Source organism: Anser brachyrhynchus (assembly GCF_964034855.1).
Source record: "Anser brachyrhynchus genome assembly, chromosome: 1".
NCBI classification, from domain to species: Eukaryota; Metazoa; Chordata; class Aves; order Anseriformes; family Anatidae; genus Anser; species Anser brachyrhynchus.
In genome coordinates this window covers 180,314,446-180,432,797 of record NC_137694.1, presented here as the reverse complement: position 1 = coordinate 180,432,797, position 118,352 = coordinate 180,314,446, and the positions used below count along the sequence as shown (strand labels likewise).

The window sequence follows — 118,352 nt, the reverse complement described above, 5'->3', positions numbered from 1 at the left end:
ATCCAAACAAGAATAAATCTTGGCCAAATGTAACATTTTGCCGACCTTCTGGGGCTACCTCTCCAGGGATCAGTGAAATTTCTCTTCTTCAGCATCCTGAGCTGTAAAAATTAGTGCTATAAACCTTGCAGAACGCACTGTCGGCGCCACATAACAGTCTCGCTCCTAACAGAGCGTGTTAAGTGAAGTGCACAGAGCTGACTGCATCCCAAAACCAAAGTCTTACTACAGCATTCATTCATATTAATGTTTTGTGGTTTTGGTCTACAAGTGAGCTCAGATATTTTGCTTGCCGTAAGCATGTTTCAGATCAAGTATTTTAAAAGCAGAACTGAATGTTACTGTGTTTTCTGGTTTTAAGGTTTTCCATTCATGACTAATTGGACAACAAGCTAGAGCAGTCAGCCAGAAGAAACCTTGGTAAAGTAAAATAAATGCATCTTTAAAAATTCAATTTCCAATTTGCCATCACAGTATATAAAGACTCTATATGCAATGCTAATTATAGGTATATTTCTGTGTATTTTTGGCATTCCCCTAAAATATAGAGAGATGTTCCCAATGATCAATTACATGTAGTAGTAGTGTAGTGTAGTGTGTCTTACCTAATTAGCCAAAACATCCAAGGAAAAAACCGCGTATGTGAACCTTTGAGCATCGCAAACAGATGTAGGGCTAAGTATTTTAGCTGACAGCAACAAAAAAGCAGCTCTCCAGCAGTTCAGGTCTTCTGATACCATTTGCTGACTCCTGAGAAAAAATGAGAGAGTGGGGCTGTAGGAAACCTATCCTGTCCTGTCTGTCTTTCTCAAAAGTCATTTGCTTTTCTTCAGTTTTAGGCTTGTAGTCTTCGGATTAAATGTAGATCTTAGCTTTTAATGAAAAGTGTACGTGGTTGTAGAAAAAATAAATAAATAAAAGTGTGAAAACTTTAAATCCAGATACCAACAATGAAATAATGAAGAATACGTAGGTGTTTTCATGGGAGGAGAGGTAGGGGCCCTGGCATTGTTTTAAATACTTATTTTGTTTTTCCTTTTTAATACTATTTCTTTTATAGAAGAAAGTTTTATCCTCTCTGACATTCCCCAGAAAAGGGCTGATGAGGATTGAAAGTATCCTTTATAGAGAGAAAGGATCTCTGATATCTTTCACTTTTGGAAGAGTTCATGGTGCTACTGAGATGGAAATAAAAGTTCAATATAGAATGTTCCTCTCCAGAAATTATTTAGCTATATTATTGCAATTTCATGGTAAAAACAGCTGAGGGAAGGAATGTGGTGATTTTTAATGTTTTACATCTCCACCGACGGAATTTCTCAATTTAAAAGAAAGTTCATTTTCTACTGAGGACTTTTCTCCTGCAAAATAGAGAAAAAAATGTTAATAGCTGGAGGAAACAGAGCTTTACATTTACAGACATAAAAACAACAGCAACAACAACAACAACAAAACCACACAAGATGTTTTTTAAGCATGGTAACTGTTAGGAAGCTTAGAGTTATTCTCTATTCTTCTCCTGCCTACCAGGTTCTCATTTTGGTAATCCTTTTTTTATTTTTATTTTTATTTTTTTTTTTTTTGAAGTGAAGAGTCAAATCTCTGGGAAGTCTAATAGCACGGTTTACTCCTATTTACCAGCAAGACACATCTATGTTATATGTTTAGCAGTTCATGTTAAAAGCTAAAAGGAAAAACAAGAAAAAAAAATGCTCTTTTTGCCCTTCTTTGTTAATTAAGTGTAATCAGGCCAAGTGTGCTTGGCTCTGGTATAAGCCATATGCTGTCAAGCTTTATGAGACTGGCTAAAGTGGTGGGGAATGAGAGGACTATGAAGTGAAATTGAGCCTGGACAAGTTGGAGGAAAACTGTTTTCCCAAAGTCCTTAAATGTTTGTCTTTTTTTTGATTTCCCAGTACTCAAATCAGTAATGAAATATTTATGCTAATTGGCAACAAATTAGGTTAAATTCCCCAAGTCAAGTCTGTTTTGCCTGCAACAATAGCTGGCAAGTGGTTTCCCTGTCTTTATTTTAACAGATGAGTTTTGTCACTCTTTTTCCTGTTTTCTCCCCTGTTCGACTGTCAGGGAGGAAGTGGGGCCAGCTGTGTGGGTGCTTGTCTGCTAGAAAGGGCCAATACACCACGGCATCTGACACAGTTAGGGATGTAAGACAACTATAAATACAAACAGTAGCCAATATTTGATGAGTCTAGAAAAATTTAAGTACTGTGTTAAAATTCTTATAGAGTATTCGGGAAGGGTTGAGATTTGGCAGGAGATTATGTTTTAGGAGGCTGAATGCATCAGTATTGTGAAATTTAGGAAGCACAGACTCTTTAGCATTTATTTAGCATCTATAATGCTGAATAAAATAGGTCCAGAAACTGATACCTCATCTTAAATCCAGATATCACAGACTTGATCATATCTAGGCTACCTAAGACTAACCTCCACTAGGCTAGAAGGAATTAGAAGGAGCCTAGTGGAGGCAGTACACGTCCATACTATATAGTACTTAGATACAAGCGTCCTGAGAGCCCCAGGTGATACTGCTGTGACCCCAAAACATTATTATTTCAGGGGATATTTCATCTCAATGTGTCTGAAAAAGTTTGAGGGAAGTGTTGTAGCCCATTAAATGCTGTGTTTTAGTAGCATGAAGGGGTGAATGACATACTGTGGAGTATAACAAAGAGGCTGGATGCATTTGATATGCAGAGATGGTGTTAGTGGGGAGGAAGAAACTAAACCTGGTGCAGTCATATCTATACTGACTTTCTGGGAGTTGTGTTGGTATGAGCCATCCTCCAAGCTAAGCCTGGACATGTCCTGGAGAGAGATAGTTCGGATTGTCCAAAACAGAACGAAGAAATAAACTACTGTTGAAGCAACATGAGTGATTGAGTTTCTAGTGCTTGGGTTCATTTTACATCCCTCTCTTTTTGAGCAATATAGATGTAACCTGTATAGGTTCTACAGTTACTGTTTGCAGCCAAAACTTTACAAGTTTCAGCAGGAAACAGTTCTTAGATCTGAATTTTACATAACAATGTGGGATAGAAGATACAGCAGCAGTAGGTGCATTCATTATAATCGATTTTGGTAATTAAATTTGGGTTGTTTAAACATAAATGTGCATGGGTTAAGAAGAATACAGATGTTGGAGCTGGATTTTTACCAAGTAGAATGCCTGTAGGCCCAGCTGGGCCACAAATCTTTGCTGTCCTCAGACATGACTTTCCAAACACTTGCTCTGCACTTCACGTAGGACTCCGCAGTCCTACATAATGGACTAAACCTGATGCTTACTTTCATTTGCCAGCACCTTGTACATAAAGAAATCAATGTGAAGATGAAAGGGAACCTGTGTTAAGAGATCTTCCCCGCTGTAACTGGCAGCCCACATGAAGCAGGACAGCAAGGCTCAAGCCTCCTGACCTACCTGAACCCCTTTCTGGACTACTAGGGGATGACTCAAGTTTTCAAGTGCCTGACATCAGATTTCTGAGGAGAGATCGATCACTATCCAGGCCAAAATATCTGTGTTCTCTGGAAAGACCAGAAAAGAGTAAGCCCACACAACTACTCCAAGGCCCCTTGTGAGGCCCCTTGCTCTTTTAGCAGCTCCTGAAGACGTGGCAGAGGAGACACTCTTTCCCAGAGTGGAGCTGGATTTCCTTAGCTCTGTTGCATAAAGTTGCATTATTAGTATGCTTTCCGTGGGTTAGGAACTGCCCAACATCTTTATTGTACTATGGATATTAAGTTGGTTCCTAGTTTTCACCAGCCCTCTGGATTTCACAGTACCTCATCTGATTGATACAGTACCACTGGTCAGGTGTGTTCACTGAGAGGATCTGTGTTTTTGCTTAAAAGGATCATGTATTTGTTCTTTTTTCATGAGCTAGAATTAGGAAGATTAAAGTAAAAAATAAATAAAAAATAAAAAAATCTGACTGAGCAGAACTGAAAGTCAGAGCTGGAATTTTGTATGACCATCACCTTAGGATTAGCTATTATTAGGATTAGCTAACTATTATTAGTTAGCTATTAGTTTCACTTTCATCTTTCTATGTACACTCCTCAAAAAATTAAACCAATAAATAATAATAATAATAATAATAATAATAATAATAATAATAATAATAATAATAAAAACAGCATCCTTCCCCTCCCTCGTTGGGAAATTTGAAGTGCTGGGGTAAAAAATCATCAGAAATATGGCTTTCAGCCAGACCTCCCCTTGCTTATCAGTCTATTCAAAGATTGCACAAAGTGTTACTTGTATGTTTTATTAGCAAAAATCAGCATTGCTGCCAGCTGATGACTCCACCTCTGGTCTTACTCAATGCTGTGGTTCAGAAGATCAAATCGAGCTTCAACTGGAGGATGAAACAGAAAGGAGTTTGTGGATTTGAATGTCCTATGGCTGCAAGTCCAGCTGGGGGTGGGTCTTACAGGGAATTGAAACTTAATTGAAAGAAGTCAGTGTTGGGCTTTTCCCTAGCCTTAGCTGCAGTCCTCCTTCCTGACAAGGATGTCTGGGGTTGGAGGATGGAGGGGAGGCAGCAGGTACAGGATGGCTGCTGCCTCCAGTACCCCATTTTCCTCTCAGGGTTACAACAATCAACCAGAGGCGGCTGGAAAACCCCAGCAGCTGATGACATCTGGAGAGGAGCAAAGGCACCAAGCATCAGCCTACCATCAGCAGCAAGAGCAGCAGTAAGTAGAAAGGAGCCTAGGTGAGATTTACTAGGTGAGATCACTTTACTCAAGGTACGGACCTGTAAATGTAGAAATACTTTACAGAGATCCTGTGAAAGGGATTGGGCACAGAAGCAGCATGTCCTCCTGCACTCAGAGAAGCCTACCCACCAGCAATGCTTCCTAAATGGCACCTGAGGTGTGCTGACAGGTTTTGTGACAGTGTGGCTCACGCCTGGGGCTGCTTGTATGCGATGTGTGTGGACAGCATCAGTGCTACGTGTGATAGCAGCAGCCAGTTCTGTGCATTTGGTATTGCTGTACATGGCATCTGCTTCTTGGCATCGTTTTCTAACCAGAATTTCAAATCCGGTCCTACCTCCCTGTTTTCTCTCTCCTAATATTTCATCCTGGAAAGTCTAAAAATACTTCTTTTGGCTGCAGAGACGGATGTCGGCTGCGTTCCAGCACTGATCTGAATGCAATCCAGGACATGGAACAGCTTCTAACAACTTCATACTGACAGAAGTAAAACCAAAGCTTCAGCCCCAAATTTCATTTTAAGTTTTACTGGGATCTATGCCCTGTCCGCCTCTGGTTTTCTAGTGACAAGCTTAGATACCTTATAAGCTCTAACATGCAAAAATAGTGCAAAATATAAATTGTCAGTAGCATGTGTGTATTTTGTACCCATGTGCTTAGCTGACCAAAACTAATTGTTAACAGTTTTTTTCCCCAAATCTTTTTTTTTTTCTTTTTCTGAGCTGTTAGTAACAGTGCATGTAATTTTGTTATTATTGTGCACTGAGTTTGCTTGACTTGCTTTTTCTCCCCCATCTTTCATAGTGCAGCTGATGGAAACTGGTTTCACTATCTAGAGGCTGTTTCAGTTTCCTTTCCTTGAAGAAGGAGGAGCCAGGCTGTGCAAGAGGCGGCAGACTGCTGGTCATGAGCAGCAATCAGCAGCTTGCCACTGTAACCCGTGAATGACTATCTACTAGGCAGTAATAATACATGGACTATTAAGAGCTGGGCTGCTTGGAAATCCTTGAGCACTTTATCAACTCACCTTCAGGAAAGCAAACAGCCATTCTCAAGTTATTCTATGTTTATTTCATGCCACTTCCAAACATGAAGGACCCTCTGCCTTGCCTTCCTGCACACTGGCATATATCCACAGTACAGTGAAGGCAGCCCAGGTACTTGCCATGTGTGGAATTTTATTTTTCTCTTGGGGATGGGCAGTAGACTTTTCCCATGGATGTAGCTGTCTTTGCCCAAGGCTTGGTCTGGGGTACAGCCCCCTGGTTAAAGTTAAGTAAATACTTAATCAGTTGGTTCGCCTGAGTTCCCTGCAAAATTTACAGCAAGAGTAAATATATCTACATAGATTTTGGCCAGATGATGGAATCCCTATAAAACCAGGTAAACTTTTGGGGAAGAATAATTAAAAGTCCTGTTTCATGTGTTTCATGTTTATATGATGCTTGCAGAGGGAAAACTGGTACACATCTACTACAAGGGCTGCACACAATATTTTTCACTATGTGATATGAAAGAGTCTCTCTGCACATCTTCATAAAGCTGTAACAGTGAATTCATTCCTAAACCAGGAGTATACAAATTAAAGTCTACAGTATTATGAAGTTAATGAGAAAGAGGAATGAACGAGAGGCTGGGTCAAAGAGGAACCATGTAATATGAGTGGGAAACAAACACTGAAAGAAGTGAACAAGATTGGGGTTTCCTCACTGCCCTTGGGGAGAAGAGCACCAACGTTGGTGAAGAGACTAGAAACACGAGTTATGAGGAGCAGCTGAGGAAATTGGGGCTTTTTACTTTGGAATAAAAAGAGTCTGAAGGAAGACATCATCACTCTACATCTACCTGAAAAGTGGTTGCAGCAAGGAGAATGTCGGTCTCTTTGCTCAGGTCTCAGGTGACAAGTGATAGGACATAAGGAAATGGTCTCAATTTGTGCCAGTGGAAGTTTAAACTGGGCATCAGGAAGAATTTCTTCATGGAGAGGGTGATCAAGCATTGGAATAGGCTGCCCAGGGAAGTGGTGAAGTCTCCATCCTTGGAGGTATTTAAGAGTTGTATGGATATAGCACTAAGGGACACATTGAGTGATAGGACTTGGTGGGTCAGGCAGATGGTTGGACTTGAGGATCTTGACGGTGCTTTCCAACCTGGATTATTCAATGACTCTATGAGTTGAAGCCACTTAAATGGGGATTTCTTTAACTAAACCAAGTGAAAGTGGTAGAAAGTATCTGAAATGCTGAAGCAGACAAGAGGAGTCTTCTGTTCTTAAACCAAAAACTATAACATTTGTTGATAAATATTTGTTCTGTTATTTCAAGTTATGTTTCAAGCCAGCTCTCATATTAAAATATCCTTTCAGTAGTGGCAAAGCTAACTCAGCCTTTTGGCTCTCGGTCCCTTTGAACATGATGCTTCAAACTAAAATGCTAGCACACCCTCAGAATAGTCCAGGTTTTCAGGCTCAGGGTTAACAAAGGGTTGAACAGAGAAGTTTGTCAGGTAATGTCGAAGGGTGTCTGCAGAATTAAAAAATCCACAGACAAGCATTAGTTAGGAGGCTTTCTGGTGTATGTGTAGCAGAGGAAACATGAGGGGCCCAAGAAGGATGCCTCTGTGCCAAGATGTGGCTCTATTCCAGTCAGTGTGCTGCTCGCCATTTTCCAGAAACAGCCAAGATTTGGTCTTGATGCCAACAGAGCAGGAGTCTGAGCCTCTGTTGAAGCCTGTGTGTGAGTAGGGTGTGTGTATGTTGTTTCCATGCAAAGTCTCAGCCTGTGCTTCGGAGCAATTAGAAGTGGGAAAACACCTTGGCAGCATCTTAGTGTGGGATCAGGTGATGGTTCAGGTAGACAGGACATGTGAAATACATGTGAGATGTGATATGTTAAAGCCTCACCCACCAGCCAAATCAAAGTTTACTCTTTCCCAGAAAAGTGCAAGTTGGGCAACTGGTATTAGATGGTAATTTGTCTCTTGCTTTGGAAAAGCTCTTATACGATATGTTGAGGCTGTGAAGTGATTATAAAGTGGTTCTAATTAAGTTACAAAAAATACTTGTTCAAATGCAAAATTGAAATGAAACTTCACACATCGCCCCCCTCCAGTTCTGTACAAGATGTGGTTTCAGGCTATGGAGAAAAAACACCAGGATGACAAGTGCTTGAAACTGCTTATAATAATAAGCTTGCATTTAAGTTACTTCACTTTGTCTGCTAAGTGCCATGAAATTAACTTGTAGAAAGTGAATTCCCAAATTGCCCCTGTTCATATCTATTCAGAAACAAAAGTCTGTACAGAAGAAAAGGTGGAGGAAAGTGGGGAAATTAGAAGCTGAACTATTGCTAGTGTCTGAAAAAGAAAAAAGTTGTGATAGTCCCTGCCCCCATTCAGCAACGGCAGCCTGTCCATGGTGTCTTTAAACCACACAAGAATTATATTGGTTCTGGTAAAATACATTTAAAAAAAAATCAAATTCAAAGTAATAAAATGTGAAGATATATTGTCACACAGCTGGTAATAGTCCTTTATTGTCCAGAGTGAAAGGAGAGCAGTTACTAGAACGCTTGACTTGAGAAATGTTATTCTTTGACTGCAGGAGCCAAATCCATCAGGGCTTTCTTTCCTTCCTTTCCCAATCTTCATCCTGAACTAAAAAGAAAATCTATAGTGTTGTAGCATCTCTTAATCTTTTGCTGATAGAGTGTCCTTAGCAGTTCTTAGGAAAATTATTTTGTTTCACAATCTGAAATTTCTTCTTTTTAATAACTCCAAAATGGTCTCTTAAACTGGAGGAGGCTTCTTCTCTAAATGCTTCTTTTGTCCACTGGTGGTACTGGTGTATGTGTAATCTGAATTACAGACAATTTGTTTAGAGTTGACCGCTGTATTTGCTGCACAGGACAAAATCTCCCAGCTCTGTATCTTTCAGGGTGATGTACTAATCTTTGCAGCACGGTGGGGCGATTCAGAGGTGCCTGGCTTTGGTGTTATCAGTAGCCAGCCTTATCTCCAGTTAAGCATTCAGTGACTGAGTCTACATAGGAGGATAGCTATGCAGTAAGATTTGGGGACTGCTGTGTTCTTCATAAGGTGTGTGTGTGTCCTAACTCTGCATTAGAAGACTTCCTAGGAAGATCTTGATTTCCTAGGAAGTTGTTCTCTTGATGCATAACTTGATGAGGAGCTATGGTTAAGAAAAATAGCACATCGGCAGGGAATGAAAGGACACCAGTATTATGGTAGAGGGGGAGTGGAGGAGGAAGCATATTGTTGGAAAGAAAGTGGTAGAAGCGGAGGTGAAAACATGCCACTAGTTTAGGTCTTAGTCTTCGTGTGGTAGGCTGACCTGCTCAGCTCTCCAGGTGTGCTGGCAAGCACAACTCACGGCACGCAGATGCCTCTGTGGGGCTTAGCTCAGCTCAGCACTGATGCTGCCAAGCCCAGTGCCTGGCCTGTCTCAGTATAGATGCTCTGTGCTGCTGATTTCCAGGTGCTCCAGCTGACTCTGGCACACTACCGCATCCCTGGCACTGTGCTGCGCTAAGGCAAATGAACTATTTGGGGACAGCATAAATACAAATGTGTCTGACAGCAGGGACTTCATGGAGTTTGTTGGGTCTAGTGTTCTATTTTCTGTTTATTTGGGTTGGAAAAGACCTTCAAGATCCCCAAGTCCAATTATCAACCTACTGAACCCCATCACTAAATCACGTCCCTTAGTGCCATGTCCATACATCTCTTAAATACCCCCAGGGACTGGCACTCCACCACTTCCCTGAGCAGCCTGTTCCAATGCTTGACCACCCTCTCCATGAAGAAATTCTTCATAATGTCCGATTTAAATCTCCCCTTGTGGACCTGCCATTCTTCCTGCGGTGCTATCACACACCAAGCCCAAAGCAAGCTGCTGAGTCTTAGCTGGGAAATTCAGTTCTGAGTTTTGGTCTTACTCTTTGGACCTGATTTTAACTTCAGGAAGTTCTCTAGCAGCTTCTGAGAGTTGAGATTTGAGTGCACGGCTGTTGCTTTACTGCTTGTTTCTCAGTCAAACCTTCTCCCGGGCCCTTCTTTGCTGCTGTTTTCCTTCTCACTCATTCCCAGTGCAAGTTCACATCTCCAGGATTTAACTCTTTGTTTTATCCTTAGGCCTCAACTATAGCAAAAAATGTTGGTTTAATGAAAGCTTTAGCTAAACAGAGGGACCAGATACAGAAGTGAGTTATCCTAGTTTAATAAGCTTCCAGACATCAGCTGAACTGTGGTAATTAAGTGCACTCCTAGCCTGTGGCAAGTACAGGACAAAACCCATGAACATAGATTTTCAGTGGTAAACATTTTCTGCTAAAAGCAGTTTATTTTCGGTCTGTCATGTTAAGAAAGCTAGGATGACTCAGGCAGTGTATAACGTTAAGACCCGGTAATTCACTTTTGTGTCTGAGCTGCAAACTGGTAAGATACTGTTGCTCATAAAAATAGAAAGCCAGAACCCCAAACCTGCAAGCAAGATTCGTACATATGGGTGCAAAGCATATCGAATGACCGAGGTCTAACGCTAGGGCTGTTGATTATCATTAGCCTGTGCACTGCACAGTACAGATACCTATAGGGCAGTTGTCTCCTTGCTGGGGTTTGGAGTCTCGTAGCCCTCTGATCTGGCAGCTTTCATGCTGTTTAGCATCATATGGGCTGCTCCATCAGGCACGGGAGCCTTGGTGAAAACAATATTTTGTGGTGGTGTTGACGTGACTGTTGTCAAGCAATTCCTGGTAACTGGATGCAAAGTTCAGTGTAGTGTGTCTTTGAAGAAGGCTTTATGATTGTCCTTGGTAGTTTGCTCCTTTTGTTTTTCTCTTAAAGTCAGCCGGTCTTAACATATTCTCTAATGCAGTATTTCATCTGTTTCTTCTGCCTTAAGCATATACATTAAGCACATGTACTATAAAAAGAGGAAAAAGTACGCACGCATATACCCACAGTCATGCACATAAACGTGTGCAAGTACGTGTCTACATACCTGTGTATTTTTTCTTTGTGCTTCTCTTTTCATTGATTACTGAATATAAATGAACCTTTTCTTTTCAGTGGTTCATATGCAGATGCATATAGAGCCCCACAAGGGTTCTCTTCAGTCCTTCCTCTAGACTAAACCTTCCTTTTTTTTTTTTCTTTCACCAAGCTTTAGTAATTTGTGTTGCTCTCCCCTGCACGCTCCTTGGTTTCTGGCTCTTATTGAATGCAGACAGCACATTGCCTAGCAGAGCAAAATATTTAGCTTTCAGCTTTGTGGCATTCATGTACTGATGCACCAGCAATATAAAACACAGTGGAACTGGAAATAGTTTATAACAGCCATTACTTTTGTAACTCTTTAAACTATTTCACACTTCATTTGGAAGGCTCCCCAGTGGTAGCTGGCTGGAGTGGGCTCGAGGAAATACTGAAGGGCACAGCTCTGCAAAAAACATTATTGGTGAACAGCAGTTCTCATGTGTTTATTCAACTTCAGAAATAATCTATTTTATACAAACCTAGAAGAAAGTAGCGCAAAGGCTGTGCCCTGAAAACACTGAAGACTAGTCCTTAAGTAGTGTGAGTTAAATGTGTCAAGTCGCCCACAGACTTACAAATTTAAGATTGCAGACATGGTGTTCTCAGTGTTGCTGATAATTCAAACTGTAAGCTATCTTTGCAGATTTTTTTTGTGAGGCTATTGTATGTTTCTCCTGATTGAAAGATTTTTCTATTTGTATATATTGCTATATAGATATTAATCTTCTTATTATTGAGATATTTGATGTCTATGTGTTTGAAAACTCATATGAGGTTGCTTTTTGAGTTTTATCCCAATACAGATGCATTCTCTTATTGGGTTATAACTTTTTCACAATTGTTGATATTTGCTCAGTCTGAGTAATTAGGCAATACATTCCCCTTTTCTGTGGGAAAAAAAAATAAACCAAAAAAGTCTTATCAAGATTAATGTGACTTATAAAGGCAGAATAGGGTTTGTTTCTCTTTTATGAAGAGCTATAACCTGGGTAAGATGTTCTTCCCGCTCCCAGTGACTTCCATATTTGTATTTATAAATCAACCATACGTCAAAGATAGATTTAAGTCATAGAACAATAAGAATCATTATTAGGGAACCTGAAAAGTAAAATTCTCTGTAAACGTTTCAACTTCACTTCATGTATTGGTATAAAGTACAAAAGGTATGCACACTGCTGGTAGCTTAAAATCTTTACATTTCCTTAATTGCTATCCAGGTAAGTAGGATAATTTACTCCAGACTTAAAGCTGCAGTGGCAACTCAGAAACTGCCTGAAATATTAAATTCACAGGCTGTAGCATATTCTATGGCTTTACTGGATCAGAGGTTCTGTCTGGACAAAGTACTAACTTGCAATATACTCCAAACTGGCTAAAACATGAGGTGAAAGCTGCTGGTGGATTTTTTACTTTCTTTCCTAAAAAAATAAAAAATAAAAATAAAGAAAATAAGGGACAGTCAGTGTGGATTTGAATTTTAGCTTTAGAACTAGTAGGCAGGTGGAATCTCTTGGGCAGCAGATCATCTGGCTCCTCCTGTGGCTGCAGATTTGAAAAGCAAGGATGGGTTCAATCCCTGGCTTTCACCCATCCCATGGGAATCTTACTATATGCTTGCTCTTCCTTCTCCCAGTCCAAATACCCAATGTTACACTTTGACATGTCTATCTTTCCAGAGAGACCAAGGTGAGCACTATCAAAATAGATAAGCTCACTAATGCTTATATATATATTTTTTTGAAATTATTATTATTATTATTTATCTTGGACTAAAATAGAGCATGTGGTATAAATACTAGGTAAAGGAAAAACAAAAGTATCCTGTTCTCCTTTTTATTCCTGAACTGGAGACTTGAAATCCTCATTTTATTTTAACTTTGCTTTTATTTCAATAACATGAAAACCAAACTGGACTTTAAACAAGCACTTTTTTAACCACAGTGACTCTTACTCTTTGGAAAACAAAGCTGAGCTGTCTCTAGCAGTAAGTGTAGTTCCCTGTCACTGGTCTCACTTCTATCCCTTTAATGAACTGATTGATCTTTGTTATATTTCATGTCCCGTCCTTCTGAACTCCTGGATAATGGCCATGGACAAATATCAAAAGAGTGGCCTCACCTTGGCCTCCTCCAGCCAAAAAGCAAAAGCAGATAAAGGAAATGATTCATGGCACAAAGGCTATCGTGTCATAAAGCCTAGAGTTGATATCATGATTCTTAAATATGTGCAGACACACAGAGCTCCTTGTTGTCTTTTTAATTGGATTCCTTATTTAGAAAAAAAAAAAAAAAACAGAAAAAAAAAAAAAAACGGAATGTCATCAAAGTACATCTAATGATATTAAAAACTTTTCTGCCCCTTATGCTATGAATCAGTGGGATGTCTTAGATGCACTAATGTTTTTTTTGAGGGGGAGAAGTGTGTAGTCTTGTAACTTAACAATTCCAGCCTTTTTTTTTTTTCACTGACAAAGGGATGGCAGTGCATACTTTTTAAAGTATGCAATTTTTTTGTGTGTATGAATTTGAGAGAAATATGATATTAATACCTGAAAAAGTCAAGAAAAAAATAATACTTATTGAAACTGACCAGCTGTACAGCAGCTTGTTGGGGCAGTAATGGAGAACATTATGCTATAGCATGCAAAGGTTGTCAAAACTTACTTTAAGTAATGGCTGAAATTGTGCAATGATGCTGGAAGGGCAATGCAGCTACCTTGCTCCTGCCTCTGAGGGCCTGGGGTTTGGTGGAGAGGCGAGGAACAGTCTCACTGGGCACCAGAGGAAGCTGGCAGGCAGGGAAAGGTCCACATTAAAATGACACCATTAAAGCTCGCAGCTCTGTCTTTGCTAGTTTAATCTCACAAATTAATCCACATCCTCCTAGAACAAGTCTTCAAAGAGAAAGAGGTAATTGGATATAAATGCTTTCCTTCCCAAATGCCGAATTACAGTGATATGGCAGCAGGCGGCTTTTTGCACTTTGATCTCTTTGCATGATTTTCATTCCTCTTTTTAGCCTTTGTCTCAGACCTCCTTCTCTCATTACTTTTCCACAGCCAACTGAGCTCTCTCTCCTTCCTAGCTTGTCCTCTAGCCCTTTCTTCTTTCAAGGGGCGCAGTTTTCATCTCTCATTAGTCTTTGTTTTCTGCTCTTCTCCTTCTGCCTTCCCAAAGATAACATCAAATAAAATACCAGTGCCCACGTGCGCAGATAAAGCTGTGCCGAACGCTGCAGAGATGTGAGCACACTCTGATACGTGGAGCCAACCTCTGCTCAGTGCGCGGCTGGTGAACCTGCACCCCTGTGGCTTTGCTTTTGCTGAGGTGGAGTGCAGGCAGTCCAAACTCCTACCCACACAGTATACCTTGTAGATTAAAAACCTTTGTTTCCTCCGAGTGAAACTGACATGTTTTCATCAGTCATTTGATCACCTCCAGTCTCTAATACACTCCGAGCCCTGTCCTGTTTCTTTGCTGTCATGCTAGATTGATAGCTCTTTGAGACGGCAACTGTGTTTTGAATTCAGCCTAAAAAAACAGGGCCTCAGCCCTTACTCAGTGTGTTGGACCTGAGGCGTGACAGCAAAATAAATATGCCTGAGGAATTCCTGGTACCGGACAAACACAAATCTGACAGAAACTGAGGCTTGGTCAGGCAGCAAGTCACCTAAGCCCATGACAAACAACATGCCTTCATGCACTCTTTGGACAACTCTTGGGCAGACTGCCTGAATTTGTGAGGAGTTCAGTGCCATTGAGGCATGGGGTGGGACTACCAACACGAGTGCTCTTCCCCATAGACAGTGACCTGTGACCTGTGCTTGAGCAAGCTGTGCCGGAAAGCACCAATAGCCCTGCTGGGGAAGTAGTCCTCTACCAAGAGGAACTTCGTGATGTGAGGAAGTGATTTGATTTGAAACAGCTGAGATTTGAGGTCTGCAGTCTAGAGTGAGACTTAATAAGAAACATGGAGACTGTGCCAAAAGTTTCTGAAAATATTATCCTTGGTATTCACTGTCTACTACAAATATAACTATTTCTAAAGTATTTACCAAAAATTCCGGAAGAGCTGAATCAAAGTAAAAACTGGTTTTGATATAATTTTTTTTTTTGTTACAACAGCAGAACACCGACCTCACTGATGAAGAAAACCCCTTCCAGTCCAATTGTTTTTCTGTAGAGAGAAAAAATAAGAGAGTGTTTTCTTTCATTCTAGTGTCAGCTCGTACGTCTTGATAACTCCAAATGAAACCAGAAGAAACCAGTTGCAACAAAGTAAGCTGAGATGTCTAATGCATTATTTCTACTTGAATAAGTTTATTTTTGTGTGTGTTTTATCACCCTTGCAACTTTTACCTGCATCTTTTCAATACTTTTTATGTCTGCAGCTGTAAGTATAAGGTCAGGGCTATGAGCCTTCGCCATCACCCTGTAGGCTTTTCTCAAGATCAACTTCTCATCTGGCTAAACTTCACACATAGTAAGGCTTCTTTGGGAACAGGTTTTTGGTAATAGCAGTGCTGTAGCTCCTCAAGCTGACTTGTACAAGAGTCATCTGGAATTAACTCAACCCTGTATTTGCAGGATTGAATTTAGATTGGAGAACCCAGCTTTGAACACTCTTTAGGTTATGGGGAGGAAGAAGAAAAATACAAGCAAGAAATATTTTTGAAAGTGCTCTCATGTGGAAGCTAACGTAACTCGAACCACACCATCTGTTGGTTCCTGAATCCCTGTTTAAAGATTGTATATGGATCTTTTAATGAAGGTGGGAAAGATTTTAGATGGCAAAACACCTGCAGTTATATAAGATCACTTTCGCGGGGCTTCAAGTCTTGCTGGTGAAAGTAGGTAAGCAGGAACAACCTGAAGCTGTACCAGAAGGAATAGGCACGTTAAAAGTCTTCCATTGACCAAAGTTGCTACAAAAGAGCCATGAAAAAAATCTGTGTACAGACATGACCAAACTCTGCAGTCCTGCACTCCTGGCTGTTTATTTGTGCAGAATATGACAGCTGAGGGAGTGTCAGTCAGCACTCCTCAAGTTTTGAGCCCTCAAGTAAATAATGCAATTAAAACAATTCTTCTCAAACATCATGAGTTTGGCTGAAATGCTCTATCAGCAGGCTAGCATGGGGTGGGATTTCCTTTGCTTGCAAGAAAGAAAATGGACTTTCACTGAACCAAACCATAATCCTCTGGAAGGAGGAATGAAAGCAGGCCATCTGAGAGGTGACTGACTCTAAGAGGATAGGTTCTGCTGCTTTAGTAAAGGTCTGTTTTGACTTTGTGCCACCAGCATGCAAAGTCTCAAGCATGCAGAGTGCTTCCACCTTCAATACTGGCAGAAAGGGGGCCTCACTGAATCCAATCCCAAACTAAGGCCTTGTTTTAAAGGTGAAATAAGAAGCTGGTGTCAGTCTTGGGGCTCTTTAGAGACCTGCCCATGGACTGGCAGGTTATCCTGTTAGAGGAGAACTGGTGCTAGCATCTGTTAGCTGTAGCCTGGCATTAGAAAATACAGTTCATGTGTTTAGTACAAGTGAGTAACTGAGGTACTACTTTAAAACACAGCTCCTTTTCTCATGCGTTTTATGGACTTTGATATAAAATAAATTGCCTTTTTCTCCGTCAGCTAAATCTGGGGAACAATTTAATTAACCAGCCATCCTAGAGCATAGGGCTGGCTCCACAAGTCTCCCAGTGCCTCTGGCTGCACTGACTGGATTTCCAATGTATACACTGGGAGCTTGGCACCCAGCTCGTCTGTGGACATCTATGTTGAGGTGTCTTAATTTGAAGCTGAATTGTGCATGCCTCTTGCTTTTATTTAAGAAACAGGGTCAGGAGGGAAAAAGTACTTACCATATGGTTTTAAGTTAACAAAAATATTTGCCTCTCCATCTGATTGTTCCAGTGACTGTGTAACCTCTTGCAGGGGTGTCTGCATCCCTTGAGAACAAGTGGGTCTGTTCCTGGATGAGTCTTCAGTGTTATATACAGCTAAAGACACTTACCTGCTTTTTAGGATGGCTTCTAACTTCCACGCATTTGTTTCGTTTTGTACCTGTTCAGTTGCTAAGAAAGAGCTAGATGACCTGGAGCGCTGGAAGGAAGAGCACAGGCCAAGGCCAATTAAGTTGATTCCACAGAGACTGGGTAAGACATTTAAATCAGCTATTATGAATTGGAAAATCAGTACTTTTTGTTTTATGCAATACATACTATATACACTCACATACCCTTTATGACATAAAGACATCTTTCACTGTTTTTCTCTCATGCTACTTATTAAGGAGATTTGGTGTCAATAAGGGCTGACATGAGCCTGCTGTATGCGCTCCGTGCTTTTTGATGGTCGTGACAATGAAGATGTTTCTGAAGAAAAACAGCACAGAATGTCACTCAAGAAATTTGTCAACATCAGTGTAGAAAATCTATAGTTACATTTGGAAAAAAAGAGGCTGATGAGTCCTTCTGCTGGTAACATTGATCGGTTGATGTGTCAGAGGGGTTGCACATATGGCATTAACATGCAGGTGGACAGTATGTGTTGGAGACCCTCTGGTTATCCATAAAAAAACTCCTCTGGTTTAGGGGACAGTACACATGCTTTCCTGATTTCTGGCTCCTAAAGAGGTAGAAGTGATCCCTGCAGCTTCAGGCATTTGCAGGCTACATGTGCATGAGGCTCTGTATTACCAATTTTATAAAAAGTAACTACAAGGGTGGGTAAATGAAAAGCAGGATAAAAAGCTGCATAAACTTAGGTCACGCTGAATTGAGCTGATGTGCTTGATAAGATAACCAACCTTTTTTTTTTTTTCTAGACAAGTGAGAGGAACTGTAGCAGATCTCTTCAACTGTAACCACTATAAAGCATTTAATGTAGTGCTTTGGGACAGTTAGTGGTTTGGTTTTTTTTTTTTTGTGTGTGTGTGTGTGTGCATGTGTGTTTTAATTAGAAATTGAAAGAAAAAAGCCAACAACCCACCCTTAGTCTTCTATAGAAAATAGGGTTGCGGGTTGTGCTACAGCAAGGAGAAGGTTATTAGAAATGCTTTCAGGTATCAGTCTTCAGACCTATCTTGTTTTAATATCTTTCTTTAATGTCTTTGGCACAAAAGGTAGGAGAGAGCTGATGAAACTTGCTGACAAGACAGAAGTTGGAAGCATCATTCTTATAGAACATGATGAGGATATTGAGCAGCAAAGTGGGATGACCTTGAGGGCCTGCATTAGCAGAAATGGGGCAAAATTCATTATGACAAAATGTATGATTATAACGATGCCTTTATTAGTTTTATAAATGTAGAGCTCCTCTTCCTTCTTTTGGCTGTCGTAGGGGATTTGGGGGTGTACACTGCAGGTTATTGTCTGCCTTGACCTCCTGGGAATGGAGCTGGTAAGCCATGCTACCCAAGATTAGTCTGGGTTGGCTTTGTGCACTTAAAAATTGATACTGGATGGGAGTTGGAGAAATCTGAACTGTCTTTAGCCCAGATTTATTTCTGGAGTCAAGGTGATACTGGTCCCAGTTGCGGCCTGAGTCCCAGTTGTTGGCACTGATGAGACAACCTTTGCAAGTTCGTGTCAGGCCTTGTGTTTCCGCTCCCACATGCAGTCGTGTGGCCAGATGTACTCTTTGTGAGCTCGTGTGTACTAGCTGCTTCCTACCTGTGAGCAATTCCTAGAAGAGATGCTTGTGTCCCAAGAGGACTGCAAAGTTTATTGCTGAAGAAAGTGAGATCTGAAAAACAGAAAGTTGGTGTGTGGTGTCTGCTCAGGAAGCGTGCAGGCTGACTGCGTGGCTGGGGACGTGGTGGGAAGCCTGCAGTGGATGTGGGGAGCCTTAACGTCCCTCTGATCTCACCGCGTTTAAAAACTTCCCAAGGAAAGAAGTGAATTTAAAAAATAAAGAAAAAAAAAAAAAGAAAAAAAAAGATGAAAAAAAAAAAAGCTTCTGAAAGAATTCAAGGTTATATGAACTCTTCAGTCTCCATCTAGCTGCCATTTAGAAAGACCCCTGGAGACTGAGACACATGCACTATGTTCAGTGTCTCTGCAAAGAGGAAAGGTGCAAAGATTATTAGATCTTAGCATTCCCAGAGGAACAAATTTGGAACAGAAGAGAGCTCAAGCAGGGAGAAAACAAATCTAGCATCTCTAATTTCACAACTGTAGGTACTCATTAAGGTAAAAAAGTATCCTATGTTATTTTCTCAGAATGATTTTAAGAGACTACCCATCTAGTCCAAATCACCAGAGAATTCTTGAAGTTTCTTTACACTCATGCTTTCCACAGGGAAATAAGTATTCTGGATTTCAACTCTGTAGTATTTGACTGGCAAAGTTTCAGGTACCATGGAGGGATGAGAGCAATGAATGATGCAAGTGGCACCCTCCTCCATGAGCAATGAGTGGAGGAAAAAAAAATCATGCCTGTTAAATGCAATGGCCTCTTTTTCCACCATATTGTATAAATTTAGCCAGTCATAACACATCCTGACTTCAGTGAAACATTTGACAGATTACAGTCTAACCAACTTGAAGGAATTAAACCTGTCTGAAAAGCTGTAGGCAATGGCAATTAATGATAAGTAAAATACTTATTTAGATCTGATATCTAGCAATACATGCAGAAACAAACAGTGAGCACAAGTATGTTAAATGTTGACAAGAGAAGGTTAGAAAGAAAGAAATACCAAGCATCTGGAAGGTTTCAGAACTTGTTTAGTAACGATTGTATTTCCCACACTTCACAATGCCAGCTGTATGCTTGTTGCTACTGTAAGCTTGTTGCTTGTATCCTGCACGGCCAGTCATTCCTGAGTGCTCAATCCTACGAAGTTTTTTGTGTGCATAAGAATGTTTTTGCGCTTAGGGAATTGATCTCCCATTTGCTGAATCTCACAAAGTCACGTAAGGATTGGTTGTCTTCCATTAGTAAGGGGAGAACACTACTTTTGTCAAGGGTGATCCATCCTGAAGGATCTAGCATGGTTGTCTTATATTTCAGGCACCCCAGGTAGCACAGATTGGTCCAGCTGATTGTATTAAACTAACGCTCATTTAGTGGGGAATTTTGCAGAAAATCAGTAGGTGTAAATATAGCCCTCATCCTCAGAATGGAGTGGGGACTGCTGTTGTTTTTTCTGTTTGTTTGTTTGCTTGCTTCCAACAACCAAGGGAATAAATTATTGGCTTTCCTAAAGCAAGAAAATACTTTGGAATATAATAGAGCAGAATAATTGAATCAAAAGCACTCCTTCACATCCCTTGGGAGCTACTAGCACTTTCTATTTGTTCTGCTTTCTTTTTTTTTTTTTATTGGAAGCCTGAACATCATGGGCAGAGGTCTAGGTGGTCTCAGTAGAGAGCCTTTGCCTTTGGAAAGGACACCTTCTGCTAGCTGGATATGAATATGAGGTCTGTGGAAAAAGTTTTGATTTCCATTTCAGAAAGCAGATTCTTCCTCAAGCCCCAAGACATTGCTAAGAAGATACACAAATGATAGTATCCCATTACAGCTGGCAGAAACTCCAGGCTCCTAAACTTGATAAAAGAGAAACCCTTGGTCAGTAAAGTTTTTGACTCAGTATGTGTGCGTGACAAACTGAGCAAAGGTGGGGTGAGCTAGATCTGAAAATCAAGACTCATCTGCAAAGCATGACTGATCTTCTGAAAATGTAATGGTTCCCCACTAAACTGATCATATACAGTAGGATATATTTGCTGCTAGAGTGGATGATACAGTGGATGCTCTGCAAATAATAAGCTAGTGCTTTTGACGGATGGATAAAATGATCAAAAAGGTCTCCTGCCCATTCTCTTTAATGTCAGACAGCTACTGTAATTATGAAAAAATTTCTGTATATGCGTACATTCAATTTGTTATATTGCTCTGTTCAGAAATGACTGGCATTTTAACTTTAAATGCTCATGCAAAATGCAATTTATACTTTTTTTTTTTTTAAGGAGGAAAGGAATCAGAGGCTGAAGCAAGACAAAAACAGCAAATGATGCTCGTGCAATCTAAATACCAACAAAAGGTCAGGAAGAATAAATTTGTTTGTTTATTTCAGGAATTCAAAAAAGGCTTTTCATGAAGTGTTTCATATGGCTATCAAATGAACTCACAGCTGCTCAACAAAAGAAAGTCATGAAACCTGAAGGAAGCAGCAGAAAACTAGAAACAAATGATCTTCACCAAAGAAAATGAGAAATCTGCCCATGAATATGTATCAAACAGTATCACAGATCATATCCAAAATGATAACCAGTACAGACACTTATAAGCCTCACTGTATCTTTCAGCGTGCTGCCTACAGTTTCACTAATTGATCAATGCACCACCCCCATCCAGTGCTATGTAGTAGATGTGTTGTTCCTTTTATAAAAGGTATAAATGCTTGTAAGTTATCAGTCATCTGTGTGATTCCTTGCATGGGTGCCCATTCATTAGTCACAGATTTCTCAGCCTTCCTAAAGCCAATATTGGAGCAGTGGTTACACAGCCTGCTTTATTCAGTGTCTCTAAGAAAAAATTCTGGAAACTTTCATCAAATGCACTCCAGTTTTGCAAGACATGTGGTACAAGAGTCATGTTACCTTATGTGTTCTTTTTATATACATATGTAAAATATTTTTTAATCTTAATTTCATACAGCACAAGAGAGAAGAATACATGAAAGCAAAAAAAGCAGCTGAAGAAGCTGAAATCCTAAAAAAGAAAGCAATTCAGAGAGAAAAGGTAAAACGTGATTACTGCAGATTTGGAACCAAACAGCAAAGTTTATTTCTTGATGCTTGATTTTGCTGAACTATATGAAACAGGCTCATTAAATGAAATGGTAGTCCTGGATAACATCAGGGAAATGGGAAATCCAGCCCTCCTCATAGTAGCTCACTAAAGAATATCTGGCCTGGTTTTCTTTGGGGTTTGTGCCTTCCTTTGGTTTTTCAGAAACTCTAGCTTTGTGTTTGCATGCAACCTGGAGAGTTAGTAGAGAGAAAGGGAGAACACTAGGATCAGGGCGAATATTGTGACTAGTGATATAGCTTATACAGTTCACTTTGGCACAAGCTTTCTCTGTAAGATCTGATTGTGGCAAGTGGCACAAAGGCTATAGAAATCCATAGCTGCTTGCTGTACACACAGGAAGAACACAAGAAAATCCAGCCTGTCATGGTGGAAGAGGCATCCAAACATGAAAAGGTCATTATAGCCTAACTGCATTGTGCTGAGTGCCCCTGGAATTCCTGATGCTTCTCCAGCCCCTCTATGGCCTGCACACTCAGGTGCATAGCTAAAATGTTAAGATCTCTTTTCCTTCTAGTTTTGACTGTATATCCTTATACTGACACCAGCAACAGCTCACTTCCAAATCATCAGTTTTATTTTGCAAGTGTTTGTCTTGTTGAGTTAGTTATTCCCACAAAGCGTTTTCTCATCATGTGTGCTCTACAAACCTTTGTAAAAATTCTTTCATTTCTCCTTGGTGGACACCAAGTAGCACTTGGTTGAGAATGTAGCATTTTTAAACAACAACAACAACAACAAAAGAGGAGGGGGAACAGACACTGATGTGTACAATAGTAATGAGGGAAAGGGAGATTTCAGGTTTGCAAGTTTTGTCTCCATAACAATAAAAATGATCTTCTGTGCAGAAGCTGAAAGCTGAGAGTTAATTCCCAAATCGTCGCTACTGGATTGCATACAAGGAGATGCATAAACAAAAATAGCCTTAATTGCCTCTAGATGAAGCTTAGTCTGTTCCCAGTCTTTTAGTGGTTAGCATTAATCTTTGTGAAAAAGCCCATACACAATAACTCGCAGAGGCAATAGATAGTACCATCTGAAATGTTTTTAACAGTTACCAGCTCATGTGTAGCTCCAGAAGCAGTGATGATAGCAATGGTAGAAAGGGGATTAATTATATTTTATTCAGCTATTAAATATATGTTTTTTGCCCATGGGCATTGGACAAGAAGTTGTTGCAAGACTGCAATAACTTATAGTTACACCTAGAAAATATATTGATATATCAGTTTTGTTTTCATGCTCTTTAATTTCCTTACCTCCACACCGACAAATTATAAAATCTTTATAGGTGTTGTAGATAGTAAAACTGTAACTATCAGTTTCTTCTAAAGAAGACTGCAACATCATGGCAAACATCTTTGCCAAACAAACTGTTTAATTTGAATAAACAAACTTACACCCACAAAGCAAGCAAACAAAACTGAGAAGCATGAAGGGGAACTCTTAATCTGAATTTGTTTATTCGTGTTGTCTCCCACAATAGTAATTGAGCTGATGAAGATTTCTGCTTGGAAGACATTAGTATATTAAAAAGGCAACTCTGTGGTTAAGGAAAGCATGCTAGAAAGCCACTAAAAGATGCTTATTTGCATATCTCACCCAGATATCTCTCACCCAGAGAGCTAGACATGACAGAAAGGGAATCCTAAAGAACTAGTGCTTTAGGTACTGGTACTCTAGGCTACCACAGGAGATAAACTTTTTTTTCTTTTTTTAAGTCATAGATTTGTAGACCACTGAGCCAAAGGGGATTGGCTGAGAGAAAGTCTTTCTGCAAATTCACAAGCCGCCTTCTTCCTGGCCAGCCCTTCTTTTGCTCAAGGTTATAATTCATTCAACAACAACAAAATTGATGGTCTGAAAGGCTATCTGCCTTTATTGTCAGGGACCCTGAAACTTTCACAGTTGGAGAGCTACTCTGCCAACAAACTCGAATGGTGAGGCCCTACAGACTAATGTGTCTTGACAAGAACATGTCTTGTCTTGACAAGAACAGGTGCTGGTGCTCAGCTCAGTTCTCCCTTGACTCTCAGGATGATGTGCTGTAACCCAACACTGCTCGTGAACATAGGAGCTGTTTATGTTAATACTTAAATAGTTGTTTTTCACAGAAAATCAACATCCACTCTTCCTTTATCTTTGTGACCAAGAGAAAAATGGGTGTTTGCCTAAGCTGTAACCAAATGTGGAAGGTCTGTGTGACCACATGTACGAGTCCACCTGCCTGTCTCTGTTGTTCTTTAATTAACCATGAGGGTAGATGCCGGAATAGCAACACTCTTGGCATCAACCTTGTCTCTCTCCAACTCCCAAAGAAAAGAAGGGGGTTCCTTCCCCACCATTCTATATTCCACAAAACCAGTTTCTGTGTGTAGGATCGAGCAGGGATTTGGGATCACTTTTGCTCAATGTCAGCCAGCTCGTCCTGGGACTGCTTTGATTTGTTCATGGGGTAACCCGAGGTTGCATGAGTTCATCTTTTCCTTTCCCTTAAGCTAGTGAGCTCTGAGTGCTCACAGAAATAATTTTGAAGAGATTTTGTAATGTTAGCAAGGGAATTCCTATTTCTGTATTTCTCCCTAGTGCTGAGATATGTGTCTGATCTGCAGACAGTGTGGGAGTACGGGAGAAGCAGTGTTGTTATTTGCTCATTAGTAGCAGGCATCTGCAGCTTGGTGTCTTTTATACAGCCTTCACATGACAGATTTTGACCAGACTGAGCCATAACTTACTTTGAGTCTTTTGGATGAAAGGACTGTCAAAATTCCCAAGAAAATAAACAAGTGGCTGACATTTGGCTTCTTGATTTTTAAGCTTTCTGTATACCAAATAGCGTAACTTCAGTGTGCTGCATGTTTCTGTTTCCTGTCACTCAGTCTCTGTTCCTGTTATCCTGCCTTTAGCCTTTCCTGTGTATATTCTAAATGTTGACTAAATATTAGAAGGTTAGAAGATTTGAAGTAAAAAGGCTGAGTGTAATTCAACTGCATGCCACTTTCTTACTTCTGCTCTTACATTGCATAGTAATGATCTTGCCATCTTTAGAAACTGTCCTGTTTAGAACAAACTGTAATTTCATTTTATTCTTTATCAAATCGTGCTCTTTAATTTGACTGTGTTAATCATCACAAATGGCCTTTTTCAGGAATTTGTTAAGACCAGGCACTTCACAGACCTTCTGCTAATGCTTTTCAACATGTTTACCTTCAATATCACAGCTGTTCCACGTTTGGCTTTGTTTTTGAAGACGATGCCAAATGTGGAGTGCTTTGGCAATGCCTACTGATAGATTGTCATTAGTTAGAGAATGTCCGAGTCCCGTTTCCCATCACTTGTATGCATCCTAAGCAAGGGTCCCAGGGTAAACCTCCGTAATAGGAAGCAGTTGCACCAGCCACTAGTAAGTAATTTGAATATGCTGGGATTTTCTTCAGGCAGCCTCCTGGTGGGAGAACAGCTGTAGGATATTTCCTTCTTTTTTTATCTAGTGGGAGATGGGGGTGATACTGTGATACTGAAGGATTATATTTATTACTGTGTTGTCCTATCTAGGAGATAGAGCAGGGCAACTCCAGCGAGCTTTGGATTTGAACTTAAAGGAAGCCTGCATGATGGTGGATCCCGTTTCAAATGGTCTTTCGGAGGTGAAGGCATCAGCTTTCACTGTTGAGCAGTGATTGTGAAAAGTCTGGGAACTCTCACTGCTGCCATGAGGGTATCAGCATCACCTTTGCCAATAACAGGATGCCATCAGATTCTTTGTCTTTCCTTTCTTCCCTTGTAAGTTAAGTTGCACAGATGGATGGGAATCTTTTGCCTAAAAAATCATCAGTCTCTGGATGAAGGGGATAGGAGCAAACAAGCTATTCTTTAAACAGTCAAAATTTACTCATATTGTGGGGTGATATGCCTTACTTTAATCTGAGTTTTCTTTTAGTTATGTCAGTACTTCCTGCATCCTACTACTGTCTCGACATCCCAACTGCCTGAGCAACAGGACACCTTATTCAGAGATTTGTCTTTGTTCTTTTGTTTAATTTCCCATTGCCTTTTTCTAAATAACAACCTGTAAGTCATTTGTCTTTCAACAGTTTATATCATTGTTACACAACACAGTGGCTCTTTTCCTGTCTGCATACATCTGACAGGAATTTTTTTTCTTAATCCAACACATGCTGAGAAGGAATTTGCACTTGTTAGGCAAATCTCTTCCAGACAGTCATTCTTTATCCAATTAAAAAATACCCACCCCGAAATCACTGAAGGCAAAGTAATTGAGTGACTGGCAGTAAACAGCATTTTTTCTGAAATTCTATTGATTGTACTACAGAAAGAAAATGATGGGATGGGGGGTTACAGCCATATTTCTAACATCAATTTTCCCCTTTATATCCCCCGACACACACATACACAATTTTCTTCCTGGTCTTGCACAACACCTCCACCCAGGTCCCAGTGTCATCTCCAGTTTGGGGCTCTGCCCAAATAGCCCATTCCCAGCTACAGTCCCTTTCTCATTTCTTTAAGGTATTTTCTGAAATTTCCAGGGCACTTTGTTTAGAGCAAGGTCTGGTTGCTGGGTTACCAAACAATTGCTTTTTTTCATCTGAAGGTGGGAGGTGAGCAGAGTGACACTTGAAGGTGGCAGTGTCTGCTTGCTCAATGTGGTGGCAGCTGTTCTGAGCTTCAGATAGGTGCTCTCCTTGCAGCATCCCCCCACCAACTGCAGAGTGGGAGCCTTGTGCTCAAAATATAGCAGGGCTGAAATCACGGTTTGGCACTTCTGATTTGTTGCTTTTAATACACTGAACTGCCTTTTGACTGCTCTTCCCACTGGACCTACTTACAACCTGTGTGTCAAAAAAAAAAATATAAAAAATTGGCTGGCCTCCTTTTGTCTGGAATTTAGCTTGAGCTACATATTGCTGCTGCAGAAAGTTCTCTAGCTTCTGCTCTATTTTAACATTTTATTCTGCTTCAGCTTCTGAGGGATGGGGTAGCTCAGACTATCTTTCCACTGGGAATTGTGCAATTTTATGTTAAAGGACCTGATTGTTTGTGTGGTATCCAGATTTGCCCACGAGTTTTATGTGTTGAGACTTTGGTTGACTCTTGCACTGGACATAGTATCTGAGGTAGAGTTGGATAAGCATAAATGGATAACACTGGATAAGCATAAATGTCTCCCATCCTCATCAGCCTTAACATTTATCCAAACTGACCAGTACCTGATGCTCCTGAAGGCCACAGGTCCATCTTCTTGAATCATTGTCCTTTCAGTGCTACAGGGCTATGACTGGCTTTTGTGCTCTGGTTCTCATCCTCTACCTTCTCACTAGAACCAATGTTGCACCAGTTGTTTGGAGACATGGTCCTAACAGTGGTGTGAGAGTCATGAAGGCTTACAAGGCCCCTTGTGAGGGTACACCTATCATCCAGGAGCATGGTGTTATTTTCAGACTAGTTTCTTGATGAGTTTAGTAGGAGTTGTTTGTCTGGTTGTGCTTGAATACTTTAAAATTTGGGATTGGGTTACTTGTGCACCCACCTATTGTTCTTCTGAGAACCAGAATATAGAAATGCTTGAATTGAAATAATCGTAATTTTTTTCTTGCTGACTAGAAATCTCAAGTATGTTTTCCTGTTTTTAATGCTGTAGGCAGAGAGACTTGAAGTTAAAAAAAGGCAACAAGAAATGCAAAGAAGAGAGATGTTCCTTGAAGATCAATATTAGTAAGTAAGATTTGAAACTTACTATTTAAATTTCCTCATTTGCTTGTCTTTCCGTTTTGGGGGGTTGGGCTTTCTTTTTTGCTTGCTTGGTTGGACGGTTTTCTTTTGGCTGGTCTGGGGATCAGGAAGGGTTTGGCTTCTGTTGTTGTTCTTACTTTTTTTTGACTTGAAATATTCCAAGCCTCCTCCATACCTTATCCTGTGAGCTCTTTGGTTCAGTAGATTTCTCTTAGCTTCTCAAAGCATACACTTTGAAACGAAAACTGTGAGTTATAGACTGACTTTGTGCTTTCTTTCTCTAACTGAATCAATATGTGATCATTCAATCCAAGACTAATTATCAAAGCAGTATCTAAATTACATCTCCACCCATTTATTTTAGTGAATAGTAAAGAAATCTAACCCACATGGAAAAAAAAATGAGGACTCTATATTCACTACAGTTCTACAGCTTAGATGTAGAGATCTGCTGTGAAGACCTGTTTCCCAATAATCTCTCTTTAATATCAGATTTAGATAGGGCTTAAGTCCTGACATAATTAATTCCTTTGGCAATGAAGTTCCTGCCTTGCTAATTCACTCTACCCTATTTATTTATTTTTAACTGATCCAAACTAATTCTATCACATAATTAACACACAATGCTGTTCAGTCACCTTTACCTTTTTTTATCTTTGACTCTTGAAATTACTCACCTGTGTTTCTAGCATGATTGATTGCTCTTTCTTCCTCTGTGACCTTTGGAGGAGTCAGTTTTGTCCCATACTAGAAGCTCCAGTTCCTTCATCATTTGCCCAGACTCTGTTCTCTAATCTATAGACATTTTAGGGCTTTCTCACTGATCTCAGCCTTTCTTGACATTTTTCTCTTATTTCTTCCTGTTTAGTTTTAGGTACAGTTCTTTCCTAAAATATATTGCTAATGTTCGTCTATATATATTGGCATTTTGCCTGCAGTTTTTCCTCTACTTTTCCCAGCATGGATTTCCCCTCAGCACACCCTGATTCCTCAGGATTTCTGAAGACCCTGCACAATGTTAATATCTCAGCCTGTTCTTGATAGACACTTTCATGCTCTTTGAGCCTAGCCCAAAACAACCTCATCAAATCTCTTCAGTACAGGGTCCTCAGTTATGGGACTTGTTTTTTTCCTGTGGGGATTGTGAGGGTTCTTATTTTCCTGTTTAAATTGTTTATTTGTCTTAAGGCTTATTTAGTCATGAATGGAGACACATCTTTCCCTTTCCCTCATCTTCTCTATCTGTATCTTTTTTTTTTTTCCCTTAGGGTGAAAGGAATTCTGCTGGTTAGTGCTTTTTCTGTTAAAAGTAAGCTTGGTCATGTCAAAAGCAATCCCAAATGCTCTGAAACACCTTCATGTGGGCAGTCAGTCTGTCCCCAGGGGTAGCAGGGGCTCAGGCAGGCTGGGCACTGAGAGGAGACTGGCTGGCAGCCACTCTGTCCACTGATTTAGGAGAGTCTTGTGAGTGTTCAGCTGGAGTCATCCCAGGAAACCAAACTGACTGACATGACTGAAATTAAAGGGGGACTGTTGAGCTCCATTGCAGCAGAGATGTCTAGCTGTCAAAAGATTATTTGTATATACTGTTTATTAAACATATACCAGGAGAGTCCTGTGGATACTGAAAGATGTGAGCTGAAAGCCTACCTACAACAAATGCAATTTTGGAAAACCCTTCATATTGTACAAAATAACATTACTGCCTTCCCTGGTACAATGAAATCCCCTGATGGGAAGAGGAAGGGAGGACTTGAGCAGTAATGGATTTACCACCAGATGTTGAAGTCACTGGTAAGATACATTGGTGTTTCGGAGCACACCATCCCATAGTAATGGGAAGATGTTGTGTGACACTTCAGATCTTGCCAAGTAACTCCACTGATGCACTGCTATTTATTAGAAAAGTGCTTGGTATTTAAAGCAGTTGTGTGCTTTTGTGCACTATGCAAAAATGAGTGACTCATTACTTCCATCATCTAAGAGCTTGTGTCTAGTGGCGAAGAGAACAAATATGAGGTTGTGCCCCCTTCCTTACTGTCTGTGCTAGAATATTTTGATTTCCTTCCCTGCCTGGGAGAGGTCATGCACTGCATATAAAGCAGTGACCTCTGCAAAGCCATGTCTGCGGAACGATTTTAAAAAATAAGCTGCCTTGTTAGTCTGTCTTCTGCAAGCATCTCTAGCTGCAACATCAGTATTTTCCTGGGGAGATCAATGCCTATCAATGGTCTCATTAGCTGGGAAACCTTTTAAATTGATCACCACCATCAGCTGTATCTTCCTCCACAGGGTACAGCCCGATGAATACCTCTCTGGTATGAAATGCTGATTGTATTTGATATGGAAAGGCACATATGGTTCTCGTGTCATTAGCATGCTCTGCAAATAAAGCATAATACTGCCCAGAAGTTCCTTGTTCTGATTAAATTCCAGTCATTATTAAAAACATGAACTCCTCAGTGAAATCCCCTTTCAAACGGTGTATACGTGAAGTGAGCAAATGCCAACAAGAAAAATTGCCTGCTGCCTTGTCCCCTGCCTGCAGACTACAGGTATTTCCTATCTCCTGAAACCCCTGTTAGCATCTTTGTATGGAGCTGGCCCTTGAAAGTCAACTGTATGTGTTATCGCAGTTGTTTGAGTAAGTGTTGTTTTCTTGCAAGAATGAGGTCTAGGCATGCATGCAGAGTATTGTGGAAAAGGCTGTGAGTCTTTTGGGGGATCAGCTGGACGCAGGCTCTATCAGGCGACTGAACTGGGTAAAACTCACAAGGTATGTCCTAAAGTAGCTTTTTATACAAAGTCCAAACAACATTCAGGAGCAGACTTTGGGCTGAAGGAATTGCTTCATGACAGGATTGCTGGGGTTGGTGCTAACACCTGAGGGATTTATTGGTGATAGCATTGCTGTGGCTCTGCCTCTGCAGATACCAGATCTAGAAAATACAGAGTACGTGCACATTTCCCTGCTGAAAGCTACTTATATGTGAAATGGAGTCCTTTCTTCTGAGTAATGGTGTCTTGGATGCATTTTACGTGGATGGCCTGTGGTAGAGACAGTATTTCTGTCAGATTGCATTAAAAGATAATAAATGTATAGTCCATGCTTTGCAATTACCTAATCCTTGTGAGGAAAAGACTGAGTGTAACGTTATAAATGGGAATGAAGAAGAGGTTAGATGGTTGGCCCAGGACTTTTCAGGATGTCCTTCTTTAGTTAGGACACAAAATTTGTCATTTAAACAGCAGTGAGGGATGGCCAGCTCGTGACTTGCTTTTCTCTGTGGCTTGCATGACTGCTCTGTGTAAGCTGTGTGAATCTGAGCCTAAATTGTGGGCTATCTTTCCACAAGGTTTTAGCTCAGCTCTCTGATAAGGTGCTTTCATTTAATTTGAATTTGACTTCCCAGAAACTGTAGCGTTGGATGTGGTCCACTGCATTTCTAATAGCCATCTACCAATTTGTGTAATGGGAAAAGCAGTCCACACAGGGTTTCATTTTAATAGCACACGATGGCAGTTGTACAACTTCACCCTTGCCTTTGTTACACACCCATGTCACTGTTTTTGTGAAGGCTGTACTTCTGTAAAAATTCCTGGCACTGTTGCACTCCGCTACATGTGTGTGCTTGATATATTCAGCTCAGAATTTGGAGCTGGAAACGCAATTTGCCAGAGTGCCTCTGAGTGCATATTCCAAACACAGTGCAGGAGCTTCACCAAACCTGATATACGCTTGCCTGCCAAAGCAGTTTTCTCAAAAGTCATAAAATGCAAGAAAATAAAACCTGAATCAAACCAGAATTTTTATTTATTTATCTATTTTTACAGGATAAATACTCGCTTCCTTGCCAGTTTTCAGTCCTCTGTGATGTGTGGTTCAAACAGAAGGCTGGTAACAAATTTTCCCCACAGAAGTGCAAATGTAAACCTGACCAGACTTTCAATGTAGGTTGCTAAAGAGAGTGAGAGGGCTCACACAAAAAGGTTTGCAGCCTTGAGAATCTTTTGTTTGCTTCTTTTCACCACAATGGTCTTCGTTTTGTTCATTTGCTCCTGATTATTTTAAGCGTTGTCAATTATTTAGCTAACAGGCAGAAAACTAGGCTTTTATAGACATCCAAAGGGACTCTCTTGAGTGTAATAATGAAGGCAGTTTATTGAACGCCTGTGAGGTTGCTTTCTAATTGTATGCATTAATCTGCCCATGCAAGCTGGCTGAAAATATAGAAGCAGATTGCACATGCAGATGGAGCACACAGAATGGAAGATCTATGCAACAGACTTATACAAAACTGCATTTTCCTTAAAACTGGATTTATGCTTATTGCTTCAGATAATAAATGAAACTTGATGTCTAAAATAACTTCCAAGAATATTGGATGAGTCGGTAGGAGGAAAAAATAACTCAGTAGCATTATTTCATTCTGTCAGGAAAACAAAAAAAAAAGGAAGTGGGTTGACACAAAAAGATAGTTTTGGGTGTGAGTGGGAAGTGATGAAAATAATTCTGCTGAGAAAGTTCCTATTTTTATTACTATTTTTATACTTTCTTCAAGCCTTATACCTAAAATGAACAATTGCCACATTTTTTGTTCTTATTCCCTAGACCTTGTGCTCAAAGACCTGCAGGCAAGAATGGCTACCAGCCAAAGATAGCACTGTTTTGATCACTATTATTAGATTTGTGCAAGTCCTCCTTGGCATGCTTGTGCATTACTCCCAATGAAGTCTGTGAATACCGCATGAAGCAAGTAAACTACATAACCAGAGGATAGCTTTTCTTCTCAGGAAAGTGCATTGGGGAAGAGCCATCTACATCCCACAGGAACTTAATGGGTTAGTTATTCAACTCTGTAGTCTTACATCTTATAAATTCCAGCAAAAGATGAATCTCCACACACGTACTCACCAAAAAAATGCGTATCAGTTCATGCTGACAACTTTGCATACTATTAATGTTTGTTATTTTCTTCTTACCCCGAAGTCCTCTGTGTGTGGGTTAGAGTTGAGGTAAGGGAAAAGAATGAAAATCCATGTAGAGCTGAGGGCATGCTTATTGGCAACAGATGGAGGTGTTTTTCTTAAAAATAACTTTCTTAATGGCTTAATTTTGAAGTGTGTGCATTTGGTGGAATTTGTTTTCACAGATCTTGGTTTCAGCCTCTAGCTTCCTTCACACTTAAGCAAATTATTTTAATCTGCAAAAATCCCAACTACAGCTTTGCTTGGAGTCTCTTTCGCCATCTCCTGACATGGAAGCAATGAGAAAGCTGCATAAATGGGCAGTCATCTCATCTACCTTTGGGCCAGCTTCTGGAATTTCTCCTATTTTAACATTTGATTTTGGTGGCCCTTGTAAGGTCATGAGACAGAGGAGCAGCAATCACCCTAGTTCCAGCCAGCCTGGTTTGTTGGTCATAGCAGATGTGTGACTGAGATGTAGTGCACAAGGCAAAGCTGTAGCTGAGGAAGGAGCAAGAGCAGGGTTTAGACCTCAAAGTTTTCTTCTATTCAGTCTGTTGGTTGTCTGGGCCTGGCCTAACCTAGCCTAATTTTAGGCCTGTAGTAAGAATGCACCTACCGTGGACTTTATTGCAATGAACGGCAGCTTTTCTTGCAAATAGACTTATGTAGTGTTAAGCAACAGATCTTAATTTCTGCAAAAGTAGATGAATTTGTTATGCTTAGCCAATTAAATATTCTGAGGTATGGAGAAGTACAGATATGCTTGTTGGTGCTGCAAAAAGATGCATCTTGAATGAAATTAAGTTTGGGATTTTGTTTTTGAGAAGGGGAGTCCTTTTACTATTTAAAAAACATTGTGAATGGTGATGTATGAAACTAACTCTGTGTATGCATTATGCATGGTTCTTAATTTTGCAGTAGAACTGGAGGGAAAGGGTGAAAAATCACTTCAGCATTGCTCACTGGCCATGAATTTGGAACCTGGTGTGTCTGTGTCATCTGTGTCATTCAACATGAGATGCTCCTTTTGTTGTCTTAGCCACTCAGGTTGTCTGCTCTATGAAATGAATATAATGATTTATCTGGCTTAGGCTTGTTTATTTTTATTTTTTACTACTCTTTTTTTTTTTTAAGGGCTCTTAGCATACTTATAGACATTTGTTAGAGTAGAATTGTAATGCCAGAGATCCTGCAGCTTGAGAAACCAAAGAGCTCAGGAACTGTCTTGTTTTCAGCAGTAATAAGTGTCCATTATCTTTTTTAAATTGTCAAAAGAAATAAATAGATTTATGATATATACAACAATATTGTGCTTTGTTTTTTTTAAGCACTGGCATTAAAGCTGGTATATTTTTCTACATTCTGGCATTTCAATATCCATCAATTAAAGCAAAAGAATTAACTGCCACTGGTTTCATTGGGAAGCGGTAATGAAATTACGAGAGGCCTTTTTAATTGATGCATTTTTAATGTTAGTCTGTAAAAAGGACCTAAAGCCAAAAACTATATTTGTAGGAAGAAGAATTAGTTTCATCTTCTAGGCCAAAGGAACCTAGGCTCATTCAGGCTTTTATATCCACCCCTTTGTCTTACCTCAGTGGGAATGTGGAGAGCACATGCCTTTAGTCCCCCAAAATTTGAAATGCATGTAAATTCCCTGATCTAGATGTAGCTCGTGAGGGTGCAGGGTATACTACTGTAAGTCCCTAAATTACACCTTTCTCAGTGGAACACCTAACAGATTCACGTTTCTATACTCTACATGTACTTGTTGCACTTCAAGTATAAGTTTTTAAGTAACAGCTTGTAAGAGGTACACAAGAAAAGACTCTGCTTAAAGAAGAGTTGTGAAATGTAAAGCGTTATATCTAAGGATCCACAGAAAGAGTCGCAACATGGACTGACTTCGACGGTCACGCACTGTCCCCATGTTACTCAACATGTTACTGGCAACAAAGTTAGGATTTTCCCATGACAGCTCTTAAGAGTTTTTCAACCCCAAGCTTGACAGTGCTTCACTCCACCACAGCTGCATCAGTACTAATAAATTTAACACTGCCGATCACTGTCACTTTTGAGGCCAACAGGCTTGAGGCTGCCTGTTTCTGTTGCTAGCAAAGTTTTTCTGCCTCCCAAAATGGGGCAATTGCATCCATAGAGCCTTATGGGAGATATTTGTGGTTAATATTAGTTCCCGGACAGCAGCCAACAGTTATTTGGGAAAGTACTATTTGGAACAGGTCAAAACTATGCCAGGAACTGTTACCACAATGCAGATGGCTGAGTTCCCATTGCTACGGGTATTGCCTGGTGCTATTAAACCAGTATGGGAGTAGCCTATTTTAATTAGTGTAGCAAAAGGCTTGTTCCCAATTGTGTGACGGGAAACAGAACTACAGAATACAACACAAAACACAAAATATTTTTGTAAGAAAACCTCAGCTTAACCAGTGCTTCTAAACACTGCTCTCTTCCCTGCAGCTTGATGTTTCGGGGAAGTAAGAGCTCAGGTTAACAGCCTGTTAGGAGGGTGCCATCTTACTGCTTTGTCTAAATTTTGCATTTCCTTCTGCCTAACTATTTTCAAAGAACATCAGGAGGCTGTTGTATGCAGAATAATGCTTGGCGCAATTCTTCAGCTCATCTTCTTCTTTCCTTCATATTAATTATTTTAGAGGACCACATTTTATCAGCATTTTTGATTAGCCCCTGAAGTTTTAGCAAGTGAGAGTGAGATGTTGCTCTGACTGTCTGTATGTGAAATACCTATGGACACTTTGATATGCTGATTTCCTTCTGGAGAGAATGCTTTCCTCTCTGGAACGTTAATTGAACTGCCATGTCTCTGACTTCCCCCATTCCCTGCAGCGTGGCTTGTGTTATGTTCTACATTATTATGACTTTAGGATTAATATTATGAAAAGTACCATTCAGACAACATTTTGACAGTCTGGCATCTCAAGATGCTCTGCTGGGTTTTCACAGAGACAATACACAGTGCATTAACATAGATGACTGACTTGACACAGTTTGTCTTCAGTCATATTCAGAAACCTGAGTCCCTTTCTTGTGACAGGAAAACATTATTACTGTATCACTTAATGCGGTGTAGTGGGATGTTTTCTGTACACAAAAGCAGTACACATTCTTGCTGAGAAACTTTATTTGCTTCCGCTCTTGTAAGCATCTTTTCTAATACCAAAACTGAGTATCAGTGTGCTGATCTGGGGAGAGTAATGTCTTAGCCATCCACCTCCTTTTTATGCAAGTACTGAGAACTTGTGCATATCCCAAGTCCTTCTTGTACCATCTGTAAAGAATTAAGGCATCCAGATATACCCCCAAGAGGCCAGATATTTCTTTACAGAGCTACAACCTTCTCAGATATAGTCCAGACTTTCTGTAGGAGTTCTTAGTCTTTCTGGTGTAGAAATAAATAGTTATTTTAGCATAGGTAGAGAAACACAATCTGCAATTTAAAACTTCAAGTTCCCAAAATTATTCTGTGCAATCTCACCACTCTACCACTGTACCACTCATCTCTCCTGAAAAGAAAAAAAAAAAAAAGTGTGTGCTTAAAGCTTGGATAAGAAGATACTATCAATTCATTTAACCCTGACATACAGGTGCTTTGTAGATCAGGGAATCTTGTGTTCTTGTGTTTCACTTGGTTCTTTCTATATTGTGCCTTGTCTGAGGTTATCATAACTTCCCAGGTAATGAAGGAAAGGGAGTGAACTGGGAATGCCGAGACTCTGAAGGTATGGTTTGCTACAGTGTGAGCAAGTCCTCTGTACTTAAATAGCTAATGTGTTTTTATACTCTGTAGAGTAGCACAGAAGAACTTGTAGGTAGGTTTCTTTTCGTTTTCTGCACTTCTCCTCAATACACCCACTGACCAGCAGAACATTTTGCATCTACTCTCTGTTTCAGGACATGGAGTGAAAGATAAAACCACTTTTGACAGTCTGTTTCTGCAGTTAGTCATCATCGCTATTTGGCAGACAAGGCTTTTTCTGCAAGGTTAAGTAGCTTTCTTTGCTGTTGGCATCTTCTCCCCCACAGAGTTAGCTGGCCGCCCTGTCAGGAAAGTAAATCTTTGTGTTGAATCCCTCTTGAAGTACTTTCATGCTTTGCAAAGCTGTATACAGAAATAAAATTGCCTCTAACTCTACGCTTTTGAGTGAGCAAGGACTTGAATATATATGCCTGGGCATGCAGGTTAAGAAACTAATTCCTGATCACGGCATTGAAAGTCCTGCTTTTAGTATTTATGTTATTCGTTGTGACTTTGCTTATCTATAATTGGGCTTTGAGCAACCTGGTCTGGTTGGGGGTGTCCCTGCCCATGGCAGGGGGGTTGGAATTAGATGATCTTTAGAGTCCCTTCCAACCCAACCCAAGCCATTCTGTGATTCTACGAAACTGTGAGAGACCTGATGCTACTTTGAAAATATGGTTTATAAGGGATGTGATTGGAAAAATAAAATTGTCCTTGCCAAAATAAGAAATGACAATGTTGTGCAATTATTTTCAGGTAAAGACAAGCTTTTTTTTTTTTTTTTTAATGCTACAAAATGGTTTGAAGTCTTGCTACCTGATTAAGTAATACGTTGTAAGGGTGCATTGTATTGACAGTGAAGGAAAATGCCTTAAAATAATCTTTTAAATTACTTATCTGAGATTTGTGGATCTGGTAAAAGGATTTGCAACAATTCAGTGAAGCACTTGCATTCTGATGAAGTCCAATGGTATGTGAGTCTGTATTTTAGGAGCTTTTACCATGCAGAAAGAAAGCATAGCCCCTATAGACTGCAAATATGCAAATGACAATAACTATTTGCCTAAAAAATTCTCCCAGCAAATGTCTTATCCACAATATAGGTTCTGTTTCCTCAGTCCCCTTTCATTCTGTCTGTTCCCATAACCTTTTGTTCTACCTATGATGTTTTTCAGCAGTCACATGATAAAATGTCTAGTCTAGATTCCAAGGGTGGAATAAAAATCTGTATTTATTTTTATGGAAGTACTAACAATTCTATTTGGATTGGATTTCTTTGTAGCAAAACCAATGAATTATTGAACAGATTGGATTCAGGCTTGCCAAAGAGTGATTCCTGTCAGATTGCTAATCGTGGCCCAGAATCAACAGCATGGGTAAGCAAAACTGTGGAATGTGCAATATTTTTCTGTCAACTTTCCAGGTGCTGTCAATAGTGTGATATTAGAATATTCTAATTGACTTTAATTGCCTATACATAACTCAGAGAGAACCAAGGAGTCTTTCTGGGTGAATTGCCTACGTTGTCTGTGATAAATTGGCAGAGTATCCTACATAGTAGGGGACTGCCTTTATTACTCGCAGTTCTCTCTCTGATAAATATGAGCCAGATTTATATTCTATGTTCAGATCAGAATCTTAAATGTGCTCTGTACCCATCAGTCGGTGGCAAGCTTTTATGAAATCTCAACTAGTTCATGTCAGCAGATGCTCTGCTGCATTGAAAATCTAGTCGGAAGAGCAGCTTATTTCTCACTGCATCCTAAAAGTGATTCCGTAGAGTGCTTGGGGACTTTATCCCAGTTTGAATGAGCCTGGTAAGTATCAATGTAATTAGGGAATAGATAAAGTATTGCTAAAGTTTCATTATTCTAATTGCCTCAAGAAGCCTTTTGCACATCTGATTAGTCTCTTCACATTTAAACCAAGCATTCCTACTGATGTAAAAACCTGCAGTGAGGAATATTAACCCTGAAGACAGAAATCTTCCCCTTTAGGGGGGTTTGAAACTGGGAGATGACAAAGCAGGCAGTCAAGTAGACAGAAATTAATGTTATAAACAATGGTCCCAAGTCAGCAAAACTTGGAAATATCTAATCTGGGTAATCCTATGTCGTATACAACCTTGAACACCAACAGCTGTGTAAGGGATGTAAAAATTTGCCTGCATGTTTCCTCAGAAGCCTTGGAAATGTGCAAAACCCTCTCACAGAGAAATTGCTCCAAACAATATACAACAGCTCTGTCTTGCTTCTGGTATCTCTTCCTGATTTTCAGTTGCTTGAAGAGGGAAGGTGTTATTGAAAGTAGGTTCCTTTCCCCTTTGATTCTCCAGGTCATTTGGTGTCTCTAAAAAACAAGGAGAAATCTTAGCACATGTGAGCAGATTTATAGCTTGAAGGAGCCAACTTCTGCTCAGCAGTGCTGGGTCCTCTGGATTTAATTGTAACAGAGTGGCTTTCTGACTGTCTTTTGTAGTCCTGAGTAGACAAGAAAGATAAAGGACTATGGGAAGGGAGAAAAGATGTTTTGAAACTCCTTCTACCTCCCTCTGAAGCATCCCATGCTCTGAATGGTGAGGAGCTTGTTCTTTAATAGGGAAAACCCAGTTCCACAGCCTTTCGTACGGTGTGAACATGGAACTGTGAACATAAGTGAGCTCATGGCCCTGAGACTGACTTGGATTTCAGCATTTTAGTGTGGTGTCTGTGTGTCTGTGGAGAAGTGGGTGGATGACTAAAGTAACACTTAATTGTTTCAGACATACCAGTGTACCTGTAGCTTTTGCCTTCTACTTGACCTACATACACCTGCCTTTCTAGTTGCAGGTTTTGAGAAATTTCTTAGTAAATTATGCTGAATTACATACCACAGTTCATCTTTTGCTTAATCAGTATCAAAGCAGATAAAATTCATAATTTTTCTGTACTGTTCTTTATTAATACCATCTGATACCTGTCTTTTGTGTGGCAGCATTTCTATACCTTTGTGAATCAATTTATCACTTGCTTATAATGCAGCAATACAGTTAGCAAGAACTCAACCAACTTGGATGAGGTACGGTCTATAGGCATACACACACCCTCTGTGCTCTGCGTCAGGAATCTGAAGCACCTAACCAATGAGTTGTTATCTAAACTTGGCATAGTACCAAAAGGCTAAACCACTGGCGAACCTTGCACTCTAATTTTGATGTTATCTCAGATCTGTCTCCTTTGTTTGGAGTAACTAAAACATTCAGAAGCAATGTATTTGAATCTGGGATGTGTGATAAAACTAGGAAGTGCCTGATATGCATGTTAAAAGAGGGGAAAATATATATATATATATGTATACATGTATTTTTTATTTAAAGTTATTGCTCTAAAACAAATCTGGGACAATTCCATGTTGACTGATTTTTTTCCCTTGCAGCATTTCTTTGATAGTGATACTAATTCAGTACATCTAGTTCAAATTTCAGTGTCAGATATTACTTGATGCATGTGAACAAATTTGCCTTCTTTGGAGTGGTTCTGTCATCGGTGACTTTTTTGGCCTACTTATTTAATCAAGCTCATAAGTAATTTTAATCCTGTCTTTCAAAGTGTTACCAGTCCTGTGTAGATTTTTATTGTCTTCCAACTTGATTAACATACACTCCACACAATTCTCCAAGCCATTATAGAGAGTAATGAATAATACTGGACCCAGAATGAGTCTCCCAGGACAGATGTAACAACTCCTCCCAGCTCAAAATTGAGCTATTAATAATTGCTTTCTCTATTCAGTCTTTTTAGCAAATTATGTGCCTGTCGTTTTAATGGTGTCATTCTGCACACATATATCAAGTTTTGAGAACATTGTGTAGACCTGCAACAAATTTCTCACTAAAGTCAAACCTGCACACTTCTTGTATTATATTATACTGGCTCATTATTTAGTGTGCTATACTCCATCCCTGCTCAAAGACTTTACAGTATAAGTTCGTAAGGATCCTATAAGATCCTAATGCTATGCTGGCCCTCTGCAGACAGCTACAGCTTATGAAAGACCAAGGCTAATCACTGTAATGGAAATTTACACAGTTGAATACTTTATTCACGATGTCTGGTTCAGATTTTCAGTTCTCTTGGCTGCCACCCAACTAATATAGTAAGCTCGATCTCTCAGCTTCTGTTGCCCTACGACCACATATCCCTTTCTGATATTCCTATGGAAATAATCCGGGTTTCCCCTCTGCTACCAGTCCTCCCTTCTGCTTTGTTATCTCGGTAACACTTCCAGTGTTTTTCTGTCTTCCCACAACACCCCACCTCACTGTCGTATATCCTGATTGTGTTTTCTGATTGCTCAGGGTAACTTCATGCTTGCCACTGGGACAAGGAATAGAACGTGCTGTGGCTGCTTTGTTGTGATGTGCAGCTGAACATTCAGCCAAACTGAATGCCTGAAAGGTTTTAGACCACTCCTTGGTTAAATTCTAGTCTTCAGTTTGATCAGTTTTTTAAGTAACTCGAATCCTTCAAATAGTTCTGTTTTGTTAATAACCTGTAAAAAGATTTGGGAATGAGGTCTGGGATGTTGATCCTTCCTCTCCCCACACCAATATGTGTATATTCTCAGCTGAACAATAGGCTAGAAGCCATTCTTATAAGCAAGCTCTTCAAGAGAATGAAAACAGAAGATTAGAGGAAATGAAGCAAGAACAACAGAGGAAGATAATTATACATTATCAGTTTGCATATTGGAGCATTTTTGCATGCTGTGAAACCAATTAAATGCATTGATTACTTGTAGCCTACGCACACAGCTTCTCTATAAGGGAAGTGTTTTTAGTCACTGTTTTCAAATTTTGTGAGAGAGATGAGCGAAGTTGTAAAATTTGGACAGTTATCTTCTGGGTTTGTGGCTATTTGTGTCTGGATGACTAGCTCCTGTTTGCCTCTCCATTTGAACAATTGTGCAGAGCATTTTTTGGATTGTGGTGCACAATTTCATAGTCTAAGGAAACCAATTTCCTCTCTTTCAGGCAGAAGTAATCTTACTGAGATATTTATGATCTCAGATTCTCAATAGTCTCTTTCTAGAGAATAGAGGCCTGTGCACCCTGCCATCCCAAACGAGTATGTGGAAGCACTCAGATTTGCCATCAAGTCTACACTTGCTAACCACCTAAATGAAGAGTTTTGAATTGCCTAAAAAGAGGGCATGCCATAACTACAGGTTTGAACTCCATCTTCTACATGTACAGCATGCATTGCCTGAAATGCATCTGAACCACTGCAATCCCTCTGGCATGGTTTTGGGTACTAGATCCACTTAAAGCTCATCTATGCCAGGCAATAGAACTGTAGTAAGTTGTCTTTCTCGGCTCCAGGTCTAACTGTGCAAGTGTGCGGAAGGCAGCATTGACTGCAAAAAGATATTAGCAAATAGAATCACAGAATGGTCTGGGTTAGAACAGGCCTTAAAGACTATCTAGTTCCAACCCCCCTGCCATGGGCAGGGACACCTCCCACCAGACCAGGTTGCCCAAAGCCCCATCCAGCCTGGCCTTGAGCACCTCCAGGGACGGGGCAGCCACAGCTTCTCTGGGCAGCCTGTGCCAGTGCCTCACAACCCTCTGAGTGAAAAATTTATTCCTAATATCTAATCTAAATCTCCCCTCTTTTAGTTTAAAGCCATTCCCCCTTGTCCTATCACTACACTCCCTGGTAAAGAGTGTCTCCCCAGCTTTCTTGTAGTCTCCCTTTAGGTACTGGAAGGCCACTATACGGTCTTCCCAAAGCCTTCTTTTCTCTACCTGAGGCTCTACTTATGCATCTGCTGTTACTAATACCCAAATTAATGTTAAACTATTTCCCCAGTAGTAGACTCGTTGGTAGCACAACCAGTTCCATATGGTGAGTTTCTGATAGAGCTGGACAAATGACTGAGCCCTCCTCATGGCTATCTTTATCTAAATGTTGAGCATAATCGTGCTCCTTTCTTAGCAACCAGGATGCTGGAAACAAAAGGTTGGGGTAGGGAAGGAGACTCTTAATTTCTTTCTCACAGGTACATCCTTATTCCTAGAAACTATATGGAGGAAAAATCTTTGAATGCTAGTCCTGTTTGGCAGAAAGCCTGTAGCTGTTGTATTCTTTATGTTTATCCTTCCATGGAGAAAATAAATAAAAATGTGGATTAGCATGCCCCTTCTTTATTTGCCTTGGTTTAAGGGACTTGTGTAGAGCTTTAGACTCCACACTGATTTCCATAGATTAGGAAGAAGCTGTGGACTGCCTCTAAGTCTGCTGTTTCTTAGTACACACTTCCAGTGCTCCTTGCCTTCAACGTTGCTATTACCTACTGTGCAGAGTAATGCACTACGTATAAACCTACTGTAAATAATATGCATTTTAAAGGCTCCAATAATTGTCCCTCAGATTTATGTTGGCTCATTTCTACTTCAAACCAATATTTATTAAAGTAATTGTGAATTCTGTCCTGTGTGCACCTCCTAGCACAGCGTAACTATAAAACGAATAGGTATTGTCAGTTGCATTTTTTTTTCAGAACAGGTTTTAGTATGTATTGCTTGATTTAAAAATATTCAGTACACTTTGAACACCGCATCATATACATGCAATATATTTCAGAACATTACTCCAAGAGAGGACTCAGCATATTGGAAAGTCAGATACCGGGTTTTAATTTTCAGGTTGAATAGTTATTTAAAACAGTGAAAATTAAGGTTGGCTTTTTTATTTCTTAATTCTGTTTCTTCTTTTAAGGCTAGACAAATATTGATACACAACACATTCACAGTTATTGATTTTGTTCACACGTTTATTGCATAGTTTTTATTTAATGTTCCACTTAAATTGATTTTTTTTTTTTTAACTTTTGTAGTTCCATTCAGTTATTGAAGCTTTTATCTAACTGCATCATTTTATTTTACTTCCTATTCCTACTGCTACTCGGTTGCTATGGAAAATATGAAGGATGGGTCCGTTCCCATCCATTCCCCCTGACCCTGCAAGCCAAATTCTTTGCAGGAAAATCTGCATCTTCAGTCCTTGGGTGCACTGCAGGGAGCAACAGATAGACAAACAAGCACATGTGCGATGCACAGTCATACAAGCTGTGTTTCCTTAGCAGTCCCAGCTGCAATTGTATGAGCAAACTCTCCTCTTCAGAGAAGTCCCTTTGACACTGTTTATATAACTCAATACTGTGCGATGTAAGGATTGTAGGCTGTTGCAACACTGGGAGCTTGCACATGCTTTCACCACACCAGTAGGCACCATTTGCCCTTCCCTCATGCTAGGGAGAGTCCCACGGAGATGGAGGTGATCACCGTGGCGCATGCTCTTGTTGGCTTCTCACGCTCCACAGAGGCAGGAGGCAAGGGGCACGTCTCCGTCATACCCAACAGGCTGAGTCTGCTCCTGCTAGATGACTCCTGCTTTCTTCCCCTTGGACCTGCTGGGAAATTCAAACCTTGGGGGTTGGGGAAGAGGAAGCTGAAGGTCTGCTCCTTACTGCCTTAGGAAAGCTTCCTTAGAGTATTTTGGAGGGCAGAGGAGCAGCAGGCACTAGGGTAGGAGCACAGGCAGGGTTGTGTGCCTCTGCCTCATACTGTATGGCCAACTGGAGCTAATGGGGGCTCGCTATGCTTAGGAACGGTGTTTGTCTGGAAGAAAAGGACTAGGTTAGAGAGACAAATCAGAGAATCACAGAATGGTTCAGGTTGGAAGGGACCTTAAAGACCACCCAGTTCCAAGCCCCCCGCCATACGCAGGGACACCTCCCACCAGACCAGGTTGCCCAAAGCCCCATCCAGCCTGGCCTTGAGCACCTCCAGGGATGGGGCATCCACAGCTTCTCTGGGCAACCTGTGCCAGTGCCTCACCACCCTCACAGTGAAGAATTTCCTCCTAACATCTAATCTAAATCTCCCCTCTTTTAGTTTAAAACCATTCCCCCTTGTCCTGTTATTATCTGCCCATGTAAAAAGCTTGTGTTTAGGCTGGTGTCTTCAAATATAGGACTGTAGCTGTCTGAATTCACTTATATCCAGTCCAGTGCAACACTGAACAGAAAAAGGAGCTCAGTTTTGGGCCTCGTGCTGTCATGTAAATAAAATGCTGCTGAGTGAAATTGCAGGAATGACACAGCTCTAGGTGAAGTTAATGCCACGTGGAATTCATTGGGTTTTCAACATAGGCACATTAACTAGAAGTAAGTTAATATTTTGTTTTTGTTTTAGTTTTTCACTTTTATCATTCCCAGGCTCACTTAAAGGAATCAAAACAAAAGCACGAGGAGGAAGCCAGGACAAGAGCACTTCAAAATGAACAGAGGAGGTATGATGCAAAAACTCATAGTATACTTTAATTTATTTTATATCCGGAAAGGGTCTCAAAATTGCAGGCATTCATGCTTAAGAAAATTATTGCAGTGAGGAATCCTGACCTAGCCTCTGGTTTAACATCACCTTCAGATAAACCACTGATATCCATCATTACAGCTGCTCACAGTAATGCAGTACAACCCAGAGTGTCTTGTTCACTTTATTTTATCAGCACAGGATATAGCATGGGACAGAAACTACTAGTAGTTTCATAAAAACTTAAAGCCAGTTGGGGAAAAAAAAATATATATATGTATATATTTGTATATATATACACATATATATGTAATATTATTTTGGAATAGGCTACTTTGTTCACAACTTTTTTGCAGTTGACTGTCATTGAAGCTAACAGACAGAGCTAAGCATGGGATTAGATACTGATACCTGCAGCGCAGCGAGGCTTTCTGCTGCTGTGGTGCTTCGTGTCCCATGCTGTGCCCACTGCTGCACTGCGTTCTGATCTTGCAGTTCTGTCACTTAAATGACTTTTCATTATCTTGAAGCTCAGCTTTTTTCTTAGCTTTATTTTTATTTTTTCTGCAGGTGTAAAGAAATAGCCCTCAGAACTGTTTTTTTTTTTAAAGCAACCTTTTTTTTATAGTTAGATAAATTTTAAAAAATTATTTCTGTAGGAAACCATTTTCTGTACAGTTTTCATTGCTTTTTATTTCTCCAGCAAAGATATTGGGATAATTACCCATAGAAGTTAATGAAGGATTTTCAATTGAGTCTATCTCATGTCCCCAGATAGAAATAATCCAGTACCTTGCATTTTGCATCCTTTGTGCAGAGAGCATTGTAAAACACTGAAACAACAGTCATGTCTAAGCATGTGTGTCAGTCTTAAGCATTAATAAGGATAAAAAGAAACAGTTTTCAGATGGTTTGAAAATATTTGGAACAGATGGAGGGAAACTGCATCTGTCTGTATGCATGTGTTGCAGATTGATAAAGCAGTACAAGAAAATGCTAGAGTTGTTTTCAGAGCTGGATGGCTGGGAAAGTTGTCAGCTATACAACTGGTCTCCGTTATGAAGAAGCCTAGCGTTTGTTTTTTTTTTCATTAGGAAATCAGAACTTGTAGAAACTTGTATAATGAAAGCTGAAAGACTACCTAAGGTGAATTGTTGAAATAGCTAACCTCGCTGATCAAGTGAGTGGTATGCAGGATGACTTTCTAGAGAGAATTTTGGGCCATTTCTCACAAAAGCCAAGGTATGCCTTTTAATCATGATGGATTGATCACAGGATAAGAATGCACCTAGTGAATTGAAAATGAAAGCTACCCTATCTCATGCCAGGCTCTGGTTATTCAACACAGCCTTGAAAAGCATAGAATGATGTGCATTTAACTGGGAATAGGGAAAGCTGCTCACAGAATGTTAAATTTCAAGAGTTTGTGAACTCCTCAGCTATCTTCAATCAGTATTCATTTTTAATTATATTTTAAGGGTAAATAATGCTTTCCTGGACCGACTCCAGAACAAAGCACAGACTAATAGCATCTGCCAACCTGGATATTCTGGGAGTCTGGACTACCTCAGTAATGGTGCCTGGGTAAGTTTTTGGGTACAGAATATGAAAGCAACAGGATTGTTTAAAAATTGACTTTTCCCCATACATTATTATGTGCGTGTGTGTGTGATTAGCCTGCCTGGCAGTCTTGGCTGGCTGCCTGCAGTAGCTTTTTAAGAAGAAAACCTGTCTTAAATATAAGCTGTTCAAATGGGAGGGGGGAGTAACAGCTGCTCTTGCAATAGAACTCTGTTTCTTTGCATGGAAGGTAGTGCAAGGAACCGAATCCAATGTACTTCCTGAAGTTCAGAACAAGGGTAGTGAAATTGTATGGGGTTTTTGGAAAGTCTTTAAATGAAAGATGTTTGGAAAGGCTGTAAAAGCTTTAATATGTTATTGAAAGTGGAGGAGGGAAATCTCATTCCTGTATAAAATTATGGTAAGGGAGAACCAACTGCATCTAATTGAAAATATATAGTATTTGTCAGTTTTTTTCTGAAGAAAAGGTATCTTGACTGGAGCCTATTAAATAGCCAGTACTAAGTACTGTGGGTTTTTTTCAGCTGTCCTAATGAGGCATTAATATGACTTATTTACAATTGCTTCAGTGATCAAAATACAAACAAACCAAAAAAAGTGCAGTATTCTCACCATGAAAATTTCCATTAGGGTGAAATTCCATTGCTGAGAGGACTACAGTGTAGAAATGGAAGATTTTCAAAGACTGAGCAGCAAAATGATATGAGTCTAAGAGAACTGAGTGTATGTGCCAGTGTAGGGAAAACTGTCTAGAAGATAACCAGAAGAAAAGCTTGAGGTGGATTGCTTGGACTGTTTGCTGTGGATTTAGATCTTGGCAGATGAATGCCAGGAAAACCTGGGCATCTATAAAATCTGGGAATGATAGAGAAGAAGATAGTGTTGCCGCTGGAGTTTACCAGATACTGAAAATGGAAAAGGAGTCTCAATCCCATCAAGCTTTAGGCAAGCCCCAAGCTACAGCAGAAGGCTCAGGAACCCCAGGCTGAAGCCACCTCTGTGCACAGCAGTTCCCTTGGACTTGCTGAGGCAAACTCTACATGGCAGGCCTGATTGATTTTCTTGTAAGTAGCAGTGTTAGACTTCAGGTAGGACAGAGGTAACTAATACCTAGTAAGATGCAAAAGGTAAAATCTGCTGGAGGGGGCCTGGTTAACCAAGGCAACAAAGGTAGAAATAATTCTTTTTATTTCACTTTGTGTCCTTTATCCCAATGTGTAAACTGTTTCCTGACAAAAGAAGGTCTATAACAACCAACAGTCTCAATATCTGAACTCCAGCATCTCCACCAATCTGCTGTCACCACCTAAAACTTCTGCACTGTCTGCAGAAGGAGCAGGGTTTTGCCTTTCATTAGTTGCCATACTTCCTCTTCCCTACGGCAGGTGTTAGTGCCACCGCATGCAGCCAGGCAGAGTTTTAACAGCAGACAGTTCTGTAACGTCCACAGCCAATTTATGTTTTTTTTTTGTTGTTGTTGTTTTTTTTTAATATATATATATATTCAAAGAATACATCAACATAATTAACAACAAAACCCTGTGTGCAGAAGTGATAAATTTCCTACTCTGGATGTTTACTTAATGGTTCCCAAGGAGCCTGCCTTCTGTTGCATAATGCTAGATTATCCATTTTTCCTGTATGCCACAATATGAAATGTTCAGAAGACTGAACAAAGCAGGGAAAGAATAAAGTATGAAAGAGTATGTCATCAAGGAGAGGAATTAAAATGAATTTTGGTAACAACAGCAAGAAAGAAAAATCTCTCTCAAACGGTAGGCTGGAGGCTGCAGCCTTGGTGTCTTTGATTATATCGAGGCTCTTCTCCGTTCCCTTGGAATTTTAAGCAAAAAGAGATGAACTCCAAGAGTGGCTTACAAGTCATGTCGTCTGCAACATGGTGTTTTGCATTACAAGGGAGCTAACTGAAGGAGGTCAGAGCATATACTAAGATTAAGAGAAAAGAAAAAGGTTCCCAAAGTTGAGACCTGCAGGTAATTTTTGAGCGTGCTCCTTCTTTGTAGTTGCACTGAAGAGGAAATATTTGTTCTTCCCTGGTTCTTTTTTTTTTTTTTTTTTCTGATTTAACTCTTCACAGTCACAAATGCTTCACGCTTACAGAAACTGAACATTGCACCGTTATCAATATACCTGCTGTATTTTTCGTTATTACTTCTATTAGCCTAGTTTCCTAAGGAAATGAAGTTTGTATGATCATGCTGTCTGTCTGCATGTAATTAGGTTTTCAACCTGCTGGCCGGTCTTAGATGAATTTGAAAGGGAGTATAAGTCTCAAAGATAATTAAGTTTCCATTTGTTCCATGAAAAGCAGTGGCTAGGCAGATAGCAGAATCTGGGCAGTGGCTGGGTATCATGAGGGACATAAAAAAGGAAGGGGAAGGTAAATTTGTTCTGTGTGTTTGGCCAGGGGAGAAGAGAGCAGTTGCACTGCACAATAGTCCACCAACTAATAATAAACCAGTTCTTCTGCCTTCCGTACATCTTGTGTTTTATTAGGAATATTTATATCCTGTTATTTCAAGAAGTATCTTCATGAAAGTAGTCTTTTCTCCCTTTTTGGTTATAAATGCCAGAGCGCTCTCTGGGTGGTTGTGTGGTTTGCTTTTTTAATGGGAAGACAAATTAATGAATTTCTACTTCTCTCTGTTGAGCTACTGCACCCTTGAGAGAGAAATGAGTCTTCTTGTATGCTACCAAGAAAATGTTGATGTCCTTTGTGCTGCCATTGTCTCTAACATAAGTATAAACCTTCTAGGATAGGAGGGAAAAAATAATGGTTGTCATATCAACATCAAAGTTTAATCAATAAGATTTAATCTTTACTCAGCTGGGGCCTATAAGTGAGACAATCTCGGTTCACTATAGTGGCACAAATGATTAGTTTTATTTAAATACAAAAACACTTATATTTTTACAAAAGAATAACTTTAAAATAATGGCACCTTTTTATATTCACTCCCCTGTGAGATTTGCCCATGCTCAGGCACTGAGGGATTTGCACAGACCACGTGCTAATGCAAGGCAAGCCTGTAACAGAGCCCTTGTTTATTTTTCAGGTCTCTGTCAAGGACCCTATTGTCTATTCTATTTATGGGGAGAGGTCACATAGTGAATAGGTGAAATTTATATGCCTACTCTTCTTTAATGAAGTACTGGATGTCTTGTTGCAACTCTCTGAGCTATAGTAAACCCAGAATCTAGAAGGCAATGTGACATATTGCACCTTCATGTTTCATGCCTCCATTACGCCCTGTGTCATGCATATGAATGAGGAATGCTCTTTCAGATGCTGACTCTGCTCTTTCAGTTGATGCATAATTCTAGATATTTAGAGGGGGAAACAACTATGCGCTGAATACACAGGTGGAATGCGACAGGAAACCACATTGTGTTTCTTTCCCCTGCACAGGACAGGAACTAAGAGGATGCAGGACAATACTAACATGGTTTGGGGATAAAACTATATTAAATGAGCATGGTTTGTGGATTAGCACTTGGTTTAGATCTTGCAACATGCTCCACGGAAATGTTACTTTGGAGTCTTAACCAGATTTACACTATTTGCTAGGAAACTGAGAGGGAGCATATCATCGTGGAGGTTTCACACCAATGGGAAGCTAACCTCCACAATGCCACTTCCTCACTCGCCCTCCTCAAAACAGGAGGGGGAGAAAGCTCATGGACTGAGATAAGGACAGGGAGATCACTTACCAATTACCATCATGGGCAAAACAAATTCAATGTAGTGCGATTAAGGTAATTTATTGCCTATGGCTAATAACTGACTAGAGCAGTGAGAAACTAAAAGCAAACTAAAAACACCTTCCCCCCATCCACCCTCTTCTGTGTCCCCCCTGGCCAGTGCAGGGCAAAAGAGAAAGGGGGCTGCAGTCAGACCCTGATGCTTCGTCTCCGCCGCTCCTTCACGGTCCCTCTGTGCCCCTGCTCCACGTGGGGTCCCTCCCACGGGATGCCGTCCTTCCCGAACTGAGCCTGCGGGGGCTGCCCACGGGCAGCAGCTCTTCAAGACCTGCTCCCACACGGCTCCGTACCACGGTGTCCATCCATCCCCCAGGAGCAAACTGCTCCAGCACGGGTCCCCCACGGGCGGCAGCTCCCCCCAGACCCCCTGCTCCTGCGTGGGCTCCTCTCCACGGGCTGCAGCTCCGGCCCGGGGCCTGCTCCTGCGGGGGCTCTCCATGGGCCGCAGCCTCCTCCAGGCCACCTCCACCTGCTCCACCGGGGGCTCCTCCACGGGCTGCAGCGTGGAGATCTGCTCCGTGTGGGACCCATGGGCTGCAGGGGGACAGCCTGCTCCACCAGGGGCCTCTCCACAGGCCGCAGGGGAACTGCTGCTGCCTGCCTGGGGCACCTCCTGCCCTCCTGCTGCACTGACCTGGGGGCTGCAGGGCTGGTTCCCACTCCTAGCTCTCCCAGCTGCTGTTGCGCAGCAGTTTTCTGTTTCCCTTTCTTCAATCTGCTCTCCCAGATGCCCACCCAGCATCAATCCCTAGCTCAGCTCTGGCCACTGGCAGGACCCTTTTGGAGCTGGCTGGATCTGACTGAGCTACTCACAGAGGCCACCCCTGCAGCCCCCCCAGCTGCTACAAAAATCCTTGTCACGTAAATCCAATGCAGTCATGTAGTTTTACTGTTGTACAGCAAAGAAGAATCATAGCTCTAAAGTCAATGAAGTTACAAGGCTGGCATGCATGCCATTGTTTTGCATACACAATCAGTCTTTAATACAGACTTTATTGAGCTTTTACATGTGTAGAGTTACGCTGAAAATGCTGGTTTCCCAGGAGAAAGAAAAATATTTTATTTAACATGGGAATATTTGGAACAGAGTATTTGTATGAGAAGGCTCCAGAGTGCCATCCACAATGGCTAAATTTGTTTTAGCAAAGACTGTTGTTTTCTATCTTAGCTTTAGCCTGGTTAGTCTAAAGGTTTTTTTTTTTTTTTTTTTTAAAAACTGTTTTGTTGCAGTTGTTTAGTGTAATGGGCTAGCGTTTCCTGGCAGAATGATGAAGAAAAAAAAAAAAAAAAAGAAAAAGAAACAGCAGAAGTACTGGAACTGATATAGGGACCTAAGATGAGTAGGTCCAGGCATGCTGTATCTGAGTTTAATGACTTCTCTGATGAGGCAGTCAAACAGCATATGCAGATGTGTTCTGCCTGGCTTGACTGAGCTCAATCATACTTTCTTTTGAAAATCCCATCCTCAAAGAGAATAGTGGTAGTCTGGGAAGGAGCAGAAGAAACCTCTCACTCTTACAAACTCTGTATGACCAAGACAGGATCAAGACATCTAAAGATATTTGGAACACTTCTAGATTGACTTTTTTTCAGCAAAATCAAAATATGTTTATCTCCTGAGTCAATACATCCCACTATTCATATGCAGTTCAAATCAAATAAATATTTATTACTGGAACTGGAATCTTGCAGAAGGGCTTATTATTTTAAATGGAGCTTCAAAAGACAGGAAAGGGCACCAAGTAACCAGGAAAGACACGCGTAGCTGGATAACCATAATTTCTGGCATAAATGTCTCATTGTACTGTACTGCATATTGAACTATACTAATGCATTTTTTTTCTAGGGGTCAAACTACTTGGAATAAAGGATCAGTGTTACTAAAAGGTAAGAATAACGAATTTGTTAGTTCTTGTTAGTGTGGTGGTTTTACTAAGCTGGGTAGCTGAGCTCCACCACAACTGCTCTCCCACTCCCTCACCTCAAAGGGCAAGGGGGAGAAAATACAATGGAAAGGGCTCAAGGATTGAGATAAGGACAGGGAGATCACTCAACAATTACTCACAGGCAAAACAGACTCAGAGTGAGGAGTTTAATATAATTTATTGCTTATCACTAACAAGCTAGAGCAGTGAGAAACTAAAAGCAAACAAAAAACACTTTCCCCCCATCCACCCTCTTCCACCTCCTTCCCCCGAGCGGTGCAGGGGAATGGGGAATGAAGGCTGCGGTCAGTCCCTGACGCTTTGTGTCTGCTGCTCCCTCACCATTGCTCTCTGCCCCTGCTCCACGCGGGGTCCCTCCCACGGGATTCTGGCACCCCCAGGCCCCTGCTCCTGCGTGGGCTCCTCTCCACGGGCTGCAGCTCCGGCCCGGGGCCTGCTCCTGCGGGGGCTCTCCATGGGCCGCAGCCTCCTCCAGGCCACCTCCACCTGCTCCACCGGGGGCTCCTCCACGGGCTGCAGCGTGGAGATCTGCTCCGTGTGGGACCCATGGGCTGCAGGGGGACAGCCTGCTCCACCAGGGGCCTCTCCACAGCCCGCAGGGGAACTTGTGCTGTGTGCCTGGAGCACCTCCTGCCCTCCTGCTGCACTGACCTGGGGGCTGCAGGGCTGGTTCATACTCCTCTCTCCCAGCTGCTGTCATGCATTATTTTTTTTCCCCCTTTCTTCAATCTGCTCTCCCAGAAGCCCACCCAGCATCACTCCCTGGCTTGGCTCTGGCCAGCAGCAGGGCCCTTTGTAGCTGGCTGGAGCTGGCTCTGGTCTGACATGGGGCAGCTGCTGGGCTCTGCTTACAGAGGCCATGCCTGAGGCCCCCTGCTACCAAAACTTTGCCATGTAAACCCAATACAGTTAGTACCAAAGCTGCTATTCATTTTGTTTCATCTTGACATTTCAGTATGACAGCTTGTGTGGTTTAATTCTATAGTGTTATGAAAGGACATCTTAAAAACTTTCCAACCGTGTGCATGGGGCTATGCGAAGCACATACCAAATCTTAAACTCCTTCTCTCTTAAGGAACTGCAGAGTGCTTATATCAAGTCAGAGGAAACTCTGATGCCGCTGAAAGTGTTCACTCAGGGTGTGGTGATATTTGGTGCTAAAACCTCAATAAAGTCACGTTCTTTGTGTTGTGGACTGTGAGTGGATACCTCTGGGCAGCTGAGAAGTGTGGCTGTAAATGCAGAAAGTAATTCTGCAAACTTTCAGTGGTTGTAAGTGAAAGACTACAACTTTGTTGTGGGCTGCAGTCTTCCTGCTGTTTCCCATGTTCAAAAAGGGAGACTGTATCGGTAGAGGCTGTGAAAAAAAAAAAATCAACCATATTGCATCAGAAAAATGAGGTCCTCTGTTTTCACATGACCTTTTCATAAGCCTCACTGAACCCATGTTCTTTTCTGAAAGGGGTTCCCTGCCCTAATTCCCAGTTCTGATTTAAAGATTTGTCCAGAACCTTTACTTTTAGGCTTGGGGATTTTTGATGCAGGTTCAGGTAGTGATACGCATTACTCTTGCCTTAGGAAATGACTGATAACTCCTTTTTGGAAACCTAGGATTTTTAAAGAGAAATTAAAAAAATAACAATTTAAAAACCCTTCTCTTTTAGACATGAATTGACATATTCTTAATTTCTTATACAACTTTATTCCTCATTTTCTGCTCCAACAGTAGTTTTAGTTAATATTTTCATAGCAGGGTTGTATCCTAAAGGTAGTATCTAAATAATACAGTTGGCCTCCCGTGAGTCATCTTTTCAGTTTTATGAGGAGTAGAATTGTTATTAAAAATTAAGTCAAATTCACCAAAGAAATTGCAATAAGTGGATAAAGGCAATTCCTCACAGGGGTAGAAATGACCATCTTTTGCAGCCCAAAATACTATTAAGCTTTGTAAACTTTGGGCTGCTGAAGGAGTTCAACATATTGGGTTCTTTGTTGTTTTACTCAGTATCTACACTACCACTGATATATTTACATATGAACCGTATAAGAATTATGGATGGATATACTTTTTAAATCCTTGTATTACTGTTGTTTTTAAAACCCATTTCAGCTTGCTACATTAATATATTGCTCAAAGACTTATTAATATGTCTGCAGATAATTAGAATGTTTTGTGAATTAAATTTACAAAAAGATAGAAATCCCTTCATGAGTGCTTTACATAATTAAAAGCTAAAACCTGTCACAAAAAGGGAGACTTTATTTTCCAGTGGACTTAATCCTAGGGTAGTATGACTTTGATTTTTGTTTTTGCTGCAAAAGATAATTTTTAATTCTGTTTTCTCCCTCTTGTTACAGGGTACTGGAGAAATATTCACTTTTATCTGGTCTTGGCCAAATGACCTTGTAAAAGCTCCAAGAAAGAGCTCTTTTATCATTGTGATTTTTTTTTCCTACCCTGACTTCAACTTCGCACCCACTTCATGAGCGATCTGCGTAGACTGGTTTCTAGCTGTCATTATTCACGCATATTTGAAGCAGTGATTGTGAAAGTCCTATTTAATTTTTAATAAGTGAATGCATCTTTTTTTTTTTTCCCTTAAATTGTTTTGCCTTTTGCAGAATGCAATTATCCCAGTCTTTGGGATCTCAGAAAAAGAAGACATTAGTGGTTGCAAAAGCTGCAGGAATATCTATGTTTACTTCCTGCTGTATCCAGCAAAAAAACTTCTAGAGACTTAAACTGGAAAAACAGTGCTTTCTTGTGGGGACAGGGGATAGGAGAGCTGCTGCTTTGGGTTTTTTGTTTTTGGGGGGTTTGGAGGGACTTCTTCCATTGTATTAAGTAGAGACTCAAGGAGAAACAAGTGTGTGTATTGTTGTGTATTGTAGATGAATTCTTCTAAACACATTTTTAGGAAAATACGACACATGAAAGAAATAAAACTTTAACGCTGAAAACTTCAACACGGTATTTGATCTCTAGCATCTTTTGTGATATATCAGCTTTTCACTTTACCTGTTTTACCTTGATAACTTTCTGTTACATGAATGGGGAAAAGTACTACAAGGTTAGTTTTTTACTTTTTCTCTCTAGTCTAAAGGAATTGAATTTATATATCCCTCTTTCTACAAACAACATTTTAATACTTTCCAAAAGGCAGTTGCACAACCTAGATATTTCTAATGAAAAAAGAAGTGTCCACAGTATGTTAGATAAGCCATGCAGACAAGAAGTATCCATTGCATTTGCAAGTACATCTTATGCAAAGTTAAAAGTTTCTCGAACAAGTATTTTTTTTGGAGTGTACAGGCATGCCATGATATTTTCCCACCATCCTTGCAATATGGTAATTTTCATAATGGATCACCTGATGTTTTCTCCTGAACCTGGCATGTTGCAGTGTTTTCTTTCTCCTCTGGGATTCTCTGCAGTTGCTCTTGGATATCTCTGCCTCAGAGAATTACTCTAGCTTCTCATATTACTCATATTACTAGTTAGCTGATGTTAATTCAGAGTGCCAAAGGTCTTGATAATGCTCTATGGTTTAACCTTTCTTCAAGCACCTGACATTGGGAAACTTCCTTAGGAAGACTTCTGCATTCCTACAGAATGACACTTGATTTCAAATGGTACTTCACTCTGCTATTGGACTGCTGCTTTGAAAATTGAATTCACATCTCCTTCCAAGAATGCCCTCACCCAACCTGCTTTGGTAGATATCAGGTCTGGGGCTAGATGTCTGCAGAGTGGCATATATGTACATGCATGCACATATATTTTAAAGGAAATGTCTTGATCCTTGTACTGTATTCTGATCATACTAAGTCTTGCAGGTAGTCTTTCTGAAGTTGTGAACCTGCAGCTTTCCATGCTTGGAGTACCATACCTCTAGACCACACTGAGAAAGGCTGAGTGGAAGTGGCTGTGGTCACTGAGAAGTTAAAATTCAGTGTGGTCATGTTGCTGTGTTTCTATTTCCAAAGAAAAATAAGAACTTTTTATTAACCTGCTACTTTCACATTCAGGAACAGTGATGACAAGTCACCTTGAATAACCTCTTCCATTAAGCTTGTCTACTTTCTTTTGGCTGTCTTCAAAGATGAAACTCGATCACAATCTTCAAAGTGCTTCCCCTTATCCAGCATTTCAATCTCTTATTTGAAATGCTCTTTACAAAGTTTAACTATTATTTCAGACATTAACTATTCCAGCCCTTTTTATTGTCAAAGTATCTGAATTTTCCCTCTTCTATCTTTCTGAGCAGAACAAACAAATCTATATGAACAGTGAAATGTCTTTGAGAACCATGGCCTGCAATGGAAATGATAAGAAGTCACATTTATCCACAAATTGATGTTAACAAGATGTCTGGAAACTGCTGTTCTTATCCTGTTGGAAGGCTTCCAGTATCTCAGAATTAACACTTCCCCACACATACATCCTGGCAAAACTTAAGCTTTAAAGTAAAGGGATAGTATGACATCTTTTTAAAGGGGTTATAATGAAATGAAAGGCTCTGGACTGGGAAAATGGCTTCATGTCAGTCAAGAGTTAGGAAGTAATAGTTGGGTGTGTTTGCTATCAATCTGTTAGAGTAAACATTTGCTAAAGGTTTTCAAATAAAAACAGTAGGTTCCTCTAGTTACAAAATGCACCAACAGAATTAAATATCTATTATGCAGTGACATCAAAATAAATTTTATTAGTATATAGCATAGCATACTATAGTATTATAGTATATAATGGAAGTTAGGTTTTAAAAATTATTATTATTATTTTATTTATTTATTTTGAAATTGTTGTTGACTGAATATAATCTGGAGTGATGATCTCAGTGTTATTTCAGAAGCCACCCTTCTAACAGGGAATTGTATGGGGTTGGAAGCTACAACAGGACATGCTGAGACAAATTCAACCAAACAGAATGACTAAGCCATTACAATCAGCTGTTCTGAAATCCAGTATAAGCCAACAGTAAGATTCCTATGTTTAGATTTTACAGTCTGTCTAAATCAGAAACTACCTTCCTGTGAAGAAATGCAGTGTTCATTTAAGGACTTACAAGACTGATTCTCCATTATGCTCCTAAAAGTTTTTCCAATGGTTTAACTGTCCCTACTGTTAAAAATAGCTACCTGACTCCTAATTGAAACTTGCCAAGTTTCAAATTTTCATTACTGAATTTTCTTATACAATTGCCTAGCATATTAAAAAGTTTTGTTATTGGGACTTTTGTTTTTTCAATGTGCATGCTTTAGGAAAATTTCATTCAACTTTTATTCTAGGGTTTACTGTATCTTCTTTTCTACTCTGGAACTGAGGCACAAGATTATTATCTATTAGAAAGGGAACTAATCTGAAGCTTACATCTTGTGGTACTCATCCATCTTCAATTCACACCTTTGCTTGAAATTCAGATCCCCTCTTGGAGAACATCTCAACCATCAGGCTCTTTAGGGTAGTTTTTATCACCTATGCTGTGGTGGTTATTCTACTTTGCACAAAAGAATAGAAAATTATGGGAAGTGAGAAGACACTAAGCCCATAAGTTGAATGTTTCCTGTCCTGCCCATGCGATGACCCTGCTCTCTGTTGGGGAGTCTTCCCTGAGGGCTCCTTCCCGTAGTTCACTCAGTATTTTACACTTCCAAATATTTGTTTTATCTAGTCCAGCTCCCAGAGAACAGGCTGTCTGGCAGAAATTTCTTTCACTCTCTCATATTTATTCCTCCTCCTTTCCCTTCATTCATGTCATCTTTCTTGTTAAGTCTCTCCACTTCACCAGCTGATTAAATCAGGTGCCTGTAATTCATAGATTCTTCTTGGGCACTCTTGACTCTGGTCATCAGCAGACTCTCTCTCCACTACATCTTGTTCAAGAACAAATGGACAAAGTATGATTGCCAATTTCTGTTTTGATTTAGCTCTGCTCTACTCAGCGCTTGGTGAGACCCAGCTGGAGTGCAGGGCTCATCAGTACAAGAGATATGGACCTTAAGAGCTTCACATTACCTGGAATAAATTATTTTTCTTATCCAGTTCTTAAATGATTCACCTCAGCAATGATGGGCAGGCACTCAGCAGATTCTGGCAATGTTGGTGCAGGTGGAATTTCAGTGTGGTTGGGGCTGTGTAGTAATGTAAGCATGAAGATGAGAGAAAATTCACTTGAGCTTCTTCAGTTACTTTTTAAAGGCTTTCCAAATTTTACATCATTCTAGAGATCTCATCTGAACTCTTTCCAGTCTGCTCCTCATTAAAAAAGAGACATTTTTTTCTTGTAAACACTAATTCACTTTTTAATTCACTTACAACCCACATTCCCCATTCCTAGCCCTGTGATCTTTACACCTAGTTCTTTAATTAAAAGAAGGTAAGTCCAGATTTTCCTGCAGCCTGGACCTTTCTCTAGAAGCTATCTTTATCTCTCATTCCTTTAGTGCCAACCACAGTCTTTACCACAGATTTCTTTTGCCTTCCCTCTCTATCCATGAACTACCTGAACTACATTTGGATAGAAAACCATACAAGAAACGTTCCCTTTGAAATATCATTTGCATTTAGCATTTTCTTTTCAAATCTCTCTGCTAAATTTTTAATTTGCTTACCTAGACTTTGAAGTTTGAATAGTCCTTTTTTTTAATGAGAAAATGATATGTCCTTACATAACTCTGTTATTTTAATAATTGCACATTTCATCAGACTGGTAATCCCACCAAAAATGAATCTTATTTGTGTTTAATATTTTATCTTTCATTAAACCATGTTGTCTGGTATTAATTATGGTTCACACCCTTAATTCTCTACTGAGCACACCCTGGTTTGCCTTCCTGAGATTTTGTCTTGGATAAGCATTAAACTGACAGACCTATAGTTACATTTTCAGCACATTATCTTTTTGAAATACTGATAAAATTGTTTCTTGTCTTTTCTGTTCAATCTTTTGGACAGTTACAATATCTCAAAGGACTTACCCGGTATTCTGCTTTGAAAATAGCAGTTTAACAGTCTCATCAGTCAATACTTCTACAGCTGATGGTCCAAGGTTTCCGCTTTGTTGATAATTAGTAACCCGTATTATGTTACTAAAGGAAGGAAGAATTTATTTCCTAACTCTAAATTGGAAATAGCCATCTGTCTGTTTCCCAGAAATATATAATAATATATTTTATTACCAGAAATGAGGATTTTGCACTTTTGCCTCCTCTTTGTTGCAGTGTTTATTCTTGAAATAATTTGTGGGGGTTGCAAAATCAATATGCTGGTGCTGTTGTCTTAGATATATCAGTCTCTGCACAAAGTAGGGTGTTTCCCTAGAAAGGAAAGGTAGACACCTAGCAGCAGTAGCCCTCAAAATGACCCTGACCCCATAAATGGGAAAATATATTGGGTGCACATTGCAAGGTCTTGGTAGCAGGAGGACTACTGGGGTGTTCTCAGTTTGGGAAGGACGGCATCCCGTGGGAGGGACCCCACATGGAGCAGGGGCAGAGAGTGACCGTGAAGGAGTGGTGGAGGGGAATGGGGAATGGGGTCTGCGGTCAGTCCCTAACACTTCATCTCCACCACTCCTTCATGCTGTACCAAGGAAAATGTTTGTCTCTGGATTAGAAAGGTAAAACCAAAGTTATAACAAGGAAAACATCAAATTCGGTCTTGGTGTATTCCTAACACCAAAACTGTCTTCTAGGTGTCACTACAGAGCTTTGAGTAACACTATGGCCCAGCGGCCAAGTGGAAAGCTGTCAGCTCTATTCTTCATTACCATCCTCTCCATTACAGACAAACGTTTTCTGGTTTGTTCAATTACATTTTTTCAATAGAAAAAAGCAGCTCCCACCTTGAGAACCTACAATTTCCTCCTTAATGTAGCGTAGCCTATGCTATTTCAGTTTTGCTTAGCTCCTGGGGACAAACTTTATTGCTATTGACTCACTTTTTCTCTTTTTTTAGAAAATGTTTAAAAAGATTGTTGGATGCTTGTACCTTGATTTATATTTTATTTGTTGATCTGCACAGCAAAGTAGACACTTCAGCCTTCAGTCCTAGGAATTGCAGTGCCTCTCTTTACTCACATAATTGACCCAGCCCCATTTAAATAAATCAAAAAGACTTGATACATTGAACTAATCTGGACCTCTTACTGGGGGTTAAGGTAAGAAGATTGCAACTGCAAAGCTGTAATACATGAGGAAATTTCTTAGGTAGATTTCACTTATTCTTCCCATTTATTTTTTTTTACCTTGAATAAAACGGAGAAAGAAGAAAAAAAAAAAACTCTTTTTTTATCTGTTTCCTCCAGAGAGAAAGAAAGGTTGAAGTGTAACAACTTGATAGGCTGAAAATTTGAGGGTTTAGCCTTTATTTTACATGACTTTTCAGAAGTCCTACAGTACCTTGTCACACTGAATCAATTCTGATGAATTCTCTGTTCTCTTGAACTTTTATGTTTTCTGTATATGAGATCAAAACTCAAAGTAGTGCCAATTACTTTACTCTTTAACTCAATGTCTCTCTTGGCTCTCCTTAAAAAAAAAAAAATACTATGAAGCTGTGATTCATTCTTTTCTTTCTTTGTTTAATCTGGGAAAATACATTGCTAGCTCTTTGTACTCTGGCAAGTGTCTCCAGACAGAAGGCAGTGGGAAATACTGGAACTGAAGTAGGTTAAACTGATAGGAAAGAAACCCAACCATAAAGATAAAATAATCTAATAAATAATAAATAAGTAGATTACAAGTAATTCCTGACTAATAAGTTGCAGCTCCTATTGACTCCACATAGGGTAGCCAGCACTTGGGTCTTCTGAAAGTTAACCCTCTGGTGTCACAAAATGGACATGCAAAATGGACAGCTTTTAAGACTTAAGAGTGAATATGTGGGCAGAAGAGCAAGTACTAAAAAGATGCTACTCTGTAATTGATGATTTTTAGGGAATATCTTGCTTGCTTGTTCTATTTTCAATTTAACATAGGTAACAAGAATCTTTATAGCAATCTTTTAATGTTGTGAGGAAGAATAAACTGAGGAGGCAGGTGGAACAAAACCAAGGAATAGGTACAAGCTGACCCCATATAAGATTTGTTGTTTACACGTGGAAAGGAAAAGCGAATATAAAATCAGTCCTGCAGAAGCAGCTTATTTTGTGTTCTGAAGGGTGTCTCTGTGAAGGGAAGGATTTGTTTTCCTGAACTTCAGCTGCCTGAGGAGCAATCTGTGGGGCTTTCTGGTAGGGGACTTTTGATACCCGAGGTGAAGGAGCCTCTGAGAATGTCTGTCTTTCTTTGCTGTCTATGGAGAGAACTCAAATGATTGCCATGGATTATGTTCTTAATTTGTAGTTGGTGTGAATCCCAAATATAAGAGACTAAGCACCAAGAAAAGTGATTTACTTGCAGCATGTTCCCCTAGTAGCAACTATATGGGCAGTCCTGGGGCCTTTTTTAAAAATTGCTTTCTCAAATGAACACAAGGGTTTTCCATAAAGTAGCAGTACCTCCACTGCACACTTCACTCTACCAGCTATCACAAACCAGCCTTCAAGGCAAATACAAGGATCACAGTTAAAAGAGGAGCCCTCAGTGCTCATTGATATCACTTAGCACCACATCCCGCAAACAGCTGAAATTAAATGTTGATATTCGTGGTTGTTGAAGGGTCAGCTGAGATTAGAAGCCCATTGTGGCAGCACACAATGCTGTGCATTACTGTTCATTAGGGAGTCCCTGACCCAAGAACGCTTTGTTTAAACAGACAAGGCAAAGGGTAGGGGAAAAAGGGATATAATATATGAACACAGTGATGGCTGGCAAACAAGAAATTAATTCTCAGATGTGTTTTTTTTAAATAATTTATTTTTTTCAGGAGTTAATTAGAGAGGATTAGATAAACAGATGAAATAAGGGAAGATGACGGAGATCCAGGAGTGGAAGGAAGGGCGATTAATGTGGGGCAGAAGAGTGCAGGGGAAAGGCAGGAGCCTGTAACTGAAGTGAAGAGGTTGTGGAGACAGTATGTGAGCAGCCAGCCAGCTCAGAAGCCTTTCTGACCCAGGAAGGTGTCATCTCCCTAGAACTGCCGTCCGTGGAGTCCACGTGACTTGAGTGGTAGAAAGAAATTACTCTGTGGACCAAATACATTGAGAGAAACGTTCAGGTCATCGTGGTTGTGCTGGAAGTAGAGGGACACCACCCAACAGATTGCCGCGGGGAGCTCTTACTATGCCAAAGGGGCATCTTTCCATTTGTCCCCTTCCTATGGCCTGCAGAGGTGCCTCTGCCATTGATGGGCTTGCATTCACACCTCAGATAGTAGCCACCTAGGCAGGGTCATGCCTTGAGAAGATGAGGTGCTCTGGCTTTATTGGTGCTAAAAAAGCTTTTTATCCCTGAGCCACCTTTCTTTACTCTAGGCTGCTGTTTTGTCAGGCATCCGTTTGAAGGAGACGACAACAGCCATAAATACCCACTGCCAGTACTGAGGTTTATGTCAGTTGATACTCTATTTCATCCTAAAGGCGATATAGACCACACGGAGCTCTAAGATAACGTGAACCTGACAGCACTTTAAATAAATATATATGGTCAGATCATCAGGAGGGGTAAATCAGCATAGCCTCAGTGAAATTGGGTCCTTTAAACTGCACATGAATTACGTATCTCAGTGTGAGCAATCCTGCGCAGCTGAGTCTCATGCGTTGTGAAGGAACCATGCAGCTGCCTCCAGGCAGGCTGGAGGATTTGCAGCCACCCCTGTGGCAGATTGAGCTGGCAACAGACTTGATCCTGGGAATCCTTTGGGTAAGGTGAAGCCTACTGCTACCACATCTCCTTGCACCTTCTGAAGACACCAACTGTGCGTCCACTGTGGGTGCCAAAGCAGTGAGGTCATGTACATCAGTAAAGGAGCTAACAGAGATGCCTGGCAGGGTCAGTGATATGCCAAGACATTGCCTGATCACAGTTGCAGCCCACAGATGAAGGCAGAACACTCTCACTGCGTTTAATTGCAGAAGGACATTAACTGCAGAGATATGAGGCCAAATATTTGGCTGTTATGTTCAACCCTTCCACATGCCAGGGAAAAGGGCCAGTACTACTGCATGCTAATGGCTCCCAGCAGTGACAAGTTAGTCTTGTCCTTGGACACTTCCTTGCTAATAGACCTATGGAGTGTTTTCTCACCATAATAAGGTACAGTTCACCTGTCAAAGGTGGTACTTTGTTCCAAAGCCTCCTCAAAGATATTCTACAAATATTTTATTCAAGGATTTCCCCCAACCCCCAAATGGTTAATCAATCATTCATTCATCAACGGTTGCATTCCTCAAAAGTGTTAAGGAGCCAGTAAAAGTCTACCATAAACTTTTATAATGAGCTTATCCATCAGTCTCACTTTCTCTGTTACCTGGCCTTGCATGTGTGCAGATCAGACCCGGCCTGCTGTGGGGTGCCCATGTCTGTCTCTCGGAATAGATCACGTTGGTATTTATTAATCCGCTTTGTTCAGCTCTGCCATTCAGGTCAGCGCTACAGCATTAGTTGTGTTCGCTCAGTTCTTCCACTTCTTATTGAGTGATGATTACATCTGAGCAGCGGGGACTGGTGAGTCATCAAAGGGTATAAATTCCAGGCTCTGTTTAAATGTTAAAAAGGTGGTAAATGCATGACATATGAACTGCTAAAATCTTCTACAGTTGGGAAAGTGGTATGCTATAAACAGGATTTATTTTCAATATATTAAATTTTTTTTTGGAGTATTCCACTGATAAATATCACAAGGGTCTGCATTCATATTGTGCTGTAATTAAAATGAATGTTTTAACAATACCTGCCCCCAGGCTGACAATAATGACACTGGAAACAGGTGGGGAAAATAAAAGTTAATGAAACTGGACCACAGTTAGGAGATGTCACAAAACACACTTTATTCCATATGTGCACAAATTCCTTTTAGAAATATCTAGTAGTAAGAAGATAACCATCATTATATTCATAAATTAATCTTAGCTGACGGTGAATGGTTCATTACTTGTTACTGAGAGTTTAACATCGAGCGCACAGCTTGCCAAAACCTTTCAGCTCAGAGGCAACAGTTGTTTCCAGAAGATGACAGTGACAAATATCCCACACGTTTCATCCAAAAGGTCTTTGGATGCAGCTCTGTTATTTTCCGAGGGGCACCTCAAGACAGCTTTCCTGTGGAAGCACAGACCTGGGTGCCCCACAGGGCTCCCGCGAAGCACCGAGGAGGCTGTGCAATCAAGTGTGCCTATGGCTTTGGCATTAAGTCTGTTGCCAGCCCTCTCTGCCACCGGGGTGGCTGGAAGGCAACCGTATGTCTGGGAACTGAGCAAGACAGGGAGCACCGTATGTTTCTGACTGTTCCTTAAAAAAAAAAAAAAAAAGAGTGTTGATTGACTTCCTTGGAGCAGGGATTAGCTTTTAGCATCAATTCTTAGTTTGATCTGCAGCACAAGAAAAGGACGTGATTGTCTTTGTTGTGGGTCTCTACAAAAATGAAAGAAGGGCAGCAGCACGCAGAATTCTTACTCTCAGCTGGCACAAGGAACAATTTTGTGTTAAAAGAGGCACTGGACACATGACCAAGGACACCTGTCTCAAAACATCTTTATCTCAGAATAAAACAGCCAGCTGGGAACAATACCAGGAGTGACATAAATAATAATAATAATCATCATCATCATTTGATTAATTATATGACTAAAAGTGTAAAACCACCTAGAATAATGAAATAATAAAATTCTTATGTTTTGTGTTTTAAATAAAATACTTATAGGAAAAAAGTGCTCATGCAACCTAATAATAGCATGAGAAGGAGATCAGGAAGAAGAATATTGGGTTTTTCAAGGAAGTCCAGAAAGGAAACAAAGAACTAAAAGTCATAAGATGGTAAAGGAAAGAAAAAGAAGCGAATGTAAACAACTAGATATAGATGGAAATCAGGCATCCATCAAGCCCTTAATAGCAATAGCTAAGAGTAGCATTGAGGTATGATGTACAGTTGGGAGCTTTTGCAAGGCTCTTTGCTCATCCCTGGGAGATAAAACTTCATTCTGAGGCCCATCTTTGGAAGAAGTCTTGTAAAATGTTTGCACTAAAAAGAAGTTGGTCAAAAAGCCCATATACTTTCACAAGGCATTTATTCGTCTTGTTTTACTGACCCATAGCATCAACTAGCAGAAGTGCAGTTTTTTACTAAGTTCTGTGTCATGGTTTTAAAGTGCTATAGAAAGCTTTACAAACTCTTCAGACTTCTGTATGACTTACAGGAGGACAAAAGTCAAAGAAGAAAGGAGGACGAGATATCTGAAAGAGATAGGAACAATGTTTATATTGATGGCAAAGGATTGATACCCAAGTACAATATGAAAAACATATTACTAAACTGGAACAATGCAACAGAGGGATTTTCCTTTCTGGAGGAAACTTAAATGTCCTCATTTGCTTTTACCAGGTTGTCAGTCTATATACTAACCTTATCACAGAATAATAGGGAACAAGCTACAGACCTTACTATTTTTAATGAATTATGTTGACATGCACAAATCCCAGTCCCATGACATGAATTATCCTCAGTTCTTCACTCCATTACAGAAATAAATGCATACGAAGAAGGAGATGGAACTGCTTTGATACTGATAAGCAAAGCAGCAGTACAGGCAAAGGCGAGAACTGTAAGGCATGAAATAGATAATATACCACCAGGAAAACAAATGAAAAATGTCTTATCCTTACCATGAAACCGAGAATGGTAAAATAAAAGAACTCACTGTTCTGACATGACTCTAGTAAGGTGAAAGTCAGCGTACGAAAATTATATTAAGCGGCAGGCCCTGATATGCTTTTTCTATAATGAGCCTAGGGAACAGAGCTCCTAACTGATAATTGCTTATTACATACATTTTATTCCGATTGTACACAATACTTGTATCTCAGCTAAATTCTTTCACAGAAACAACAAATTGCCTGCCTGACCTGTTACTTGAAGAACTTTTCATCATTGCTGGCATTTTTATTTTGTTAGTACTGAGATTTATAGTAATTATTTAAAATTAAATTTAAATTTTCTGCTTCTCCAAAACCTTATTTTTTTATCTCTTTCTACTTAGTGTACAGATAGAATTTGTCTGCTTCTAAAACCAAGACACATAGATCTGATGTAGTCACCTTTGTCTCCTTTCAGTGTATTTAAAAAAAAAAAAAAGTATATCTGTTGGGCAATGAATCTTATCCTAAGACAAGTTTCTAATGTAGATCAGTTTAAATGCTTTCTGGAGGCCCATGTCTCTTCATTGGCTGTGGAAAGATCCTTCTGGGATTAGCTCAGCTTTGGATGTCCACTGCTGGACAGTGAAAGCATTCTGACTTGGACCTTCAAAAATCCTGAGACCTTGATATTTCTCTTCAGGTTACGGGTCAATAGAGAGTGATGAAGCTGCATCAGAAACGTGGGCAGCGCTTAGCAGCCCAACTTCTCCTAATCCTCTCAGGTCCTCTGCTTTGCCCTAAGTGAGACCAAGTGGTTGACTCTAAATTGATATCTGTAAAAGTCCATCTGTAGGGAATCTGTCTTTGTGGAAACCAAGAATCCTGCATGGGGTTGGTAGAGGAATTGCTGGAAAAAAAAAATCATGCATTTGGTAATAAAAAAGAAGACAAGCAAGGATATTGCTTGAGAATTGTCCGTTCAAATTTGTGCTTTGGTTAGGTTGCTTGGAATACAATGGCAATGTCACATCCGCAAGGAGTTTTGCTCAGTAGGATCATATTTGTAGAGCAAAATAGTTGTTGCCAAGGAACCTGGGTCCACACTATACTTACTTCAGGTGGTCAGACTACTGACTATGCAGGCTGAAGTCTTCATTTGGAAAGAACAAGATGCTCCAAAAACATCTGAATCTGAATCTGAAATGGGAGCCAAAGTGTGGCGAATGGCACGCAGGGATATTTGGTTCAAAAGTACATTTCTGATCTGAATTAATATACCAAAGCAGACCCACCCACAGTTTCAGTTCCACTGAAAATCTCAAGACCTTGAAGAAAATGTTCATGTTGAGTCAGAATGGAGAGTGAAAGCACTTCCTTCCCTTTCCCCTGATTTGCAGTTTGACAGTATTTTATTTCAGAAACACTGGGAACAATTTGTTCATTTTATAATGATGAAATGAGCTCTCTGGATTTACAGGGGCAGAAGAGCAAGGCTTCTCTACTCAGTGCACTGAGGACTCCTTGGAACTCATAAAGCAGCTTGCCTGGGAAAGCAGTCAGGATATCAGATAAGTCTCAGCAGTAAGTTTCACTGCACAGAGCACATCCCCATCAAGTCCTTCTGAATTTATTGAATCAACGTTTTTTGATATGTTGAAAATTCTCAAAATAATTATTTAAATGCTGCTAAATATAAACTTATCTCTTTAGAAATACAGAACAAGACCCAAACAGATAGGACAATTGCCTTAAAAAGCAAGTTTAAAAAGACCTTGAGGTTTCCTCCTAACTCTTGGGGGCTGGCTTCTTGTGGGGACACTAATCAATGTCTTGCATACAGGTGTGGGAACGTGTAACTGCCCCAATGTCTAGCATTGGAAATGATGTCCTGGATATCTTGTTTGATCCTGGAGTCACTGATTTTGAGCAAATGACATTTTAAAAAGTCAAAGCTCAGAGAAAAAAAAGAAAAAAAAAAAAACCGCACACAACAGATATGAAGTCTGAAAAAGCGCATTTCAGAATAACAGGCTAGAGGTGTACCATCTTCATTACTTGTTGAGGAGCTGAGGTGGTGGCTAATTCACATTGAACAAGCCCTTTTCTAAGGAGAAAGTACATGAGAGTTATCTAGTAAAGTGTAGAAAAGAACCAAAGACTAAACATTAAGAAAACTGGATAAAAATACACTGCCAGTCTCAAGAAAGGGCTATCCTTGGGGAAAAAAAAAAAAATAAGGAGAGACACCAAATATTGGAAGTCAAGAGTTTTTACCCTAGTTCCAAAATAATATCTCTAAGGGAAGATGTATTCTCAAAAATGTGATGTCTCTGCGTACTCTTCCTCCAAGGTGCTGGCAGATTTCAGTTTTTTTGCCTGTAAATCCCTGTCTCAGAGTGATGCCTATTGGAGCAACGCAGAAGCAAATGATGGGACAAATCAGTAAGATCTCCATTATTCCAAGTCATTAAGCAAAACTAGATGGCTCTTTTAAAAGATGCATTTCTCACTCCACTGAGGAAAACAAGTTTGGTCTTAAAATTATAAAAGAGGTATCAGGCTAATATTAACAAATTTATGCATTAGAAGTCTTATTTGTGGTAGTGCCAACTAGGAGGATTTGGGCTATCAATGATAACTAGCCACTTCAAATTGCAACCATCTAGTAGAAATCATAACCCCACAGGTTAGGAAATGTAGCCCTAGTAACACTAAAAATGTTTGTTCTTGATGCGGGAGCACATTGTTCAATGTAATCCTATGGTCTTTGCTGGTGTATAAGAATTCACACCATCCCATGACCCTTAAATTAAGGAATTTCACGAAATAGTTTGAAGAATTGGGCTGTGTTTGCCACATTTCTGAAAGAGTGTTGGTATGGAAGAAACGGATGTATGATTTCGAAAAGAGCAGATAAACTAAACCATAGCTGCTCTTTGATATGTTCTCCTTGCCTTCCAAATTCCTGCCTTCTTCTAAAATGCCCATGGAAGAAAAAAGCTGTGGTGCTACCCCCAATTCAGGTATTTTAATGAATTCCCTAATATTGGTTTATGGAGTGAGGATACCTCTCCTTCTCCATGGAAGTTAACACATCCTTAAGCACCACGAACAATGCAAAAGAAATAATAAAAAACATTAATAAACTCTGCAGACAGTCAGACATTCCACTGCTTTCAGCCTAGCTGAAATATACGGCACTCCTGCACTGGTTCTATACAAGTAAGTAACATTAATGTGTGCAATCTGTGTCTAAAAATTCATTAGGGATTGAGTTAGAACTATCATATTTTCACATCCTAAAGCAAGGCTTAAATACTTGGTAAGAAAAATTTCTTTCTTCTTTTCCTTCTTCCTTCCTCCTTTCCTTCCTTCCTTCCTTCCTTCCTTCCTTCCTTCCTTCCTTCCTTCCTTCCTTCCTTCCTTCCTTCCTTCCTTCCTTCCTTCCTTCCTTCCTTCCTTCCTTCCTTCCTTCCTTTCTTTCTTTCTTTCTTTCTTTCTTTCTTTCTTTCTTTCTTTCTTTCTTTCTTTCTTTCTTTCTTTCTTTCTTTCTTTCTTTCTTTCTTTCTTTCTTTCTTTCTTTCTTTCTTTCTTTCTTTTTCTTTCTTTCTTTCTTTCTTTCTTTCTTTTTTCTTTCTTTTTCTCTCTTTCTTTCTTTCTTTCTTTCTTTCTTTCTTTCTTTCTTTCTTTCTTTCTTTCTTTCTTTCTTTCTTTCTTTCTTTCTTTCTTTCTTTCTTTCTTTTTTTCTTTCTTTTCTCTTTCTCTTTCTTTCTTTCTTTCTTTCTTTCTTTCTTTCTTTCTTTCTTTCTTTCTTTCTTTCTTTCTTTCTTTCTTTCTTTCTTTCTTTCTTTCTTTCTTTCTTTCTTTCTTTCTTTCTTTCTTTCTTTCTTTCTTTCTTTCTTTCCTGCCTTCCTCCTCCCCTCCCTCCCTTCCTCCCTTCTTCCCTTTCTTTCTCTCTTTCCCTTTCTCTCTTCGTTACTTCATAAAAGACATCCTTTCTCTTCCTCACTTTTTGCGTGCATAGATGGATCCCACCTGCTCGCTCATGTGAGCAAGTCCATGACACAACGAGACCACTTCTGAGATAACATTGCCTGCCCTGGGACTACTGGTGCAAAGCAAAACATATCTGACATCATTTCAATAATTTTATCACATTACAGTTGCTTTCCTCCCTGCCTATTTTGCATCTCTGCAAACTTGCATCTCCCTCCCTCGATTATCCTTGCCAGAGAGCTGACTGCCATCTAGTGATCCCTTTAACCACCTTATTCCCTATTGTCACTTTACAATATGCTTGTCTTACAGCTCCAATCTTTTAGTTTATAGCCTGCCCTCTTTCTCTTTTTCCCTTGTGTTATGAGCAATATCAATTATAAAGCTTTGAAACACAGCCTACCAATCCCAGCAAAGGACAAACTAAATGTGATATTAAGTCATAATTTTAGTCCACATAATTTTTTTTCTCCTTCTGTGTTTTATAGAAGGGATATTGGATTTCTGTGTTTCATTATAACCTTGCTGTCAAATAAAATCCCTCAGCAAGGGAGAAGGTTGTTTAACCCACCAGCAATGAACCATCGACTACAGTTGAATGTATTTAGCACTTTAATATGCCCATCTACCCTGGTACATGCTGTCCGTGCTTTTTGGCTGTTTCTCTAAGTGACTTGGTGCAGCTGCTTGTGTGTTGAGGGAGCAAACTGAGCTCAACTGTTTCCAGCACCATGCCAAGAAAACCTGCTTGGAGCAAACCTAATGACTCTGTGCTGCAGAAGGAAATATCCTCGCTGCACAACACCTTAAATGTCAGCCATCCCCCAGCAGGAACTTCCCCCAGCAGTGACAAAATAAGTCACTGTATGAAGAAACATGGTCTTTTTCTGAGCTGTTTAGTCACCTAATCCAAATTAGATGCAAACTGTCCTTAATTCATTAACATCTGAGCAAGGCTCGGAGGAGGTAAAGCACTCTCTAACTGCCGAGAATCATGATAATTAATTTCTGAGTCCAATCCAATTAAAAAAGAACTTCAAAGGGACTTTAAGCAGGGAAATCTGAGATGAAAGTTATTTGAAATAAGAGGTATTAAACTCCCTCCCCAAGCAGTCCTAGATATTCCCACTTAAGCAAGCGAAGGTCTTCCTGTCTCTTTGTGTATCTGTTTGGAAATGGATGGAGGAGGAGAAGGAGTGTGACAAATATTTTACAGTGGCAGGCAAACAGGGTACTCTCCAGACTGACAGGTAACCAGTCTGCATAAAAAAAAAACAACAGTGAGACTAATGTTGAGCTGGCAAATTTTTCTGTGCCTCAGAATAGCAATCATATTAAAGAGACAGGTGCTCGAAAACACTAGAGAAATCACTTTGATTTATTCAGTGCATCCAGGGAATCCCAGACATGTTGGTCCTGGGAGAAGAGCTAAAAGCTTAATTTTTTCAGTGAGTGGAGAAGGAAGGGAGAAATTGTCTGAAGACCATGAGGACTCTAGAAAATGCAAAGACTATTAAGGTGTTATGAATAAATTTGTTACAGGCACGACCGTCACTCACACCCTAGTATTAACCAGCCAAATCTGCAATGCAGTATACCTGGAGCAGCTACGTTGAGCATCCAGGCCAGCTTGATAGGTTTGGGGGCTGATATATATATCAGGGGCTGATATAAACAACATAACCAGCTTTGAAAATGACTCAGGTGAGATTCATCTGTCATTTCTTTTCTCTTAGAACAAATGACTTCCTAGAAGAACTGAAGAAACAAGGAAGGGGAGATATTGGGAAATAATGCATCTAGAAGGGATTTTGCAATCCCTCAATTTCAGCCTCTGCCATTGCTCTCCTTGCCGATCAAAGGTAGTTGCTATAGTCTCCCTGCCTCAGTTTTCCCATCTGGGCAAGGGAATAATTGTGGCAGCCTTTGTAAAGCACCTTGAGGCTTATCAAGGGAAAATGCTCTTTGAAAACCATTTCCTGCATCAGAGCAGACTCCAAATACATCTATAATGAAGACAGGTGCCAGGGCTGCATGTTGTGGTCATGTCCATAGCTCAATTTCAAACTGCCTTCAAAACTTCTTAAAAGCCAGGTAAATGGGGTAAGCCATACACATCCTGTTTTGGTAGAAGCACCTACTTTGATGACAGGATGTCTACAAAAGCTGAAGTTATGGGATTATGCTATGAATAAGGCACCCTCTCATGCTGGGCATTTGCATTGCTCACAGAAAGCTTTCACACCTAGCAATTTGCTGCTAAACATAGCACTGAATAGTGGAGATGTTTCAATCCGGCTGTAGCGGCAGGTGGCTTAACAATAATTAGTCACAGTCTTCTCTTTTCACAGAAATCAATTCATTTCCACATTATGTCTCTGTGTCAGTCTTATTGATTAGTGAGCAGCACAACCCAGAGAAGCCATTCCTGGTCAAGTGAAACTCTCAGCTAACATGCAGGAAAATATGCTGTGAAAATGGACTTCCCAAGAAAAGTGCCCAAGCAAACCAGAAAGCAAAGCACCTGGGAGACAGCCTGATGTGTCCATGATCCTGTCCACTTGTAAAATGGGGTACAGCCAAACTGCAAAGCTCGCTGCTGCAAGGAAAATATTCATAGGGAGGTATGCGCTGAAGAAACCCAAGGGTTATGTTCCCCAGAACTGGGCTCTCACACTTGTCAAGCTCAGGACTTACCCCATTCAGAGCAGAAGTGAGACCGTGTCACAAGGCAACCTGAGGAAGAGAGCACCACCAGTGAGTTTTTGTCAAAAAACAAAAATAGGAGCTGTCCTTGAGAGATGAAACCTGTCTCGGCAGATGTGATTAGTAGCATTGACTTCAGTAGGAGCAGTACTTCACAAAACAGCAGCCAGTGTCACGGAGGACCCTCCAAACTGCAGATTGGACTAATTAACGCACTGCTACTCTGTGCTGTCTCTGCCAGCTGGCCATCCAGTGTCCTTTATCGTATTACGGAAACTAATCATTTGCTGGATAGCTTTAATAAGTACAATAACACTCAAGGCCCTCTGATTAAAAATAAATAAATCTTTGATGCACTCGGAGGCTATTTTCTGTTTTTCTGGAATAACGCAGTATTTGAGAAGCTGTGAAAATGATAGTTTCCTTGTGCTTAAATGAAGGAATTCCCTCCTTCCAAGCAACACCCAATACTCTACTGTGCTGTTAAGAAAGCACCAGTAGCTGAATTGTAACATCAGTTGTTTCATGTTGCTTCCAGTGATGATGAAGCAGCTCTTTCCTATTATAAGTGCACATTTTGTAACTCACTTGTCTTGTTTGGGCTGTAAAAGGTTTGCCTTGAGATGTTTATTATTTACTCAATACTTAATTGCCGCGCCAGAATGCATTCACAGGAAAGCACATACCACTTTTTATTACCAATTGGGTGGTTCTGTTTTTCTTTAGGAAGCAAACAGCAAAAAAATATTTCCTGATATGTTTCAGTTATCCATCGATCCTTAGGCAAAAATAGAGCAAAAGTTCAGAATAATATGGCTGTTATATAATACACATACAGTTTTATTGTACAATTGCTTTTGCCCATTTATGTTTCTGATTGGCTGGTTGGGAGAAGGAAATTAAGCCATAAAGTATAAGTTGCTGTACATGATATTTCATTTTCTGGAGGAATGGGAATGGAAATGCATAGGCTGGGGGCCCCGTACATTCATCTCCCCTGCTATCCAGAAATGAAATGAAATGTCACATACAGCTGCCCTAGTCCTCCACAGCTTATTTCACTGTAACATTTCAGTAAAATGCAGTATTAAAAGGAAACCCAAAACTTTAACCACTGTTGCTTTGAATAGCTTCAGTGTGACCCTGGTTTTTATTACACAGGTGACAGCTCTCTTTCCCTCTTGGGCCATTCCTTTCAAGTCTGCTTGACTATCACATCATCTAACCAGCACCGAATGGTCAGCAGCAAATACTCTCATGGTTTAGAAACTGGTCTGAAAGATTCTTCCTGAGCCAAGGGCACCTGAATAGTCCTGCTTTTTGCATGTCTTTGAGCAGGTGGCTAACTAACCACAGCATGACTGTGCTGTGAGAAATCAAATCTGTTCTCTGGACAGCATTTCTATTTAATTTTCCCTTTTTTTTTTTTTTTTTTTTTGGCACAAGAACAACCAGTTAGCGAGACAGACTAGAAAGAAAATAAGTCATTTAAAATATCCTGTAACTTTAGAAAGTACATATTTAAAATGCAGTTTGATAAGTAGCTCATTTATTCTTTTGCAGCCACCTTTCCTTTTTTTTCTGAAGTGAAAGAGAACATTTTCTTTTCATGGCCATTGGGATGCCAGCAGGGGGTTGACTTCAATGAAAGCTACATTTAGCTGTAAATTTAGATGTGGTGCCAAACTGTCATGATTAAAGAATTATATTACTTTGGGTCTTAAGAGGTGAACAGAAATATTATTAAGAAAAAATGGCATTGCACTGCATAGTGAGGCAAAATGTCCTCGTATGTATTGTTAGCAGACACTTCAGTCATTTTTTCCTAAGTATAAATTTTTCTCCCTTATTGGGTTCATTGCATTGGTGGTCCATTGCTGGTCTCATGCATAGACCCCGTATCTTCTCACCATGATGTATTAGACAGGATGGGACACAAACTGTCCTGGTGGTTCCTGTGCAGGGGAACCAGCAGTTGTCCTGATGGTGGCTGAGGAGCAGAACCTGCTGATACAAACAGGGTAAGACAGATTTTTTTTTTTCCCTGGAGTTCATAAAAGAAATTGGAAAGCATTTTTAATCTGAAAAGCAACTTTTTAGATATAGATATATAAACATTAAATCAAAAACTGTGGTGGTTTTTTTTGTTTGTTTGTTTGTTTTTTTAAGAAACTATCAAAAATCCCCAGTCACATTTCAGGAATCTATCGAGCTTTCATCAGTATAGATTAAAACTTCAAAATACTTTGAGTTTTATTGTAGAAGGCTATCGTCTGCCAGAGATTCTGACTGGATGGCTGAGCAGCAGTATGTTAATCCATAAAGAGTATGGCTTAAACTTTTGAGTGGTTATTATGCATTACATTGTGCCTAGTATATATTTAGAGCACATATGGATTAGATTATTCTTATATACACATTTCAAATGGTTATATGGATATTTACATACAATACAGAATAAATATATAAGAATATATATAAATATATAAAGTATACATATAAATATTTAAATAATAAATATATAAGAATAAATAATACATATAAAACAGAAATATTATATATGCAACAATTTAATACATAATTTACATTAAATATTTATAAAATTATTGTATATAAAATAAAAATATGTATACAAAATACATTCACAGAAAGATACTTTTGTTTACTCATACGTGCATGAATGTATCTATATATTGTGATATTATATATACAATATATGATATGATCTATTTTAAATATATACATATTTGAAATGGAGGAAATCAGATAGTGTTGGTGCTGTCACATGCCCTTCATGTTGTCTTGATTATCCTGAATCCACGGTCTGTTTTAATGTCCTCGTTATCCTTACTATTATCATTGGTTTATCTTTCAATTCCATTGCTCACCCTGGAGTGAGATGCAGTAGGACTGTTATCATGGGCAAAAGACCCTCAATTTGGGGAAACTGATCTCAGATAATTTATCACCAGCCGAAACAAACATCCAGTAAATATTCTGGGTGTTGAGAAAAAGAAAAAAAGAAAAAGAAAAAAAGAAAAATAATAAATAAATAAATATATATATATGACTTTTAAAAACTTACATAAACATCTATTCAAAATCAATCTTCTCCCTTCCCCAGACTCGCGGTCACCCACAGACTCAGTCCCCAGGGTGTCCCTACTCTAGCGTGGGTCACCCATGACTGCAGTCCCTCGAGGATGTTCTTGCCCTGGCCTAACCACAGTTCCTCATGGGTGTCTGTTCGCTTTCTGGCCTCATTTGTCCACTCACCCCTCAAGAGCGTGTCTCCAACCCTAGCCACTGTTGGTTTCTTTCTTAAATGTGTTTGAGCAACAGTTCAGTTTCACTGACTGGATAAGGGTGAAGATTGTCCTTAATTTCTCTACTTTTCTTTTTGTGTGTCTCAGGGGAGATTGCAAGTGACTTCAGCAGGCACACCGTGGCCCATGACCTCCCCCAGCACAGGCCGCTTGATAGGACAGCCCGTAGCATGTTCCCCAGCATGAAAGGTATGGTGCTTGCAAACTCCACCCATCACACCTCTAAAACAGATATTTAAGACTGGATTATACACGTTACCTTGTAGCAGGCTGAACATGCAGTCATCACACCAGTCAAAGGCTTCCTCCAGCCCAGGCTGTGTGCCAAGCACATAGGCTGAGGAGCTGTGGTGTGTATTTGGCCATGAAGAGACCTGTGCATGGTCTTCTTTCTGTGATACACAGAAAGTAGGGCAATGGCTCCAGTTCTCCTATGGGGTCAAAGTATTAAGCTTAAATCTCCAACTAAGCAGAAGATTATGAAGCATTTTCTTTTTCCAGGTTTTCAGTAAAGCACTGAAGTGAACAGAGAGTATCTGTATCACCAACTTTGGCCCAGCACCAGTGAGAAGTGGGAAGGGTGCTGGAGACATCGGTGAGAGAACAAATGTAGGAAACTTTGCCCATGGGCTGTGGCTTTGCTGCCATGCATGAAGACATGTTCTAGTAGGCCTCACCAGGGACTACTGCAGGCCAGTGCAGCCCCAGGCCTGACTACAAAGCTGAAGGAAATCAGGCAGAGTACTGGGGACTGGAGGGAGAGGATGGTTTCATCCACACTTCACATTGCATGGGGATGTCTTGTGTGAAAGACGAATCATTGCTTTAAGCAGCATAAACTCTGTTCTAGCAGATGTTTGTTTCTGGAGGCTAAGCTCCTCCACTGCTCCCCTTGCCATGATTCCCAAGGCTTCCTGTTAGAAGTTCCAGTGAGTCAGTAAATCCACCACAATAATATATTCTGTTTCTGAGATGAACTGAGTTTCTTGCCCGCAAATGTCAGACTCCTGAGCTGCTCATGCAGGGTGAGGCAGATGTGTGCAACTCCTTAAGGAATAAAGGGAAAAGGAAAAAATAATGTGCTCAGCACTTACAAGGTTTTCTGAGATTTTTGTCAAAACAGGGTAGGAATCTACACTGTGCTCAAGCCAGCTGCCCAACAGGCATAGAAGGTAATAAAGAACAGGGCTCTTTGGGGCTTTAGCCATTAGTTTGTTTTAAAGTTTTCCTGTTGAAAATGCTCCTTTCTGATCAGAGTCCTATGTGAGTACGTACCGGATAATCAAAAACTCAACAGAAAACAGCTGTGATCTCTGTTTCCTGCTTCTCATTTTGGGGATAGGTGTAGGTGATGTAATGAGACTGCGAAGTGCCGATGTTCCTCTCTGTACTACATATACTCCTTTCACAACTCCCTGCACACTACCAACCAGTAATTCATGCCAAATACTTCAGCCTTGCTGAAGTTCTATCAAATCGTCTTCTACCTATCCCATGACAGCAAGAAGAACTACTTGGACACATTATAAAACATCCTCTCTTGCATATACACAACCTATCCTTTACATGATAACACCCTTTACCCTGCATCATGCTTCATTTGACTGCCTGGGTCCTGCCCTCTGATGCATGCAAAGGAGACATTTGCAAGCAACTTACGCTTTGAGGTACTTTTTCCCATTCAAGGGAAAAGTCCTGGGAAGTCTTCAGTCCATGGTGTCTTAATGACATGGGTATTAGGGGCACTTGGCACTGGCTTCTTCATGATCTTTCCTAATGGCTGATGATCAGACTGCATTCATCTTGTGCCTGGAAGTGTCATACTGGCATCATTCTGTTCCAAGCAGCAGAGGCATCTTTTTTTTTTTTTTTTTTTTCCCTCTCTCTTTCTCTGAGAAAATCCTTTGCTCATTCCCCCTGGGCTTCTTTTGGCAAATGTGTTGTTCAACGGCTTGCATCACCGATGTTCTCTGCTGGAGTCCCAGACTTCAGCTGTAGCTGCTCCACAGAGCTGCAGCACTGCAGAAGTGGTGTTGACTTGGAACTTCAGTCTTACAGATGCGCTTCCCTCAGTCTTTCCCCACTCATTACGTGGTTGCTGTATTAATAGCTCTTGGCCTTCTGACATGATGTGCTCATTCATGGATGGCAAACCTTTTAGATATTGGCAGCAAATTTAGCTTAAAAAGCACCCCAACTCTCTCATTACTGATGGTGCCAAGACTAATCTCTGTCAGTGTCAAATTTGGCAACAGGGCCAAGGACTTATCATTGCTTCCCTAATTTGAATTTTAGATCTATTCTCTTCCTTTCAATCCAATCTTGTCTGTTTAGTCTTTTTCCCCTGGTACTTAACTGTATGCTGAGGAATCCCATTCTATTTATGGCTCTGAATCAAGACAGGGAGACCTATCCTCTCTTTAAATCCTGACCTCAGGGGGCATTAAATGTGTTCTTTTCAAGCTGAACCTGACAATGTGGACTTCTCTGCTCTCTGCTTCCGGCTGAGGGAGAACAGACACTTTGCATTAGTTTACCTGATGTCAGGATGAGTAGCTTCAGTGACTGTACTGTGGGTCCACATGCATGTGCAGGAAACTATAGACTTTCAGTAGGATGAGCCTATGGACACCACATGCCCAAGAATTCCCTTTATTGCAGATAACTGACTTTCCTTTCTTCTTTTTCCCTCTACGCTGCAGAGTTTTTCACTGTTATTTCCTGCCTACATTGGAATAATTGTGTGAAAATTAATCGGTAAATGTTTGCAAAATACTCCAGACATAAAACTGCTAGATAAGTACTAAATATTATTTTAATTAGAATTAATAACAATAATAGAACTGGATTGAGAGCCTTTCCATGACCATAATACTTGTTTTCAGATAGAGACCTTAAACTGACCTGCATATTTAGCAAGTTACAACTACACAGTGTAGATAATTAAAAATAAATTACTATCAGGGTTCTAAAAGTAATTGAAAATCATGTTAATAAATTTAGAAGGGGAAGAAAAAAAGAGACCAGTGCAAAAAAATAAACCAGCTCAGCCAGCCATCCCAGGAATTTCTGAACAAATGCAAAGCATTGAAGTCTACAAGATATAGAACAAACCTGTATATTTCCAAACACCTCCAGCAACTCTTACTGCTTGCCTAAAGACCTGACCTCTTAAGAAATGGAGCAGAATCAAACGTGGCCAGGTGTGTCTAGCAGGAAGCAAGATGTAGCCACCCCTTGAGACAAAATCGAGAGCAAAATATGATGACAGCAGTCAGCAGGTAGATCGTGTCATGCTCTATTTGGGATAAGTGCGATTGGAAGCCAAAAAGGGCCTTAACTGTGTTCTGTACCACAGAATCAAAAGCACTGAGACGGTTGATTGTAACAACTCCCACATGCTATAGAAGAAGCCAATGGTTTAAATCCACCCCCTTGCTAGCTCAGGCTAGGACCCTCCATCCTGCAAGTCCAACGTTTACCACCTGAACTTAAAATAGATGTAGCTGATGAAGTATGGATTAGGTAAGTGGAGAGTGAGATGGACTGAAAACTGAATGGCCAGAGCCAGAGGGTTGCAATCAGTGGCATGAAGTCCTGCTGAAGGTCAGTCTGTAGTGGTGTGTCCAAGGGGTTGACACAGTGGCCACCAGTATTCAACATCTTCATTAATGGCCTGGATGACGGGACAAAATGCACCCTCAGCAAGTTTGCAGATAATACAAAACTGAGGAGGAGTGGTTGGTACACCAGAACATCCTGCTGCCATCCAGGGGGACCTCACAAGGCTGGAGAAATGGGCTGGCAGGAACCTCATGAAGTTCAACAAAAGAAAATGCCAGGTCCTGCCTCTGGAGAGGAACAACCCCAGGCACCAGCACAGACTGAAGCATTTTAGATATGAGGAGAGGCTGAGAGAGCTAGGACTGTTCTGCCAGGAGAAGAGAAGGCTTAGGAGGATCTTATCCATGTGCATAAATACCTGATGGTGGGTACAAAGAAGATGGAGCCAGCCATTTTTTCTTTTTTTTTTTTTTTTTTTTTTGGTCAGGCAGTGGGCGTAGAGGCTGTAACACTGCAGCTTCCCTCCCGTGGCGTGCTTTACGCTCTGTTAAAGGTAGGTGCAGTGACAGGGTAGAGGTTCTGCCTCTGAAGATTCAGGCTACAATTTCAAAGTAAGAGGACAACAATTTTTCAGGATTAGCATGACATCATATTTTGTGGTTCAAAATCCTGTTGGCGCTACCAGATGCCCTTAGGCATTCCCCTTAGGGGAATCTCTCAATGTCAGCAGGATCCATATCAATCAGATGCAGGAAGAAGGAACAAGGAAGAACAAGAATTAAAATCTTACACATTGTCTTTGGATATTTGATAGCTTACTTGGGTCAGTCTTCCCAGTTCGTAGTATAGGGAGTAGGAAAACCGAGCAGTAACTTCATTAATAGCCTAGCCACTATTTGCCTTGCAAAAACAGGTCATCAGTATATTGTCACTGGGTTAAGACCTTGTGAGAAGTGTCCAGATTTTGGTGGAAGAGAAGCTTGAAGAAAGAGAACCCTGTACAGGAAGAAAAGGTTGCATATCATAATCAAGAGAGGGCTGTGGCCAAAAGGAAGGCATTAAATTGGAGCCAAAACTTAGAAAATAAATGAATAAATAAATAAAAACTGTGTCAAGAAAAAGAGGCCAACATGGTAGGAAAGAAAATCTGGTACTTTGTACTATGTGCTAAAGGAGAGAAAGAAAATCAAACCACCACTCTCCGGTGAGGCAGAGCTACCAGTACTTCTGCAGATGCAAATGAGCTACTACGGGGATGAGAACAGGGTGAGAAAGTTTCAGTAGGAAGGACTGAAAGGAGGTGTTTGGTGGCAGATAGCAGTGCTAAGGATTGGTCACTCAGTAACAAGAAATGTGTGCCAGCCCCACACTTGTGCAGCTGTGCTGCTACCAGTATGGCTAAAAAAAATAAAAATAAAAATAAAAATATAAAAATATTATTTTCTCATTTCTGTTTTTAATAGCTGTTCAAATGGCATCAACAGTGCATGAATTATTGTTAATAACAATGGTATGATTGCTTGTCATCTGCATGGACTCTGTTATCCAACTCTCTTCTAATTCCTACTAGGTTGCTCACTCCCTAAGCTTAGCAGCCAAGAACTGCTGCATTAAATGTCAGTGAAATGAGAGTCTTGACTGTTCATGGTTTAATCAATAATAGATTTAGGAGATGGAATCGCCTGTGCTCTTCATTTTTGAATCTCAAGCCCCATCTGCTGCTCACTCACTGATTTGGTCTCTCTCCTGTGAATGCCTCTCTGATGATCTTCTGTTGTTTACTCCTAGTAAAATACTTGCCACTCAAGAGTTCAGTCAAGTACATACTTTTGCAGTCTTACCAATTATAGAAAGCATTGGCGTTGCCAAAATACACTCCCTTTTGCATCATAAATGCTGCATGATACTGCATGAATGTTTATGTCTGAGCATTTTTCACCTAGAAAAATCTTTAGGAAGGCTACAAAATCAGACAGAGGTGATCTGGATAAGGAAATCCTCCCTCTCCATCTAGTATTTAACTTTCTGCTGATAAGGTATAAGATAATCTGAACTTCTAGAAAGTACATTTGCATAAGAGAGTTACTTGCACAGTCCATTGCACATGAGGTCTGCAGAACTGGTCCAGAAATGAGGGCAAAGTCCCACCTACATTTCCTTTGCTGTCTTTTCCTACTCCAGTGCCACAGCTGCACGTAGAGAGTATGCATGAGTATGTGAGGCAACTCGCATGGCTTTCCTTAGGAACAGTTGGCAGCAAACTATTAATATAGGTAATCCAGTGCTGCCAATTAGGAATAGGCAAGGATGCACACGAGTTGCTGACTGCAGTAAGCACCCCATCAGCAACGCATCTGACTCTGTAGTGGGCTAAAACCGCTCCAGCTGCACCAATTGCTCTCTGCTGAGTGCTGCATCAAGACGGCTGCAACTGTAAACAAGCCTCAAGCCTTATTCGTGCAATGTATTTCCACTTATAAAAACCAATAATGTAGTAACAGCGCCAGAAAATGTCTGGGCACTCTGTTCTTAGGCATCACTTTCTGATGTCTGCTGAACTGTGGTGTCTGCTGAACCGTGGTGTCTGCTCGAGTGATGCCACCCCTGACAAGTTGAGGCAGATCCCAGCAATAACATTAGGCAGCTAAGGGCAAGGCAGGAAGATCTGAGCAGTTTGGAGGAGTTTTACAAGAGCCAATAATGTTTCAATGTTGTTATCACCAGGACGTAGCGGAAAGAATCTGCAAAATCTATCGTGTTGCTGAATCAGCAAACTCTATCCCTAAAACCCAAACCAATAAACAAAGAGTTAATGTTGAAACACTGAAAGTGTTAATGGAAAGCAGAGGTGGGGGATCTGTGGTCTATGGACTGAGCAGACACTGTTACTGAATTTCATGCCAGCTGTTGGTGCATTATTTGTTTTAATGGCATTCATGTGAGATAATGGTAAGGTGCACACTGGGTTTTGGCTTGCTAGCACTGATAGAAGAGCATGCTTTTTTCCAAACATGTGAGGCAGACCCTTGTCCAGACACAGTTCCCTGTGTAACTGTAGAGGATGTACCTAAAGAGTAACTACAGAGTGCCATTTTTAAAACAATGATACTGATTTAGCTTCTAATGCACAGGGTGGCAATCCGTTGCCTCCAAAGCAGCTCAGTGCAGCTGTGTTCATCCTGGAGAAGGTTTGTATTGCTTCTACAATATTGGTCCTGTTAAGGGAAAACAGCTTCTGCGCGTAGACTTGAAAATTACAGTTGGTGTCCTAAGTGAAATTGATGCACCCACTAGAAGGCCTTTTTGTTGCAGTTGTGAAGAAAAGATTTTTCCAGCTGCCTTTAGCTTTTCCTCTCTCACATACTGTGCTATTGCTACTTAGTCATTTCTAATTGTAGCATATTGGCATGAATATTGCATGATGATCTGGAGATGCTTAGCACCTCAGGAAATATAATTGCAGTATGACCTCAGGTTTAAACCATCACCTTATTCTTATGCATGACAGCAACTTTACTCTGTATCTCTTAATAAGGCTAACACCTTATTTCCTCCAACTCATTTACTGGAGACTGCTGTGTGAATGAGGTCCAGACATTTTTTTCCTAAGCCCAACAGATTGCTGGTCCATCTCTTCAACGTGCATGCCCTCATTTTGTAGCATTTAAAATTCTACCAAACTTGATTATGTGGGAAAAGCAAAAAGAAGCCCTGCTCCTGTTGACAGCTTTGGTTGCCCATGACAAGAACGAAAATGACTTAGCTCTCCCATTTTATTACCTCTGAATTTTTGGTGGCTGCCGGTGTAACAGGAGAGCTGCAATTAGGCCCCTCAGTTTATGTTTCCCACTCACCTTTTTCCCCCTACAGACTCATAGATACAGCAGCTGCTGTGTATGTGCAGAATTACACACCATCATGCTTCTGTGTTGTATTATATCTGCTCTATTGTATCGCATCCCCACAACATGGCATATATTAAAACAACAACAACAAAAAAACAGCTGCAACAGAGCACAGTGATGCTAAAACAACAGACAAATACAGAGAACGAAGAACAGGTAATTGCTATTTGCTGCATGTGCCCACACTGAACACAGGTGAAGCAGAGGTATTTGTAATATAAAATTATTCTATTGAGTGTAATATAATAAACTTCTAATAACATTTTCTGTGAGAGGTCTGCCTCCATGCCTTTTATGTTTTCAGATACATTGCTAATTAAAAGCAAACACAATTTTTTCCCCCTAACACATACCTGAATTGAAAGATGTGACTAGAATCAGATGCATTTTTACATATTCATCACTTATTCACTAAAGAAAAACATGATTTGGACTGCCAACATTTAAATTCTTGCCGAAATCCATTAATTTTTTAATGGGTGAAATCAAACTTTTTTTTTTTTCTTTTGGTGGGGGATATAATTCGAATAATTTCTTTTTCAATACTGTAACAATAAAAATGTTTCAAATTTTTGACATGTATACAGAGTAGTATATGTATACAGCATATGTAGTAGCATTCTTTTAAATGTTTTTCAAGACTAATTTCATCTAAATTTTGTTTTTTATAGTATGAGAAAAATCCACAAAACAAAGATGAATGAAAAAGGATTTCTGTCACTTCAGTCCTTGAAATGCATTTTCTTAATTATATTTTTGTTTTAGCCAACAAGCTAGAGAGGGGTAGAGAGAGAGAGAAAGAGAGAGAGAGAGAGAGAAATTGAACATTAGCAAGGCCATAGACTGATGCATGTTCAATCCATAGTATCGTTGGAAAGGGCTGTGAGATGGAGTGCAGGGTGCTCTATAATATTCTTCGTCAAAGACAAGTGAGACAATGCAGAGAGGACAGCTGCTTTAGCACAGCCATGCTGCTGGGAACAAGAACTTTGTATCACTCTTGAAAGCTCCTCTTCACTACTGGGAAACAATATGTGCATGCATGCTCTGTAATTCAGCCTTCTGGAGACAACTATAAGCCACTATAATCAGCTGAGTTGGAGAGGAGTATATAGAGGAGTCTAATAACAGTACCTGTGCTAGCAAGCAAGGGAAAGACAGATTCAGTTCATAATGGGTCCCAGGACCACTGAGATGCCTACCAGTAATTTCACACAAAGTAAGAAGGGTCCCCAGTCACCTACACTCCAGCTCTGGGAGCTAGGAAATAAGATGGAGGCTGCAGAAGGTGACAGCAGTGACAGCATGGATATCTTGCAGACAGAGACTGCTGGCTAAAGGGAGGAAACCATTCAGCTTGCCCATCCTCTTTTTGGATGGCCAGTGGCATCCAACTTGGCCTTGGCATCCTACTTGGCCACCCATGGCACTGGCAGGAGCCCATTACAGAATATTGTCCTGCTTCCGTCTGCAAGTCTTTACTGCCGCTTTCCCAGGAAAGCGCTAAGATATCTTAATGATTTTTTCTAAGGGTGGATATTATTTTGTGTCAAACTACGGGGGCCCAAGGGAATTCTTCTGAGCAAGTGCTGCAATTGCTGCTGCTGCTTTTATGAGGGAGAAGAAGTGGAGGAAACCTATCTAAGACTTTATTGACAGGTTTGGCCTGGGTACAAGCCAAAGTATTTACACTGCAGAAAGATGTAGTTTTTTTTCACAATGCATCCTGTACTGGGCACTTTATTTGTACTCTGTCCTTTCAGCATTTTCTAGCTGACGGATGGCCTATGAAGATCACCTGAAGGCTGTACAGCACCACAGGAGGGTACCACCGGGTGGATGTGCGATTTCCAGACAAATCAGTTCGCCTTTTTATATGGTTAACTTCATTCTTGTTTACTGATGCTTTGGCCAGTCAAGGTAATACACAGACTTTACAGTTAACTGAAGATGAGTGATATATCATTTAAAGTATCCCTCTGCTAGATTAGAACTACACACAGTTTCTGTGCTGTCAGCCTCTAAATCTTCAAGACCCACAGAGATGGTCCCCTTGGATCTGGATGATGGCATACATATCTGTTTGAATGTTCTTCCCTAAATCATGAAGATCACGCACTGTAGATTTGTAGTCACTGGAGAAATCGGTAGTACTTATCTAACATTACAGTAGACAAGGCCCAGTGCTGTGAGCTAACGCCCATATTCCAGTTCTATAAAACCACATCGTGTTTTTTTCTTCTCTCTTTTTTTTTTTTTCCTCCTTTTTTTTACAGCTGTTGATTTCATTGGCCTTAAAGAGCTTTTTGAATGAAGCCATAAATTTGCTAAAGAAAAACAGACAGACGTTCATGAGTACTACTCCTGATTATCTTCTCCATTTGCAACTCGTCATTTCTGGGAGAACCAATTCTCACCAGTGCCAGAATGTTAGTTATTACTTCTTTCTCCCTCTTTAACTTCATGCCTGACCTAACATGATAGCTGTTTGTCCAAAAGGTGGCACTGCATCTTTGAGCATTTCATGGACTGAAATTGCTCCCGTTGCAGAAGAGGCCTTCTGTAAAAATAAGTAGAGCTGTTTTGCAGATCTGCTAAACATTTCTGCTGGGTTTTCAACCATAGACCCTTTCCAAAGTAAAGATTTTAAAAATTTAAAGCTTTGATAGAAGCAAAAGCTTGACCTTGAGTTTTCTGACATCCAATTTTAATGTTGTGGCTAAAAGCAGCCTTTCCAGCCAACCACATCCAGGTAAGAGATAGCTCTTGTTTTGGGAAGCACTTTAAGAAGATACGTAATTCTGAGCTTCCAGAAAACCCAACACTTTCCACAGTGACAGGAAAACTGTAGCTCCTTCTGATTGCTTTCTCACATAAAAGGTAAAAACTCTTACTTAAGACATCACTTTCTTCTCAAGCCACCAGGAACAAGCTGCAGCCACTGTTTTTCAGGACCTTGGTAGCCTTAGGAATCTACAGTTTGGTCTCAGGAACTGTCCTTTCCACAACACTCCCCACAAAGCAATTGTACTTGACATCAGACCTCAGTGGAGTGTCCAAACTGAGCTCCTTTGCTGGGCTACAGCCTCTTTTTCACAGCTCCCTGATGCCACATGGATGGCAGAACCACCACTATCACATATCCCAAGCATTTGCCACCTTTCCCACAGAGACGTTTTTGATCCTTCCTTCATCTCCTTGCTTTCCCAGGTCTTTCTAAGACGTGGCTCAAGGCACTTGTCCTCTGACTCCCCAAAACCAACTGCAAAGATGCTAGACTCACACTCTTACTGCCTTCTGTTCGCCCCATCTCTACTCTGCTTTTCTCATACTTCTCTTTGGAAATCTAGCTATTTGTCACTTTTCTATCTTCGACAGAGTTCAGCTTCATTTTCCCCTGATTTTTTTCTCTATTTTAAATTCTCACTTCCCTAGGAGACCAGACTTCAGTTTTCACATTGACAGTCAGCCTTGCTCTAGTATTTCACTCCTTGACTTTAAATTCCTGTATTGTTGTCAGCTTTCAGTTCTCCTATTGATTGCCAGAGTTGTTCTCTCCAGTTTCAACTCGGTCTTTCCACAACCTTCAGTCACTTCTTGCTTTTCTTCCTTGTATTTCATTCTTTCCTGTCTTACAAGTCCTTGAATGAATTCCAGTCTCCTAGCAAGCTCTTTAGTCTGCCTTTTTCCCTACCAAGTAGCATTCCACCCTGATGCCTCCTGCTTCCTTTCCTCTGAAGTTTTTCATTGCTTTACATCTGACTGTAGTCAGTGTGTGTCCTCCATATTTTTTTTCCTCTTCTGGCTTTGTTGCTATCATCTTGTTCCCTGGTCTACACTTAAGACCCAGGCGAGCAAGAAACCCCATGCAGGGCAAGTTCAATTTCAGAAAGCTGTGCTCTACAATTGGGAAGGAACTTGAACTCCTTCAAAGTTTCAAGAAGCTCCATTTTGATATCTGAGGTTGATCCATGCCAGAGGGCCCTAAATCAGAATTCACTGTCCAGCCCTTACCTAACTTTTAAAATGCATACTCCATTGTATAGTGCTTGTATGTAAGATGTATTTCAACAGCACTTATGAGCTATAGGGCAGAAGTTGCAGCTATGCATGTCTTTGTGAGTGTTTTATAATGATCTTATGTTCCTGACAGGGTGACCAAATAAATAATGTAAAGTACCACGATGATGAGAGCTGCCTATTTACACACACAGGGAAATGTGCATAGGCTGTGTAGTGTGCGCTGCCAAACAAAGGCTTATTTTTGAGAATCTACTGTAGCTAGAAAGTCTAGTTTTTATTTATTATTATTATTATTAATCCAATTGTCTTCAAGTTTCAATTTTTCTCTTGTGAGAGGTAACATTATTGCATAAAAAACATCTTTTCCAGTAAAATGATTCTTCAACAATTTGGCCACGATACAAAACCAGATTCCCACCAGAAAAGATTTTTATCTCTAAGCATATTGCAGCCAATTTCCTTCCTAATTAATACCATACCCACCTGCAAATTTCATTTTAGTTCTCAAACGAAAATTGATGAGGCAGTCGACCACAAATAACCACAATATACCACCAATAGTTCAATCTGCACAGTTCCCAGCATAATGCATTAATAAAGCACAACCAGTGTCTATGCTTTTATGTTCCTTGGACACATCCTGTTTCTAGTTAGTTACTATGATAGCTCAGAATTATACACAAAGAAGTTTTTTAACATATTTGATCAAAGAGTCAAGCAGTTGTACGTGCTAAAATGAAACTGGATAAGTAACATCTTTTCTAAGGAGCAAAACCAGGACCAAATGGTGGCATGCTTGACAGGAATACAGCACAGGCTGGAGAAAAAGGAGGTGAATGGACCACATAAGTTCTTCCCCGATGCATCGGAGAGTTTGCAGTATCACTCCCAAGGCATGATACACAAATACAAGGCAACCTGGCTGCAAATAGCCCTGCAAAAGAGGACTCAAAATTACTGTTCCTGGGCTGAATAGTAGCACTGTGTCCCTGATGAGCTGAGGTGTGGACTTGTTTCATACCAGTGCTACCAGCCAGTGTAAGTAGTGTTGATTGCAGTGCTGGTGTTTGCAACACATTCTATCTAACCTTCAGTATGAAACTATGACTGGTCCTCACTGGCCTTCTTGTAAGACTCTTCTTGGGATATGACATCAGGGAATGAAGTGATGATTAGCATGTTTATATTCTGGCTACCATCTTCCAAAGTATATACAAAACTTAAGTGTGTACAATGCAATTCTTCTTTTTCCTGGGCAGAGCCTGTGAGAAATTATATACTGCCTTCCAGGAAAGCAAATGCATTTACCAGAAGAACCCAGACCACCAAAGTCTTTGTGTTTCAGTCAAGAGGACACTCTGCATTGATTATCAGTCCCCTATTCATCCAAATTAAAAAGCTTTTGTCTCAGAGTGGCCCTACAATTGCTCACCTTGCCTACATTCAGAAAATCATGAAAGAAAAGTCCTGAAGGGAATGTTTTCCAGTTGAGAGGATATTTAGAAAAGAAATATTATTTTATTTGAAAGTTACAAAACATGGAGAAGAAAGTGGTGAAGCTAGATATTGGCAATAGTCCTTTACAGTAACTGTAACAGCTATGGACATGTTTTCTTCTGCTGGGGCTTATCCACCAAGCACAGCTGTTGGTTGGTAAATAAAAAGAATCCTTTCATGTAGATGAAAATGCTCTGTCTCTAATGTTTCTAAATCTATTTTCCTAGGTCTAGCAAAGTTTATTTTAAAGGGCAGCTTCTTTAAGAATTTCTCAGTAAATAACGTGTTATGCATATCTTGCTGGAGGTATTCTCAAAGCTGTCTGCAAAAGCTTCCATAATGCTCAAGAAATAGGAGGAATCCCAGCCAGGGGAAGTACATGACAAAAAACTGCCTTAACATTGACTCTAGCTCTAACCAACGAGGCTAATGAAATAACCAAGCAGATTAATAGGCACAGTAATAAGGGGAATTTGTGTGGTTGGTGTAGTAGGTCCCATGTTCCTAACAGACCTCCTTCTCCTTGCACCAAAGGATAGCAATTCCCTTTAGAAAGGCCAGTCAGTTAATGCACAAACATTTATTACTGTGACTATTATTAGTAGTACTACTATACTACTGTACAAATAAACATGGTGCTTATGATGGGCATGACTTAAAGATCTCTGGACTTGTGCCTCATACCCAGAAATATGACAGGTTTTCCCTCTACAGTGGCCTTAATTCTGAACCAGAGGAAAGAGAGGACCAATGCATTTTGGCTCTTTTGCATACCTTCAGGCTCTCCACAGAACAGAGTAATAATGCCAATGGTGATGTTTTTTTTTCACCATTAATATTTCTGATGTCCTCTATCAGAGAGTACTGCCCAGGGACCACAGCTAAGCTAGGATAATAATGTGTTGTACAAGCACATAGTACCAGATATATTATCACCCTGAAGGGAATAATATATATATATATATATATGTAGTGACTGGCTTTTGCACAGGTTTGGGAAATGAGCCTGAATGCCTTGCTCCAAACTGAGCCTTAGTCACATTCTTCTCAGATTCTTCCTTAAAATATTAAGCATAATCTAAAGCATAATCTAGCTAACCATTTACAGCAGGTGGCCAGTATATATGGCACAAAACCATCAATGACTTCAGGAACAGTTGAATCCACACCATGAATGGTGAAAAAGCAAGTTCATTTCATTGCATTTCCTTTTCATTTTCATTCAAATGGTAAACAACTTTCTCAAACAAAGTTTGCAAGGCTACTCAAACCATCTGCCATTCATATAATGCTGGCTGGTCCTTTGAGTTTCCACTGACAGGCTACTCATTTTTTAGCTATCAATTTTGCAGTTAACAAGAATTTACTCTACAAACATTTGTTAAGCTCCCCTAGTTAAAAATAATATGATCAATTTAGTAGGTATATCAAACTCTACCTACAAATGTACTGCTTCTAAACATTACCTCTTAGTGAATTATATTGAAAAACCCTATGACTGTTTTCTAGATACTTAAGGGACATGTTCTATTAAATAAAATGGAGGAATTGGAAGCTCCTCTCACATTGTAAGGAGAGGGTTCATGCCACAGCTACAGGGTCTCAATATATTTTCCCTGGAGAATACATGAACTGGGAACACCACAGCAGTTTTTAGCATTACCCTCCTCTAGGGACACATCTGATCTCAACTTCATCAGGGGTTGATCTCAATCAGGTCTAAACGTGTGGATGACATGGAGTTAAATTGCATAGTCCTGGAGGTCAGCAGACACGTTCTCCCCACCTGTGTTGTTCATTGTATTCTAGCTCCACTGAATAATGCCTACACCTTAACAATTTATTCCCGTGTATATTAAAAATCACCAGCACTGACAAAATAAAACTTGGCTGTATGCTCTCCTTGCCTATGGAGCATTTCGGCTGCTAACAATAATATGTTGTAGCTTGGGAAAGCCAAATTCTTCATGTTACTGCAGCCAGACTGTCTAGACTTCCTAATAAGGTGGAGGTTGTTCTGGGATGGCCTCATATTCTTTTTAATATTGACTATTTGTTTCAGTGATTGCTTTGTTGGTAGATATTGCCAATGCTATTCTCATTTCAGGTTTGGGGATTTTTTTGAGGGATGAGAAAGAGTGTAGATTTCCCTTCTGGAATAATTGCTCTATAAATATTAGTCTTCTCAGTTCAGTTAAGCCCAGGTATGAAAAAGTTTTGAACACTTTCTGCCTAAGCAAAAGACTGTGATACCAGTTCTAAGCAGTAACATCAGGAATGACAAGTGATTGTTTAATATTCAGGGCTTTGACCTGTCTAGTCCTCCATATACAGAAGTCAATGTGAATTCCATGCATCGAGGCTTTAAAGGATCAGGTTTGCAGTTTGCAGAGCACTAAAAAGCCAGTGCTCATTTTTAAAATGTCAATGCGCATGTGGTCATCAAAACAATAATTCAGCACCACTTAGGCCATTGTTTTTCTCTTGACTCAGTGTTAAATGTCATGTTGTTCCTGAACAGCAGCTACCCTCTGATGTGTGAGATGTCTGGCCTTCATTCCGTGAGGGACCCTCTGAAAATCTGGTCAAGCCCACGTTGCTTTGCAGCAGACGTTGTGCTCCTTCAGCAAAGGTGTCCTTTTTGTGCTATTTGTACCATGACATAAAGGAAGATGGAACTTTGCAGATCAACTGGGAGTCACTTTTCCCCTCTTGGAATTTATAAATAAACTAGACACAATGGTTTGTACATACAGATTGTGTGTTTAACAACAATTTATGTTAATCCGGATAATATCCTGTTCTACAGAAGGATTGCAGTCAGTGGTCAGGTGCTTGATTAATTTGCCCTGTGGATATGCCACCACAACAGGTAATTCCAGTTACTTCTCCTCTTTCTACTCTCCATTGTCCTCCTGTTATCCTGTTGATGGCACTTCTTGTGTTCACCACAATCTTCTTATGTCATTTGAAGGATTTTGCTTAGATTTACATGTACAAAAGAGCTTAGATGCTTGACATGAAATTTGGGTAGAATCTAGTGTCACAACTCAGTTCTCAATACCTCCTTGGCTTCCCCAAAAGATAGGCAAGTCATCTTAAACAATATTTCTGCATAGGATCTGATTTGCACTGCCACGATTTCTCCCAGCATAACCACTTTTATTCAAAACCATGATCTGAAGAGGAGGAAGCTACACCTCTTCTCTCCTATAGTTCATTGGTGACAGGAGTCAGATATATAAGATGGGTTCCTCTAACATTTTCTCCTTCAGCTTCAGGCTGTATCCTAGAACATCTTAAACACCAATCCATAAGCTGTTCTGTGACAAAAGTATCCCACTCTCCACTACTTGAAGCAAAGTAATTTGCAAAAATAATGCTGTTCCACTGAGTCAGAAGGAGTGAGCATAGAGTCATAGAAAAAATGGATTTGGAGGGACCTTCAGAACCTGTCTAATCTCTCCATCTAGCCTATGAAAGTATCTTCCCACCTGTCTAATTGCTTTAATGACCCTCCTGAACAAAGACTGCCATACCTCACTAGGCAATCTATGCTGGTGTTTCTCTGTTCATTTAATAGGTTTTCCTATTATTCTTGTTTGTGCTATTCATTATGGGAAGAGGGAACAGATTATTCTCTTCTCTCTAAAAGTGTTTGTGGTCTGTTGTCATGTCCCTAATCAGTCTTCTTTTAAGTTAAACAATCACAAGTCTTTCAGCCTTTCCCAATAGATCATACTTTCAAAATCTATTTCTTCTAGACTAACTCCAGCTTGTCTTTCTGACACCCAGAACTAAACAGCACTCCAGCTGAGCTCTTACACAAAGTGGAACAAAACAGTATGTCTTGCAAGCTGTTCTCTTGCATGCAAAACCCGATCCCACATCTGCTACTTTTACAATGGGAAAATGATGTTGGGTTCAGCTTATGATACTCTATAGTAATGCACATGCATTAGTATTTCAGTTGTTACAGCAGTACTTTTGAAGTGACTGACCCTATCCCCACATGACATGCTTTATTTTTCATTATAGAGCAGTCTTGCAGTACAAGACATACTTGCCTTTGGGGTGAGACTAAACTGAAAGATGCTCCTCAAGAGTGTGCTTATTGAGTGGTTTCTGCTAATGGACAGTCTGTCTATAAGACCAGAGTGAAGCTAATCTGTAGTAAACACTCGAAAAGTGAACCCAAGGGTCCTGGATCCTCAGCCCTAGCTCTTGACTCTAACTTGTTCCTGTTACACAATCCTGCTTGCTAATGCATAAGTACCCAGTAATTTTCAAAACCTGTGTTAAAGAGGAGTTCCTTATTGGTTTTACCACATATGTACTGTCAATTACTTCTGTCTTTGTTTCATATCTTGCATTTGTCCACTTTTATTTGACATTTGCATTTCTCAAGTTCTCTTCAAATTCTAGATCTGTCCTGCTGTGCATTTCCTGTCCTTCTTGTCTTCAGGACACCTTCAAATTTAATAAACATATTCTTTTCCATCATCCAGGTCATTAAGCATAATATCAAGTAGAGTGAGATTCAAGACAGATCCCTCTGGCACCCCACTCAGCACCTCTTTCCATCTAAACAGTGAACTTCTGGAAATATTCTAAAAAAAATTTGTCCCATGCTATAGAAGTTCTGCTAAAGCGATACACATGTAGATTTTTAATTAGAATGTCATATGAGAGAGATAGTATTAAAATCAATATATATGACATTAATTGCCTCCTCTCTATCTGTAGAAGGTAGGATGGTTTAATGCAATATGGTTGTGATAAATTCCTGTGGGCTACTATTTGTCTCTCTGTTATCTTACAGGTACTTACAGAGAGTTTAACTAATTATTTGTTCTAGATTTCTTCCAGGAAGTGATGTTGACTGATATTTTCCCTGTTTAGGAATAGCCACTACACTTGCCATTTATTCCTGTCTTCCAGTACCTTATTTGACCTCTATGAATTCTCAAAGGCACATTTTGTACTACCAAATAAAGTAAACCAAGGAATGAAAACTTATCCTGAGGCCAAGTGGCAGAGCACAATTCATCTCCACATGGCTAAACCTTCCTTTCACTCCTCAGAAAAGTGTGTTCACATTCAAAATGTCCCTGGCCCAGTTATTCCTCATCTATGTCCAAAAATTCTCTGTTAAAATATTAGTTGGCAAAGGGCAAAAATATGCCAGAGTTTTTAGTGATAAACTCTTTGGTTGATCCTAGGACAATATGTTAGCCCACAACCTGTCTGTTCTAATTACGGCTATAGGCATAGCCAAAAATGATCACTAATCCCTCTGAGATGGCTTCAACCAGTTTAGTTGTGATGATTACACCAATAATGCTCAACTCAGTGCTTTGGGCACTAGAACAGGATGCAAAATCCATTTTATCCCCATAAGAACCCCAGTAGCTGTGTGGGGAGTGGAAGAAGATGCTTTTTTTTCAAAGATACAGAGATAGAAAACTGCCAGCATGTGCCAATTTACTTTAATTCAGGCATCTAACTTATTAGATTCCTTGCTCTGCATGCACCCTATGATGAAATTTTCCTTTCTGTTCATTGTATCTACTTCTTCTTTCCTTGTGTTGCTTACTTACTTGCCCTCATTTTCAAATGCCCTTGCTATTGTGACTCTATAATATTCTCTGCTACCTATTTCAACTCAGGCCTTCATCTTAGTTATCATATTGTTACACTATGCAAGAATCATTATTCGGTCCTGTCTTAAAGACAGAACCTCTAGCTGCTACATAATGCATGTAGAGATTCAATGCATTTCTAATGCTGAGAATTTCTCTCCTTTCCCATTGTTCATAAAACCAGAAATATTCTGTGGAAAAACTAAAAATAAATCTTCACCCAGCAGAATATGGTTTGTAATGTCTCTTGATATGGGCATTATCTCAGATTTAGCTCAGCTCATTTTGTATGGGAGACAGAGAGAGATTCAGCTCTAATTTAATATCTCTGAGATTGATCTGAACTGTTTGCAGTTTCAGTCACACGTAATAAGGTGAAGGTACAGTGTCTGACTGTCTGGCTGAGCATTTATGCTGCGCTTATCACGATAACGTATCTCAGCTGCTTTGAAATAAAGTATATTCTGAAAAGCCAGCAAAAATTAATAATGACCTTCCACTATTATTAACCTAACCTGATTCCTTTGTACTTGACACCATTAGTTTTCATTCCTTTAATGTTGTGCTTCCCCATTCTGCAATCCTGAAAATTGCTGGAGTAAGCTCTTTACCAAGGTTGAACGGGAAGCTCTGTTATATGCCTTTCTGAAAGAGATCTATGCTGGACTGTGATCCTGATGGAGGCTAGAGCTTACAGGAGGGGCAGTACTCATGTGGTTGTGCAACAAGTTTTGGGACTGGAAGGGAAAACACCAAGGAAGGCATTACTAATACAAGTAGGGATGAGAGATGGATGGGTACCTACAGCTGCAGTTCTAAATCTCCCCTTTGTGAGTTCTTATCAAAGGTAATTTTGAATGATCTTATCAAAAATCGTAAGTAACTTTCAATACATCTAGACTACACAATTCAGCCTAATGCTGTGACCCCCAAATTAGCTCTAGAAGCAGTCAATTACATTGCCCTATCATTTGGTCTAAGTTCTTCAAGTGTTGCTTTGGTTGACCCCCAACACAGATGAACTGAGTGGGAGGATTCTGAAAACAATTGCCAGAGGATATGTGGTTTGCCCTTGATCTCCTCACTACAGTGGGCATCAAATCAAACCTGTTGGCCACTCACAGTCCTGAGGTAGACCCATCAGTTTCAGAGGAATGTACAAAAGCCTAAAAGATTCCAAAAAAATTGCCTGCGGTATTGATGTGAGTGTCCTAAGTTAGTATTTATTTAAATATTACTTTTCCATGATGTAAAACAACATGAGATAAACACTCGCAGTGCTGTAAGCAGAATGCCAGCTCCGTTTTTAGGGTGTTTGTCTCCCAGAAGAACAAGCCTCTGTAGTAAGAAGAGAGAGATTTTTTTATCTTTTTGGGGAGTTAATTGGAAATACAAGTTTGTTGGCTATGCTTCTTGTCACTGAAGCATAACCAATACATGAAAAATTGTCTGGATTCCCAGAATCAAGTTATATAGCTTGTATTTCTAATGAAGAAGGCCAATAGGCCTATCAGAAAGTACAGTTTGTAATTATAATCTGATAAACCGCTGCTGCTACCTCATTTAAGTGAGAGACTGTGAATCACTTTCAGCATCATCAGACCCAGCAGGCCTTACAAAGACTGATCCAGTGAAACCAGCAGAGATTTCTGGTGACTCCAAGCAGTCACTGAAACAGGCTGATAAATGACAGAGTTGCCTAACTGAGTGATCATGACATTTTTTCAATCAAGGATATAGAAGTGGGACTCTGGCAGCTGTGAACTGAAGGCAGTCTGAGTTGCTTAACCTACTTTTGTTGTCATTCATCATACTATTCCTACCGTGGTCTTCATCAGTATTCAGCACTCAGAAGAGCTGGAAGAGACAGAAGAAAGAAAAGGCAAAGAAAGAAAGAAACAAACAAACAAAAAACTGGTTAGGACATGAAGTCATCAAGCTATAAAACTCTGTACTTTCCCAGCTACATCCTCACCTTCCAGGACAGGGGACTGCCATGCAGAGCTCTTTTAGTGTCTTTTCATTCATCTTGCACCAAGCCTGCTCACCCTGCCTGTAGTTTCCTGGGCCCCACAGAGACCATGCTTTTCTGAGGCCATGTACTCTTTGCTCCTTGTCAGCAGTATGTCATACACTGCATGAGACTGTGAATAAACATTAATTAAACTTTTCAGTATACCATGACTGTATCAACACCGGTCTTTTGGAGAGCTGCCTACCCAGCCAGTCCAGCCCGGATACCCTGCTGTTGCTTGTATGATACCAGTAATATCAATGGGTGTACTTGTGCCTGCTTTTCAGCAGCATGATTTAGATCCTTCTACTTTTACTTCACCAGGAGCTTCAAAGAAAACAAGAGGATCAAGGGTGATGAAGAACACCCTAGAATGAAAGCCTAAGAATCTAACCCATCCTGAGCAAACACTCAATCCTATGCTTAGTATTGCATCCCCTCCTTATATTCCATTCGGACTTGTTTGAAGTACAGAAAAATCCTAAAACAGCCTTACAATGTTTCCAGGACAAGGAGTATTTGGTCATCTCTGGCACAACAGGACTCTGACTTTGAGACTTTGGGGTGCCCAGGAGTGCAGAAGACTGATAGCACTTAAAGGGTGGACTCTCCGAAGCCAGGAGCATTTCTACGGTTCTTGTGTTCTCCATCAAAATTGGTAAACTGTGCTGAACTCAGTGGAAACTCCTCTTGGGGGATCTTGACTCATCTGTGTGAATACAGCGCTCTTCATCAAGCCCTGACACATTTATGGTTAGACGGGCTTCACTGCAGTAGTGGTCTGCTGCTGTGTTTTTCATTCCATAAAATAAACTGTGCAATTTACTGTTTTCTTTTCTCCTTTCCAATTTTTGTAATCTAGAAGAACAATAAGCACATATATTGCTTTTATGAGGGAAAGTTCTGAGAACCTGGCAGCTTGCCTGGTCCCCTCATTTGTTTGTGTTCAGGAACAGACAGGGTATTTTGCTGCAGCAAAAGAGCAAGCAGAATCCCGTCTCTCTGAAATCAATTGCTGAGCAGTGCAGGACAGAGCCAGAGTGTGCTGAGGTCTTCAGAAGGGACAAGGGATAATAAATCACCTCATTATTTCTCGTTTCTCATTACAGTCAGTATCAGGAGGAGTGTGCCTAATCTTACTTTGGGTAGTGCTTCTGCACTGGTGTGGGAAGGTTAAATAAGGCTTGGTCCCTATTCTGTCAGCTTTACTCTTGCTGTGTTACATTCCCCCTCCAAGCAGATCCTGACACCTTCACAACGCTTGGGGAGAGATTGTGCGTCCCAGATGGATTTCAAAGAGGCAAAGAACAGAAATTGAGCCTCAGGAGGAGGGGCAGATGGATAGCGAAGAGGTGGGAGATGGCAAATATGAAAGGGAACTTTGTACCTCCTGATTTTGGGGCTGATCGCTGTATGTGTGACAAAAGACCCTGGGGCTGCCTAACTAGTCATAGGATTGTTTCGCATTTCTGCTAGGACCCTGCCTGTTGTGGTCTTGCTTCTAATACTGCCTCATTTCTTCTTTCCCTTCAGTTCCACTCCAGGCTTTGCGATTGGATTTTAGAGAAATGGATGATTTTTTGGACTACCATAGATCTCTCCTTCAGCTCTCCCAGCCAAATCCTCCTACCTATCTCCAGTCTCTCTACTGCCCCTTTATTTTGACATGGTTCCTTCAATTGGTATAAAGAGACAAGAGCAGGTTAAGGAATTTCCCCTTTGTTCTTAGCTAGTATGACTGACATCTATGCAGTGAGGTGTATTGTACAGCACCACTCAGTGGACATAGGCTTATGTGATAAGGAGTGTCCAAGGAGTAGCCCCCCTAAAACTCCATTGATTCCAGTGTAATTATGTGTAGACTGGCATCCTGACTGCTCCAAGGAGACCTGGGAGAATCTAAATGCTCACACTAGCTACTGCTGTCCCTTACTGGGAGAGGACTGTGGTTTACTCGTTTGAATAGCTGCATGGTTGTTTTCAGTGTAAGGCTGAATCGGGGTTTCCTTTTCACACAGGTGAGCTATCCCTTGAGTAGCCCCGCTGAAATGGTTTTCATCAACAATTTTCCTTACTTTTAAAGCTAGGAAATCAACCACTTGTATGTTGTATGTTGTATGTTGTATGTTGTATGTTGTATGTTGTATGTTGTATGTTGTATGTTGGAGAGGCATCCACCAGACAGGAAGTGTTGGTGGAACTGCTATGTTTTCCTTACTCCAGATATGCCTACAGTTGCCTGGTAAAGGCTTACCAGCACTGATCTCCAATATAAGGACCTGAAAAAAGCTTTAAATAAATCAATTTGAGTGCCAGCAGCAGCTTAGCTGTGACATTTTAGAGTTCCTTAGAGCCAACTCTCTACCTTACCCTGCTTTTTTAGTAACTCTGAAAACTATAAAAAAAGGGAAGAAAGCATTTTCAGATTCACTTACTCAAGGAGCAGCTGTTGCCATCAACGGGCTTAAACAAATTGCAGAAACCAAAACCTGTGAGTCATCTGGTTCATCCCCTTTAACTCAGAATTAGTTTCAAGAATGCATTCATTAGCTCTTTCACAGTACAGCAAGCTTATCCTCGTGTAAAAGGGAGCAGCTGGGATAAAAAGGGTATCATTCTCTAAATGCTAAAGTAGAAGAGGTCTACAAGGCAGGGACCAGATTTTCTTTAATGTTTGAGAGCTGTTTTGTACAATGTAAGTCTTATTGGAAATATCTTGATAGTATGAGGATCTCTATCTCAAACTTTGTAGAGGAGCTAACAGAGACTACAAACTAGGACAACGTTTTAGAATGCAGACTTTGACCTTCTCAAGTACATCTGGATTTTCTTCCTCACTTTCATACTAGGAATGTTATGTCATTCAGTGGGCTTGCATAATTGATTAGATTTGATTGGTCTGTACTACCAGGGAACATGGTCAAACAGTGTATCTTTGATCAACTGAATGTCCTGTTGTAAGGCTGGCTTGCCTTGCCCAGCTCTCTCCACGACAAGTCCTGCTTGCTGCAGAGGACCTTGTGCAAGGCAGTTTGGACATTGTCCACCCTTCCTAGCATGAGGGTCATAGGTGGTCCCTGGCCATTTTTCATTTCAACAGCATGAACATGGACCATATTCAGACCATCTACCATGGCACCTAAGCTAGACTGAGATGATGCCTGTTAAGACATCCTTTTTTGTCAGAAGAGCAATGAATGACTACGAGGGGTAGTAGACAGGGCTGCCAGACCCTTTGCAACCAGCAGAGGTAAGAACTCAATGAATGTGAGTAAGGATGTCATGATATAGCCATAATGCCCAAAGTTGGTACCCATCATAGGCAGTCTGAATGTAGACCCTAGTCCATAGACTACACAGGTAGTCAGTGTCCAACAGATGATCACTAAGCCAGACTAAGTCACTTTTAACTTTAAGATCTGGATGGCATTTGGCACCCATATCCTTCATAGCTTTCATTACGACATGGTTAAAAGCAGTTGATGACCTTCAAAGGTCTCATGGCTGTGGCCAAGTAAGATGATGTGCAGACATGATCCACTAGACACAGTAGGAGGCACACTGCTGTTAACATCTGATGCTGTGCATATAACACAAGGTCTGTATCAGGCCTTTGCTGTACTACCTAAAGTTGAAATTACAGCTATCCTGGAACCCACAGCACCATTTCAGCTTTTAAAGTGATGCGTAGATCAAACTTACATAGCCAAATATCTGAAGTATCTCTTTGATCTAAAGATTTCAGAATTACCTCCTCTCATTTTTGCTAAATCCACAAAACTGCTTGTAAAGTTTGTGCTGTATTAATGTGTTACACTGCAGCAAGTTGAACAATAATTGCTTTAATATGTGTAGCTTTTGTCCTTACTTTTTATTCTGCTGCATTTTCTTATTCTTTTAAATTGTCCCTTTTATCATCAGATCCTCTGCTATCTTTGATAACTTCAAGGAGGCCAAGTTTATAGGTTCTGCATCCTAAATCATCCATTTTCTCATTTTCTGAGTGCTGACTAAAGACTTCCCTTTACATTTACTCAAATTGTTATGAGTTTTTAAAATGTTCTTAAAAAAAAAAAAAAAGGAAGAGTTTTCTAAAATAAAATGAAACTATTTCCTGCTGCTTCTGCTGGATTGAAACTGTTGTTTCATTGAAACATATTATCCTGTTTAATTGCTTATTTCCAATGCACATTACTGGTTTTCATGTGAATAAGACGGATCTGGTTTATTGCTGTAATTCTGGTGTCAGAGAGGTGACAGAGGACAGAGTAAGGTCTCATGGATCTAATTAATAGACTTACCTTTGCCATCACATCTTAGGGGGGATTTAAACCATGAGATATTTACTGAATTATTTTGAAGAATAACAGCAAGGATTCATGTGAGGTGTTTGTGCAGTGCTCATTTGCGCTATGGAGAGGTGAGAGCTTGTTCCTTTTTTCTTCTGTGGCCCAGGCACCATTGCTGAGTTTCTTCATGCAGCAACATCCTACTTGATGATGTTTGCACCTCATCCTCGTGGCTTGGGAGCTATGCTGACAGTTTGTGCTAGAGACCAAGTGACTAGGGACGGCATTTTTTAATTGGATGGTCCTGAGTGCCTTGGAAACTCCTCTTTCACATAGCTGGGAAGCTCTGTACCATCAAACCTCACCAGACGCACAATGTTCCCTATTTTGTTTTTGGTATATCAGAAGGGACAGAGCCATCTTCTCACCCTGCTGCACCAAGTCCTACATGGTTTTACTGATAGAAGCTTTCTGGGGCCACACTACCACAGGTAAGCACACACACTAGCACACCATGACCACTTTACTGAAATCTATAGCATGATGCCACTCAATTACTACATTAATTAGTTCCATATACCAAATAGCTATAGCTATGGTTAACTGGGCTCTACCGAACAAGATGCTGTAATGAAATAGTCAAATTTTATTGCAGAAATGTTATGCCAAGCTTGACAAAATTTCAACTTAAGATTCTATTAATGCTTCTTGCTTATATTCACTTTTATATATGCCCATTACAGTCAGCAAGAGAAAATGTTTTTCAAAATTAATCTATTCTGTGCAACGCATTAGTATTTAGGCTGCAGAATATAATCTATGGCAAAGAAAATAAAGTGGTTTTATTTTTTTTAATATTCTCTCCTTGCAAGTTTCTAATAGCTAAGACTTCACTTTCCTAAAAAGCTGGCCTTGGAGAATATCTGGATGGAGGCTGGGGTTGGGTTCTGCCTTGTGCAGAACACAGTTCTCTTCCACATGATATTATTCTCACAACTTTTCTGTCCCTAGACAAAACATTTCTTCCTCTCCTTAATTATCCCCTTGGGGACCAAGAATTATATGTGAAGTGTATCAGGTATTAGTATTCCATGAGGTCATACAGTGGTAGAAAAATACTTTCATGTCTTCAAAGGGGCCTTGGAGACTGTGTATGCAGACTGGTAGAGTGCTGCTCGTTGAAGTGAATTTCACCGAGGAGCAATTTCATTAAGAAAATTTCAAAGAGTATTTTGACACCTAAATCAATTTGTGAGGCAGTAAAGGGATTAAACTACAAAATATAATCTGGTCATATCCCGATGTCTCCTCCCACACACAGCTGGTTCCTCCTGTAGCTCTAACCAAATACAATACTACCTTTTTGCTTCCCTGTGTGAAACTTGGTGTAAACTCATCGCGTGTTATATTATGTAAACTTCTGTGCTGTATCACTGAAGAGAGAATTTGCGTACCACTATTCAGTTGCCATGGCTGCCGAGAGATGGCTAGATTGCAATGGGAAAGGGATTTTATTTACATCCACCCACGCAGTATGCCATTTGGTATCCTGGCCTCATATATATTTGCAGAAGATTAATTTATTTAGCGGCAATCTTGTGGGTGTCTTTAGCAGTGGGGGAGAGGGAGAAGGATCTTATTCACTTCTGCATGAGAATTTGGTCCTGAATTAGGAGAGACCGGGACACAAAATCCCACCAGCACACCACCCAACCCAGCTGGGCAATATCTCTGCCCCAGCTAGGGTCAGCGTGAGTCTGGTCCAAGTCTTGACAAATACGTGACAAATACAAATACTGCATGTGTCCTCCTTCCAGGCTTTGTCTAAAGGGACAGTTGTGGCTCGTAGGGGTGTGATTGCCATAAGCCCCATACATGAGCTTTTGAGGAAGGTGTAAGGTGTGCTGCCAGGAGAGCCAGAGGTGAAAGGAGCTTTTCTGCTGCTACAATTTACTAGATGGCTGGGTTAACGTGCGCAGTGCATGTTTCTAGGTGGTCACTGTAAGTTTTAATTAATACTTAGGCCATCTAAATCTTTGCAGATGGGTGGTTTTTAGATTTGAGCAAATGAATAAATACAGCATTGAGGCTGGAGCCCGACTCTGCATTTCCAAGCGCAATTCAGAGCTGGCAGGATAGCTTCCATTTCTGATTAGCGATAAATCTAATTGCGAAGGAATGGCTGACTTTCAGAGCTGGGATTGTATTACAAGCCATCTGAGGGTAGGAATCAGGCTAAATGAGCCTGATATAATGATTTATTTACAGCAACTCTGATACTTTTAGTAATCCATTATAATTGTACAGACAGAGACTTCATTATCCCTTCACATGTCTGTGATCCTTCCAAGGGCTGGGGAGATGCAGAGCAAGCCCACAGAGAGCGGAGCCTTCAGAAGGCCTCATCCTCCAAGGTGCTGAGCAGCCTGCACCCCTCACCAGGCAGAACAGGGTATTCAGGTCTTTGCATAATTTTCCCTCGTGAGTTATTCAAGTCAGGAGAATTAAATTAAATTTATTTTATTTAGAGTCTAATAAGGAAAGGTAGTTAATTTCTGTCAGATAATTAGAATAAATCACTAATTGAATCAAAGTCAAAGCAAGTAAATATTTTTATTAGGTTGTTAGCACAGTGTCTGAAAGTACTCCCGCACGTGTTCACAGCTATCTTGGTTTGGTGTGTGTGTGTGTTTAGCAAGTATACAATCAATTTTTTTCAGAATTTCTTTTTCTGTTTTGGAAAGTATTAATTTTTCAGTTTAAAAAGCTGGGCCTTGTTTTCAAACCACGCTTATACATTTCTTGAGGGAAAATTACCTCTACAAGCTTTGTCAAGTCAAGACCCAAATGGATGATTTTGTCTGTATTATAACAGCATATCACGCACTATTCTCCCATACAAGGTTAGTGATTGGATTACACCTCCCAAGTCAAAGTCCTTCCTTGGAAAACTGAGGGTTGTTTTTTTTTTATTTGAAACACATTTTTTTTCTCCGAAAAACACTCAGATGGAAAGATTTTGACTAACTGTAGTTGGGACAATTCAGTTTGCTGAAAAGGTGCCAGCTAGTGCCACCAACCCTTAGGTATGTTCCTTTCATAGTTTGTAAACAACAAAGCCTTCAGCAGCTCTGGCTTTTATGATACTTAACCCCAACATGCTTTTACATACTAAAATGAGAGAAGGTTTGAAACCTCACTGAAGTGTAGGGTTCCTTTGCTTTGTCCCTGTCCCTGTCCCTTTTCAAGAGCATTAGGCTGTTTAAGGGGTGCAAGCATATGGTAAGATCACTGGTACCCTGTCCAAGGCTTCAGAAATGAGATGAAAAGTCTTAATTGTTCTATGATTTTATGAGGTAGAAAGGCAGAAACTTCCATTTGTTTGTTTGTTTGTTAAAAAGACAAAAGGCCCCCAGGGAATGGAGTGGCAGAACAGATGGATAACACGTCTATCTCTCTGCCAAGACCAAGTGTCCATGCTGACACATGTTGAAGAATCTGAAATGGGAGCAAACAGATCGAAGTACTGCTACAGCTACATATGTTTGGGAAAACAGAAAAAGCAAAAGCACTGGTCCTGTTTGAGTCATTTTCATTCAAAACAAGAAGAAAGCTGGTCAGCAAAACACCCAGAAAGTCAGGAGAGTGGAGCATTTTAGATGTGGTCCATGCAGTGATGCTCTTCATCCCACATTAAAGTTTTGAAATTTGGCAAAACATTTTGGCTTTGGACATCTCACTACATCAGGTGCCTTTGAAACTCCCAGCTTAAATCATCACCATGGCCAGATGGGAACAGTTTTATGCTGTCTTTTGTAAGCCATTCACGGACAGATCCTGTCACAAATCTGTCTTTTCCCCTTTTGGTCATATCTACACACAGTTCAGAAGCAACAACCTGGATTCGATGTTTTTTTCTTTTTTTTTAATCTGAGGTATGTTTTAATAATTTAGCATGGATGTAAAGAACAAAAATTCACCGCGTCCACCTGGTGGGATTTAACCTACATGAATTCCTGGATGATGGTAGTACAGGGGGAGATAATACAGGTTAATACCACATTAATATTACATTCACTAGAGACAGAGCAAGACCCCAACAGAAAGTGATGGTCAGAGAGAAGCTCAGACATCTATTTGCCTAGGATCCTTATGTCTGTACAATCCATCTGATTCAGAGCTAGCTGAACCCTTTCAATTGAGATGCTCTTTCCAGCTGAGACTTTCCTGGAGGATCCCTCACCAGCTTGGTCCAGGAAGGAGATGTAAAACCTGACTTCTTGTGTAATGTGCCTTGGATAACAGGAAGATGGAAATAAATTTATCATCAGATAAATACAGATGTACGTTGATTGCTGCTGCACCAGTGGGTGACAACACTAAAACTGTTGCAGAGGTAGGAGCCTGTGCTGGAGAAGCCTCCCGCAGCACATAAAAGCTAGCTGAACCACACGCAGCAGCACTGGTCACAGCAGCAGGAGGCTGTAAAACTGGTTGGCCTTTGCCAAGTGTGAATGACGGAGTCTGAAGGTACCATGCACAATGAAAAGCTGGAGCTGCTGAGCCTTCTGCTAGCAGCCAGCATCTCCCGGTGATGTGGCACTGCTTCTGCCAGGATCAGTGAGAGCAGCAGCCTGCCTGAAATATCAGGGTTAAGGGCTCAGCCAGGAGAAGGAAACTCTCCTTGGCATGATGAATGGCAACATTCATAATCTCTCCCTTTCTTTCAGAGCACTAAAGATCAACATCCCCTCCTAGAAATCTAGATGGTGCAGCAGATGTTGGTTTTGTCCTAAAATAACCTATAATTGTGCGGGATCTAACCATCTCCAGATGATACCAAAGCCTTTGGTATTAGCTGGACTTGTGCTACGCTCGGGAATGCTATTACACATCTCCAGAAGGTTCTGCTGGGAGTGCTTTTTCAGGAAAAGGCTGAAACCCTACTTTAACAGTCCCCCAAAGTCCAGGATTCACTACTTTCACTGAGCTACAGGGTATGGAGACAAAAGACATAAAGTCTGATTAGACACCACGGCTACCAAGCAAGTAGATGGACAGGACCAATAGCCCATCTGTGCACTTACTCTCCAGCTGTCTGCATTTAATTTTTCTATGGCTAGTGCCTACAGAAAGGGACAGGCGCCTTCTCATTGAAGAAATCCACATAAAAAGCAGGAAGCACATTGTCTGTACCTGTTGGTATGGTCATAATTTCCACCTGAGAAGGGTGCAGTGCAACAGTCATAAGCTTCCTGAGGTCTTGCGAGCCTGTGTGTGTTTGGATGTGTGTGTGGTGACTGCACAGCCCATAAACCTCCTCTCATAACCCCCTCCAACGCCAGCGTTATCCTCCATGCTCCAATTGCTTTAGGTTAGTCATATGCATAGCAGCGCCAGCAGGCACTTACCCGCCGAGCTCTGCTGCTGGAGGTTGAGCACATGGTGGTGGTACAGTGTTTCCCTCATAGGTTTGCCGTCATAAAGTTTCACGGTGCTGGAGAGAGAGCCCTTCTGCCCTTGCTTCAGGTCCTGACAGAAAAAGGCAGCACGCTGCAATCTGTGAACAATAGGACTGAATTTGCATCTGATTCAAAAGTAATTTCACATGGCTTTGAAAGGGCTTTTCTTTCTATTTTTTTTTTCTGATTCCTCTGTTCTCTTGTAAATTCTCTTATTAGATGAAGCAGAGAATTAAAACAAGAAAGAAAAGTACAGAACAGAGGATGTATTGGAATATTTTTAACCAATTAAAATTACAAAGAGCATATTTCCATGACATAATGCTTGCTAGATATCCCCTTTGTTATCTTCAAAAGGATGGGCACTTTGGGGTGGCAGATGGCAACAGCCTGAAAAACGGCAGCCCTTGTGTCAATGTATAATATGTCAACATAGCTTTTCACCTGCTGGGGACTACGAACCCAAGGATGAGGCCAGGAAGAAGAAGACTGTAAAGAATTTTGGCCAATTTTTATTAATGTCTGTAAAAATAGTAAAGCTGAGTGTTCCTTAAATTCAGTTGTTGACTTCTACAGACAAGCACGGTAATGACTGGTGCTTTGCTGGCTTACAGGAGTTGGGAATGCAAGCTTGGGAAGCGTACACAGATTTATAATAACTCTGTTAGCCTTGAACACTGAGCATACATGGCAAAGATGCAAAAGGAGGAGAGGGAGATTGAATTACACCAATAAAACCCTCCAGCTGGAAAAGCCCAAGGAATGTGTAAAGATCGCTTGGAGTCAGAAATGAGTTAATTAAAAGATACACCTGAAGTAATGGGATAAGATAATGAAAGTATGGGTTCACCTCCCTTTTTTTATTAAAAAAAAAAAAAAAGAGAGAGAGAGAGAGAAAAAGCAAGTAGGTGAAGGAGGGAGGGAAGGAGGACTTTTTAGGAGGGTCAGGAGTCAGTATGCATCTTCTCCATTCCTGTAACAAAGCCCTGCTGGACCTGAGGAATCACAGTAGCACCAGGAGATGCCCACTGGAGCTTTCACTGACCTTATCCACTGTATGGGCAATGACCAAGAAATATATGATCCTCCTGTCTCCCCTGCCCTCCAAAGTCCTCTTCCATCATCTGCCCTTTCTCAGTCTCACACTCAGATTTTCAGCTGAGTAGAGACTGACGGTACTGCAGCCGAGATTATTATAGGCTGAGATGTTATGAGCCATCCAGATCTGCCCAGCCTGGGAAAGATTTGTTTAAAAACAGAGAGAGAGAGAGAGAGAAAGAGAGCTGACCAGGCCACACAGCTAACTGGGGAAAGAGCCAGCAACCAGAGCGATAGCTGTTGCGTCTGACCTGCCAGCCCAAAGCATCCATCTGTGACTGACCATCTGCTTTGGATCCTGCAAGCATCACCAGAGCACCATATTTTCCCCAGCCCTATTGTCCTTTCTCCCCCCCTTCCTTTATGTCTGTCTGTGACTGGCCATAAGCAGGGAGAGCAGCACCTCAGACGTGCCAGCGGCCTGGTGGAGATGTCACCAGTACCAGGTGGAGATATCTGTCCACCACTGTGCAGAGCTGCACAGGGTTACTTCAGTGGGTTTGGCTACCAGAAGTGGTCAGGGCGAGCTAAACTTGCTGTGAGATGCTGCTGGGATAGGAGAGGATAGGGGGGATTCACAAGTGTTGGCAGGCACGGGACAGATGCGGGAAAGGGTGAGGACGAGACAATGGCACCAAAACAGCTCAGTTCTAAGCAGATCAGCAAGATTTGCCTGGCATTACCCTGGTTTATCTCATCTCGAACACGTATTCAATTTTTAGTTACAAAAATAGGCCATGTCTGATTTTTCCTTTTTTATTTGGTGTAACCCAGTCATCGCATGCCTGAGCTTTGGTGAGACTTCCTTGCTGCGGTTGCCTGATGGTACTCAACCACGACACAGTCCTTGGGGCTGACATCCCAAGCCTGTCATATTTGTCTGATGTTGTGCAGCAGCAGAGTCCTGACATCAGCCTCGCTTCTTTTGACTTGTTTATTTTCTCACAACTAGTACCAGGGGCAGACAAATGGCCAAAAAAAAAGGAGGATGACTGGTTTTACTTTATGTCATGGGGCAAGAACTGACCCGGCCATAAGGGAGGGGGGAAAGCAGTGTTTGAGAGAAAAAAAGTGGCAAAATTACCTTAAATAGACCCAGGCTGTGATTCCTACAGTGAGGCAGAAAGGAGAACAGGACTGTGGTTGCTGTGCACACCAGGAACAGAGTCAGAGCATCTGGGAGGGGAGGAACACAAACTAGCTAAAACTAGCTTTATCTTGTGAGTTACAAACTGGCACCCCTTAAAAACCACCGTAGGACAGACCCAATTCTTAATTCCTTCTGATTCTCTTTTTCTGTGGTACAGAGTTGAAATGAATTATAGTTTACATCCTTATTTTCCACAGGGGAAGTTTACAGCGGTTTTCAGAGAAAATACTAATCTCTACCCAGCTGACAGTCTCAAAGACAGATCCTGACATCCTTATTTACTTATACCTCCTTCCCCACAGGGAAGTGAAGTGTTGGGAATAGCTCCTCATAACTGCATCTGGCAGGACGTATTATCAGGATATGGCAGGACACAGGACAAATACAGTGAGAAATGACAGAAAGGTCACTGAAGGGGAAGGTGGCTTTCTTAACTGAACAAACAGACAAAACTGCTTGATTTGAGCTTTGAATCATCACATCCCAACATTTTAAACTGTATTACACTGTTTTGTTTGAACTAAGAAGGGCGGCAAGGACACAGAAGTCACTGCTGAAGAGAGGAGAAGCTCCATTTTGAGGAGGAATATAAAGAAATGGGAAGCCACAGACGACGGGAAAGGCAAAGGGGAAAGCTGAGTCCATTTAATTGGGGTGATCCTACCTGATTTCAGCCCAGTGTGCATTCAAAGCTCCTCGTAGCTCTTATATCAAATACTGCCCACAGAGAAAGGCTCTGATGAGCATTTCTCCCCTATTTCTTTGTTAGTGAAACTGCTCCTAATGGCATGTTGCTGCTTAATGTATGAAGCCTGCTGTGTTTGCCTACACAGACACCAGCGTTGGTAGCATTAAATTCACAGTGCTGTGCTTTGACTTATCTTGTGGAATGAAAGTCTTCATATATAAAACAAACTCAATTCAGCTCTGACTCACCCTTCACTTTTCCACGGGAGATAGTATTAATATTAAACTCCATTTCTCCCCAGGAACAGTATTATTTCCATCCTGTGGACAAATATCTTAGCAACACAGAGGTAGAGGAAGAGGAGACAGAAAGTGTTACAGAGAGCTCTGGAAACTGATCTAAATGTTTTGCACAACCTCAGCCATTGCACTGTTTCTTTCAGATGACCACATCTTTGCTGTTTTGCAATGCATCTGACTGCTCTGATTCTCCCAGTGAAACCCCTGCCCAGCCTTCAAAAACCATCTCAGCGTGGATGCAGAGGGCTGCTGAGAGCTGGAGTGCAAATGAGTAGCATCATGCATCCTAACATCAGGCAGGGGTTTTGGGAAGCAGAACATGCCTGTGCTATGAGAACCAGAGAGCAGACAGACATCTTCATGAAGGCAGGAATAACAGATCCAGATAAATCCTATGAACATATTTTGTGATTCAAGCAAGTCACCTTCAGCTGTGCTAATGAGGCACAGGGGAGAAAATTTAGATATGTCCTAATGGAATGGAACTGTAGTGTCCCACTGATTTTCACTGGGGGGTTGTGGGCTGCAAAGCCTGCTGAAGATCTTGAAAATCTGGAAATAATATTTTTAGATGTGGCTCCTGAACCCCTGTAACCTTCTGTACAAACTTACCATAAATATAGTAGCAAATAAGCAAATGAGACAGTAACTTTCCAATACGTATTGCAAGATATTCATAGAAATCAGATTTTAAAATCACATCCTGAAACCTTACTGCTGAGAATTAATTTCACTGAGTCAAGAGAAAGGTGCCCACAACATGGCTTATGCATCTGCATGAATATTTGGGATATGGCTGTTGACAAAGAGCTGACAAGCCAAGGATTATTCGTCAAAAGCGTGCAATGAATAGTGCCAGGTAATGAATGTTTTTGGGATGATCACAGTTAATTCACAGATTATTCAAGGACAACACAAAAGAGGTGATGAAATGTGTCAGCACCTGTAGGAATTATGCATCTAGCTTTAGTAGAGAGACTGCAGTTTTGTAAATGGCAAATACTCAGAAATTACTTTTTTTTTTTTTACAAATATTTTGTGATAAGGCTGAAAAGTGGGTAGAAAACTCTGGTCTCTTATTTCCCCTTGTTCTGCAGGATTAGCACAATTAACCTCATCCACAGCTGCCCATGACAAAAGACACAGAACATCTATTGTATTGCTAGCAAGGTGAAGCAGCTTCCCGAAGTCATGTGCAGTTTTGCAGTCAGTACATAAAGAAGCTTGCCTAGAAGGTGTTTCCTGGTGTGTTTTTAGATCTCATTCTCCTGCACTCTATGAAAGAGACACCTACCATGCTTGGTCATGGGCCTCAGAGTGGACTTCCAAGAGAGTGTTTCAAGAAGATGCTGGACACTTGGATTTTGGTGTTTGCAGAACAAACTCTTGAAAACCAACCAGGTCTTAAGGAAGACCTGTATGCCAGTCTGTGGTTTCTGTGAAAAGTGCTTCCCCACTGAAATATATCCCACACCTAATGAAGAGTCAAGAGCAATTGTAAGGAACAGATTTGTCTGGGCCTGGTGGTGATAAGCCTGTATTTGTATAGAGGAAGAAAGGAGGTCATTTCAGCCCCTTTACTAAATATTTGGATTTTAAATAAGTGCATTAGTGCAAATGTGTACCATGCGTCAGCGTCTTTTTCAGGCACCAGGGAAGCTATTTGTTGTACAGGAGGATATTTGAGCAGGATTTAAGAAATGGGTTGGAGCCTATGTAAATTTAATAGAGCTTGAAAAGCTTCTGAGCTCTGTCCCATAACACTGGTTTACCAGCAAACCTCAGTATTGGCCTTAGGTAAAAATCCTCTCCTGTAGGGATAGTTTATGCAACTTCCCTGTTAGGTGTTGCCCTGCAGCCGGCACATGGATGAGCAGGCATCTGTCCACAACACACACACACACACACAATTGCTTAAAGTGAAATCTCTATGCACACATGTTTAGCCTCAGAAAACAACTTCACAGTGCTGGCTGATGGTGGGGTTGTGTCCTATGCTGGTATTTCAACGGAGGCCTCTAATCCCCTCATTTCAGTCTTCCACACAGAGACAGAAATTTGCTCTCTGGACCCATGTGATTTCTCACTTAATTGTTCAGATTAAGGGTGTGTTTCTGATCAAGGGCCTGATACAAAAAGACACTTCAACCAATGTACACAAAGGTATGGTGAAGAGCAGATCCCACCCACTTCTGTTTGAGGGAAAGCACTACCACAACAAAAGCTGTCAGGGATAATACTGGAGGAGGTTTCATTTGCCAGAGTATAAAGAACCACGCTAGCAAAAGTCGGCATAATATAAATACCTCAAGGACAAAGATTTCTCCCACTAAAGAGACGAGGAGTAAGGAATTAAAGGTAAGAAGAGCATACATCCATAAAAGTGGTGTCTATTGCTTTTTTTAACATATATTTTCTTAGATCCCTCTAAGTTTGTTAACAAGGTGGTGGGTTTTAATATTCATTGCACATTTTTAATACCCCTTCACAACTGTTACATATTTGTGTATTTCTGTAGATACATGCATGTAAGTATGTATCAACACATTTATACATACACATACATATCCATAGGAGTATGTATGATATATAGGAAAATATTTATACATACCTGCTGCTTTCTGTCCTATAGAGGTATCACTTATGTTATCTATACCTTATGCCTTCTCTGTCTCTCTACCAGTACAAATGGAAGTGTTCCACACAACAGGTGGTGTGATTTCAATCTCCTTTATTCAGGTGTCAATCCAGAGCCACTGCATTAACTGAAATGCAATCACTCAGGTTTTTTTTTCTTTTTTTGGTCTTTTTTTGGTCTTTTTTTCTTTTTTTTTTTGGTGGCAGTAAGGGTCAAAATATGGGCAAACTGGGACTGTAATTGATTTGTTGTAATTTAGAGTTAACCAAGTATTTTCTATTAATCTCTCCATTTGTCATACCAAGAGTGTGTTTCATTTCAGGTCTATTCTTCTTTTTGAAAATAGTATTGAATGAATGAAGTTCACCCTTCTGCTGCTGCTTTCAGCCCTGCATATCTTTTGTCCTTACTTACTGCATCCTTACTTGTATAAACACATGAATGTTTTCTGTTCATTCTCTTATATTCTGTTCATACTCTTCAGAGCTGTTTTACAAAAAGTAGAAATGTGAAATTTGGCTAAAAAAAGAAAAAAAGAAAAAAAAAGTCGTGAGTGAGATAAGGATATCTAATAATGAGTGAGATAAGGATAACTAATTCATTGTGTGTGTACTAAAGGAAGGAGCCTGATTAAGAAAGGAACACTGTCTGGGTTTCTCTGTCATGAGAAATGGGACAATTTGGAAAAAGAAAATCTGTGCTGAAAAATGTGGAAAAATCTAACAAAAACTGAAATCTTGATTGGTGGGCTGAGCCACATCCTAAAGTGATGTTTTGCCATAAATGATGTAAGCCAAGGAACAGGAAATGCATGTCCAATCAGGCTTTGAATATTCCCAAGGATGAAGAATCCACAGTCTCTCTGGGCAACCTGTGTCACTGTTTGAACACTCTCAAAGTAGAAAAGTTTTTGCTGTGCTTAAATGGAGATTCCTGTATTTTAACTTGTGTCCATTGCCTCCTGTCCTGTCTCTCTAAACTACTGAGGCTGGCTCTGCTTTCTTTGCTTCCCCTTTTCCAGTATTTGTATAAATTTATAAGATCCCTCTGAGCCTTCTGTTCTCCAGGCTGAATAGCCCTCCCATCTCTCTCAGCTTCATACGAAAGATGCTCCAGACTCTTAGTCATTACCGTGGCCTGTATATTGGCCCATAGTCATGGGCCATGGCCCATACCATGGCCTATAGTCATTACTAGGCATGGCTGGACTCACTCCATGTCTGTCTTTTCCTGGGAGCCCAGCACTGGTTCAAGCACTCCAGATGTGTCTCACCAGGGTTAAACAGAGGGAACCCTCTGTTTACCTCCCTCAGCTTGCTGGCTACCCCCTTTCTGATGCAACCCAGGAGGCTGTTGTCCTTGGCAATTAGGGCACGTTGCTGTCCTGTGGTCAGCTTGCTGTCCACCGGGCCCTTCTTTGCAGAGATGCTTTCCAGTCAGTTGGCTCCCAGCCTATACTGGCGCCTGGGGTTGTTCTTCACAAGAAGCAGGACTTGGCATTTGCTTCGTTGAACTCCATGACGTTCCTGCTGTCCTGTTCCTCCAGCCTGTTGAGGTCTCTCTGAAAGGCAGCACGACCGCATGGTGTGCCAGCTACACCTCCCAGTTTTGTATCATATGTGAACTTGTGGATGGTACACTGTGTCCCATCGCAGAGGTCATTAACAAATATCTTAAACAGTACTGGCAGCAGTATTGACCCCTGGGACGTACTGCTGGTCACTTGCCTCCAGCTGGACGTTTTGCCACAGACCACAATGCTTCGAGCTCCACAGTTCAGCTAGTCCTCCATCCACCTCACACGCACTCTTCCCAGTGAAGTAAAATACATTGCTGCAAGCCTCTTTCATAGGGTTGCAGATCTTTCCACTTACAAACTTCCACCAACATTTAGGTACTAAACTGAACACCTTCTGCTTTTTACAGGTCACAGGTAGTAGGGCTACCAGGCCATCTGACAATGTCCTATCATTTTTTTTTCCTGCTTTTTGGAGTCTTGATTCTCTCCATCTCAGAAGGTGAGTGTAACGTGCCTCAGTTGTTTTTCTGATGTTGCAAAAAAGATAATCTGTCCCCTAGCTTCAACTTTTTGCCTCTGTTGCCTGCACAGGCCTCGTTTACAGTCATTAAGGAAGAAAATCTGAGGTATTTTTCTAAATGTAAAATGAATATAATGTCATCTTGACCTTTTCAGGAAAGCACTGAGGAGAAATCAGAGGTTAGAGACACTCTGTGTGACCTTGCCCCAGCGCAAGCTTCCCTCCTGCAAAGCTCTGCAAACTGTCATTAGCTCCTACAATTTATCTGTACAAACTAGATCCTGTGGTTTGTCTGACCCTCTCTGTCAGACCCAGAAGCCAAGCTCTTTCCATGACAGGGACTCCCTGCATGAGGATAGGTTACTTTGAGGGTCACAGGGGATGCCAAGAGAAGGTGGAGACTTCCCCTGTGTGTTGTTGAAGGAGCAATGCGTGACTGCCAGCCAAGGCAGAACCAATTGTGCAATCAGCTTGGCTTGGCTAGGCTTTGGTGGCACACACTGTGTTGGGATAGAGAAGGCATGACCACTCTTTTGCGCCCTGTTCTGCCTTAGAGGAGAAAGAGTGTGCAACACGTTGGCCATTTTGGTTGCAGAGGCATGAGCAGCCCCAGAGCCAACTCCACAACTTGGGATGGCCTGAGATCCAAAAGCACTCAGAGAGAGCTGAAATTGTAATGCTGTGAGTCTCCTTTCAGGAAGCAGAAAAGAGGGAACAGGAGAAAAGAGAATATTTATCGTACCTTCCTTTATTATTTTTTTTTTTCCTGTCTGGACTAGTGCCAAGCACATCTGTCCTAAGAGAGGGGAAATGTGGTTTCCACAAGATGAAACTTTGAATGGATACAAGCAGTTTCTAAGGAGACCTGCTCTATAATTGTAGAGGAAATTACAAGCTGAATCATCTGTGGTTTGGGGAGAGAAATCAATGATATTTTGTAAGTTGAACCCAACTGTGCTGACTACTTACCAAGAAAGAAACTGGAAAGAAATCAATTCCAAGAACTTTCAGCAAAATCCATCTTAATTCAGGCCTGACAAATGTGTTTTGTTCTCCTCTAAAGCAATGTGATGCACCAGCCTGAAGTCCCTATTACTATTGCAGAGACAGGCTCTCCCCAGCAAAGGCGGACTAATACACTACACTCCAGGCCAGCCAGACCACATGCTGATGACTCTTGGGAAACCACAAAGGCCCACACACCTTCCAGAGCTGGCCCAACGAACCTGCTGCTGTGTCTCCAGGGGGCAGATCCAGAGCAGAATCCACAAATGTGATGCATTGCAGCACGCATTGGAATGGATTGCTAAAGCACAGCTGCACCCACTGGACCCTGTAATGATGGCAGCAAAATAATTCTGCTTATAACCTAAATGGCATCTGGCTCCTAAATTAGTGCTCCTCATATGCTGATGTTTTAAACATTATAATTTTATCTATCTATCTATTTATTTATTTATTTATTTTAAAAGAGAAAAGGAAGAAAAAAAAAAAAAGCCAAGCCCTGAATATCTAGTATTTGCCCTTTGTTTTGCAGTTTCACTTTACTGAATGTCCCTGTGAAATGCTGAACTCAGTTTAGCTGAATCAAGATATTTTAGGGATATCTCCCTATCTGGAAAGATTTGTGAGACTTTTCTTTTGGATTTATTCTATGCTTCTTTGTTGACAACACTATAGCTGAGCATCACAATGACTTGCCCAAAATTTCTGACAGACATAATCCTGCACATAACGTAATTCCTAATCCATCTCTTCCAGGCTCATCTGCAAAACTCATCTGCCAAAATCCATGTCAGAAAGGCTGGATTAGCTACAAAGGACGCTGCTACAAGCTTATTGAAGAGAGAATGACCTGGACCAAAGCTGAGGTACCAGGTTCTTCCAAACAGGAGTGTTCATCATTTCTTCTCTACTTTCTACAGTTATCTGTCTTATACTAGACTCTTTTTTCCTCCCTCTCTGCTTCTTCTGTCATGTATCAGTGTTGACCAAAAGAATTTGATATTCAGCTCAGTGCTGATGAGGTTAGCTGTACTCTGCCTCACCACAGGACACGCTCCTGCAACAAACTACTTCCAGCTTGGAACCTGGACCTTCTGGAGTTGCTATTTCTCATGTTTCCCTTCTTATACTGAGGTTTTTGAGCACAAGGCCTATTTTCCTCATTCTGTAAAGTGAGTTATTTCTAATCATAGAATCACAGAATATCCCGAGTTGGAAAGGACCCATAAGAATCATCAAGTCCAACTCCTGGCACCGCACAGGTCTACCCAAAAGTTTAGACCGTGTGACTAAGTGCACAGTCCAATTGCTTCTTAAATTCAGACAGGCTTGGTGCAGTGACTACTTCCCTGGGGAGCCTGTTCCAGTGTGCAGCCACCCTCTCAGTGAAGAACCTCTTCCTGATGTCTAGCCTAAACCTCCCCTGCCTCAGCTTAACACCGTTCCCGTGGGTCCTGTCACTGGTGATTACGGAGGTCAGCACCTGCCTCTCCACTCCCCCTCACAAGGAAGTTGTAGACTGCGATGAGGTCCCCCCTCAGCCTCCTCTTCTCCAGGCTGAACAGGCCCAGTGACCTCAGCCGCTCCTCATATGTCTTCCCCTCTAGGCCCTTCATCATCTTCGTTGCCCTCCTCTGGACACTCTCCAACAGTTTTACATCCTTTTTGTACTGTGGTGCCCAGAACTGCACACAGTACTCGAGGTGAGGCCGCACCAGCGCAGAGTAGAGCTGGACAATCACTTCCCTCGACTGACTAGCAATGCCGTGCTTGATGCACCCCAGGATATGGTTGGCCCTCCTGGCTGCCAGGGCACAATACACCAGTGAACAGAAGTTTAGGTGGTTCTGGGGGATCCTTGAATGTAAGAGGACACCAAACTGAAGGGTTATAGTTGAAGGGTTTCTCCGTCTGCTTCCTACATGTCTCACATCACCATTTCTTCTGGGTTTGACCTTTGTCACTGATTCATCAAATATCTTGGAAACAGTGAACCCTTTTTCCACTTCATTAAGTGATACTTCCTAAAAGACATTCTGACTTCACTTTGCTACCTGTTCAGTTGATATCAGGTGAGTCCTGTAATTTGAAGCTCTGCACCTGATATCTTTCAGGAGCCACACAAAAATTTTCCATATATGTTTGCCTCGGCATGCCATGTTTCTCTTGAGTCATGTCTACAAGAGTGTATGAAATTTAAATGCCTCAGGATGAAGAGAACAGTTTTCCCCTGAGCCTAAACACCAGTACTAAACATCAGCTAGAGTGCTCTTGCTTCGCGGTGCAAACAAAAATATCCTTCCCTACCAAATGCAAAAGAAAACTCTGGAGGACCCAGTCTGTTTGGAGAGACTCAGGGTGGAGAACTGTTCCTGTCTACTCCATTCCCCAGCTGGCTAGGGACACGAGGAAGGAACATCGTAAATAGCATCCTCTTGGACAAACTCTTCTGAAATCTCAATTTCTGCTCATCTGTCTTTTTGTATTTCTTTTCATTGTAAGGTTCATTTTGCCTGACGTTAGCTGTCAAAAAAGTGGAGATACCTAGGCTGTGCTGTTCAGTAGGGTCTTACCAGTGACAGCCACTTCATCTTAGCTCCCCTCAATGCCTTTCTTTCACTGGGTGTATGACAGTCTGGAGATACTTCTTGTTCTCTACTGGCTGTATAGAAACCCTTTGTAATTGGCTACACTACAGGCGCCACTCACTTGGATCCCGCAGTTCAAGTTTTTGCCTTTTTTTTTTTTGAGCATTCCTTCTCTCTGTTCTTCTCTTTTTTCCGTCTTTGATTCCTCTTCTTTTGAAACTGAAAACTTTTGGTGGATTTCCCTGTCACCTCACATTTCTACTCCTATTAGATATCCCTTTCTTGGACTTTCTCTTATTGCCATGTCCTTTTCCACCCACTAATCATTTATTCCACATTTTTCTTTGCTCAACTCTTATTCAGAAAGCTCTAGCCATTTTTTGTCTCCCATGTTTAACTCTCTACTGCTTCTTACTGTGCAGGAAACCTGTTCAGCTGAAAGAGCAGGAAGTCACCTAACCAGCATCACTAGTGAAGAAGAGAATGAATTCCTTCGTAAACTTTCTCAGGGACAAAAGGAAACCAAGCTCTGGACAGGTGGAACTTACCAAAAGGCAAGTGTGCCAGGACCGGTAATGAAAACAAGCATCAGTCAAAAGACCTTTATAACTCAACTGACCAAAAATGTCTACTAGAATTTTTTTATTTTTTTCCCCAAGGGAATAGTTTCCGTTTGTAACAAGGGAAGATCTTTTCAGTCTCAGCAAAACTAAAGATGTATCAAAAAGTCATGCTTTTTATCCTTCAGTGATCTGGGGGGCTGGGGATAGAGGAAGATGGGAGTTCGAGGAAAAAAAGTTGAAGTGATAAACTCTGATCAACATCATATTCCACTTATATTCCACCTGAAGAACGAGAGCTGAGATACAAATCTCAAAGGAGAAGTGGAT

At 40.6% G+C, this 118,352-nt stretch overlaps 2 protein-coding genes across 3 annotated transcripts in view; both read left to right on the top strand.

The window, feature by feature from the left end:
• The first annotated feature begins 4,393 nt into the window (after nt 1-4,393).
• On the top strand, nt 4,394-54,766 carry EPSTI1 (epithelial stromal interaction 1). 2 transcript variants are annotated; one of them, XM_080589890.1, is made up of 11 exons: nt 4,394-4,725; nt 15,022-15,080; nt 16,881-16,964; nt 20,784-20,857; nt 21,475-21,558; nt 27,290-27,363; nt 37,416-37,509; nt 44,393-44,466; nt 45,968-46,073; nt 51,700-51,740; nt 54,158-54,766. In XM_080589890.1, the coding sequence occupies exons 1-10, from the start codon at nt 4,541-4,543 to the stop codon at nt 51,718-51,720; spliced, it is 855 nt and encodes a 284-aa protein (XP_080446016.1). In that variant the 5' UTR covers nt 4,394-4,540; the 3' UTR covers nt 51,721-51,740; nt 54,158-54,766. The 2 variants fall into 2 exon arrangements, with proteins under 2 accessions (XP_080446016.1, XP_080446015.1); XM_080589889.1 differs by having other exon boundaries at nt 4,405-4,745.
• Nucleotides 54,767-111,413: 56,647 nt separating this feature from the next.
• LOC308188207 (snaclec agkisacutacin subunit A-like) overlaps nt 111,414-118,352 on the top strand; it is an 8,369-nt gene continuing 1,430 nt past the window's right edge. Inside the window, exons 1-4 of the mRNA XM_080577014.1 lie at nt 111,414-111,550; nt 113,757-113,848; nt 115,631-115,740; nt 117,885-118,016. Of these exons, the coding sequence (XP_080433140.1) occupies nt 113,791-113,848; nt 115,631-115,740; nt 117,885-118,016 (300 nt within the window). The 5' untranslated portion in view covers nt 111,414-111,550; nt 113,757-113,790. The remainder of the gene's footprint in view (nt 111,551-113,756; nt 113,849-115,630; nt 115,741-117,884; nt 118,017-118,352) is intronic.

What these genes read in the sequence shown, in the direction of transcription:
- EPSTI1 (XM_080589889.1), top strand. Translation starts at nt 4,558, where the DNA reads ATGGAGGGGAGGCAGCAGGTACAGGATGGCTGCTGCCTCCAGTACCCC. An exon ending in AAGAAACCAGTTGCAACAAA is followed by an intron (nt 15,081 to 16,880) that starts GTAAGCTGAGAT and finishes GTACCTGTTCAG; the next exon opens with TTGCTAAGAAAGAGCTAGAT. An exon ending in TTCCTTGAAGATCAATATTA is followed by an intron (nt 27,364 to 37,415) that starts GTAAGTAAGATT and finishes ATTTCTTTGTAG; the next exon opens with CAAAACCAATGAATTATTGA.